This window comes from Anastrepha obliqua, chromosome 2 (assembly GCF_027943255.1).
Source record: "Anastrepha obliqua isolate idAnaObli1 chromosome 2, idAnaObli1_1.0, whole genome shotgun sequence".
Taxonomy (NCBI): Eukaryota; Metazoa; Arthropoda; class Insecta; order Diptera; family Tephritidae; genus Anastrepha; species Anastrepha obliqua.
This window is the reverse complement of record NC_072893.1, coordinates 2536368-2679986: the sequence shown is the minus strand read 5'-3', so window position 1 is coordinate 2679986 and position 143619 is coordinate 2536368. Positions and strand designations below refer to the sequence as shown.

At 37.5% G+C, this 143619-nt stretch overlaps 2 protein-coding genes and 1 pseudogene across 2 annotated transcripts; 1 reads left to right on the top strand and 2 right to left on the bottom strand.

Moving 5' to 3' along the window:
- Positions 1 to 8768: 8768 nt before the first annotated feature.
- On the bottom strand, positions 8769 to 9551 carry LOC129236937 (fork head domain transcription factor slp1-like). Its single transcript, XM_054871252.1, has one exon. The coding sequence runs from the start codon at positions 9549 to 9551 to the stop codon at positions 8769 to 8771; it is 783 nt and encodes a 260-aa protein (XP_054727227.1).
- A 5519-nt stretch (positions 9552 to 15070) lies between these two features.
- LOC129239905 (U2 spliceosomal RNA) lies at positions 15071 to 15257 on the top strand (annotated as a pseudogene).
- A 45096-nt stretch (positions 15258 to 60353) lies between these two features.
- On the bottom strand, positions 60354 to 125451 carry LOC129238856 (uncharacterized). The gene is made up of 2 exons (XM_054874076.1): positions 125303 to 125451; positions 60354 to 65525 (listed from the first exon to the last, which is right to left on the bottom strand). The coding sequence occupies exon 2, from the start codon at positions 65309 to 65311 to the stop codon at positions 61028 to 61030; it is 4284 nt and encodes a 1427-aa protein (XP_054730051.1). The 5' UTR covers positions 65312 to 65525; positions 125303 to 125451; the 3' UTR covers positions 60354 to 61027.
- Between the last annotated feature and the right edge of the window lie 18168 nt (positions 125452 to 143619).

The window sequence follows — 143619 nt, the reverse complement described above, 5'->3', positions numbered from 1 at the left end:
CGAAAATGCACTCAAATTTCTACCGTTTTCAAACACTTATTATTCTATGCCTACATTTCGCAATGACTGACCTCCGATTTAGCCGCAGAGTCAACAACTAATGCTTGCCTCATTCTAAGAAGGTGTTTACTACAAAAATTCTAAATACTCATTCAAAGCAAAGGACAATCGGAGTGCATTGCACTACTTTCGCGCGTATTTGTTAAAGGATTGTAGTAGTCACTCACCCGGCAAAGAACAATGGAACTTTATGAAATATTATGAGTGACTTTTACTGCAGGAGAAACAGTCATTACAATGCGTACAACAGAAGCAATGAACAAGGGAGGAGGTAGGTAGATAGAGAAGAAAGTCACCAAACTCAATTATTTGAAATCGAAAAGCCAAAAGAAAATGTCCGATAGACTACAGTCAATAACACAGATGCAGAATAACAGTGATCACATTTTTCAAAAATAAGAACGTCAAGGAGAAAATAGTATCGCATATCACAACCTCTCCCATCCGAACTTTGCTTGACTGTTTACTTTTCTAACTTTTTGGAAAAAAGTTCAATATAAACTGTTAAAAATGTATGTTTATTTTTTTTTTAGTCAAACAATAACCGTTCATGCTTTTTCATCATTCGACAGAATAATCTACGAACAAAAGAGCGGAACAGTCCGCGCGAACAAAAACTCTCTTCCATCATCCAGAATAATCCAAATTTTGAGAAAAATAAATCATTTTGGTATTCCTGTAAAATTCTTTGTCATTAGAATAAACAGTAAATGCCTTGCCGACGCAAGGTATTATGGACACAAGGCATTGAAGCTTTTTAACGGGCTTACGTTATAATCTATTCGATTACAATGTAGAAACAATTACTTTTTTACATCTTAATAACAATATTTTCTCAAAGAAAGTATCAGCTTAAATCAAACGTTTTTTTCTTGAAAGTTGTGAAATATGATCATTTCCTTCTTTGAAAATTAAGATTGCCGAAAAATATTTAATTTCGTTCCGTTTTTGTTGCGCATCCTCAGGATTCTATACCGTATGTTCACACTACTTGAGTGCGTGGCAATGAGGTAATATAGCTTATTTAATTTCAAGTCAGGCTCTTCTCGTTTTTTCTGGCATGGGCTTTCCAGAGCTGTTTGGCATCTGGTGTTATGCCCAGAGATTTGCCCACGTCGACGTATGGGGTTATTCACGCATCGATGAAGATTGACTTGCAAGTTACGTTTTTAGGATAAGCTCTATATCTGCTGACTTGCCTTTGTTTAGCTGTATTCTCCATTTCTTAGCCCATGCAGCAATAAGGTTAACAGCTTCTTGTAGCTTATTCGTTGCGTTTCCGACTTTTCCTATCGACTGCAAGTATGGCAGTGTCATAAGCAAATGTTGCAGTTACTTGCTGATTTGCCGACGGTAGGTGGTGCCCATCAAATAATAAGAAACAGTTTTTTTCGAATACCGGGCGCCCCTCGGCAGGCAATGAAAAAGCTCCTCATAAAAATCATTTGCCATTCTGGGTCGGGTTGAAACTGTAGGTCATTTCATTGGTAGAAGAACATCAAGACTCACGCCACAAGTAGGAGGAAGAGTCCAGCCAAAGAGTCCAGCCAAAAGAGATGTACGCGACAATTATTTATTTATTTATTTAAGGCATTTGTTGGTCTGAGTGTGCTACCTTGAGGCTACACCAGTAACCATTTCCAAATCATCAGGAATTTATGCAGACCTTTTTTCAGTAAATGGCCTGTGAAATAAGTATGAATCTAAAATTTTACAGTGCTACATTTGTATTTTTTAGTCTTTACGCTTAACCAATTCATTGAGCTACATCGTTAAAGATTGCAGAGCCGTAGTGTTTGAATTCAAGTGCTTTTCGGACTTCATTTGTGCTACGATTAACTATGGAAATCGAATCAACACGTCGCCATTATATTTTATCATGAAGAATATCGGAGTCAACTCCAACATTTTTAATGATTCTTACTGCATTTAGGCATTGTTCATGTATGTATATATGTACACTTATGTACGTGGTTAAGCAGTTAAAAGTTACAACAATAGTATATGTGCAAATATAAATACATATATGTATGTACATAGTTTTAGCGCTAACTAGACTACCCTTAGCGGCATACCCGTACAATTGAGCACAGAGCTGAATGAGAAATGAGCCAACATAAGAAGCCTAACAAATTGTAAGAAATGCATAATTTCAATGTATACTTAAGTGGTGTTTACATTCCAAAAATTGCGAAAATCCTCCACAGACCTCCAATGTCTAGATGGCAAATAAATTCGCAAAAAAATTATCCATAAGAAATGTCAAAATTCACATTTGAGTCAGTGTGAAATACGGGAAAATAGGCGAAACTCATGTGCGTGCATTTGTAGATATCCATAAGCCCTTAAACTGTGTTTACGAGGTGTGTTCAAAAAATATGGTGAATTACCATTTTTCTCAAAAAATATTTATTTATTCATCAATTTCTATTTTATCTCCTTCTGAGGGTGAGGGTGTAATACACTTGCGCCAGCGTTTTTTCCAATCCTCGAAGCAGATCTGATATGTACTTTTCTCTGTCAGCGATTCGGTTTTTATTTCATCAATCGTCGCAAAACGCCATCCTTTCATGAGTCTCTCCAATTTTGGGAACAGGAAAATGTCGCAGGAAGCCAAATCTGGTACATACGGTGGCTAAGGCATGATAACGGTGCTGTTTTTGGCCAAATAATCTCACACAAGCAAATAGGAGTGAGCAGGTGCATTATCATGGTGCAAAAGCCATGCATTTTTTTCCCACAATTCCGAACGTGAAGCAATACTTCACGCAAACTGCTTATGCGCATAACTTCAAGGCATTACTTCTTATTTATCGTACGACCTTGTGGTAAGAACTCCTGATGCACTACGCCATGGTAATCGCAGAAAACAGTGAGCAAAACCTTAACATTTGATCGAACTTGGCGTGCTGTTTTTGGTATTGGCTCTCCTGCACTCTTCCACTGTGACGATTAAGCTTTAGATTCGATGTCATAACGATATACCCATGATTCGTCACCCGCAGCAAATCTGGATCATCGTTGGCGTTATTCAACAAATTCTCATGCGACGTTGTTTTTGGTCAAAATTTAGCAATTTTGGAACTTCGCTGCCACACGTTTCATGCCCAAAATTTCCGAAAAGATTACTGCCATGAGGCAACCGATATGTCGACATCCTCAGCAACTTCTCTAATTGTGATTCGACGATACTCTTGATGTACTGGGGCGTCCAGAGCGGGCGTCGTCATTCACGTCTTCTCGACCTTCTGTGAAAAAATTGTAAACTTGTAAACAATTTTTTGACTCAGAGTATTTATGCCTCTCACAAACAAACTAAAGTGCTATATTGTTAAAAACGATATGGAGCCCGCGAAATTTGAAAGCGGCACTTATTTTTTTAACACACCTCGTATATGTATATTTCAAAGCATGCATTTTGTGTATGTAGCCTAACATCTATAGGGGATTGCTGCTGGAGTGATCGACGAATGACTGAGCTGACGAAAAGCGTTCATATTTCAGTTGTCATTTTACAACATTCACTCATTCGGCGATCAACCGACAAATCGTAAATCATATGAGGAAGCACTGAAAGTACAAATACTCTTACACGATCCTGCATCTACCACGCAGTAAAATTTGATACCTTCAGTCTAGCTCGAAACCAGCCCATTTTGCGGTGGTAGTAGTCCGAGCTTGAACTCCAGCAACATCATATCATATTTGACATTCATTTTGAACTACTTGGACTACTCTCCATGCACGCATGTACACCTGAAATTCTCAGCAATTAGATTCCCCGTAAATGTAAATTAAAGCAAAAGTAAAATAACTATTTTTTCTGCTAAAAATTCTAAGTCACAAAGTAAGTATTGTAGTAGAAGTAAAATAGAATCAAAAATTTTACTGTAGGTTGCCCACACTTATACTCACACATGGGTAGTATATGTGCACATAACGTGCATTTATGTGTGTAGAAAAGATCTTTCAACTTTTACCATCCTAGCAGAGTGGAGTGCCACAAAGTGTGGCACTGCAACAGGAGGGGGCAGCAGTGTTTCGAGGCGAACGATGATGTTGTAGAATCATCACAATTCATCAAGTGGCCGAAATATTTGTGGACCACACAAAATACAAATTTACGCACTGCGTTACTGTGGAATTTACGACACTGCCCTGCATCGGCCAGAATGCGTCGGGCGAGCGCAGGAGTAGGCAAAGCGACGGGCCCCAAGTAAAGGGTAAAGTGGCGAGCTTAGAGGAATGAAGTTCTGTAATGTTGAGAGATGTCAATGTTTTTGACAGTTTGTAGTCGGTTTATTAATTGCCATGTTAAGTTTGAGACTTTATGTGAGACACGACACGATGACGAACTTGTTGTCAAGGAAGCTCACACAAACTCACGAACTCAGTAACGCACGAAGCGGTGTGCTCCTCTGGCCGCAGCAAGAAGTGTGTATAGCAACAATAAACGCTGATTCCACCAAGCAGCAGGTGACTGTTGTTTGGTTGACCGCTGGGCTTCATTGGTTCATTCGGTGGTTGGCTCATGCTAGGGACGCACAAGGATTCTTAGCCAGCAGCATTAATTTCCCTTCGTGATAAATATTAAAAATGTGTAACTTTTTGATTTTTGATTTTGGTGTGTTTGTGTGTGTTTGTGTGTGCCGGCCTTTGGCATTCGCCGCACATCCATCAATTAAATGTCTTCTTGTGCACTCATCATTCGATTTTTCACATGTACTCGCATATTGACGAATGTTCTTGCAACATGCCTCAACAGCGACGATTGGCTATTGTTTTCAAGTCACTTGTGCCTGTGGCAAGTATAGTTCAATGGAAAATGTTCCAGCATGACTGTGAGATAGATTCTTTGAGTGTTCATATACAGGTATATATACTTGTACACATAAGCACATATATATGTAAATATACGAGTACTAGGGCTTACAACCTGCAATTGGTGATGTGAGTTGCACGTTGTCCAAAAGTTACTAAATAAATACAGTAAATTAATTAAAAAATATATGTTTCGTATTTATCATAACCGAACGCCTCTCTATTGGGTTTGTTTTCAATTCATTTAAGTTATTATTGAGGTAAATATACATTTTGCATAGCCGAACTTAAATATTTGTTTGATTGCCCGATCCAGAAATCAAGCCCAGGTTATTGTTTTTTTCTAATAGATTGACTTACGGTGTTTTTTGTGCGTTGAAAGAATTTCAAAAAAATTAACATTTATGAAGCTAATAGCGTTACTTAAAGGGTTGTGCAGTTATACGATGGATAATCAAAAATTTGAGCTAAGCTCATCAAACTGATCACTCTGAGATTTTTGGAGTCCTTGGCTATCGCCATTTTCAAATTTTGAAAAACTATAGTTTCACTATCATAATTTAAATTAATTAAATTACATTAAATTACGAAATTTGAATGCCAAAGGATCATCAAAATTCAGTCAGGAATTGTACTAGATCCCGATCGATTTTATGTGTCAAAACAACAAATATTACAGAGAAAATCTCTTATAATGACTTCGAGGTCTCATTAACCGGGTCCAGGGCCTGATTCTCATAGATTTGGTCGAGTCAAATAATAGCGAGCCCATTTCTGCCTTGAAAAAATTTCTATTAAAAACTGTCTCCCATTTGGAGTCGCCGCAAAGCTATAGGACAACAATAAGACACGCCCTACAAATTATAAGTAGAGACGAAGTTCGACAGAGCTCCCCGTATACGAGTATGCTGCGGGTATACTGAGTCAATTTTGATATCAAATAAATAGATTTTGCGGTCAATAATAGCAAGAAAGAATAAGGGTAAATTATTTTTTAAACCATTAGCTTGGTTGTGAATTACTTGACGTTCTGTCATGCACAGTTAACCATGTCATCTATTTTTTTTTCGCGGGATACTTCTTTTTGGAGTCTTCAAAATCATATGCCGCGATAGTTTAATAAATCATATTTTTACTATAAAGATACTTTTTTCTTGCATAACTCGTTTTTTACGTACACTTCGTAGCGTGTATTGGGGAACAATAAATGCAAAGTAGACGATGGTGCATAACTTTTGGGTATTGCGCTTGCAATATCGCTTTATGGGTGCATTGAAAATTACTGTATTATTAAGGCAACAACATTAAGAACCCAAATAGATGGGCAGAAGTATATAAATATTCGCATAACTTCACTCAAAAAGCCAGTTTAGTTGAATAAATTTTGTGTTTGTCGTGGGCAAGCGCTTCAGAGGAACGGGGACAGATAAAAAGTCAAAATCGGAAGCCTATAAGCAATTCATATGGAGAAACGCAATCGTATGTATAGTTCTATGACTTTTTGAAAACAAGTACAGATATATTCCGCCAAATTGTAAGAGTCAAATATTTCACCAAAAATGAAGTCAACGTTGAAGGCTGTGACAAAGAAGTCGGCGAAGATGGAAGTATGTTAGTTGAAACTTAATTTGATTAATTAGGGACAGTTTGGCATACGAGTAGAAACTGCATTGACGGAATAAATTATGTTTTAATTACCTTTTATTATATTGTTTACGATGCCCAATGAAATTTTTGACCTTAGTGGATTTTTCTTTTTTTCACTCAAAAATGCCATTTTGGCATAAATATTTTATGGAGACCTACAAAGTGAGGGTATTTTTTAAATCAAACTAATTTTCGAGTATCATCATTAGTCAGCTTATAACCTACAAGATCTGTATGTACATTAACCCCTTGGGTACACATTTATTTGATAGAAATTCTGCGTTTGGGGCACATTTGATTTTGTGGGCAATTAAAAGCAATAGATTTTATGCCGGAATTCATTTAGTTCATATTAATCATGCCTATTCCTATATTATTTTCAGGTTACTTTGGGCAAGTAATATTACAATACAAAAAAAAAATTAAAACAAATGCACTCAACTATATCTTTTTACTGTAGAAAAGCGTGCAAAAGCAAATATATGAGACATATGATAAATTTGGGGATACGTTCCACAACTTAAAAAAATCATGTAAGAAGAAAAAACTTTAAATATTTTCCCGAAAAACTGTGCAAAAGAAGAAATAAGAAGATTTACAATTTTTGCATATTTGACACTCGTGAACTAGATAGCTGCGCCGTACAAACATACAAGTAATGAAGTGCAAAGGTCAAGATAAAGATTTTCATCACTCAAAATAAAAATTTTTTTATTCAGTAAAGAAATTATTTCAAAAAACCAAATGGTTGATTCATTTTGCGCCACCTTGTACAATACTTGTTATCCAGCTACACATGACCTAAAGATTGCGTTGAAATTCTAACGCGCAGTTGGACTTGGTTAGTTCTAAAACGTACGATAATTAGTTTTAAATCTTACAAGAGCAAAAGCCTTAAGCCAAAATTTGTACTTAATAAGAGATTTTTTTAGGAATTATGGTTTGTTTAGAAAAACCTTTTTTGTTTTTAGACTCGTGCAAAAAGAAAATTTCGTGTAGAAAAATTTATTAGTGAACCGTTTTATTTCAAAATCGTGCAAAAAAAGACCGTGTAAAAAGAAAGTTGTGTGTAAATCCAATTTGAAACGAAAAGCAAATTTTTAATAATTTTAAGTGTATAATATTTTCCAGAAGGACTAAAGCATTCCTAAAAAGTTCTTCATCAAAATGATCAAAATCACTACTTCCTTTAAAACCAAAATAAATTCTCTGTTTCTGTATCCCAAATAAGGTCACCACAATACTGAAATTAATTGTTCTGTTGCAACTGATACCAATTACTCCCAAATAAAGAAGAATGAATTTGTCAAATTATATTAATATAACCTCACTGGCATTTAACGCCAGAATAACGCTTTTCAATTGTGGAAATTTACTTTGAAAAACAAAAAAAAAATTCTGTTAGCGAAGTTCATAGAGCACTGGCAGCATCATTGGCCCTTATATCTTTGGAAATGACGAAGGAGCTGCAGTTGCGGTAAATCGCGAGCGTTATCGAGCCATGCTGACTGAATATCTGCTTCTAAAAATTAGTCAACTAAACATCGCCATTTGGTTCCAACAAGATGGCGCAACTTGCCATACAGCGCGCCCAACAATCGATTTATTACAATATTCAAGCCAATATTTAAGCCAATATTCAACCCAAGTCCAAAAATTGGACTGATCGAATGGGCCCTGGAAGTCATAGCCGTGGTGGACATCATGTTTATGGCGGTGCGTGACTACAATTCGGAATTCAGAGAGAACGTAGGTTCGAATCTCTGTGAAATAACAAAATGAAGAAAAAGTTTTTTCTAATAGCGATCGCCCCTCGGCAAGCAATGATAAACCGAGAAGTGTATTTCTGCCAAGAAAAATCTACTCACAAAAAATATCTGCGTTCGGAGTCGGCTTGAAACTGTAGGTCCCTCCATTGGGAAAATAACAATAAGACGCATACCACAAATAGGAGGAGGAGCTCGGCCAAACACCCAAAAGGGTCTTCGTGCCAACTATATAGTATACATATTATATTTTTAATATATCAAGCTCTTAAAAAAACACTCAATATAGTTTAGTATATTATATTTATATTTTTATATTCCATTCACATAAATCACCTACACAGACATACATTTAAATATTACAAAATATATTCCTTAATATATTAACTTATTTTTATTTATTTTGTGCGCAATGCGCAGTAGCCTAATAATCACCATCGCGGCAACCATTTCCACATAGACTTGATCAACATTTTATAACGGAAACTGCTTGGCTGTCAAGAATTCACATTGTCGCTGATGGAATAAAAGTTGTTGTTGCAGCTGTACGTATTGCTGTTGCATCTGTTGTTGGTGCTGCATTTGCACTAACTGTTGTTGTATCAATTGATACTGTTGCTGGTGATATTGAAACCAGGCTTGTTGTTCCTGCAGGGCCTGCATCATCATAGCGCATTGCGCCCTTCCAAGTTCTTCCGGGGTAGGAAAGTAAACGGCATTTGGCGCTTGTGGATGGTTCATGGGTACGCCATGTGTGATGAGTTGGTTAAGCGGCCCATACCCATTATTGTTTAATTGGGTTCCTACAGTGTTGCTGGTGTCGAATTCGAATCGACCAGCTGATGAACTGACATCGACTATGTCCATAGCTGGGTTTATTATCCAATAATTGCCACGACCCGGGTCATCCATGGGACGCGGTATCTTTACAAAATAAGAATTTGTACTCAAAGTATGTCGCACTTGACTCTGCCAGCCGTGTTGGTCTCTTCGATAATAAGGATAGTTCTCCGATATCCACTCTTGAATAGCGCTTAACGGTAATCTTTTGTCCCGACTACTTCGTATCGCCATGGCCACCAGAGCACTGTATGTGAAACCAGGTCGTTGGTCAATTGATCCATCTGGGGAGGCTGATCCATCGGAGCGTGGTGGCGTTGGCGGTGCGTTATTCATGTTATTTGCATTTTGTTCATTATTAGCACTGGCTCCAAGTATATTGCGAATGGAAAAATTGGATTCGAAGGTTGGTGCCATTTTAGTGTTATTTTGTTTTGTTTTTTTGCTAAAGTTGGTTCCGAATATGTCTTGATTCTCTAACGAGAAGGATGCACGTACTGATGACACAATCCCGAAAAATTACCCTTTTTATATCCACGAAGTTCAAAAACACAACTGAAACAGATAGAGTTGACTTTGCAGCAAGTAGAAAAGTAGAGTTGAGTGTATAACTGTTTGACTACGAAAATGCACTCAAATTTCTACCGTTTTCAAACACCTATTATTCTATGCCTACATTTCGCAATGGCTGACCTTCGATATAGCCGCAGAGTCAACACCTATTTACTATAAAAATTCGAAATACTCATTCAAAGCAAAGGACAATCCGAGTACATTGCACTACTTTCGCGCGTATTTGTTAAAGGATTGTAGTCACTCACACGGCAAAGAACAATGGAACTTTATGAAATATTATGAGTGACTTTTACTGCAGGAGAAACAGCCATTACAATGCGTACAACAGAAGCAATGAACAAGGGAGGAGGTAGGTAGATAGAGAAGAAAGTCACCAAACTCAATTATTTGAAATCGAAAAGCCAAAAGAAAATGTCCGATAGACTACAGTCAATAACACAGATGCAGAATAACAGTGATCACATTTTTCAAAAATAAGAACGTCAAGGAGAAAATAGTATCGCATATCACAACCTCTCCCATCCGAACTTTGCTTGACTGTTTACTTTTCTAACTTTTTGGAAAAAAGTTCAATATAAACTGTTAAAAATGTATGTTTATTTTTTTTTAGTCAAACAATAACGGTTCATGCTTTTTCATCATTCGACAGAATAAACTACGAACAAAAGAGCGGAACAGTCCGCGCGAACAAAAACTCTCTTCCATCACCCAGAATAATCCAAATTTTGAGAAAAATAAATTATTTTGGTATTCCTGTAAAATTCTTTGTCATTAGAACAAACAGTAAATGCCTTGCCGACGCAAGGTATTATGGACACAAGACATTTTGAAGCATTGAAGCTTTTTAACGGGCTAACGTTATAATCTATTCGATTACAATGTAGAAACAATTTGCCTTTTACAGCTTAATAACAATATTTTCACAAAGAAAGTAACAGCTTAGATCAAACGTGTTTTTCTTGTTTTCTTGAAAGTTGTATTGATCATTTTCTTCTTTGAAAATTAAGATTGCCGAAAAATACTTAACTTCGTTCCGTTCAAACCACTTGAGTGCGTGGCAATGAGGTAATATAGCTTATTTAATTTCAAGTCAGGCTCTTCTCGTTTTTTCTGGCATGGGCTTTCCAGAGCTGTTTGGCATCAGGTGTTATGTTAAGAGATTTGGCCACGTCGACGTATGACTTGCAAGTTGCGTTTTTAGGGGAAGCTCTATATCTGCTGACTTGCCAATTGTTCTCTAAAAAAAATAATATTTGCACTTCAAAACATCAAATTTTATAGAAGTCGAAAAATGTTTAAGAGCACTGAAATCTTCTCAGCATAAGTTTTAAATTTAAAAGTAGCCTCATTTAGCCTGTTTTTAATCATAATTTTTTTTAACTCACAATTGTGGTTGCTTTGAATTAAAAAAAAGGAACAAAAAACCAAACTCAAAAATTTTCGCATTTTGGGTGGCAATCTCATGGGCGCAACCTTTTTCTATCGTTCTATGGTGGTGCCCAATAATCGGACCTAACCTCAACCTAAAACATGACACCAAAAAATTGATCCAAATAAAAATTAAGGAATAAGGGGACCGGAACAAACAGGCTTAATAACTCCAAAAAGTTCCCGAACTTTAATACCAACAGAACAAATTCTGCTCTAACTGTGGACAAAAAGGGCCGCAGATTACTTTGTGGAGCACTTACAGGCCACTTTGCCTGCAATAAACATTTCAATACAATAGGTCTCCCCAGCACTTGTTTAGGCAGGCTCTGCTGTGATGAAGAGGAGTCCATGGAACACTTACTCACCAACTGTGAAGCATTAAGCCACAGGAGATACAGAATCATGGGCTCGTACCTACTAGACGATGAAGACTTACAAATGCTCCCTCTTAAGAAGTTGGATTCCTCGCAACACTAAATAATTAAAATTAAGCACTTAGGGGCGCACAATAGATCAATCTGGTCGCTGTGGATAACAGCCTAACCCGTAGGTTAAGGTTGAAGTTTGATTTTGAATAAAATTTTACAAAAACTGTACTTGCTTTTTAAACAAAGCAAATATTCAAAGCTAACATAGTCAAAATCAAAAAACTGTAATAGTGACAGAAGATATTCAAGGAAACAAATATTTGACGGATCTTAATTTACTTTGCATTGCCGGGAATCAGATTGCAGCTAATTTTAGAGTCAAAAGTACCCAATACCAAGAATTTATAGAAATCAAAACGATTTGATAGAATTGCATGTTTTTGATATTTAGCCAAGACTTTTATATTTGCCTGAAAACCTAAGTCACATTTTAATAGTTGACTGAAAACATAGAAGTGGCATTTAACAAATTTTGGTTTTGAATTAAAATAAAAGCCAAAACACGCCGACAAATAACAATAACAGTCGCTCAAAGTCCAAAGCTTGTAGTTTTTAAGTCTGCTAGAGTGACATTTACTATAGCCCTGCCTAATTGAGTGAATGCCATATTTGTATGTACGAGTATATGTATGCATACGTGAGCACTCATGCCATACACAACAACAATTTTAAATAGTTGTGCAATTGACTGACAGCAAATAGTCACTCGTTAATTACTTTCCATTGTGCTGTGTCGCCGTGAGGATTATAATCCTTACCCAGCAGCGAACATTGGAAATGGTAAAAGGGGAGTAGCAGGTAGAAATATGGTGCGAACGGCCTATATGCAAAAACATTGTCAACAATCCGGGCGATCTTTCTGCAGAAACAAATGCACACATCAATTAACCAAATATGCACGCAAATAAAAACAATGAAAAGTCAAGGCTACTCCTATTCTTCTCTAATGCTTACGCGGTTCTGTTGTCCTCAACAGCATTATCCGCTAACGACAGCGGTAACAGTGGCTGCCGATGCAGCAAGCGGTACAAAGAGATGTTGCGCAGCGCGCAATTAACAAGAAGTGTCATGTTGAAAGGTCACTTTCATTTGTTTTCAAATATTAACGTTAAAGTAAAGGATTAAAAAGTCAAAAAGTCAAGGTTTGCGTGTTTTGGGTTGCCATTATCAACGGCTTAAAACAAATTCATTCTTGATGTAACATAAGCAAAATTTGCCAGTAACAGATATTGGGAATTCACATAATTAGTAGTGTCGCCGTGAAGTAATCCTGTCTGTTACAGAAGGTAGTCATTTATGTTTGATAGCCATTTGTTGAGGTAGCCAAACCACTACATAAACATGCATAATTGTGTGAGTTCTTGAGTGAGCGACAATACGGCCGAGTACGACAGAGAAAGTAACTTAGTAGTATATTTATTAGATGTGTGATGACAGAGACGCACAATGAAAATTCGGCGGAAAAAATAGAGTTTTTTTTCAATATATAAATTTTATACACATAATATTATATTTGAATATATAATGTAATATTTGAATAAGAAAAAATATTTATAACTTTGCACAAAATTGCAAAAAGAAGTCAGAAGAATTTTATTCAACTAAAATTGATTGAGATTTTAGTCTACTTAAGCAACGTGCTTTTCTTATAACTTTGGGTTTTTTATTGTGCTGTGTCGCCGTGAGGATTTTAATCCTTACCCAGCAACGAACATTGGAAATGGAAAAACGGGAGTAGCAGGTAGAAATATGGTGCGAACGGCCTATATGCAAAAACATTGTAAACAATCTAGGCGACCTTTCTGTACAAACAAATGCAATAGTCTATTAACAAATATGCAGGCAAATCAAAAATAATGAAAAGTCAAGGCTACTCCTATTCTTCTCTAATGCTTACGCGGTTCTGTTGTCCTCAACAGCATTATCCGCTAACGACAGCGGTAACAGTGGCTGCCGATGCAGCAAGCGGTACAAAGAGATGTTGCGCAGCGCGCAATTAACAAGAAGTGTCATGTTGAAAGGTCACTTTCATTTGTTTTCAAATATTAACGTTAAAGTAAAGGATTAAAAAGTCAAAAAGTCAAGGTTTGCGTGTTTTGGGTTGCCATTATCAACGGCTTAAAACAAATTCATTCTTGATGTAACATAAGCAAAATTTGCCAGTAACAGATATTGGGAATTCACATAATTAGTAGTGTCGCCGTGAAGTAATCCTGTCTGTTACAGAAGGTAGTCATTTATGTTTGATAGCCATTTGTTGAGGTAGCCAAACCAATACATAAACATACATGCTTGTGTGAGTTCCTGAGTGAGCGACAATACGGCCGAATGCCAATGTTCGTTTATTGTTCGTACGAGTACAACAGAGAAAGTAACTTACGAGTATATTTATTAGATGTTCGCTTAATTTTTGAAGTGAAAACTTCTTTAGAATCGTTGGGAGTGATTTGGGAAAAAGTGAAACGAATTACAACATATAAACGTAGCGACGAACTAAATAACTTTTAGGCCAGCACCGACAGTATGGCGCGATAGCCGAGCGGCTAGCAATGTGAGCTTCCGATCCAAAATTCTTGGTTCGAATCACAAGAAATAAAATTTTTTTTTTTTTGAAATTTGCATTGTAGGACATTTCTGATTATTTATTGAAAACAGTTTTTTGGCTTTTCTATTTTTGGTTTAGATACTGAAAGTCAGTTTAAGGGGGGACCCTCATTTAGACGGTCGAAAAATGCATCATTTTTGAGAATTTTTTTCTCAGGTAAAATAACTTCAAACGTTTTGTAATTCATAAAGTACTTTAATAAATGTCTTGACTGTCTACAAAAATTTTCGGAGAAGAAAAAAAACATTTTAAGTATGGAAATATACACCTCGTCCATGGCACCTCATTCTATCTGTGTACATTCTAGCGCTCTGAATTTTTTTCTGAAATAAAAAAACCAAATTTTTTTTAAAACTTTAGGATAATACCTTCGATGTGACATTTTGATTTAAAAAAAAAATGTCGAAATTGATATTTTTTACCCAGTTTTATGTTAAAAGTGATTTTTCATGCATAAAAATTGACTTTAAAATTACAAAAAAATATGAAAATCTTTTTTTTTTTAAAAACACTTAATGTCACATTGAAAACAATTTAATTATCTTTAAAATGAGCTATTGTAAAGCCTGATTGGTTCAATACAGCGTTCTCAATTGTGTACACAAAATCGAAAAATGATGTTTCGAGAAAAACGCGTTTAAAGTTTTGGATACAGGCGATCAGGCCACCCGTCGCGTCCTGTTAAAAATTTTGTCACTCCTTCAAAAATACAGATATCGACTTGAAATTTTGAAAGTATATTCTTAAATAGTTGTAGAATAGATTAAAATTATTTCCAAAAAATCGATTTTTTTGACCCGATAAATGAGGGTCCCCCCTTAAGTGAATCGGTATAAATATTTCGTACATTAATTTTTTTTTGTGAGCGTGTAATTCTCAAAAGGTTTATTAGGTTTATTATTTAAAATGTATTGACTAGGTAGTGTGGTTATCAGCTTAACATCTGATAGATCCTCCATCGGAGGACAACAAATGTTAAACTAATTTTTGGAAATGGGCGGAGTGTTTTAGGGGCGGCTTGCTCCACCTCTGCCACGGGTTGGCCCGGTATTGCAGTACGGCCGGGATTTCGGCCTTGAATAAATACAAGCAGAAATATACTAATACATTTAGCTTTGGTGGTAAGAGACATACATTTTTTTATGAATACAAGTAGACGAAAATGGAAGAAATTTGTAAGTCTGTTTCTTCGGTCCGTTTGGGTATTTTTTTTGACAACATCGAAACCAAAGCATTTGTATCATATTTTATCTATCATAAGCCACTCGTATCATTTGTTGAAATTGAAAACATTGAGGATGAATAATGATAAAATGAAGAAAATAAAATATGAACTTTATAGCAATGTTGTAATGAACCTATAATTATCCCGCTCCTAATGCTGCTTTCGTCTTATTCTCTCTCAGTTTGTTTTACGGAAGGTTTCACTTCTATCAAGTCTAACCGTTAGACTGGTATTTTTTTTGTTTACGAATGTGTAGGCATAGAGAAGAATAAAAGTCATTGAAATATGGAGGTTTTTAAAATGAGTGCATTTTCAGTTTTACAATAAGTTTAGAAAAACTAAGGTACAGTCCCATTTAATTAAATATTTGTAACTGCTGAAAAAACTCAAATGCTTAAGTAAGTTTCTCTGTAGAAACTATATCTTATATATAGAATGTAGTCAAAAAACTTTGCGATAACACATTACATCAACCAAATCGGATGTAGGTGTGCCTTTGGCGATTTTTCCTTGGGAAAAACTTGCTAGCTCACCTTTAGTAGACGCCAATTTATTTGCTGATTTTCCAATGATGATGTTAGAGAGAACAGCGCCTTTTTATCATAATGAACCTTCATCTTTAAACTTTAGCTCCTTAAGTCTTACCTGTGTTGACATAATTCATTGCATTAACACGTTAAAACTCTCTAAACAGAATGACAGTGATGGTATTTGTCCCACCCTTCTAAAATATATATATATGTGAATATAATTGGCGTGCACACCCTTTTTGGGTGTTTGGCCGAGCTCCTCCTCCTATTTTTGGCGTGCATCTTGATATTGTTCCACAAATAAAGGGACCTACAGTTTCAAGCCAACTTCGAACGCAGATATTTTTTATGGGGAGCTTTTTCATGGCAGAAATGCACTCGGAGGCTTGCCATTGCCTGCCGAGCGCCGACCGCTATTAGGAGAATGTTTTTCTTATTTTTGGTGTTTCTCGAGATTCCAACCCATTCGGCTACGGCGGTCGCACCTGTGCAATATCACCGCTGAAAGTTATTTTTAACACATCACTAAGTACAGGAGTCTTTTTGGATACCTGGGAATTAACATCAACTACCCCAATTTTCAAAAGTGGAGTGAAAGAGAAAATGTATGTATTTTGCCGTTAAGAGTTTAATTTCACATCACCAGCATGGCTTTGTTGCTGGGCGGTTTACGCTTACCAACCTAGTGGTTTTTAGGGAATATTGGATTGACACATTTTTGTCAGGACTCCAAGTTGATTGTATTTACACTGATTTTTCTAAAGTATTCATTTCTTCCACTCATCTATGGATTCCAGTCAAAATTTCTAAAGTGGCTGAATTCCTTTACTTAAAATTACGTATAAGTAATAGGAGCTGTGTGGGCTCAAACCAGGAGGTTTCTTTTATTCAATTTATAGCTTCCTCGGGCGTGCCGCAGGGAAGTACCTTAGGACCTCTACTCTATGTCCTTTTTATTAATTACATAGACAGCTAATTTTCGTTTTCTACTTATAGATTCCTACGTTACGCGGATTAGGAGTTTCGATTATGCTTCTAGGGTTCAAGTAGAAATCAGTAGATTACATTTATGGTTTTGTCGGCCTCACCTATATATCAACGTAATCACGTTACGTTCTCCAAACTACGTAATATCGTAAAACCTTCATACAGTATCTCTGGTACTCCCTTCAGTCTGTGATACCCCGTTTTTATTCAGCAAACACATCAACGGTATCATATCTAAGTCCAATGCTGCCTAGTACTAATTTTACAGATCCCTACACTCTGAAGTTACTCTATACATCTTTTGTTTGTCCTAAGCTTGAATGCTGCATTCGTCTGGAGGCCTCATCACAAATTGTTCTATTGTTAGAATTGAGGGTATTCAAATTCTTTCCCAATTTTTCCACTCCCATCGTTCCGTACAATTCTTGCCTCCTTTTGCCTTCCCGCTAGCTTTCCAGTTTCTTATTCTTACGAGAACACCTCGTTTTAATTTTACTTTTTACGTTAAGATCTTTAGTGCGAATTATGCAAGAAACGCCACATTAGCGCGTTCACTTCAAAAACTCAGCAAGATTTCGGATTCTATGTTTTTCTGTCAAGGAAATGATATCTGAATAAAAAATATTCAATATTTTTTTCTGTCAATGGAAATAGTTTGTAAGATATACATTTGGACTTGTTTCTTTTTAGAAATCTTTACTATTGAAACAAAAAGGGTACTTATCGAGACTGACCTATTTCCAAATTTCAAAACTTATGAACTCATACAACTTTGAGGTACCCAGTCTTTCATTTTTAAAAATTTCGCGATAGACACATCCGTCAATTCAAATATCGAATCCAGACGATTCTTCTCTATTGAAATATCCATTTATCAAGTCTGTCCATATGTTCGTGCGTATTTTGCCCATAATGTGTACGATTTTTGCATCAAAAAATTATTCGCGGAACTATTTATAATTTGTTTGATATATTGTGCATTCAACAAGTGATTTTAACCGCGGATAGAAGCACGTGTTGTTAAAAAACAAAATGGAATCTTCGAACGCGTATAAGAGGCATATTTTGTTTTTTTTTTTATGGAAGTGGTAAAAATGCAACAACTGCTGCTGCAGAAATAAATACTGTTCACGGAGAGGACACCGTGAATTCCGAAGTGGTATCTAACTGCGACGTGGAGGATGCCCACGGGCTGGTCGTCCTGAAGTCTTTAACTCCAACGCCTTGCTCGAACTCGTGGGAGCTGAGCCAAATTTGACAGTCGATATGATAGCTCAGAGGTTAAATTCATCGCATGGAACAGTTCACAGGCACCTGGTTCAGTTGGGAAAGGTTTCAAAGCTTGGAAAATGGGCTCCGCATAGACTTTCCGTCGCCAACCTTCAGCAGAGAGTGAGTATGTGTTCTCAGCTGCTGCAACGGCTTGAAAATGAAAGTTTTTTGAACCGTATCGTTACTGGTGATGAAAAATGAGTCCTTTACAATAATCCTGTTCACAAACGCCAATGGTTAGATAAAGATCAAACACCAGAACCGACCCCTAGAGATGGCCTTCACCCCAAGAAGATTCCCCTGTCTGGTGGGATGTGGCCGGTATTGTTTGTTATGAACATCTGGAACCAAACCAGAGGATAACTACTGATTATTATTTCCATCAGCTATCAAACCTGAATGAGGCACTTAACAAAAATCTACCGTCTTTAGTGAATAGACGCAAAGTGTTGTTTCACCACGACAACGCAAGACCTCATACCGCAAGGCAAACATTAGGCAAGCTGAACGAGCTCGGATGGGAGCTAATGCCGCATCCACCACACTCTCCGGATATTGCACCTTGTGATTATCACCTTTGCCGTGGACTTCAATCCCATATGAGTAATAAGAACTACTCTTCAAAAGAAGCTATAAAAAGGGATATCCAAGCGTATTTTGGCTCCAAGGACAAACAACTTTATGAGGAGGAAATTTAAAATTTGCCTGAAAGTTGGGAAGACATTGTTAATAATGATCGAAAATATATTACTGATTAATAACGACTTTAAACATCTTTTTTATTAATTTTAAAACCACCTTTAAAAAACGAACTTATGGACTGACCTGATATTTGTGGCACATTAGCAGTAGGCATGGCTGTTGTCTATTTTACCTCATTTCCAACACCGTCGATACCTTTCCTAAGAGTAACTTATGTACCGATTTTCGTTAAGATATCTTATTTTTATGCTTTGATTAAAATGAGTATTTAGAAATGACTATAGGCCCTTAGAGAGTGACGGTGAGAGTGCAATAATTTTGGAATTTGTCTTAACTCGCTTGCAACTGAACCGCGCACAAAATTTGATTAACTTATCGTTCAGCACTGGGCGATGCTGGAACACAAAAAACAAAACACAAATGGCCGACACTGAACTAGAACCATTATGTGCTTATAAATGAGAGCTTGGGATTACGGTGGACCAGTTATTGTGCTCACACTCACCAACGTAAACGTACGCCCTTATCAGCTGACACGCTATATTAACTCCCAATCCCTAATTGGAAAGCAAAATTAATCATACAAAGTTTCTCTTCCGAAATCCGCGATTATAAAATAATCTTAGATTATAAATATACTTTTTGCTGTACAACCATTGTTTCCTGTGTTATCGATAATTATTATTACGAACGTAAGAAGAAGCGACAAAGACAACACAAAATAAAATGGACGCCGGCAAAGAGAAAAGGTTTGCGGACATAATTCTAATACAAGTTTTGTTAAATTTTGTTAATTATGCAATCATATTACAGAAAAAAGCCTGTGACGCTTTGCCCTGGTATTGCATTTACGGATTTCCTCTAAATTAACTATTGCTTCTCCTAGCCTTTTCTTCATTTCGTGAATAATAATTAAGCAAACCGATAATACTAAAATATTCCACCAATCTAAATTCTATGAAAAAACCTTTCAAAACAGTCTTGACAGTTGATTACTAATTTTGCAGCTAATTTGCCGTATGTGAACGTACTTTTAGTATTCGAATCCTGCTTATAAAAATATTTGACTTGATATTGGTACTTATTCCATATATTTAGATAATATATATACCAAATGTTTTTTTTTACTTATTTATTTACATGAGAATTAATTATGAATAATTAATCCATTAAAGATAAGCGCTGGCTACGAGGGCCTTCGGTTCATGTTACTACAAATTGTTGTCGAATAAATCTTTCGCCTTTTGTACCGAATGTATGAAGCGCCTCCGAATGAGTGATATCTGTATTGGCCTCCTTAGCAATTATTCATTTATTTTTAATTTATTGATAAACCATTTGAGTTCCGCTGCCTAAACCTTATCAAATTATGATTTAATAGATTAGAATTGATGGCTTGGTCCAACTAGTGCAACCGCTGCAAATGCGTTCGACACGGCGAAAACGTAAAAAAATCAATTAACACATCCATGCCAATGCTATCTTCGATATGAAAATTGAAAAGATGTTATTACCGTCAAGAATATCAGACGAAGCCGATCACATAAATCACAATAACCGCAGAAATGAAAGGAGAAATTAATTACAATTCGCAGGAGGAAAACGTGCGCAACAAATGCAACGACTTGGAAGCGCACTGTTGCGGATATAAAACTCGATAAACGCTCAAATAAAAGAATCCATTTGTGCGAATATCGCTGTTTTGGTTCGTTGCACAAAGCTAGATGGCAAGTGGAATCAAAAATTATTAATTGGAAACTCAAAGTAGCAAGTGGCATCCATTCCTATTTTAAACTATACATAAAACGAACTTCCATGAAAATGTCGCACTGTAAAACACCGTAGGGCGTGTTCACGCCTATGCGATAGTTAGCAGTTTTATGAAAGTTTATTTTTCTGTTAGATGCTGTGCTGTCATACACATTTTTTGGTTTTTTGCATCTAATTTAGAAATCTCATAAAAATTTCGTATATTATATCTATTAGAGAGCTGTAGGCGATGTACGCAAATTTGTTGGTCTTCTGAACAGTTTCTCACCACAGCTTAAATTTGAATGTTTGTACTTGTACATCTGTACAACGGATTGCAAGTCGATTTATACGTACGTATGTACATAATATGTAAGTATACATTGTTTTATTGTTTTGCTGTGGTCAGAATACGCCCCCATTTTCGCCAACGATGCTCTGCCCAAGGCGCTGTTTCCGTATCGCACTGCAACAATCGATATATTCCCTTGACAAATGTACCAATTGACTGTTGCGGCGATACCAAAAGGCCTCAATACTTCAACCTCCTCCACAAGTAAAGGACAATCAATTTGAAACGAAGAATTAAACTCAATAAAATAAAAAGCAGATATGCACATTCATTCAAACAAAGCGTTTGTATATAATTCGAGATTGCTTAACGCAGTTCACAATTTATGATCATTCAATATAAAGAAACATTTTTTTAGGTTCGCTGTATATATGTACAGGGTGAGTACAGCATTTGAAGACAACTTAAGACTGAAACTAATTAGTTTTTATTTCGAAAAAATTTTATGAAACGTTTCACAACATTAACTTATGATATATCTATAAAGCTATTCAATAAAATTTCCATCAGCTGTCATCATCATAAAGTCCTAGAATTCCAGTGAGGAATATAGGGCCACAACGAATTTCTACCATTCGGGTCTGTTTTGCGTCAATCTCTTAATTTCATTCCAGTTAATGGCGGCCTTGTTAGGTCACCATTTCCGCTGCGTAGAACATAGCCAAAGAACAACAAAGCTGCGGACGCCGACGGACTGCCGGCTGAGCTATTCAAACATGGCGGCGAGGAGCTGGTAAGGTGCATGCATCAGCTTCTATGAAAAATATGGTCGGATCCATACGACAATCCATAAGAAGGAATTAGTAAAGTCCTCTCTCAAAGACTCTCTAACACTTTAACGCACTACAAGACTCTCATCCTGCCCGTCATAGCGCATGGCGCAGAAGAGTGGACGATGGCAACATCCGATGAAGCGACGCTTGGAGTGTTTGAGAGAAAGATTCTGTGCAAGATTTTTGGACCTTTGCACGTTGGCCATGGTGAATATCGCAGGTGATGGAACGATGAGCTGAATGAGCTTTACGACGACATAGACATAGCGCAGCAAATCAAGATGCCGGCTACGCTGGCTGTGTCATGTCGTCCGAATTGACACAAATGCTCCGGCTCTGAAAGTATTCGGTGTGGTACCAGCTGGTGGTAGCAGAGGAAGACGAAGGCCTCCTCTGCGTTGAAAAGATCCGGTGGAGAAGGACTTGGCTTCACTTGGTGTGCCCAACTGGCGCCAGTTAGCACGAGAAAGAAATGACTGGTGCGCTTTGTTAAACTCGACCAAAATCGCGTAAACGGTTATCGTGTCAATTAAGAAGAAGAAGAAGAACATGACCAATCCAACTGCATCTGTTTAAAAAAACTTGTAATGAGTCGACTTTGATTTGGAGTTAAAAATTCGAAGGTTTTTGCGCAGTGAAATGTGTGAGGCGTTCCAACTTACTTGCAGGGAGCCAAGTGCCGCCACCGTCGCTCAAACCTCCTGCTGCCTAAATAGCAGAAAGATTGTACATCTTCGAGATCGATACCATCAATTTATACATTTTTCGTATTTCCTGCGCTTATACGCATGACTTTGATTTTCTGGGTATTGATTTTTAGGCCGGCTTTCTTAGCTACATCTCCGACTGCTTGAGTTTCCACTGCAGGTAATACCGCCCCCAGATGGAGGGGAGTTTTTCATGAAAACGTCCATACTGAAGAGAAGTGGCGAGGGAACACATCCTGCTAATATATTGATTTTGTCACCCAGAAGTTTCTCATGCATTATCCGATAGCTTGCGTCCGTGTAAAGTGCCCCGACGAGTTAAATAAATTTCGATGGGACCCCTTTGCACTAGAGGGCGTTACGAATAGCGCTGTATTGTAAAGTATCGAACGTTTTTTGGAAGTTTATAAAGACGAGATAGAGCGGGGTCCTCCATTCAATAATTCAGGCGAGATGTTGTCGTGCCCAGGAACCTGGTTTTTTTAGAGACTTTCTCTTCTCATGGTATTAATTGCAGCCCTCGGAGGAGAAATTTTATTACGAGGATGCTCGTTGTTTTCACATCAACTGCGTCGCCGTAGTAATCCAGTTGGTTAAGGTCTGGTAAGTTAGGAGGTCATAAGTTTTTTGTCTCTGACGCTTCAGAGTGCTTTTGTCTAGAAGGCGTTTAGATCAGATAACTCGCTGTTTCCGTTTTTGTTCCGATATAAACCTTCTTCTACGCATAACATAAGATTTATGCCGGAGATATTCATGGACTACTCGACGGATAATACCCTCAAAAAGATTAAGCACCTTTCCAAGGACCCTAATTGATTTTGAAGGGTCAACATCAATGATCGTTTGCACGTACATATTAAAAATTCTGCAGATCGGACAGTGTCAGAACGTTGCTCGTGATTTTGGCGTTTTGCAACAGATTCTGCATTGCCGCCAGATACATCCAATTCACGACGAATCTTATGAACGAATGAACAGGCGTACTTAAGAAAATTAGAGATTTCTAAATCCGTCTGATTTGCACATATAGTGACGGTAACTGCATGTCTCTTCATTTCTTGAGTTAAGTTGAAGTTCTCCACGTCTTGTACGAAAAGGAGCAAAAAGGAAAATAATGGTTTCGGGAAAATGCAGTCATATATATGGTGTCCAAATACCGTATTCACCCTGTATATACATACTATTTATGCACACCTCCTTACATTTTATTTTTTGTGGAGGCATTACGAGTGTTGTCACACATTGATTGTTGTGTTGTGGCAGTTTAAGAAGTAAAGCACGCCTACTCACGCTAAAAAAAATCTATTGTTTTGTTCGTCAACCCTCCTGTTTTCTTTGGGATCTAAGCAAAACTTGTGACCGCATTTTGCATTAATGTAAATTGAAAATATCTATTGTTTACACGGAAAATGCATTTCGTTAAAAGTGTTTTTTTGAACACGAAAATTAGCGTAATTTATTTTTCCAAGCAGTGCTTTCGATATGTAGCCAAAAAAATTGTTTCATGGTTTTTTTTTTTTAATTTTTAGCCCTGGAAAATGAATGAAACTCATTTTCGTCTTCAGCGGCTCCAAATTAGTCTAGGTTAGGTTCGGTTAAGTTAGGTTGAAGCAGTTGTCCCCTGTGGCTAACGACTGACACACTCAGGTTCATAGCTCATTGCGATGCCGCGTGGGGAACTTGTCCTTATCTCTCCTAAAAGAAATGTGTACCTTTCAAAAATTTGCTAAGGTCTTCCAATTCACCCTACCCTCGAGCTTTAAGCCATCTCTGTGTGTAAATGGATACACTCGCCCGGTTTTATATCATTCCGTTCCCACTCTTCTCTGGAGGGTATGAGGATGGTAAACGTTGTAATGGCAAGTGTAGGTAGGAGTGCATAGTCCACCATTCTGGGAAGCTCCGAAATGCCAACTGGGGTTTTACCGTGGTCTAACAAACACTTTGCTAACAAGGTGCAGCTTTTTGAGAAAATATATCTACTTCAGTGTAATCAATGGTAATGTTGAAATCGATTGACGTATTGCCAATTGCAGTTGATACTTGTTCTACATGTTGATTTCTCGCACTCTTCAGTTAACTCCGACACTTACTTTGTTAAAGTCGATACTGCATCGCATTAAGCGTCAAACTAACAGCCACAATTAGTGGCACAAATCAATAATAAAATACAAATAAGATGCTTACTTCTAATAAGATGATTAAAGGATATTAGCAATGAAATTTGAATCTTAACAAGAGAGTGAGGGAGTCATTAGTAAGAAATATTTAGTGCGTTTGTAAGAGTTTATGAGAAAAACCAAACCACAAAATTCGTCTTATAAATTCCCCACACTAATACCGGCCACCTTCTTCCAATAAACATTCTATTCTAAACATCCTATGCGCAAAGTTACGTTTTAGGCAAATTATTTTGATTATTTTTGTTTTAAAAATACTTCGAAAATATACCTTCTTCGCTATTCTATGCATGTGTGTGAGTAAGCTTCACTTTGATGTCAAATCTCAATCATAGGGTTAGCCTGTCCATCCTGCCCATTCTCCCTACAGACATGTCCAACTGGTGACTATGGTTGTTAAGTCATTATAAATGCCAGACCGGCGGTCAGTGCGAACGCTAATTTCGAAACCCTCACATCCCGATGTGGCGAAATTTGTTATCCTCAACGTCACTGTTTCGTCCTCAACTTATTCTCAACTTCGTAGACATCTACCAATTATAGTTGCGCGTCGCCTTGCAATGAAACGAAACTGCCACAAGCACGACGTCAACGAATCGCAGACATTGCAAACACCGTAAAACCTCACATTGAGGGTGCGAATACGTTTTTTAAAGGTTATTTCAATATTTTGTTTTTAGTTCTTTTCTGGTTATGATTCTTTTTGGTTGTTTTTATTCCTTTCTTAAACCCAGGAGCTTTAGATACATTTTAATCGTTGTTATCGCTGTTATCCCTGTGTTTTCTCTCCCTGGAAACTGATGCGCCAACTCAACTCAATTTCAATCTCCGTCAACTGTCGTTGGACATTAATACACATGTGTGTACATACATACACACACACGCATATATTTATATGTATGCTATGTACGCTCATAAGACAGCACTGCCACGAGTTGAGTCGCTACGATCACCCGCCTTGGCTTATTCTTGGAGGTGATTCGTCTGTTGATATGTGTGGCTGGGCATACCTTTGAGAATGGCAAACTGCAATTTGCTATCCAAAACCATTTAAAGTAATTTATTTCCTTTTCATGTGTATTTGGCGAAGTGGACTTTTGGAAAAGTACGCATATTGTGTGTTGTTGGAGCTGAATTTGATGTTAGTATGTACGCGACAGACTCAAGCCACACATTCATCGAAAACCTCATATGACGGTGATCGCGTAAATGACTTCTTTTCTGCGCGTATTCGCACCGGAGCATTAGGAATGAACGAGGGGAGTCCGGCAACCGGGCATTGAACTGACAGCTTGCGAAGTGGGGAAGTGCGCATCAGTTGGTCTCTTTAGTCTTCCGATTTCAGTGTCTGCTTGCTCTAGCCGTTTACGAGTATTCCTCCTTTTGTTGTTTGCGCCCGCTGTTGTAGTTGTTTTTGCGATTTTATTCTATTTGTTCGATTCCTTTACTTTTGCTGTTGGGTTTGTCGTTTCGTTTAGTCTCTTATTCTTAAAAAATGAAATAAATTAAGAACTCTGCGCATTTATAATAAGTGCGACACGCCCACTTGTCAAACGAGTCGTTTGAGTTGTGCATGTCGCTGGCAGCGAGCACTGCAAAGTATCGCCATTTCGTTGGGATTAAACGCAAAGATCGGTGATCATGACAGGCTCCTCTTAAATTGTCATGCGAATCTAAATGTCAAGCGGAAATAGTTATGGGACCTAAGGGGTAAACTTTCCAGTTCAAATTAAAAATAATTAAAAAATTCAAGGAACGACGTTGGCAGTTTCTTCTGTCAAAGATGCCACATACCTGAATCAATATAACAAAGTTGAAAAGTTGACAAATATTGTATAGCTCCACAGAGTTTATCGAAATGATTGTACTCGCTCTCCTATCTATGTATGTACTTACATATGTGGGACTTTTATTCACTAATATTATTTTTACTATTATTGCTACTGATACAGGTATGTTCCAATATTATAATCCACATGGTAATTATATCTATTTATTTATATTTATCTGTTTATGTATCTTCATATGGAATTTTAAAGTAGCATCTAACTTCACTAGATAATCAGCCTGCTCGCTGTGGTTATAACTTTCATGTTATGGTACCTAGCCTAGCAAGACGGTATGCCTTGCCCCTAGAGATTGAGGACAGTGATGCCCTCGTCAACGTGTTTGGGTTATTTTGAAATTTATAAAAACTGGTTAAAGCAAAATGCTTTTTAGTGTTTTGAGGACTTTATGTTAGAGTTTCCGACTATGCTTGGATTTCTTCAACCCTACCTTCATATGCCTATAACCATTTCGAAATTGCAAGATGCACGCGATCAAAATTTCACATTTTGAAGTGAAACCATCTGGGAAACCCTAGTAGTAAAGTGGACCGCAAAATCGAGATTTTCTCCCAATAACATTCACTACATTTTACTCCCATACATCCTTGCACTTTCTGTTTGCTGAAACTTCCTTTCTTTGTGAATAATTTGGCTAATTTTAATCGTTTTAAGGCATGTTTTAGTTCTTTCCTTGCGCGCCTTAAACGGAGCATAGGGAATAAGCAAAACATAAAGTACCTAAAAAAATAAATACAAGACAAACAAGTTCCAGCTAAATACAGAGCCTTGTTTAAAAACAACGAAGATAATTTCAAAAGGGCTGAATTCAGTTTATGGCTAGTGGTATGTGGCGTTAAAAAGCATTTATTGGTCGCAAGCGGAAATTGAAATAAAACCATGCTATTATACCTCTGTACATACATAAGTATTAAGTACATATATACATAAATATGTGTTGCATAAACGCGTAATTGTGGCACAAGATCACTCGACTGGATTTGCAGTTGTAATATCCTAATAAATAATGTAATCTCATTTACTGTGCCAATGTAAGCCTCAGCCGACATGAACGATTCCAACAATTCATATACTGACCCAGTTACCGAAATAATCATCAGCCAACCCAGTCATTATTTACTTCTTTTTACAAGCAGGTGTATTGTTCAAGACTTTTTAACGCACAATTTGTCCATTTTTGTTTTATGCCTGTGCCTCATTTGACACACAGCAATAATATTGTACATACTCGTATTTAGCCGTCTTTCATATACTACAATATTTTTTGTTTGATCAATTTCTAATACGAAAAATCTACTACAATCTTTGCATATCCCCATAAGTGCGCTTTAAAAAAATGTAGGGGTTCAGATTCAAGGTTTAAATTATTTATATTTCGTTATTAACAGTAACTGAGAGGGCAGTTTAAGTAAGTGATTTCGACTTCTACTACTTGTATGCTTCATTACATTTATTTATTACCTTACATAAGTCTGTGATTATGAAACCTTACAGAAATAATTCTTACCAGTTAAAATTTATTCTTGCCAGCTAAAAAAACGTACGTGTAACACACCTCAATCATGGCTACAGCTAGAGATGTAGTAAGTGATATTATCGCCTTCAAAGTACTCTCTCTCAACTGCAACGCACTTATGCCAGCCTTTGATTCAGTTCTCGAAACATTTCTGGTATAGCCATCAGAACCGTCTTTGATTTTTCCATTACTTCCTTTCGGCTGTTAAAACGTGTTTCCCGTAGTGGTTGCTTGACTCTAGTCATATCGGGGGAATTCGGTGGCTGTTGGATGGTATTCGTTTCGTTCTTTGTCAAAAATTCACAGATAATAATGGCACTGTGCGATGGTGAGTTATCATGGTGCAATATCCACCAGCTGTTTTCCCCCAAATCCTTTCTTTTTGGCGAATTGCTTCACGCAAACTACTCATAACGCCCGAATGATAATCCTTATTAACTGTGTGACCTTGTGGAACAAATTCGTAGTATACAATACCGTTGTAATCCGTAAAAACCATGAGTAGAATTTCCTTTTTTGACTGTCGTTTTTAGGTGTTTTTGTTTTGCTTCTGGTTCATTCGTTGATTCGGATCTCTCCCCTCACTCGCCTGATGTTTGGATTGCGTGTCGTACTCATAAAGCCACTTCTCATATCCAGTACTGATGGGCTTGTGCGTTTGATGAGTGTTGGTTCGGATACAGCCTTGGAATTCATGACTTCATGACTACATGAACGCAGTCCCTTTTTTGCATGAAATTCAGATACCAACTTTGGGACCAACTTTGCAGCAACACGACGCAATCCCAAATCATTAATTACAATTTCCTGAACAGATTCATAAGCAGTGTTCAAGTCCTTTGTCAGATCCCTGAAGGTTGCGGTTATTGATCAACGTTTCTTTCACTTAATCACTTTATTGATGTTTTCATCAGTTTGCGATGTCGACGGCCATTGATGGCCACTACGTTCGTTATCATCGATGGACTCGCGATCTCTTCTGAAGCGTTCGTGCCACCTGTAAACAGCTGTTTTCTTTAGAGTATCATTACCGAAGCAGTTTTCCAACATTCCTCAGGTTTTCGCACCATTGAATCCATGTTAACGCAAATTTTAATACAAACTCCTTGTTGCAGAGGTAGATTTACGAAAGACGGCATAACTTCTACAAATGTAAAGCAATGCCAATAAAATTTTAGTTGGAATGTTAATCAAAGATGTAGCAACCCAACAAAAAAAAAGAAAAACAGAAGTCAAATTAGATGACTTAGAACGTCACCTGGCGGTTTATTTGGGAACTTTGTGATCACTATGGTAAGACAAAATTGAAATAATTTGATTTAGCAAATTTAAATTGCTGTGTGAGGAAAAATAAAGATTATCTGCTCAAAAAGCTCGGACAATTAAAGAACCGCAAAAAATGTGATTGCTATGCTTGAAGTTAAAGATTGCAAGCCAAACCTATTTGAACTTTTGATGCGCATATTAAGTATATATATTCCTAACTTAATCGAACAAAAGAATTAGCATAGCGCTGCAGAAAATCTAAATCAGAATAGACCCAAGTTATAGAAAAGAACAAGTGAGTATATCACGAGTCCGAAGAATATATACGAATAAGGCGGGGGCGGTTATAAATCTACTACTTTTTTAAGAATTAAATATTGTGGAATATTATATCATTCCAGATCTTAAATTTTTTGTGTTTTTTTTTTCATTTGTCCGAAGATGTTTACCCATAAAGCATAAAAGGTATAATTCACTACGTTCGTTGCGAAAAGAATTTGCGAAGAAAATTACCAAGACGTATAACAATTGAAATTTTGCTCTAAAGGTTTTTTCTTTTGCTCTAGTCATAAGTTCTACAGCTATGAAGCGTTGGCCCCAGAGCAAGTTGACTTTTTCATAGGACATCGCCAAATGCACTGAGTATCTATGCTTGTATGTGCAAGCACATCCTTCTGTGGTGCTTCCCTATGTGAGTAATTCAGTGCTAGCGGTCAACATCGTTTTGGCAATCAACGCAATAAAGAAAAATTAAATCTGATATCGTTTGAATCAAAAGGGGCGGTCAGGACACGATTTACTGGTGCAATACATACGCGCTTGGCCTTCGAAAGTGAAGCTGGTAGAGTAAAGAACAGAAGGTGCAGCGAAACTGCCGAGGTAAAGTGCTGCTTTGTTGTATTGTTGTGCGACATGGGACATGCCATGGCATTCATTGGCGTGACAGCAAAATCACCAGCGGAGGATCAATTGCAGTCCACAAAATTACAGTGACGCAGCAAATTTGTCATGGTGTGTAGTTGAATAGTGCTCGGAAGAGACGGGCAGTGGCCAGAGTTGAAGCTGAAATTGCGAATGCAACAGTTGGGCAAAGTTAATTCTTGTGGACACTGCGCGGGAAGCAGCATTTGAATGATACAGTGGTTCGATATCTCCCTTGATCGGGATGCGATACTAGCAGGTTAGAGTGAGATTGCGGTTTTTCGAGCATTGAACAGTTAGAAAATTTAAATTTTAATTATTGTTCTCTATTGCAATATTTCAGGCGGATAGTTTGGAAACTGATTGCCTACAAATGTACTAACGAGCAAATGTTTAAGTGCATAAGAGATTTTCATAAAATTTGGTGGTGCCTTTTAAGGGCAGCTGTTGCGCATCATTGACGTTCAATTAATTTTTGACCACTACCAAATACTGTCAGATATTCGAAGGTACAACCATCCGCAATCATTAAAATTATTCATAACATCTCTAACCGCATTTGCGGCTGCTAAGGATACAACAGCATCAACATCATCAGCCGCAATAGACAAAGCAACTTGCTGCACAAAATCAATTTGCTACCGTCCACCAGCAACCAGCAGCAACAACCTGCAACAACCAGCAGCCGTCGAGCAATCACAAATGTGGGCCGTCATTTCGACGAAGCCCCAAAATTGCATGGTATGTTGTAAATTGTTGTATTTGTTGTTGTTAATGGCTTAACCGTTTTTTTGAATTTCATCTTTGTTTTTAGTACTTTTTTGTGTGCTACCTTTGGATTTTGTTGTTTTGTTGCAGTGGCTTTCGGTTACAGCCTGCTGGCTGCTGGCTGTTCGCTGCCAATATCGCTGCCATATCGACAATTGGCATCAATAATAAAATGTAAACCACAATTCACGTGAACAGATTGAGCGATGAACAGCGGTTGTAAGGCCGCTTGCTTGTTTGTTATCCGTTTGTCTGTTAGTCGACTTGTTGGCAGTTGCCGGTGCGATTGGGTGGCTGTGTGGTTTTTATGATTGTAGAAGTAGAAGCTGGGGCGCGGAGGGCGGCGTTGGTGGTACCTGTGGAGGCGGTCCGCTTGCTGGCACAACCTGTCACGTGTATGGCAGCGAGTAAAGCGCAGCATCAGACTAGATTTTCGACTGTGCGACTGGTGTCCACCTGCCCAGGTAGCCCAGCCCCTTGCCAAAAGTCCATATGCCACATAGCCTCATGCCGATGGTGTGCTCGAACACCCACAGCAAATGCTCACATATGCTTCTATTTGTGTCGGCACGAGTGAGTGTACACATGCACCATTGAATATACGAACATATGTATGTACAAGTATTGATATGTGCCTGTATGTAAGTACGAGTATGCAAGTATGAGGATATGAGTGCATATTGCAGATTGATAGGTAATTTGTTGGTAAGCGAGCGGGTGTTTTCAACGCTTTTGAATTTGGAATCTGACATTTCGGGAATCTGAATTTTAAACTGTTTCCTTTTTTAAATGATTTTCGTTTATGTCACGACCGGCGGTGGGGTCAGTAGGCCTCAGGCATACTTTTGACAAAAAGTTTGAATCGATACTTCCCAGTAAAAAACGTATGGATTAAACCAAAACCCAGCGATGAATGAGTGATGACTGGTTTATATATTTGGAGTAATAAGCGAGCAGTAAAGGATTTGTTAATGTTTCAAAAAATGTATTGATTCCTCGCTTGTTGATATGTTTTGGAGTAATAAACGAGCCAAGGAAGAGACGAATATTATAAATATGTGAATCACACACTTTGATTGTTCAGTTATCACATCCAAATACATCAAAAGGATAAATCATAACTGTTAATTGTTGCGGCACTCATTTGAGCTCTTTTGTTCTCAATAAACACGAGTTTCGTCGATTTATATTAATTTGAACTTTGCATTTAAGATTTCTGCACGTGATTTAAGTATCGTGCATATAAAGCACTTCCTTACTTGTAAATGTTATGCAAAATAAATTGAATGTAAATGCTAAATTCTGAGAATAAAATGGTAGGAGATTTCCCAACCTTGGTAACATGAGCGCAGAGTAACTGATACTGAAATCCGATTCAGAAGGTGAGCATAGAGCGAATGCCACTATATCCTTTGATTCACCAACGCTATGACCGCCAAGCCCAGTAGTGGGAACTTGCAAACGACCCACTCTCGAGTAATGCACGAGGACTGAACTTTTTATAAGCCGTAGCTAGCAAAACAGCTGGATCAGGTACTTCTGAAGATAAAGAATACGACCATTTTTTCATTCGGAGGTCAAAACAATCTCAATAGAAGTGGTCGCCCGTAAAGACCTACAGTTAAGAAGGGGTACGAAATGGCTTAGGCTCGAAGGTTTGCGAAGTAATCCATTGCTCGCAAGGGTGCAATCCAATATTAATATTTGGATGATCCTATTTTTTTACTGAGTTTCTATGAGTACACAGGAGTACACATGGGATCGTAAGTGAGAAAAATGGTCTGTTAACTGTATAGTTGTAATTTATTATAAATTACATTTTATACTATTTAATAAATTTCATAACATAAATATTTTATTAAATTCTATTTAGCTGAATTAAATTTTCCACAGATACTCCACAAAAAATGGAGTGGTTCATATATAATAAATATTCAAAAATTTCAATAGGCGATCTTTTGAAAATGAAAAATCTATCTCAATAAATTTTGAGATTTTATTAAAGTCAATTAGGGCTCTAGTAGTAGGAGCATTTCGAGCATAAAAAAATTGTGAGAGGCTAACATAGAAGAACTCCGAACTTCGAAGTGCTCTGGCAAGAAGTACCAGACAGTCAAGAGCACCACAGATCAAACCAAAAATGAAAGACAAAGATAAGATAATTCTCCTAATCTGGAATGGGTTTAGTTAATCCATTGCATCGCGCTTCATAGGTAGAGATGGGATCCGAAAAGCGTAAATTACGCAACGCGAAATGTAAGAATACTTTCTAGATTCGTTCCGCACTAGCAGCATAGGACGGACGGCATACGGACACCAAATGCAAGCTTGCATGCTCAAGTTTGGAACGTACAAAAGCTTCAACGTATAAGGGTTGGAGAAATCGGAACTGTGACGCCTAAAAAAACAAGCTTGACGTGACAGGGGTGTGCTACAAGTAGATATGTCTTAAGAGGTGTCAATAACAGCGCTTAGAAACGGTATTCTGGAAACACTTTTTTAACACATGGGCTAAAAAGTTCCGTGCTTAACACATAGATGGCACAAGATTTATTGCATTCACCTCTTTTTCAGTTAGTACTAACCTCAAAACTACAGCTGTTAAAATTTCATGATATACTATTCATTAATTCGTGAGTTATTGTGCTAAGAGTGACGCTACTTTCTCATAGGTCCGGCAACAAATTATTAATGGCACATCAGGTAATGCTATGCGTAAAATGTCTATATACAAACATACATACATCATCACATTGGGAAACCGCTACAAGGGAGTATATTTTTGACCGCATACATTTCCATGCATTTACTATATGCATATATTATATGTTTATATACATATACATACATACATATATATGCGAGTAGATTGCCGCAATCGAAAATTGAATCTCCTGGTGTAAGAAATATTACATAAAAAAGGCATTTTTGCTTCAAATTATTTATATTGATGTTATTCATTGTTTTCAATATTAATCCTTAAATCCGCAAATATTTACAGGGGTAAACAGTATTTTAATCACTTATTGAAATGGTGATGAAAACACACAATTTATTCAGTAAAGTAGCAGGCTTGCGAGAACACACACGCACACGCACACGCACATATGCATGCAAGCATGCGGCGGGAGTAAGCGTCCAAATATCGATGTAAATGCATTTTAAAATTTGAGGAGAAGTTCAACGACTAAATTGAGAAATTATTATATGAGTGCTACATAAATACAAATGTTTGTATGCAAATTATTGTTTCCCTCACAGGAACTCAGTTTGCTGCTTTTCAAAAATAAAAACCATTTCAAATAGAGTTTACAGGGCCATCGAGGTGAAGCCGGAAAACATTTAGATGGTCCTGGAACCATGGCGTTGAGTCCAAAAGTGTTGTTAGAGGGTTACATTTTTAGGATACTGTTTTCTGATGCACAGAGGTGATAGTGCAACCAGGGGCGAGAAGAGGACAGAAAAGTTGCGGTAGTGGAAACGCTACGCTGGAGGCGAATGCGTGTGTTTCAAAGGACTGTGCAACGCAGCTTTCGCGTGCATGGATAATTGACTGATTTGCTTCAGAATTTTTTCTGAAATTAATTTGCTAAATGATTCGAATTTCATTAAGTGTTGTCTATTTAGCAGGTAGGAAATAATTTTGCTTACTAATTATTTTTTATAATATTGTAATATATGTACTTAAATATGTATATGTGTGCATATGTATATGAACGACAACTTTAATTTATTACTACATGAGGTAGTACCCAAACTAAAATGTGGCAATTCGATCTTTCACCGCAGCTTGCAAGTGTTAGCTTATGTCGATGACATTGTCGTGATTGCACAAATGAACAAAAGCTTAAGAAAATATCCCAGTACGAGGTGTTTTCAAAAGTTATCGCGAAATTTGTGTTATTTCAAAACTTGTTTATTTATTTATTAATATCTATTTTGTCCTCTTCAAAGTAATCCCCATGAGATATTGTGCACTTGTGCCAACGATTTTTCCAATCTTCGAAGAACCTCAAAAAATCATTTTTTTACCTTGTTCAGCTCCTCCTTCGATGCCGTCTTTATCTCGTCAATCGTAGCGTTGTCCTTTCATGGGCTTCTTCAGTCTATGGGAACAAGAAAAAGTCACAGGGGGCAAGATCTGAGGAATACGGTGGTTGTGGCATCATAAGTGTGTTGTTTTTGGCCAAAAAGTCGCGCACAAGCAACGATGTGTGAGCAGGGGCGTTATCGTGATGCAAGAGCCAATTTTTGTTCTTCCACAAATCTGGGCGTTTCTGGCGGATTGCTTCGCGCAAATTGCACATAACTCGCAGGTAATATTCCTTATTGACCGTTTTACCCTATGGCAAGAACCCATGATGCACAACGCCCCTGCAATCGAAGAAAAGTGTCAGCAAAACTTTTACATTCCACCGAACTTGGTGCGCTTTTTTCGGTCTTGGTTCCTGCGGCAGCTTCCATTGAGATGATTGAGCTTTGGTTTCCACGTCATAACCATAAACCCACGATTCATCACGAGTTATGACCCTCTGGAGCAAATTTGGGTCGTCACGGACAGAGGCCAACATCTCATTAGTAATGTTCATGCGATGCTGCTTTTGGTCGAAATTGAGAAGTTTTGGTACGAATTTTGCGGCGACCCATCTCATGCCCAAATCATTGAAAAAAACCGAATGTCACGAGCCAATCGATATGTCTAGTTCCTCAGCAACTTTTCTAACGGTATAGCGACGATTAACCAATACCATTTGCTTCACTTCATCAATTTTTTCGTCTGTTGTTGAAGTAGTCGGGCGTCCGGCACGCTCTTCTCGTTCACATCTTCTCGGCCTTCTGAGAACATTTTGTACCACCGATAAACGTTGCTGTGGTCCAAATCGAAGACGAGCTGAAACACGTGCAAGCAAAGCAGCTGTCAACAATTAACTGAACATTCAAAATGGCCGAATTCGTCGGTATGAGTGAGAGGCATGAGAACCAACATATCGCCACAAAAAAATTGAAATTCGATTATACGTAACTTGAGAAAATTCAAAATTCGCGATACGTTTTGAACACACCTCGTATAAGCGATTGAAAAATTCAGCTTTAGATGCGGGTGCGAAATGCGTTTTTTTTTAATTCAACGAATCAGATGGCTGGGGTACATGTACAGAAAGCCCAAATGGAGAGCTGCCAGTATAGCGTTCCATAGGCAAGTGGTTGGACGGAGAAGGAGTGGTTGTCGAGGGAGACCAAATAAACACTAAATTGATGAGATCACAGCCGACTTGCGGAAGATGGGGATCCCAAACTGGAAAGGCGTAGTTGTGGAAGCAATGGTCTACACAAGACTGTAGTGCTATTGATGATGATGGCTATGATGACGATAATGTATATGGAGGTACATTGCGGCAGTTGAATATTACTGAAAACATGGTGTTTTTGCTGCAAATTATTTATATAGTCTGACGACTACAATCATGAAAGAGAAGACTACAATGGTCATGACTCGTGCATGTTGGGACTTCAGAGAGTTGACGCAGGTTACTTTGAATAATTTTCGAGTGCCAGATGTGAGCTCTCATTGCACCAAAATAAGATGCGGGCAAAGGGAATTATTTATGAGTACATATCCATTAATTTTATTGTTAAGTTTTTAACTATTTCGGATTTACCTGTCGGCCCTGCACAGAAGGCTTTCAATTAAGATATTTGTACGTTTATAATGTCTGTTTGATTAAAATGCCAAGCGTTTGAGATATTCAAAAACCTGTAGATGTGTAACATGCGAGTACTTGCATGCATACGCTGAGTCCATAAGGTATGCGTTCACTTTACAAATATTTTTAAATTGCTTAAAAACACAGCATAAATTTATCTTATTTAACTATCTTTTATTCCATTCTTAAGTTACAAGTGATTGTAACAACATGTAAATATAGCAACCAAAAAATATGCGTTCACTTTGTTTCTTTTAGTAATACCGTTATTTTATTAGGATCTTTCTCGTTTTTGCTCAGTTTTCATTCTTTGTTGTTATAGCTGATCGGCTAGCAAAATCAGTTGCACATTTTATTTAAAAGTGGAAATAATTTGAAGACATGGAAGTGAAAGGAAAATAAATTAGTGTATTGAAAAGTAAAATTTCAAGCGACCCGCGATTTGGGCGTCCAAGAACACTATCGGTCCGATACGGCAAAAATTGTTGAAAGCGTAAACCGAACATTTAAAAAAAGTATTTGTGAGGAGACTACCAGAAAAGTTTTAAGTCAGGCTTTATACCAAGGGAACGTCGCTCGAATAAAGCCGCTAATTTCACTTGTGAACAGAAGAAAGCAAATTGAAATTGATAATAATTATATAAATAAGCCTCCAAAGCTTTGGAAAGAAGTCATTTTTTCCGACAAAAGAAGATTTTGTATTTTTGATAAGAGGTCATCAAAATGAGTTCCGAAGATATAAACGTTGACGATTTACCCGGATGTGGTTCAAATAAAAAAATGTCTTTCGAAAGCAAGATCAGGAGACCCTGATTTGTCTGTGACAAAGGCAAACTTATCGTTGCGTGAAGCTGAAGCAGTTTTGAAGAAAAATGGTGTTTATGTGTCCAAAGACAGGATTCGAGAACGTTTATAGGTGGAATACCTCAAATTCCGAAGCGCATGGAAAAAGCCGCGGCTCTCATTATCACACATTGAAAAAAGACTTGCAAGTGAAAAATATGGAACAGAACTTTGCAAATGCAATATTCACAGATGAATCTTCTTTTTGGGCGAATATTTGCATACGTAGGTGTACTGCTGCAGTTAAGGCCTACGTTTGGGGCTGCTTCTCTGATAAAGGATTTGGCCTTTTATTTGTGCTTACCGCAAATTTGTTATACAGTTTTGATGAAAAAGAAATTTGCCAAAAAGCATTACTGCCGTCAGCTTCGAAGCTGTTTGGAAGAACTAGCCAAGCTCCCGAGCATTGAAGCCGAAGGTTTGTGGAGTGAAAATAGCAAAATGGGATTGAAATATAGAGCTGGCCTTCACAGTCAACTGGTTCCAATTCTATTGCAAATGTTCGGACAATAGTTAATATGAAAAAACTCAAAGGAACACAAATATGGACGGTCAAACAGTTTTCAAGGAGCCGATTTCCTCCACAGCTTGCCCTGAGATTAACACAAAGTATGACTCGCGGATATGAAGGCATAATAGCTAATTGTGGAGACTATACATTTTCGTACAATCAATATTATGCGCACAATGCACTTGTTTAGAATCGAGTGGTCAAATAATCTAAGTTATGGCGGCCACGCTTCTTTAAGATAGACTATAAGTGCCGAAATTACAGGTGATTTCGATGTTCTTCTTTACCATTACAAAAAATGTGAAATTTGGTTATTTAATTAATTTTATTTGAAACTATTTTTTTTTAATTATGAAATACTATTGGTTTTTTTATTTTTACTGCCCGATGTTGAAGCTTACTGGAAGGATCGGCTTTTTCGCTAAAACATACAGTCGGCAAGCAAAATTGAATTAAATATATGTAAGTGGGAAATAAAAAATGGCGATACATGGTGAAAGGGATTGAAAAGGCTCTCAGCGAAATTGACAGAATCAGTTGGTGGGCTGATGTAACAGGGGATGTGTTTACAAAACATCTGAGATTGTGTTAGTGATATACTAAAAAAATCAACACAATGTTTCTTCGTTGCTGTCTGAAAAACGACTGATTGACGAGTGTGCGAATGCATGTGAACTGATCGTGCAGAACTCGACTGCCGAATCCCTCTGACGTGGCAGCCCAAGTTCCCCTCACAGCTTTGTTTTTCACCATAGTTATTGGCGAAAACTTGTAATTCTATCATCCTTCAACGCGATAGACTTTTTGTGCATTATTTTATTGTATTTGTGTAGTTAAACGAGATGTTTTAGGAGTATTTCTTTGTTTTGTTCTGCTGGTGAAATTTTTAAGGTGTTTTTTGCAAAGAGAGATCAGTAAAGAGCGCTTTGCTCTCGTCTTCTTCTGTTTGACTATCTCGTATACGCTAATTTCTTCCGCGTTTGATTATTCACGCTTGCCATGTCATTAATGTATCACATCTGTATGTGAATGTAACTATGTAAATGTATTTAAATGGATATGCCTCCCACTATTTGTTTGAGACAGAATAAAAGAGTAGGCATTTTAAATTCCCGAATACGATAAAGGTTATAAGCATTTAACTTTAGGTTCCATTACAATTGATAGCCTCTGGTCGATAACAGCACAGGAAAAGAAAAAACAACGAGCTGCAGAGATACGAATATCGTTTGTGCAATCTAATTTCTCTAAGGAATGCCATGAGCAGAACTTTTCAAAGAAAATGGAGCTTCACTTTAGCTATTGAAACACTTTTTGCATCCGGCCAGTCCATCAAAGTTAATTTCGTTCGCACGGCAATATCGTTAGCAACAGAGGAAAAATACATCCAAAAGCAACATTGCGCAGGGCCGCGACACTAATATGCACACACATACATATGCACATATGAATACGTTTAGATAACAATAATAAAACTAAGCACAAAAAGTAAAGAAAAGGCCTGCACAAGGCGAAATATATAAATTTTTCATGAAACTCAAGGTTTTCGGTTGTTAGACATTGGAAAGTGTTGTATGAGCATTAAGATCCATCGACCATCGACCACCGGCCACTGGCCACCTGTAATAAACCGTTGTAAGTCGTATGTAGAAGGAACACGTGTATGTGTGTATATGCCCTGCAGTAAATCGAACTGTTTCAGGACTCGCGGGATAAGTTTGCTTTAAATCATACATTTGCTGAATTTTGTGGACTAGTTTTGAATCGGTTGAATTTAAGTCTACCTATACAATGACCTACACATTTTTGATGCACACATCGTTGATAAGTTTAAGCCGGTTTTTCTTGAACATTTTCTACACAAAATACTTTTGAGGAAATACCTTGCTATCGGGTGTTTCTTTAGCTGCATGAGCACTATGGATATCGATAAGTGTGGTGTGACAGCTGAGAATGGCGAACTGTGTTGACATTTCTGTTCAGTGAGGTTTGGCAAGTTATCATGAATCGTTTAACTCCATAACGCCTCTAAATTGTGGAAATTTACTTCGAAAGAAAAAGTTAAATCTGCGCCCGAAGTTCATGGAGCACCGGCGGCATCATGGGCTCTTATTTCTTTCGAAATCAATAAGCAGCTGCCGATATGGTGAATGGTGGGCGCTACTGAGTTAAGCTAACTGAATTTTTGCTTCCAAAAATTAATCAGCTAAATATCGCCCACATTTGGCCCCAACAAGATGGCGCAACTTGCCATACAGCGCGCCTAAAAATCGAAAAAAAGCCAACACTGACGCCAAACGGCCAGATTTAATGGAAAAAGTAGTCAAGTAGCGCCGTAGCCGAATGGGTTGGTGCGTGACTATCATTTGGAGTTCAGAGAGAACGTAAGCTCAAACCTCGGTGAAACACCAAAATTAAGAAATAGTTTTTTCTAATAGCGGTTGCCCCTCGGCAGACAATGGCGAACCTCCGAGTGTATTTCTGCCATGAAAAAGCTCCTCATAAAAATTATCTGCCGTTCGGAGTCGGCTTGAAAACTGTAGGTCATTCTATTTGTGGAACAACATTAAGACGCTCGCTACAAATAGGAGGATGAGGTCGGCCAATCACTCAAAATGGGTGTACGCACCAATTATATACAGGGTGGGCCATATAGCGTTTGCTTTTTGAACCACCTATTTTTTTGAGAATGGTAACACAAATGACATGTCAAATCTGTTCATAATTTACTTAAAGGTTTGACATTTACGAAATGGGACGCTATACGCTTGAACAAAATTGGGAAATATTGAAAACCTATTTCCAAAGTGGTAAGTCTTCTTCTTCTTCCGCGGTTACAGTAAATGGCGAGCGTTACCGCGACATTCTTAACGAGTTTTTGTTTCCAAAAATTGAAGAGGATGACATGGACGACATTTGGTTTCAACAGGACGGTGCAACTTGTCATACTGCCAAAGTTACACTCGAACTTTTGGCTACCGTTTTTCAAAACCGAATAATCAGCCGAAATTCCAATATCAGGTGGGGCCTCGGAGCTGTGATTTAAGCTCGTTGGACTATTTTTTTTGGGGAGCCGTTAAGGACAAATGCTATGCGAACCATCCAGAGACGATTGATGCTTTAAAAGAAATCGAAGTTGCCATTCATGAAATTGGAGCCCAAACAATGGAAAATATGCTTAAAAATTGGACTGATCTAATCGACCATGAAACTCGTAGCCGCGGCGGAAATATGGCGGATATCAAACTGAAGAAATAAGTGCCATTAGATTATCTACCAGATTATAATAAAAAATCATTCCAACAATATTTCTTGTTTCAATTAGCATTTTAAGTTGTCAAGATCTTAAAAAACGCCAGATAGGTTAGGCTAGGTTTTTGAGGCAGTCCGTTTAGAATGTTGTACTATTTCTTCTTCGTTTCTACAACTTCTAGAGTACTCATGCGAAAATACTCCTAGGCTAGAAGAGTGCCTACCTAACAGCCAATGACCGGTAACATAAGCCACTACCTTCGTTATGTTTTCTCTTGAGAAGTTGAGCAATTCTCCTGACCTTTGCTTACCTACTTGGGAACAAATTAGCCTGCTTGTAACACAAGTATTTTCTTCTCTTCATGACCTATTGGCCTCCTGAAGAATATTATTTTTTATCCTTATTTTCAAATTGCCATAGGAGTCCCAATATTGCCTCTCTTTTCAAGCAGTGAAAGATTAGAACCCTTTCTGGCTAGCTCATTGGTCTTCCGATTTCCTTCAACACCTGTATGTCCCGGAACCCAATAAGACTGTCCTTGAAGACGGTGCTAATATCATTTAGAGTTACCACGCATTCCTGATCTTAGTATAACTGCCTCCATTGATTTGAAGGCAGTCTGACTGTCCGAGAAGATATTTATCGTAATTTTTGTTACGGCGTTTTAAGGTGCACAGTTACCTCCTTTATGGCTTAGACTTCTGCTTGGTAGACGCTACAGTGGTCCGGAAGTCAGACAGCTTGGATCCTTCGTTGTAAACATTTAATTGCCCTCTTCTCCTTGGTCTTTGAGTTCGCAACTCCATTCTTGACGGGATGTTAGTTTTGAGGAGTCTGTCGAAGGTGGGTTTCGGGAAAGAGTAGTTGCTTTCTTGGTTATAACTACTCATAGTATGTAGTATAGACGTGTGGCCGAACTCCCGGATCTTCCATAGCGTCATACAGTTAAGTCTAAGCGCTGAAGAGGCGGCTACGTGTTTTCATACCTGACTTAGAATACCGGTTATAAATGTACTCATTTATATTTGAAATGTAAATTAAAACTGTTCGAGGCTTCGCAATATCTAAGGCGTAACAATGCATGCGCATCCGTTGTGCACTGGTTCTAAAACCGCTATTAAGTGGATAGAAAATAACTAGTTTCTATATGAACCTTCTCCTATTTTTAGTGCGCATATTTGTATAAACAGAAAAAAAGCTAGGTATTGAAAATTAAAGTTTTTTTAAGTACGTAACTTTATGCGATAGCAAGGTGCCACAACAGTTTGATACCTCAGCACCAAAGTGCAATCGACCATTGACAATTACTACCAGTGGCAGTAGCAAACTGGTACAACAACAATAATAATGGCTAAAATAGAAGCTAACGGCAATAGTAATAGCAACAATACCAACAATTACATTGATAATAACAAATGCAATGGCGAAATAGAGTAATTTATTTGGTTAGCGTCAGATTTGGCAACAAATGCGGTTTGACGTCGCTGCCGCTATGGCAGACAGTGTTTGTGGAAGTGTTTTTGTAGCAATTTCAAAGGTGCCCTCCTATTGTGCTGGTCGTGAAGCTAGTGCAATTTTTGTTGTTGCCGGTAACTGCGAATGTGGTTGTACTTAATAAAGCCAGCGCAGCAACAACCACAACCATGGCAAGGCTGTGTGCAAGTATAGTTGTGCGAATATTTTTGTGTGCATACTCATATTCTCGTGTACGAGTATATGTACATATTGAGGTATGTTGTTTTTTTTATGCCCGCGCACATGTGCCCAAGGGTGTTATAATTTCGTTCACATAACGGTTGTATGTAAAGGCGTAAAGGAATCGAGGCAGATATAGACATAAACGTAATAGACAATATACCAAATGCTCAGAATGATGAAAGGAACCGGTCTGCCCGTTTGTTCGTCTGCCGCGCGCACGACAACTCAAGCAAATGAAACTTGGTATACTTATGGACCTTTGCCCAAGATAGTTTGGTATTGAAAATGGGCGAAATCGGTCAATAACATCGCTTCCGTCCCCTTAAACGATTAGTTTGAAAAAAGCCAAGCGCGGGATATCTCCGTTATAAATGAAACCAGATTACTAAAATTTGGTACAATTGATGACCCTTTCCCCCATTTTGGGTAAATGTATGTACCATATCAACGACTAAGTAAAACTCTCCCAAACTTGACACAGGTATTGCCCGCCACCTCCGTTAAGTAGGCTAGGCAGTGCTGGCTGACATGTAAAAAGGTCTTCCTTAGACCTCTAGGGTCCATTGTGTTACCAGTGCTATGTATTTGGAGCCGAAAATATTATTTTATATAATTCTTAATCCACGTCTTCTCGAGTTTTAACAGCCTGTTCAGCCTTTTGCCAGCAATATTCTTTAGGGATGAAAAACACATTTGTCAAGTCCTACAAAGAGCAGGGCTGTGGCAAACTAGGTGTTCTAAAGTACTCTTAGCATTCGCTTCGTTGTATGTGTTACACGCATCACTCTGGACTAATCCCATTTTGGCTGCGTTATGTGGGGCAAGAAAGTGTCCTGTCAGTACTCCAACCAATATGTTGCAGTCTTTTCTAGAGAGTGTTAAGAAAAAGTATGTAGCTCAGTTTTCAGAAAGAAGAGTGATGGGTATATGTCTGATATGTCGTTGTGATGTCGAAGCAAGCGAGTACCTTTCTTAGCGAGCTCATAGGCTCTCTCTAACTAAAAACCTAAAAACTATTGAGACCTGCCAACTCAAATTAAATTTTACTAAAATGTTCGCGGGTATTAATTTCGGTCCGGGCGGAATTTAGCCTTCCTTACATGTTTGGTTACATGTATTTGTTTATATGCATAACCCCGAGAAGCAATATGGGCATGCGTTTGTGTTGCACACAGATAAACACATACATATGTACATAAACCGCGTGGAGAAAACCTATGTCAAAGCGAAAAATGTCTAGTTTTGGATTCAGTTCCAAGCCATCGCAATAGCAAAGCGAAATGGAACCTGCACTAGTTATGCCTGTGAATCCACTAGATGAGCAGCAACGCGGAACCACTGGGTTTTCCTGCAGGATAGAAAGTAGGTATGCAGAAATAGATATGCTTGTAAAAATGTCTTGTTGCATAGACACTCGTACACACCTATGAACATCCACATGTGAATTCATTTGCTTCTATGTGTCCCGGACGCAACGCCGCAACACCATAATTTACGGCGCAAGACAATGGGTTCCGGTTCGACGTGAACCATTTGAAATCCCTTGTTTGCTGTGTTTGCGTTGCTGTTTATCATGGGCACATGAAGGGGACATAACGCTATTCTACGCCTTCCAGTATGCTTCGAAATAGTGCTTGCACAAATGGCATAGTGAAGTATGTAAGGTTGGCAACATTTGCAGCCTCGGCAGTCACATCCGATAACAAATTATATGCTTGTAGCGTGTTGCTAGCCACATGCACATTTCAAATGAACGTAAGTATGCATGGGCATATGTATGTATGGGTTTACATACCAACTTTAAGTGCATAAGTATGCAGCTAGTCACTGATACATGTTACTTTGTTTATTGGCATGGGAGAGCCAGCGTGGTAGTTGCACACACACATTCTTACATAAGCACCTACATAAAAACAAAGTTACATCACGTGTTTGTCAGAATGTTCGAGATAATAATTATTAAAGACCACGCAATACTTCGGAGCTAGCTGGCCCAGCGAATTAGTTTCATAACTAGGAGAAAAGACTGTACTAATACTAACTTTGAAATTGTACAAATATTTGTTTTTAAAATTGCAGCGATAATCTTATACGCATGGGCTTGTGTGTGACTACCCGTCAGTATATCCTGCGGTCGAATTTCACTGTGGGCGTAAAATAATATATGATAAAAAAAGTTTCTATGTAATAGCGATCGCCTCTTGGCTACGTGCTCATCTTCTGAGGGTGTTCTGCTTGGGAAAGGTTTCTCATAACAACCAACTACTGTTCGGCATAAAACTTGAGACCACTCCTTTTGTTGAAGAGGCTCAAGACGCTCTCAAAGTATCATTCTACACAGGCCAAACACCTAACATGCTTATATACATAGAAATGTATACTGTTCTTGCGCAGGTGAGAAGACGAGTGAGGCGTAGTTTCGTTCGCTGATCCTGAACTAAATGCAATTACGACAAGAAAAAACAAGAAAATGTTTTAATCGGGTGCGATAGGAATTTTTAAGGAATTTTTTAATACTTTATATTGTCAAGTTTTCGAAATTTGTTTTACAAGTTTAAAAAATGTAAAGCCCTAACACGTTTTGGGGAAAAAAGTTCCCATAATTGTAATAGTCTTAGCACGTTGCAACCGGGCACTGCCTAATAGGCAGACACGCCCAGAGGATGGACGTGCAAACACATGACTTCTGCAGAAGCTGGGAAGGGGCAGAGACGATCTCTCACCTCCTGTGTCATTGTCCTGCTCTATCGTAGTCTAGATTTTCCATTTTAGGTAGGCAATTTTTCAATGAATTGGACGACCTTAGCAATGTGTAAATGAGGGATCTTCTAAAATTTTTGAAAAGTTGTCCACACTTGTTTTAAGAGAGGTGAGGACAAGTTCCCCATGCGGCATCACAATGGACTATCAGCTTGAGTGTGTTCCACAGTGGACAACCGCTTCAACCTAACCTAACCATGGATTATTATTTACAGGGCTCAGAGTAATTCTGATGTATAGTTGCATGAAATTTCCAACTGACTAAAATGTAATCAGTTTATCACCGTCAATGAAGCAGGAAAAAGTCCAAAACTATTTTTCAAACTTGTACACCTGTTCACAGGGCCTTTGATGGGCTTGTTCATTAACTGATTATAAATGAATGTTTAGGTACATATACACACATGTGTATATGTATGTGTGCAACATGCAAATATGAGCTTACTTACATTATTATACCCTCAAATGAGTCTTAAAAATCTTAAGATTCATAGTTTTTGACTCCACAGTGAGTTTTATATTTTATAAATGTATTACTTACTCATAGCCAATGTATGGCTTCTTTTTATTATGCATAAATAATATATAAAAAATAAAAAATAAGTACACTCATGTTAGGTGTATCGCCAAGCTCATTCAACCAATTGTGTTTCGAAATTGGTCTTACAATGTTGGCTCCCAAATGGAGAGACCTGCAGTTTTAAGCCGACTCCGAACGGCAAATGGTTTTTATGAGAAGCTTTTTCATGATAGAAATTCACTCAGAGGCTTGCCATTGCCTGCCGATGGTAAGGCATCGTAACAATATCATTTATATAACTATTTATTTGAATAATCGCATAGTAAATATGCATCCAATCATCATCACCATCATAAATTCCTAGAGTTCCAATGTGGATCATAGGGCCACCTGCATCTAAAAGTAGATGAAAAGTATTTCAATAACCTGCAAAATGTTATTCAAGTCTTAGCTCTTTGCGAGAATTTAAAATTAAATTATGACTTTCTTTAAATAATTTTTAAGTTAACGATTTATTGCTTCTAAATAATGACTTATGTTAGGACCAAACAAGAAGAAATTCAGAAGATATATCCAGTTATAAATTACTTTACTTTCTGTTGGAATTTGCAGTGAAGGGTATACAGTTGCTGCCGCTTGCTAAACTTTCTATTCGATTCTTTTCGTTCTACTATGCGGTACCCGAAGCTTAGCGCTAGCTAACCGGAAGGAAGGAAGACAACGTAAGGCAACGGAAGGAAACACTAAAATGTTATTTTAGAATTATTACGATTGGCGCAAGTTGTGGTTTCTTACCAGTGCCAATTTTTCAAGACATGTGCTCACATGTATACATAACAAATATCAAATACATACATACATATATGTAAAAGTATTTGTAGCTATTTATATACCTACATTTCTGGATATGTATGTATCTGAGTGAGAATTGCAAAATATGGAAAAATTTGGCAGTGAACAATGAAATAAAAATTTAATCTGTAGACCGTTGACGCGGAAGCATACTCGGAAGGAACTTAACACACGCACAAGAAAAGATTTGAAAAGGTCTAAAAGTAAACGAGCTTCTTTTCCATTTTTGAATAAGTCCAACTCCATTTTGGAAAAAGTGAATGAAGCAGCGTAAATCACAACTTTATTGCGTAGAGAATTTAAATTATTCAGTATGGAGTTTGATTTGGTTCGTATCATATTATACGAAAATGCAATAACGAAAAGTAAAGTTGTATTGGTCTAAATCGCAATGCAAATTTACTGTAAAATGCACGAAACTATTCACTAACCATAAGAGTTCACTTTTATAGAACTTGCCACACGAAACAATAATTCGTTGACGTTGTTATCTAGGATTGTCTGTCGCCGCCGGTTGCATTGCGCGAAACTCAAAAAAACTTTCACAACCCTCAACAACCAGAAATGTGTTGGGCGAGGTCATGACAGAGGTGAGGATAAGCTGTTGGCCATGGAAAGGAGTAGTTCTGTAGTCATTTGAAGGGTTGCTCGATCCGCCATCTTTTGTGCATTTGTGCGTGACCGTATGTGGGTGGAATGTAGCCATGTGATGTGCGGTAGGTCGAACAGGGCGATTTGTTTTCGTGCGAAAAGGCATAAAGGCAGACATTTGCATTTTTATTTTGTTTCTGTAAGTTTGCTTGGCTGAGGGAATGTGCCCGGTTGTATGCAACGAAATTGTAAACTTTGTACAATTAAAAAGGCGTTAAAGTGCAAAAGTCATTTCAGCCATCTTCTTGGCGCCTTCACCAAGTGTTCTAACCAACTCTAATTGGGTCGCCTTTTTGTGCATTCTTCGCGCTAACGCCGAGAATGCATTTGAATCATTTGCCTTTGGTGATGCAACCGTCGAGAAACAAGTGATAAGTGGCAAGTTGCGCCCATTTATAACACCCCCTTCTCTGAAATTTCTCATTGTCCTCTGTTAATTTTAGTCGAATCGCAGATAGAATTGCTTTGCAAACGGAAGTTGGCAATGTTTTAGAAAAACAGTCGTATGTTTCGCCTATTTTGTGTACATGTTCCGGAAATATGCCTCGTCCTTCGCTTCGGAGTGCATGTGGAATGCATGAAATTTTGCACTTGCCTAAAGTTTGTTTATGATACTTAATTGCCTTGAAGCTTGTTAGTAGACCAAAAGCCAACTATTTTCCTCGTAAATTTAACAGGTGCAATTAGCTTGCCAACTGCATTGCAAACTTACATTCATACGCTGTTTTACACACGCACACTATCACGAAGCAAACACTCACCTTTGCATTAACAACTTATCTGATTCTTTTATTGCCAATCTGTTTGTAGGTGCGATTTGAAAATATAAATCAGTGCGCCCTACGAAAACTAAAAGAAAAGCGCTCAAATTTAAAATTTTTAAATTTAAATTTTTAAAAGCTTAGGACTTTTGAATTGTGAATTTTACCTCCATAGATATAGTGGCTTACAATATAAGAAATAAGGCCCACACCTATGTCACTATGTTTGCCCATATGGACGGTATTACAACAATTAGCATCCGGATTATATTATACCTCCACAATTTCATTTACTACCGTAAAAACCAAAACAAAAAGTGTACAGGATTGACATCACCAGACACCAGGTGCAATTTAAATCGGTAAAGTGGCGCCATTGGGTATTAAGGTCTAGACAGTCTAGAATGGTAAACAGTTGAAAACAGCGGATAGAAATAGGGGAATTCCCAAATTGTCTTGTGCGCAAACATGTGGATTGGATTATTGACACGTTTAGTTCTGTTCTCATTGATTCACTGGCTAAGTCGCAGTAAGCATCCGTAAGACCGTTTGCCACACATTGAGTTGTTGTGACTTTATGCTATAACCTACTCAATGTTGCATGACAACACTCAGTCCTCCGCTGACTTTTGATCTTTTGAGATATTTTTGGTGTACTGCGATTTTAAGTGAAAATTAGCATTGAACGAGTGAATTTAGCACGAACGCAGTTTGGTATTTTTTCTGCCAACTTGCTTAAGATTTTGAATACTCATTTCTCATTTATTAATAACACTCATATAATTGAATACTCAATTAATAAAAAATATCTACCAACTGTTCAGCGCTCTTCTATTGTCACTAATTTGTCTATTTTCAATGATTTTTACTGTATTTCTGCCTACCAGAATAGTTCTCAAGTTGATACAATTTATCCAGACTTCTCTAAAGCGTTTGACAAAGTATCGTATCCAATACACTTGTGGAAGCTTGCGTCAATGGGTATACACTCCAAGACCAAATTATATTTGTCCTATAGGCACTACGTTGTAGCCGTTGATAATGCCACATCCCGTGCATTTATTGCGTCCTTGGGTTTCCCACAGGGAAGTATTGTAAAAGCTCCTCCTTTTTTGTGCCTGTGTCTGACGCTTAAACTCACAAAATTTTCCTGGGTTACTATTTGAAAAGCTGCATATGTATAAGTATATTATGTATCATTTATTATCTTTTTCAACAATTTTTTAATCAATTTAAATTTTCACACAATTTAACGGGCGCTACCGAATGATAGTCACGCACTCACCCATTCGGCTACGGCGGCGTCCATACGTACATATATCAATCCCAAAAAACTAATGACAACCTAAGGACCACACTTTACACCCAAGTATCCGATGAGAGAGTGCGCAGAGTGCTCAGGAGTAAGAATACTGACGGTGACGTGGAAATGAAAAATAAATAATCCAACACCTATAAAACGAAAAGTTTTGGGTTTTGGAAAACCGTAACCCTTACCAAAAAAGCAAGTGCAACAGTTTTGGATCGGATGATCGTCGTATGGTATGGCCGAGGTAAACTGAAGAGCTGTGAAACAATGTTGAATGCCATGTTTGTATGTATGTATGTGGATGGCACGGACAAGCATCTTTATTTGCCCATTCTCAAGGAAAATTTATATTGCACAAAGCATCTGTAAACAGCATTCCAAAGCCATGACATAAGCCGTATAGAAAATGTTTGGGCCTGTCTCAAGGATAAAGTGCCGGAACATAGCATTTCATTAAAAAGTGACTTTGCTCGGGCAATGGGAAAAATACCTTCCTGCTGAATTTCGTTGAAAGTGGGAGAATATATACCGAGAACTTACAGGCTGTTTTCGAAAATAACGAAATATTAAATAGCTTGTAAATATGGTACTTTTGTGAGCAATCAATTCTGATTTTTTTAAGCATTGCTAAGTTCATATGAGAAACAACAATTATTATTAAGTTTCGCTGAAATATTTATGTAATATCAACCTTTAATTTTAGCCTCTAATATCCAGGATCGCTTTTTGGCGGGGTCAACAAAAATTCCTCTAAAAACTACAAACAATTTAAAAAAGCGGATTCCCAAAACTTCAAAAATATATGCTAGCATATTCTTGGCATGGGTTTGGCTTATTTCGATTCGCAGAAAATTCATTTCAAAGTCAAATTTGGCAATTTTTGGACATAAAAAAATAAATTTATTGAAACAGTGGTTTTTATAAAAGGAAAAAATATAGTTAATTTCACTGTACAGAGGTAAAAAATACTGGTGAGTAGAAAACTAAAAAAAAAAATATTAAGAGGTGAAAAATATACAAGCATTTAGTAAATTAAATGTATCAAAATCGCGCCACCGATGAAACCACCTAAAGGCGGAACTGGGCACTGCGTTCAAAATTTGTGGTCATTGAGTGCTTTGAAGTTTTCCTGTTTTTTTTTCGTTTTGTTGTTTTTCTTAGAAATGTCGCTACAAAAATTAGCGGTCTATCTGTGGAAGAGATGTTGGCGATGATGAATGAAATTCCAACCGATGGCAAAAATACAGCAAGTGAAGAAGAAAGCGAATCCGATGACGACGACGAAGAGACTGAAAATTACTCAATTTTTGATATGGACATCAACAAATGCCTCAATTCGACAGATACATTAATAATTGTAATAAATTTGAGCATCCTCGATGTTTTTGAGACGGCATGGACTTCGTTCCAATGATTCCCATGCCGTACTTGAAAAGAGATACAGTGTAGTGCTGCCAGAGGCTCAGTTGTGGTCAAACTCTGAAAATGATCTCAGCAAACACTGTTTTCGCATTTTCACGGATGACTCCATGACCGAGCATGGCTCCGGCTCTGGGGTCTAGGTGGAATCCAGCAGGACAAAACTGCACTTTTCTCTTGCGGAGGTGTATGCAGTTCAAGAAGCGATGAACTTTGTTGTGGAAAACCGATGGAGAGGCATATCTATATATGTCTGCAGCGACAGCCAAGCTGCGCTCATGACCTTAGACAGCCCCCAACCAAATCAGGGTGGTCGAGTCTTGCAACTCCAGGCTAAGGTCCCGGGACACGTGGGTAACGAGACCTCTGGCTCCTTAGCTCCTTTTTTGGCCCAGAACCCGTTTTGCCACTCCCTTTTGCGGCCATCAAAGCCACGGTTAGCAAATGGGTTACTACAACGCACAACCGAGCTTAGCAGGCTGAGAGCGGCTGTAAGTGGACTAAACTGATGTTACCTGTCATGTCCGATGGACTGTCGCAAACCCTCCTGTCATTAATCAGAAAGGTGTGCAGACGGCTGGTTGGACTGGTGACGGGCCACTTTCAGTGTACTTTGCCCAGCTTGTGAAGAGGAGGATGAGACGGCGGACCATTTCCTGTGCGTCTGCATCTACTCAGATTTCTTTGGAGATTGGGTAGATTTAAAGAAAATTAAAAGGGATTCCAAGTGTAGTACAATGGACTGAATAAATGTCTGAGTGCTGCACTTGCTAGTTGTCCCGATAAAAATAAAAATGTTTTTGAAACACATGCAAATTCAACTGCATCAGAGGAAAAAACTGCAACCGCTTCCGATCCAATTGATCCAACTTCATCTGGTGATTCTGTTGCTCTTCGGTCTCAATCAAGCAAACGCCGACATAAACCTCCCACCTTGGTTGGATTTGAGGATGGCGAACCTGCTGTTTCAACGGGTGGTGTTTTTGTTGGTAACTCAATTGAATTAACAAGCATTTGCGTCTACATGCAAAAGTGCTCATGCTCCAAGGCCACAAGGAAATGCCAGCAGGATTCAAAGTATTGAGAACGCCTTTTGATTGCTTCAAATATTATAGTTCTGGACATATGAGTTTCTAACTGTACGGGTTTAGTAATCTCCCACTTGTTTGAAAACCTCATATATGCAAATGAACTTTTATGCTCGCCAAAAAGAGGTCGAAACGCGGTTCGTAACAGATGGACCGCGTACCGGTATCTAAATGGTCGTTCGTATTGGGGAAAAAATTCTTTTGAAAAAATAGGGAGTTCGATGACCCGAAAGAGATTTAATTAACTTCGTAAACGACTACATGTTTAATGATAATTATTTGGCCATTCCCAAAGATCAGCCGGGTTATGATCGATTATTTAATGTGAGACCACTCATCAAGCACTTTAATGAAATATTTCAAATTGTCCATGCATCAAAGACTGTGGGTTGATGAGCAAATGTGTTCGATAAAAATGCAAGGCAATCCGACCCGCCAATATGTGCCAGCTAAACCTCATATGCTTTTGAAATTGACTCAGTCTTGTGCAAACCATTGCTTCCACAACTACAGTTCTTCACTCCGATCGATCATCTGCTACGCCTTTCCGGTTTCTAATTCCCATTTTCCGCAAGTCGGCTGTGACCTCATCAATCCAGCTTTTTTTTGGGCTCCCGCGACCTCTCCGCTATACTGGCGCTGGGGATCACGTCATAGATACTCCTGACCTTGGCGCTGCATCAAATGTCGTTGTAAGACTTTTTCAAAATGTTCTGGGCAACGTCAATCTTATATCTATTTTCGCTTCAATCTTATATTACACTTCGCTGGCCTTGGTTGTCTACCTTTGGAGCCGCGTTATTTACAGTTTGCGGAATGTGCGAGTCAACCGTGTGCCAAACTGCAAGGTGTCTTCTGATGCTGCACTTGCTACAAAAAATGCTTTGCGTGGCAGCTTTCGGTGTTGACATCTCTAATGTTCTGTGGCGCGACACAAGAATAGCGCGTTTGGTATCTTCTTCGTTGGTATTCAACAATTCTTGTCTCGAAATACAGATACTCAATCGATATAGATTGCACAAATGCTATAAAAGAACATAATCGCTACATGGTCAGCGTGGATTTAATGGACGGCCGCATGGGGACCAGAAGGGAAACAAATCGTACATTTTACCATATATTGGATATGGCAATGGGAAATGCGTATATTTTATATCACCGCCTACATAAAGAAGACAGACACTTTCAACCGCCTGCCTTTCGTATTGAAGTCATTGAATCTATGTGCTTCTTTGGTTCTCTCCAGTCCCCTGATCGTGGTCGCCCATCATCACATTCGGCATCTCCTGTATTAGAGCGATCGATCTCGAAGAGAACCTATTTTCCAACAAATGATGTTCGTTACGTCTGAAACTCAGGCAGTTTGTATAAAATGTAACATTTATTCACCCAATTCAAATACAAAAATTTATATTTTTGAGTACCACAACCAAAAATAAAAAAAAAATAAAAAATAATTAATATCCAATACAAAAAAAATATTCATTTGAAAAGTTTAAGCGTAAATGCTAAAATGCTTGCACAAGCTAAAATAAGATTTTAATAAAAAAACGGACTTCAAATTCGTTCATTTTGACTAAAAATAATAATAAATTAACTATAAAAAAATATAAAAGCTAAAGATTTATTTAATCATATTATACTTACCATATGTGAGTTACTGTAGGTACAATTTTAAGATTTTAATCAGACTAAAAGAACAACGACTCAAGTTTAAAAAATCTAAGTTTAGGACTTCTTGAATTCGAAATTTCACCTCCATAGATGTAGTAGCTCTCAATACAAACAAGAAATAAGGCCCACGCTTATGTCATTATTTTTGCCCATATGGATGTTATTAGCGCTACAATTAGCATCCGGATTATACCTCCACAATTCCATTTCAGGATTGGCATCACCAGACACCAGGTGCAATTTAAATCGGTAAAGTGGCGCCATTGGGTATTAAGGTCTGTACAGTCTAGAATGGTAAACAATTGAAAACAGCGGATAGAAATAGGGGAATTCCCAAATTGTCTTGTGCGCAAACATGTGGATTGGATTATTGACACGTTTAGTTCTGTTCTCATTGATTCACTGGCTAAGTCGCAGTAAGCATCCGTAAGACCGTTTGCCACACATTGAGTTGTTGTGACTTTATGTTATAACCTACTCAATGTTGCATGACACCACTCAGTCCTCCGCTGACTTTTGATCTTTTGAGATATTTTTGGTGTACCGCAATTTTAAGTGAAAATTAGCATTGAACGAGTGAATTTTAGCACGAACGCAGTTTGGTAATTTTTCTGCCAACTTGCTTAAGATTTGGAATACTGATTTGATTGAACTAATTATTAATTATAAAAGACTTTGGTGAATTGATTTTCATCATACATACAGTGACTCACAGATTATTTCATGCAGGCAAACTTGAAAAAATTTAAAAATGAAATAATTTATAGGCAATCGCAGTATAAAAAGGAAGTTCATATATTTTTTTAAGCTTTACATAAAAAATATAAAAAACAAAAACACAGAACAGCTCAAAATTTTATTAAACTAATGATTTAAAAATGATTCAATACTTTGTGTGGTATCCTTTGGCTTTATTAAACTTTCTGGCATTGACTCCACTAGCTGTTTCGTTACTTCCGGTCCGATTTTGTTCCACTTCTCCAAAATTACGGTTTTTGATCTGATCTCTATTGCTTATGTGATGTGTGCGGATTTTTGTTACCAATAATGACCATAAATTCACGATGACGTTCATGTCAGGTGATTGAGCCGGTGGCTGCATGAAATTTGGCCAGTTCCATATGAGCCATGTCTGCACGATTGCCGCCTTTTGTGTAGGGTCATTGTCCTGGTAGAAACGGAAATCTTGAGGTATTCCAAGTTTCGCAGCACTTTGGAGTAGATTATCTTTTAGAATATTGAGGTACATTGTTTTGTCCATAATACCCTCCACAAACACTAAATATCCTACACCGGCTGCTGACATACATGCCCATACCATTACACTGCCACCACCTTGTTTCACAGTCGGTTTTATGTTGCTTTTGTGGAGCTCTGTGTTAGGTTTCCGCCAGACGTAAGACATACCATCTCTCCGGCGAAGTCAACTCGACTCAATTGATTTTTTTATCTATGAATGGCTTCTTTCGCGCTACTCGACCATTAAAGTCCTTTTCACGTAGTACCCGTCGCACTGTTTCGACGCAAAATGCAAATTTGTCAACTTCCTGCTGATTTTCGATTAACAGTTTTGGAGCCGATAGCATTGATTTTTCTTTTATTTTTCGAACAATTAAACGCCCATCACGTTCGTCAAAAATTTTATGTGGGGCGCATCGGCCTTTGTTTTGCACCCGATTTTCATGAACGAAGCGTCATCCAATGGATGACGAAACCAACCGTCAGCTGGTCCAGTAGCGGTGGGTACGTGCGTGGGATGCTTGATCTTGAGATTTAAAACCTTGTGACTTTTTTCTTTCAGGCCACGTGCCAATTACGCCAACAGTCCAGGGTCGATTCAAGACCTCAAAGATGGAATTCGTGAGGCTATCGAGGACATAGAGCAGCCACTTTGCAATTCGGTTATGGAAAATTTCATGAAGAGGAGATTGCCCTTTAAGCGTGGTTGTGGTGGTCATTTGCCTGATGTTATTTTCGACTACTAACGGCATACCTTCCTCTTAATAATGAAATGAACGTCCGACCATTTATATTAAAAAATAGCTTTTTTTTCGAGTGTCAAAATAACACCTCTTATTGGAAAACCTTAAGGTGGTGGCTTTGTCTGTGAAGAAGAAAAACTTCTTATGGAATTCTAACAACAGGTGAAAAAAGACAATTTGTTTCGTAATAGTGCTTCAACTTCCTTAGAGCCCTATAATGCCGACAAAAAGAAAATCCAAGGAAAGGTAAACAAACTGTTTGGAAAAAAAATTTTAATTTTAGACAAACCAGAATCTGGACAAGGCTCAACATCCGTAGCAAAAGAATATGAAATGAATGAGGCGACTGTTTGGACAATAAAGCAAATCGAAGCTTCTGTTCGAAAAAGTGTAGCCAGGGGAGCTGCTGTATTTTTTTTGCCATTTACGATTATAATCTTTAGATCGATTAACAGGGTTATCAGGTTTATTGAAAATTTCGGTTTAAAACTATCGAGTAAAAAATATCGGAATTGAATGGCATCGAAGTTGGTCTTCCTTTGGGTAGTAAAAAATCATTGTTAAAGGTATTCGTTGAACTCGCATGCGTGTAAGTGTACTCCAAAATATTTTATCGTAATTTCCTTAACGAGAGCCGAGTGAATTTATCATAATAAAGGAATAAATAAATTTGAATTGTGAACTAAAAGAGTTGACTTTCTGAGAAGTTGTCTACTAAATATGCAGAAAGACGAGTATAAATCGGTATTGAATTAAATACAAACCTGTATTTACCAAGTATAATTCTTAATTTCAAGTCCAAAAGCGAAACCAAAAAAGTTATTATTTCATTAAAGATTTTATTGCATAAAATTTAATATTTTCTAATGGTCAATATATTACACTTACGCTAGATACAGTATTTTATGTAGAACATAATTTTTAACTAGAGCTTAGCGTTATTTTGTCATAACTCCATTCTTTATTAAAAATGAATTTTCAATTAAAATATTAAATAAGAACAACTTATAAACGTATACATACACACACATGTATATGTTCAGATATTTATTTATATTTATTAAGAAAGCTTGTAGTACAAATAATTATTGCAAATATCTTCTGGTTCTAGAAATACAAAATTTAATTTTTAAATACACAAAATATGCATGTATTGGTGTGCACACATACACCTCAACCGAAAAAAGCAGCGAGATTTTATTAGAAAATCGAAAACTGGCCCAATTGTGTTCATAGGACGTCTTCCTAGAGGGAGGGGATTGCTTTTGATATTTTGTCTATTTTACTAAAAGCACGCTTACCGTTGCTAATACCGAAACGCAACGAAAATATTGAAGTCGAAAAGAAACTATAAATAGGTCTGAATAAATATAATCAGGTCTAAATTTGAACAGTATAATTAGAAGAAGAATGCGCCAATATTTTGAAAGTGATCTGTTACGAGATAACTAATGGTTTTCATTAGAGCGATGATTAGAATAATGAAAATATATCATAAAATGTAAGTTCTGTACTAATCTAGCACAAAATTGCTTGTTTTCAGCTTTAAATGACTCAGACCATTTTCAAAACCAGCTAAATTATCAACATAAAATACAAATAATTGAGAGCAATAGAAGAATAACTTTATAAAAACACAAATTTAATAAAGAAACGCAGTCAAAATTAATTATAAGTTTTATAGGAAACTAATGCGTACATTTTTCATGCGATCAAGACCTCTTTAAAAGGATACTGAATAAATTCCATACCACAACAAAGTACCTCACACAATCTAGTTATTTAGGTTATTCGCTTTCAGTTAGAAGAGGAGTTGCCACCGTGTCTTTATCAGTATTGGCTGACTGCTATAACTAATTAGCTATGTTGGCCTTTTTTAAACTTAAGCCATTTTCATATTTACAAGAACCGATTTCCTGAAACAGTGTCCACAGCTTCATTCCCACCAACTATGCAAAAATGTTAGTGAAAATAATAGGATTAAGGTAATTTGATATGAAATGGTTAATAAACAATCTTGATTTTGCTTAAGCATAGTACTAAGTTTGCGTTCCACGTGTTTTATGGCTGTATAAATCCATACAAATTGCATTGCTCTGAAATATGCCTCAAATTTTGAATGTATCTCTCGACAAAGTAGTACTCAGTTTACGCTGTGAAAACACCGCGCAACATGACGCCAGCAACATGATGCAGGCAACATTTCTTCACGCCTATTTGAAATGCACATCTCATTTAAAATTGAGCGAAAACTGACGGTTCGTTCGCATTTTTAAGTGAAAAGTCTTCGCAAAGTGCATTAATTTGTTTAAAATCTTTTCTTAACGAAATTTGTCAATTACTTCTGGGGCGATGCTCATAAAATTTACGCTTCTTATCATTTGGCAATCAATGTTTCTAACAACATTTCACGGCAAGCCAAATGCATGTTACTGGCCGTGAAATTAGTACTAGCCTTTAGATGTTTAGATCACTTTCAAAATTGGCACAACAGAAAGACACGAAGGTGCAGTTCATCGCTAATAAAACTCGGCTAAGAAATTCACCTCACCGCAACCAATTGGAATCGTAATGGCCTCGGGAGACGGTCCAGCATGCTTGACTGAGCTTTGTGTGTGTTAGTGCAGTCGGGTGTCGTCGTTTCACACATACTTGTTGTCGGCTTTTGAATGATGAAAATCAAAAATTTTAGATATTAGCGTCAATCAGCCGACACGCACACATATAAAGTTCTTGTCAAACAATGCTTGACCGTCACCCGAGGCCATAACCGATTCTTAATAGTTCGACTAGGAAATTCACCACACTGAAACCTATAGGAATCTTAACTTATTCTAGTTAGGTCTAATTGGTTTTTGGCTGGTGAATTTCTTAGCTGACTTTCGTTAGCGAAACGGACTAAAACGGGCCGAAACGGGCCTTCGTTTTTTAGAAATTCTTTGCTGTAAAAATATTAAATATCTAATTGTACTTTTAAATGGTTGCGTCTAACGAATTGCACCTCTGGAGTCTATAAAAAAAGATGGACATTAAAAACACTTACGGCCCTGTAAAAAAGTTGATCAATTAATATTTGGTTTTTATCTCATCGATTTCAGTAAGGAAGATAAACGAAATATCGTGGAATATGAATTATTTTTAGACATCCCAACTAGGAGTTACAGGATCGTATATATAAATATATAGCGCAAATTCACCAGCCTACCAAGCCAAAAAAACAATATTCCTGAACCCCAACAACCGTATCCTTCCAATCTTTACTCCTGCTAAAACAAGCAAAAAATCCAAAGAAAAAGTTACAGTGTAACACGTTGCATCAGTGCCGCCAGCAAGAGGAAGCGGGAAATCGCGGTAATAGCGCAGACACACCAAATTTAGCGAAGTCCTCAACCACCTGTGTGATCCTTCTGCCAGAAAAATGTGACACACAGATGGCGCTTCAATCAGTAAGAAGGCGTTGTTTCTAATAATACGTTCACATATGCATTAGTCACCTATAAATCCACCAAATTAATGCACCCGTTCACATATGAAAAATTACCTGCAAAATCTGCAATCAGCTGTCAATACTGCTTTGAGAGGTTTTTCTTCATAGAAATTATTTTGGTGGAATATTTCGGTGTTTTTGGTTTCTTTAATTATTATTAAGGATATGAAGGAAATACAAGGAGAAGGAATAGCTAATTTAATTTCGCAATTGGCTGCTAATAAAAAAAGTTGGAGGAAATCCGTATGCGACGTTTACTGAGATTGCAAAAAATTATGGCAGCAATGCGCATGGGAAATTCGATATTACATTTTATAGTAAGTAATAAGACGACAAAACCTTTATGGACACTCTTTCTTTTTCTGTAAAATGAATTCATAATTAATAATATTTAATAAAAATTGTATTAGAACTATGTTTATTTCATTTCATTTAGTTTTTATTTTGATGTTTCTTCTTACATTCGCAATAATAATTATCGATAACACAGAAAACACACGGCTGTATGTCAAAAGGTATCGTTATTATCTACGATTATTTTATAATCTCAGATTTTGGGAAAGAAATTTTGTATGGGAAATCGCGTTTTTTACTACGGATTTTGAGTTAAGCGCGGAAAAGTAGATCATCTACTTATATGTGAACGTATTATAAGCAACGACAGGTGGGTATTCCCACTACTTAGGACTGATAGCGGCAGGCTAATCACCTACTCTGTTAGAAAACAAAATAGATTAACGAAACCAACGCAAGACTGAGTATTGTTGAGGCCCTATGCTCCCGAGTGGAGTGAACAAGGAAAAAAATACAATACATATATAAGTATATATATGTATATACATATGTATATGAATTATTTTGGATGCTTTTAAGTATCTTTCTTCTTTTTTTTAATTAAAAAAGGCTTACATTCAATTTGTGTAGAATTTATTAGAAGCCTTCAGACCAAACCTACAAATTTTCACTTCAATAACCAAAAATAAATTAAAATTCTCGCCGCCTTTCCTGCTATTGCACACACATTCACATACACACCTTACGGTCCAGAATACTTTATCATCAATTTTTCTACGCGAAATCGAATATTAATATTGAGTACTACTCCCTTAATACTTTATATCTATCATATGTTGTTTCGTTCTAAACTCTTAAATTGTTAATACACGATTTCATAATTTCATTATTTATATTTGCCACCACTTTTGGTAATATACATGCGATTGTGGCCGATAAACGCAACTATCTCTTTCGCTCTAAAACTACAGTACAATACTCGCTATTTGCTAAATTAAAATTTACTCTCACATACACAATACTTGTATAATAAGTTAATGAGCTTTTCTCGTCGCGTGAGCCAGTTTTTTTTTGTGTACATATGGGTTTGTGTGTGTTTGTATGTTTGATCACTAGTATACAATATTGCACCTCAATACATTGGACGCATCGACGACTCTGTCATTCCTCGACTCCCCCGCTGGGCCACTCACATCGTCGACTGTATCAGTGTCGGTAAGCCATCATTTCCGCGTAGCGCGTTGCATATGGTCATGAGATCCTTTCGGGCGTCTGACGTTGCGGCGGTGGTTGGTGCAAATGTGATGCGTTTGCACTTATTGGTATCGCGTTCGCCTTTTCGGACCCCGCCGGTGATTCTGCGCTGAAATCGCAGTCAGTCGGTGAGCCTTGGTAGGATCGTTCGGATAAGGTTTTTGGATGTGGTGGTCCTCCGCTGTGTGGAGAACAGCGCGGTGAACGCGCTACAGTTGGTGGTGGTGTGGAGTGTGGTGAGTGGGAATCGGATGATGGGCGTCGACAGAATGGATTAAGGCCATTGAAGGGCGCAGCCAGTAGATGAGGTGCCAAATGCGTGAAGCCTGGAAGCCCCGTTAGTCCAGGGAAGAGCAATGGATTAGTTGGGTGATTTAGGAGTAGACGCGGATCAGCCATAAAAGCTGTGTCTGGGAAATTTTGAGCGTGCGGCATTACCGTCGGCAAATGTGATTTCAGTGCGTCAAAGCTGAGTGGTGGCAAACCGTGAGAACCGGCATAGAGTCGAGCCAAAAATTCGGCTTGAATTGAATTCGGTATACCACAGGCTGGATTGGTAGTACTGCCGAAACCTTTGTTATTGTTCACTGCCATATGTTCGGCTAAGTTGTCGTGATGGTGATTGTCGCCCGTTGATAACAATTTGCGATGCAAATTAAGATTGGAGCTGTGACGGTCCCGGCTTCGTTTCGAAGGAAAGGCAGCATTGCAACCGTCAATATTGCATTTGTGGTGCAGTTTCAAGTGGACATTTTGGTAGTGGGTTTTTAAATGGAAGTGATTCTGGAATACCTCCCCACAAGCCGTGCATTTAAGCGGGTTATCTTTGTCGATGGGCACTTCAGCTTCTTCAGACAAAAAATCTCCATTGGTTTCATCGCTGGTTTGCTGTGGGAGAGACTCAACCGGCACCATTGGAATGTCGGGCTTGTCTCTACACTTTGTTGCATCATTTGACGGAACGATGTTGTTATTATTATTTTTGATTGGACATTCTAATTTGCTCTCATCTTCTACCAGCTCACTTTTTATCCTTAATAATTTATTTTCGTTTTCGTCTGGATTTATCTTTGTTTCTGATTCAAGAGGGTGTTCTTCGACGAGTTCCTGTTTGATCGAAGCCAGTGGTTTTTCACTATCACCTGGAGAAGTGGCATTCAAAGTACCTGTGTCCATCAAATATTCTGACTTTCTTCTGTGTGTGGCGGATAAGTCTAATGAGTGTTCCTGCTCTTGTGGTTGGCTTGTGTCAGATCCATTCTGCAGATCTTGTTGTCGTTCATATTCTTCGTCAATCGGTTCTGATTTAAGTTGTGTGTTGGAAAATAAATGTGAGCGTGCCAAAGCCGTGGGTTCACTAGTTGAAGTTGATGGTGTCAGCGGTGGTGACGGAAGAACTTTTGTACTCTCGGTGGTATTCGCAATAGCCACCGTTGGTCCTGGACTCTCGGATTTTCGAGTTCGTTTGGACAAATCTAAAGATGCATTATCTTGAGAATCGTCACCCTTTGTTTCGTTATCCTCAGCCTCAGAACTCGCTTTTGGAACTGATTTTTTCAGCGACAAATCGGCGGCTACATCGTATTCGTTGGAGTTATCACAGGAGTTTTCATCCGATTGCACGGTACATCGAACTGGGTTCTGACTTTTTCGTTTGCGTTTGTTCGATGTGGAGCCAGGGGTGTTTGCAGTACTACTGCTGCCTCCACTACCCACGCCTGGAAAGGTAGAACTTTCGAAATCACCTCGCATGCTGAACGAATCGGTTACACTCAGTGAATCGTCGTTACTTTCGCTGCTATGCTGGTCAGCCACACCCGACTCGACATCGCAGTCACCGCTCGGTACCTTATTGGAAGATGGTTCTTTGGTATGCTTGTAGTCAGTCGTAGGTGTAGTGAGATCCATATCGTGGCTGTTGTCTCCTATGTCGGAAGCTTCGTCTCCGCCACCATCAGTATTGTAGTCTTCTGAATTAGTTTTCTCTAAAATACTGTCACCTTCATCCCCCACCACCACAATACCCTCTCCTTCGTCATCATCATCGTCATCATCGTCGTCATCGTCCCCTATATGAATACCACCATCTAATATGCTATCGTCTTCATCATCTTCCAAATGACCTTCACTGCCTTGTCGATGACGAGAGCGTGTGTCATAACGCCCAAGCATGGCGCTGTCCATGTATGAACGGTGCATGAAGTCAGCTGATCCATGTTTAATATCGTGCATACTAGTCATTTGATGGTGTCTCATATCGGGCGGTGGTGTGAGTAGCGGAAAACTACCAAATGGATTGAGACCCGCCATTAGCCCGTTCGGTGGTTGTAAAAGCAAAGGATGAGGTTGAGCTGTGCGCCCGTCGTGGGGTGATATTTTACGCCTGAGGTGTGGAGAATGTAGCTTTGGATTCGGATTGGCACTGTGGCGATTCCTAGATCGGCGAGAACTGAACATCATACTACAGCCATCTACTGTGCATTTATGCATCTCTCGCAAATGTACCGCGGAAAAATGGATTTTCAGCGCACCTTTGTCACAAAATGTCTTTAAGCAGACGTTGCATTGTACGCGTTTTTTGCCTGTGACCGGATTAATGAACTGTGTGCCCAAATTAGCTGGTAAAGTGCCCCATTGACGCTTGCCCGGCGAATGAGATTTCCGTCCGGGGCGCAAGCTTACACCAGCGGAAAATCGCGTAAGTCGCTGCGAGGAATGAGAAGATGAATGATCCATGTGACTTGATCGCGATTGACGAGATTCATGATGCTGACTTTGGTATGAATTAGAGATGGCTGTAGAGCCAATGGAAGTGGGTGGAGAAACCGAGTGATGATGGAGGCGATGGGAAGGTGGGTGTTGCGCGTGCAATGAGCCTGCCCCTTCGCGTAAGTGTCCCATATTTCCACTTTCGGTCTGATGTATAGAAAGCTTTGTCTCTTCAGTTTCTGGGGATTTCGATCTTATAGCTTGCTTCCCTATGTTAAGGTTATGATTGATTGTGGGAAAGTGTGACGCCAGGAGACTGTGGGGCATCGGATTACCAGAAGCTGCAGCCGCTGCAGCTATCGCCGCTACTTGATTACTAGTCAGGCCCGGAGGTAAGCTGGATGCTGTTGGTACACCCGTAGGGGAAGTGCCGGGTGGGCCGAGCGTGGGCGGTGGTGGTGGAGGTGGCGGTAGAGGAAATGGCAGCGGATGTCCCGACATAGCCATCGCGTTGAAGAACTGGTTGCTTTGGGCTGCAGCAGCCGCAGCTGCAGCGACTGCCGCGTTCTTCTCGGATGGAGTGGAAGCTTCGTTGATACGTCGGCGCGCTTGGGCTAGCATTGCCGCTTGCTGCGCTGCCTGCTGCTGCAGGTGCTGATGATGCGCCAGCTCATTTGGACTCATCCGCGCTGGTGGCAGAGGTGGCAAAGTACCAAACGCCGCAGAACTTATTTTGCGAAAATCGAAAGGTTGCATGCTTTGCAAGTGGCTAAGTGGATTATGCGGGTTGTGAGATGAGCTCATATTTACAGTCTGCTGAATATTTCCACCAGGTGTACTCGCGCTGGTGGAAGACGAACTGGCTGGTGAATGCTGTTGTTGCGTGCTTATTGTGCTAGAGCTAGAGTTGGATGTTGCTGGAGGTGGCGGTGGTGGGGGTAGACCACAAGCTGGAGAAGCCTGATTGCGAAAATAATTGCTTAAATGATTTGGCGGTGTCAAACTGTTCCCAACCGAGGCCGCTGCCGAAAGCTTCTGATGCAATTGGGATTGAAGTTGCATCTGCGCATGGGCCAATGAACTCAGATGCATATTCATGGGATGAGCTGCTGCGCGGGGTGGCGACGGACGGCGACTCGGTGACATAACCATTGACGCTGTGGAGGTGGTTGTTGTATTAAGCTGATGATGATGGGCGTTCCGTTTGTTGGACAGTTCGTGATCGGAGCTTGAGCGCCGCACAAGCGCTTGTTGTTGCTGCTGCAATTGTTGTTGGTGGTGCTGATGTTGTAGCTGTTGGCGCTCGTAGCTGTAGACCAGTGCGGCGGCCTGTGCTTGCGCATGAGCTTGAGCGTGAGCGTGCGCCTTCTTCAGATATTCAAGCTCGAGGTCTTGCAGCTGTGAGCTCGTCGAGAGCGAATGTGGACCAGTGGCAATGGCGGCGGCGGCAGCAGCAGACGCTGACTGCAGTGTTGCCGGTAGTGGGAGCGGATAGTGTTGTGCTTGCGGATATTGCTGTGCTGGATGTCGCTGCTGGAATCCGTTACTGGACTTTTCCTGATTAATATTCATTAAGCCGCCGTTTTGCGCAGATTAGCGTTATTGCAGTGGTTGCAGTAGGTAAGACTAGAAGTACTCGCTCTACGTTCTTGCTGACATTATTGATCTTACTGGAAAAGCAGTTATTGTTGTAATGAATACTAATCGTACACTCTCGAGTGCATGGATACCGCATGGCGATCCCGACACTACCCACAACCAACTCAAAATGTGTTGCTGATAGAATCTGAAAGAGAAAAAAAGAGCAATCAAGTGTTGAATTGGAATAAAACTTTAAATTACATTCATATTAAAAACTGATTCTGCCACAAATTACACACTCAACATCTCCTCAATTCTTCAGCTCGAACACACTTACGCACACATACTCGTACATGTTCATAATTCGCATCAGGGCTGTCAAGTGGCTTGCTATGGACCCTTGTCATTGAGTAAACATGTCCATAAAATAACCTCAAACGCTTCGTATTCGACAATGTGATGTGTAAACAAGCGCAACGAGCCATGCAAGGACGCGGCTTCCTCGAACCCTCGTTGTACACCTTTACACCTTCCTGCATAGAGGCGTACGTATGTATCTATACTACCACCACACCTACTTATATATTTTGTGACGTATAAACATCCACATACGTAAGCATACAATAGTGCGCATATCGCTTTCTACAAATGTATGTGTGTCCTGTGGCAATGCGACAATTTAGTGGCATTGTGTTCCGCTTGTGAGGAGCTCGAAGCGGCGTGTCACAGTATGTGTTGCGGCTAACACGGAGTGACACTGGAATCGTGGAAATGTTGCGTTCTCGCTCGAGCGCTTGACAGGCAGCAACATATGCCCCACATATTGCACGCACATACGCACACACATGGGGATTTAAAGATGTCGAGGCTACTGGATGCTTGCGCGAACACTACAGCGCCAACTCGAAATATCGACTGATGAGGTTCCTCAGAGCTTGCGTTTCTTGGCATTGAACAAAAGTACGTAGAACCAAGTCGAATTCAGCCACCTTAAACATGCAAACATGACTACTTACATACACAATCACGCAGCATAGCACACCATGCATATGGGGTTCTCTGCTCGTGCATTGTTTGATCGGTTCGCATTGGTGTACCTTTGGAAATGTGGTTGGTTGTCTTTCTCTATTTCGTCAAGTACCCCATCAGCCGCACTTTTGTTATGATCAAGTCTTCGAAATGACTGTTGGTGCGCCAGTTGTTCGTAGGTTGTTGCCATCTTGCTGACCGATTGCTATTTCTGTTATTGTTACAGTCTCGAGTGTCACATATCAGTGAGAGTTGAAGTGCCTATACAAAATTGTCACATCATTATTGTTATTTTTTGTCAAGTATTTCTTCAAGTGCAGAGTTTATGAACTCCGGTAAGTATCGCTTTGGGAGGTCTTTCCACGTCAGTTTTCATATGAAATTCATTCAAGTGCTTCAGTTGACATTACCGTGAGGTCTATTAAATGATTGCACGGGACGAGGTGTAAACAAATAAATGCATATCTACTATCGTTCATTTACTTCAATAGTGGCATAACTCAAAAAGCAAAATGTCAAGAAAAATGGAGTCAAAGTTTTCAATTTAGTGCGTCTCCCTAAGTAAAAGCAAAGACATAAATATTTGCATCTAATGAGATGTTGTTAAAAGATGACCACAAGCATTTCTGCATTCTTATTTAAAAAATGCTTCTGGATTATGCCACTACTGAAGTAAATGAGCAATATGTATATATGCAAATGATATTTCGGACATGTTTTTTTTTAATTGAGAGAAAAATGATTATTTTCATTATTTGTTATTCATAGAGAAGCATTACAAAATGCCTAAGGGCTTTTATATACACGAGGTTAGTTTCTAAATTCTTAACGGAAACGTAGTGGATGTTGATAATTGTGGTACATGTTAATAAGAGTACTCAGAGCGTGAACCAAATTCGATGAACTTTGGGAAATAATTTCCTAGACAATGTATAATAAGAGTTGTAGGGTATGGTATATGCTCTAATGTCACTTATAATGATTCTAAAATCCATGTTTTTGATCTTTCACCTAAAAGAGGAAGACCAAAAATATACGGAAATGTTAAGCTAATTGTATTATACACCACCACTAGACCAGTAACGGAGGAAAAGCATAAAGGCGTTAGGTGCTTACTACCATACATCCCTCCAGTTCTTCAGAAATATTTTAAGAGTCTTAAAAACTCGAAATGATAAAAACTGATTACTTTTTTAAAATAATTCATAAATGTTCAGAATTTCATTAAAGCTATTCATTGGAATAAAACTCATAGTTCTTTATTGCTCTAAGTCATTTATAGGACATTCAGTTAATTCTGAAAGTGGTCTAAGTCTATTCCAAACAACATTTTCTTAAAAAATTTCATAATTTCATAATTTCGGTTCATCAAGACGAATACAATTCTAAATAAAAAGGTCGCATAATGGGAAAATACTTTTTTAATTTATTTAAATCCATTTCATTAAATCGAGAAATATATGACTTAGACAACTTTCATAATTAAGGAAACAAATATCGTCTCTCCATAAAAAAATCCTACGTAAATGCGTACGTTTTACATGCCAATTTGAATGTAGCTCTGTATGTACTCATGGTCACTGAACTAGTTTTTTGCATGCATATGTATAGTATACCCAAAAACAAACTGTGCTTCCAAGTAAAAATATTTTTTTGATAAAAATAACAGAATGCTTTTTTGACAAAACTGACTCTTCAAAATGGTCCTCCACTAAGTTCACAGCGACTGCATCTTTATATAAGCGTGAACATTGAGTGTTTTGTCCTTCAAGACTTCGGTGCTAATGTTTTGAATGACTTCTACGTACTCAATAGGGTTTACTTTAATCGGCAAATGCTCTTTCAGAAAAGGTAACAGCCAAAGTGGTGAACCAAAAATCCTTTTTAGTCCATTGTAAATTGGTCACTTGTTCCAATCCATGAAATTATAGTTTAACAAACGCCAGCTTCTTCAAAGCGACCTTCTACCTAAGATGTCCAACCTATTCCATACTATTCCTTGAATTTTAATGTCGAAATTGGCTGGTTTTTGATGAATCAGTTGTGTTAGAATCTGTAGTGGCCAGATATGATCATATGCTGCTTACCACCCGTTTTAAGACACGTTTTGTACCAATGGCCCAAAACTGTTGCCACTTCTGACGAAATAAAATTTTGACACTCACAGAAATATTATCTAACTAGAAACTTTTGGGTTTTTGGCCGAGCTCTTCTTGCAATATATGGTGTACGTCTTGATGTGCAACTCCGAACGGCAGATATTTTTATGAGGAGCTTTTTCATGGCAGAAATACACTCGGAGGTTTGCCATTGCCTGCCGAGGGGCGACCGCTATTAGAAAAAAACGTTTTCTATAATTTTGATGTTTTATGCACGGAGATCCGAAACTACGCATTTCCGAATTGTAGTCACGAACCAACCCTTCTGATATGGCGGCTGCCGAAATACTCATTCTAAAAGATCTTTTTTAATTGCGATCGCGTTTTACACCAAAAATTTCTGCCGTGACATAAATAAATTCAAGACTATTTTTTCAACTTAAACATTTTTATTTTCGATTTTTTTTTGCTTTGTTGAGTTGGTATAAATGTTCTGAAGATATGTTTGCAGTTTCAATTATTTATGTGCCATATTTAGTTTGTTTTTAATAGATACAAGGGTTATACATATTTTGGTGTGCTCGCCAGTTATCTGCTATTGAAAAAATTGTTATTGACATTTTTGGCCAAAATCTGAAAAAATACCTATGATTGCTCGAAGAGTTGTCATAAATAAGAAGATAAAAACACCAACAAGGCTAACCAAAAAAGATATACTTGTATCAGCAGTACTTTGAGCATAGAGGATTACTTTGAAGAGCAGTTGATGCCGATACTGATGAGACTGGTATTCTCTCTTCTTTATCTTTATTTAGGAATTTTTCCTTATTATTACAACCACTTTAAAACTAGAGACTGTGGAATAAATAAATATTTTTCGAGTCAAATTAAAAGTCACCTTAATTTCTGAACACACCTCGTATCAATAACCACGTATTGGGAAAACACAAACTCTGTTTTTGAACATTAATGATTTTCTAAAACATTTACGTAATATTTATATGTAATTGTATAAATGTTCATATCTAAGTGGGTATCGACGAAGAAACACAAACAATCATAATGCAGTGGCAACTATTAAAGCTTTATATGTACATACATATGAGCAACAACAAAATATATTCGCGTGTATGTACGTATTTATGAGTATGCACGCTCAAACGAGTAAATTCTCAGTCCAGCATAGTGACTTTCAAATGTAATTAACATTAACAATTGAAAAGCAATTTGCCGCAAATGACATTTGTCAAAGCACCACACAAACGTCAAGCATCTAAAACGATAATGACGACGAATGATAGGTTGCCAACCAGTTGTCTCACCACGCACACACACAGAAATCAGGGGAGCTCAATCCATTGCTGAGTTAGCAGAAGTTTGAACAAAGCAAATTTTTAAAATTGTAATTCAACTGGCTTAGTACTGTTACATGCTTTGGGATAATAAATATAAAACTTTATATAACTTCAATGTGGAAAATAGTTTCTAGGGAAAGACTCGGTTCCCAAATTTTAATGTATCGGTTTTTAACTCAATTTAATGCTGTGCGACTAATTGATTCCCCAAAATTTTTGTTATCCATAATTCAAGTTATTGAATTAATCTATTAATTCAAATTTTTGATTAATCAAGTAATTCAACCTTAGGATAATCAAAAAGGAAGTATATGAATAATTAATTTTTTCGCGAATCATTTCATTAGCGTGTATTGGAAAGATTTTCTTGACAAAATTTCAATAGAGTTACATATGCGCATTTTTCATTTTGAATTAATTTTTTATGCTTGAGTTAAGTTTTGAGCTTTGGGAATTGAGAGTCTCTTTTTTATAAATTATACGAAAATGTGTGCCGTTGCTTTTTACATAGAACTTCTGAACAGCTCACATATCCAAAATGTAGGAATCACATACAGTTGAGGTCTTAAGTCTACATATAGCAGCATATTTTCTTATTTTCCAAAACGTATACTCGTGCAATAATTGAAAAAAAAACTATTAATGTAGTTTTTTGGAATTCATATTTATTCATAAATTTATAAAAATAAAATTATTTCATTGGCCTTATAACAAAATAATTGTCAAAACAACAAAAATCTACATATATCCATCGAATGTGGTTCACTCAAGCAAAGCTAAAATTGAAAAGCAAGTGTAAAATACCATTATTCGAAAATTTCAGTTGATAAATCGTCGTTGCTATTACATGCATGTAACTGTTTATTTTGTTGTTGGTCGCTGATCTTGTCAAGTAGATAAACGAGATTTAAGCTCCGCTCGACAAAAATCCGATACTTAGTGCTACGAAATTGGTCCAACATATCGTCGAGACATCCGAAAAAAGTATTTATCCAAGTAGTACTAAAAGATATCTTAATATTAGCTGATATTTCAGCAGGACACCACCAAAAGCCTCTGATTTCAGAAAAAATCGTCGCCTACGGCTTGAGTTTGCGCGGACAGATATTGGCAAGGGAATGGATTTCTAGTCTAAATATTAATTTGCTGATGAATCGAAGTCGTCTTTATTTGAAACTGATAGGCAGGCTAAAATATGTAGGAGAAGAAATGCGAATATGGAAATGAAAACTATGTCACCTACTGTCAAGCACGGCGGTGGTAGTGCAATGACCTTATCGTAAGTTCTATGGACCGATATAAATATAAAAACATGTCAGAACAACATTTGAAGCCATTAGTAGAATGTTTGGGTCTTCAGCAAGGTTGGATTTTCCAACAAGACAATGCCAAAGTGTGAAAGAATGGCTCTTATATTACGTACCCAGACAACTAAAAACCCCGCCGCAGCATGTTTGGGAGCTTTTGAAGAGAAAAATTCGATAAATAATGGTAACTGACGCAAAATCGCTAAAAAAGTTGATGGAAGCATGGAATCAAATACCGCGGCACGAGCTTACCCAACATAGATACCTTCTGAGAAATAAGAAAATATGTTGCTGTGTAGAGACTTAAGTCCTTCAGTGTGGTTTCGTATTTCGATTTACAATTAGAATGTTTTACAGGTTGAAAATTTGATACCCTTCGATCCCTTTTGAAAAAAAATCGGACGCAAACTTCCAAATCGCCGATACGCTTAGATATTTTTTTGTCCTCTACCAGAATCCATTGCCGGAACCACGTTATTTTTATTGTATTTTAGAGTCTAATTCATCAGCTGAGCAATAGATTACTCAACTTACTCGAATATATATATGTATACATAATTGGCGCGTACACCCTTTTTGGGTGTTTGGCCGAGCTCCTCCTCCTAATTGTGGCGTATGTCTCGATGTTGTCCCACTAATTACTCGAATACTCGTAATTAAATAAACGCGCAGACCTAATTCGAATAGTATTCCAATGCACTCGTAAAGTTCTGAAGAGAGGGGATTGTTCCTTTAGTTCAACTGGACAGTCAATCCTTAGCTGTAAAAATGAGTTGACAGAGAATGATAAAAACTTTAAAGGACATGTATCATCATCATCACATGCTTTTTGTTTTATATTATAGTTGTTTCAAGCTAGCGAAATGCAGTGCATCGAAGTTTGTACCCCCTGACGCAAACGCAAATTCCAGTCGATGCATAAATTATAACTTTTGCTTTTATTGAAAATTGTATGTAAGCGCCAACAGTGCGAGAGTAGTAGCTTAGTATGTATTAGTGAATTCAAGTTGCAGTGGCTCGATTGAATACAACCCAATGTGGCCTACTGATGAATGGCTGCGCGTGGAAGCGGGTTGGTGGGGCAGGACGCCGCGCTTATAAGTGTATTAACATTCGTAGCAAACAAGCGGTAAATAACTAAAGTATGTGGCATTCGAAATGTCATTTCGTACAATTTTCATTGTCGCTGCAGCAAATGCTATGCGAAATCGAATACTCGTAGCAGTGCGCCGCGCCGCATGTTGATGACTCTCAAGAAGCATTCGGTCTATCCCGAGACTGTCACATAACCCGAGGGCTGGCGGCGCTGCTAAGCGTACGGTAATTTGCCAATTACCTTTAACGACAATAATTATAAAATATAAATTCAAATATCTGTATATGCACATTTACGCTGTTAGCTATAAAAGTTTGTTAAAAGCAGAGAATTGTCTCCAGGGTAGATTCTTACTACTCGCAAACACATGCAAACCCATGTATGTACATATACATATATGTGTCTTCATATGCATGTGCGTAAAAAGATATTTATTTAGAAGAAACTAAAAACAGAGTTTTATTTTTTTCAATATCAGAAAATTTACATGCATATGTATATACATTCAATAATTTATTTAAAACGCTCCTTATTCGAGCGGCACCGAACTCTGTAGAGGCAGCGCCCTTTTCAGAAATATGGAATTTCTTAGCCCTGCAAAACGGGCGCATACTTGGTAGGTAAAATTGCCTCTATCCCATTTTATAACTTTTCAAATTCAGGTTTCGCTGATGCCGTTTGGTACAGAGATTTTTGGTAAACAGATACCAAACTCGAGAGTTTCTTGATCAGTCAAATGTAAAATTCCTTTTGTATACCTATAATACTATATATGTACACGTATGTATATATGTATGCCAGTGCAATTATACAATTCCATATATACACACATTAATACATTCATGAGCATGTATGTACATTTGTACGTATTATCTGTATATTGAAAGGAATCGATTGCCAATGTCCATTTGGCTGTTTCAAGTCGCCATATTGCCATTGTTGTTGGTTCTCAATTCGTTAACTGACAGTTGCATTGGACCAGATGCACTTTCTTCGTCATCGTCATCACCATCGCCGTAATTCCACTTAAGCTGCACTAGCCCCTCTTCCTTTACCATACTTTTTCGATGGCTCCAACAAATCAGGCCCGCTTGCTGTTTGATACATACGTATGTATTCGCATATACATATTTGTTGTTGCTATTCGTTTATATGCACTCATTGCAAATCGCACATGTCAAGCGGTGTATGGAAGAAAAGTGGCATTGTTGTCAAGTCATGACATATTCAAGTCGCCATTTACCCGAAAAAGCTTTTTTCGATTTTAGTCATTAAATCACGTTGAATTCCACAATAATAGCCCGCTCAATTTGGTTTGAGTTGTTAATGCGCCACGTTGTACAATACGCCAAACGACGTTTTGAATCGACTTCGTTTGCTAAGGTGCTGAGAAGATAATTTCAGTTTTAGGGATACTCTCTTTTTGCTGCAAACAAAACAGCAATTGATAGTGTGAATGATCCAAGACGAGCTTCATCCAAGCAAAGTTGTTCGCGGAAGAATCACCTCAAAGCAAATGTCACCTTTCTTCGGAAAATCTGGTCATGTCGCAATAGTACCGCTAGAGGAATTTAAAACAGTCAATGAGTGGTACAAAAACATTTGTTTGGCAGAAGTTTTAGGAGAATTAATAAAAACCAACCGCCGAAGGCGATTTATTCTTCACCAGTCCTTTATGAGCTTTCACGTATCGGCTCACACAAGAGAGTTTATAAGCCTTTAAAAGATAAATATAATAGATCATCCACCTTACACCTCTGGTTTGGCACCTAATGATTTCGTTTTGCTTCCGAACATCACAAAAAATGCGAGGTCAACGTTTTTCAATACCTAAAGAAGCTGTTGAAGCCCTTAAACAACTCGTTTTGGAGGTATCCACTTGTGGGTGGTAAGAGTGTTTTGGAAATTGGTCAAGCGAAAGCAGAGGTGTACCGAATTTGGAAAAAAGCCATTTTCATTATTATTTTACGATGTTTCCATTATTCAGTGCAAACTATGAAAGGTAACCCTTCAAATAATTTTCTCTTCAGAATATTTAGTTGTTTCGAAGCTAAAAACAGCAGCGGATCACCTTTCGACAATTTTCTTTTTTTGAATTCAATTCACACAAACATATGCACATAAATGCATACATACTCGTATGTATGTACGCAGCTTTTAGACAATTTTTTACGTCATTCGCAGCAAAGTAATAAATCGATTAAAAACCACAATTCCCAATCACGCATCGTTTTATGTTGACACATTTAGGACTAGGAGCCGATTAATCCAGTCATACATTCACACATGTCCAAATTCCGCGTAAAGCTTCAAAGCGTGACTTAATTAAAAACAGACCCTTCAAATGGATTCGTGGAAACGCCACAAGCGCCCAAATACACACACACACAAAAGTTGTTGCACGTATCGACTAAGTTGACAACGAATTGTGACACAAAGTAACCAAAGTAATTTGTATTTTGAACTTCTTTGTATGTTTATATGTGAAGCCGTTGCCTGAATATGATTAACGTGGGATAAAATCAAATTATGCACACTTTGGTGGTCGCGGTTTATCACAGCAGCTCTGAGCGCAAGCCATTAAATGTACAAAGAAAATTTTACTTGATTGCTTATTTTTATTATCAACCGAAAACGTAAAGAAAAATACGTAAAAATAAAATAGAAACCCAGAAAAGTATTAAGAATTATAAAAGGTGTCAACGCGGTTATACGAGTGATACTCCTTTATTGCTAAGCCGCCACATGCCGTCGCGCATCCACTACCCTTTTACTGGCTACTTTTCGTATGTAAATCAGTGTATGCGTTGCGGCTTCATTAAAGGTGTTACAGACCTAATACAAGACATCGATTTACTGCATTTGTCGATCTCAGCGGACCTTCGGCGGTGCGCGACAGCAGATACGAAGAATACGAAAATTTAGATGGCGTGCTGGTGACTGGAGCGCTACTGCTACAACAAAATAAACAATTAATCGATTTCGCTCGATGCCCCTCGGTGAGCTGCTATTTATTTGGAGACCAATTTGTTTGATTAAATACCCCGGTAGCTCATTAATTTATCTTAGGGACTCATTCTTGTGCGTGTATCTGGAAGCATTTACATGAGCATAGCAGCCCACAAACAGATAAGAAAATATTTTATGGGACACATGTGAGAATACCAGGAAGCTGTTTTACCCGCTTACTAATCTGGCGTTTTGATTAAAAGTAAAACTAGTTTTGGCCTCTCTAATTTAATTATCTACGCCACGTGCAATAAACTTAATGGCATTCAAAGAACTCAATGGACGATGAGTAGTGTCGATAGCGCTGTCGCGGCTTCTTAAGTTGGTAAAAAAGGTGACAGCGAAACCAAGTGGGCCGAAAGAAATAGCGGAACTAAAGTTTTAAAACGAGAAGGAAACGAAAGCATCAGCTGAATAGATTTAGCTTGCCAAAAGCGGGGATGATCGCAAATTGCGTAAAACAACAATTTTATTTATATATGTATGTATGTATATTTACACCAGCGGCATTAGCTGAGTTCCCTTGTGTATAGAATATCAGCAGAGGTTATGAGTTCAAAACCTGCGCTAAACATACAGAAACTATCAAGCAGAAATAAAGAGTTTTTTCCAAGTGGTGCTTCGGTAATGAAAATGCTATTATGAACGAAAAAAATAAATAAATGGAAAATCTTATTTACGGGAAATTCATACATCCCGATTTTAGAAATCCTTGACAAGAAATCCATTGTTTTCTCAGTAGATGACTGTAGTGAACGATGTCTCGTAAAGTATCGATCAAACAATTTAAAGTTTATGCTCGTTGTCAAGATGACAAATATTCAATTGCTGTTTTTTTGTTGTTTGTTCCATTCATTTGTGAGTTACAGAGTGTTAACAATAGATGTCAACAAAGGGAATATTCGATACATTCTACAGCTTTTCTTTGATAAAGTCGAAAACGCAAGGACTGGCTAAAATTGTAAATGGTGTTTATAGTGACGATACTGTAACAAATAATTATGCGCAATTTTGGTTTTGTCACGCATTTTTGAAGTTAAAGATGCTCCTCGCACAGCCAAGCCCATTGTCAAAAATGTCGAAAAAATTTCAGAAACCATAGAAATTGACGATCATTTTGTAGTCGTAGCCCATCCATTTCATCTTTTCCTTTTGCTTATTCCATTTTGTTCTCGCGCACTAGGTTAGGTTAGGTTAGGTTGATATGGTTGCCCAGGGAAAGGGCACACTTGGACGAAGAAGGATTCGTCCTTTGTGATGCCATTATGGAGGGGTGAGGCGGGAGAGAAAGACCAATGGGATACAGGGAGAGGGCGGGGAGAAGTGGTGCTGGGGTAGTTGGGAGCGTGCGGATTACTAACGATGACTATGTTTGCGTCAACCGCGTACTATAACTCGATAAAAATTAATATTGGGTGCTTTTTTAGCTGCTTGAGAACTATCGGTATCGATAATTATGGTTTGATAGCTACGAATGGGAAACTGAGTCGGCATTTGTGTTTAGTAAGGTTTCGCCATTATGAAACATTTATCGCCAGAACTCTGAAAAAAAAAATTAATCTACTCGCAAAGTTCATAGAATGAAGTGTTGAAGAAGACTTGTCGATTCGTCGTCGTTCTCAACCTTCCAGCAAGTTGTCCATCGACTACGGGCACAATTTTATGTAGGAATCTTGGCGTACGTGCCTATAAAATGGAGCTAGTACAAGAATGGAAGCCAAGTGACCATCTTTCGCGTCGCATTTTTGCTGATTTGGATCGTTTAGATTTATTATTTTGATTTATTGGAAAAAATAGTGAAAAATTTCACTGATCGAATGGCTATACAACTCCCAGCCCCGGCGTACATACGCCAGATATTATATTCAATAAATAAATGTCATGAAATTATCCAGATTATAATAAAAAAAAAATAAAAAAAAATTAATTAAATAAATTAAAAATATATTAATTCCCGCAATTCTCTTCTGTATTATAATTTTAAGTTCTCAAGCTCCCGATATGCTGCACTGAATCTTGGTTATTATTATTATTTATGTAATTTACAAAAAATAAATAACCTAGTATCTCTAGTACAAACGAAGCAAAATCACTCAAATATGGTGATGAAAAGAAATGCAATGCAAGTAAAGTTTTAAAAATGGGAGATGTTACGACCACATTTGGATAAATGCGTGTGTCTCCATAACGGCTTTGTAAAACTCGTCCAAATTTGACGCATGCATTGGCCTACCTCTCATTTTGTTATTTATTTATTTATTCATACATTCATTCGCCAATTAAAGCACAACTCAAATATTTACTAATACTAAGGCTTAAATATAATATAATATAATATAATTTTAGTCACAATTCAAAAAGTTTATTTTCAGATTAAGTTTTGACTTAAAAGTCCCTCGTGAATTAGAGAATATGCCTAAGTTTATACAAAATTGGTTAGACTGCCCTATACAACGCGTAAGGGACATAAATATTATTGAGATCGGATAAAATCCCCGCCTACTTTCTACCACTTTTTATAAAATTTCCGTCAGACGTCTAATGTTACAAGGCATAACTCTCATTGTCTGTGAGTTTGTTTGGTTCTAAAAATTAACAGACACCCCAAATGAAATAATTTTCCTCGAGTTTTACCTTTAGAGTGTATAAAAACATTAACCCAAATGCATTCATTTAAATTCGCTTCAGATGTGTTTTTAATTATTTTCGCGCAATAAGTTGACTCTAAGTTTTTTATTAAAAGTTCTTCAAAGAAATATTTTAATAATTACTCGCCATCAATCCAAATGACAGTAACATCCTACGTAACTAATCTTGTGGCGAGACGAAACTATTTAAAATTTTGCATATTAGCAAGCATAATTAAATTACCCCAACTCATTAAGAGATTATTTATGTTTGCGTGTATGTATGCGTGTGCGCAACCATTGGCATGCACATCTACAAAGCGCACCTATTCCCCGCCAAAACCTTCAACGGTCTACCTTTAGTTAGTAGTGCCACTGGCTGTGGTAACTGCACACTTTTGAACCAGTTTTTACTAGACGCTCTTAGTCAAAGGCTACTCATGGCGCGCTGTTTCCGGTGTTTTTTCAGCGCACTTTTAAAGAGTAAACCTATTTTCACCGTTTTGTTTTATTTTTTTAAATAATTTCACTTACTATAATAATATAATAAGAAACAATGACATATATACACAGCGCTTACTACTTACGTGTGACAGTTATTTATAATTGTAACTCTTGTAAAAATAAATAAATAAATATTCTAGACTGCTCAATAGATTTAGGAAAGTAATATATCAACAAAAAATTAAAATTTGTAAAGTTTAGGCTGTGCCAATTTGTGGTGTACGCCTTATTGTTGCTTTAGGTGTACAAATTAACAGATTTACAGTTTTATACCACCCCCGAGCGGTAGATGGTATTTATGGTTATTCCTTGACAGGAATGCAGGCAGAGACTTGCAATTGCCTGCCGTGGGGGGCGAGTTCTATTAGAAAAAATTTGTCATTTCTTGCTTCCTGTTTAGAGACTTTTAGTAAAAAAACATTATAAATGAAAAACTCTGTGCTCTGGGCAAGTTGAATGCATTTGCTAGAGTTTGAGTGCGGACTGGTACCGTCTAAATTGGTGCGTTTTCAAATTAGCCTTGCAGCTTGACTTAGTGCAGAGAATGAGCGTGTTGGTTTTTCTCAGCTTAGTTCAAAATTTTCATTAACAAAATTTACTAACGGACGGTCAAATATCTGTGCACATGGATAGCGAAGCAAAAATAGAAGAAGAATAGTTTAAAATCATTATTAATGATGTTACTTTTTATCTAAATTTCGTAAAATTTCAGATAGTAGGGAGTGCCGGCGTGAGGGTCATGAAGACGGCATACTCGTTTACCTCAACGGATGTAGATATAGAAAGTTTTCAATGATCGTAATGATCATAAAAACGCAAAAAAAAATGAAGACACCGCTTGAGGTTAACTTTGTTAAGCTAAAGCGATTTTTGTGCATCGTAACGACTGCTGTATGCATGTCGCGTAGACACTTTTTGGACAAATTTGTGGTCCTAATCGCTTCTCTTATGATGTGGCTGATAAACATTTAGCCTTGAAGACAGTTGTGGAAATAATACCACCAAATTGCCCATGAATTTATTTTGTTCGCCAAACGTCTGTGGACAATCATAAGTATCGGGTGGTTTTTTAATATTTATGATTATTATAATGTGTTAGATAATGTCATGGCAATTGTTTCTTCAATATAATTTCCGACATATGACCACCGCAACAACGAGCTTTATGGTCCATTCGATCAGTCCAATTTTTGACTACTTTCTCCAATAAATCTGACCGTATGGCGTCGATGGTCACTTGAATATTGCAATAAATTGTTTGTTAAGCCCGCTGTGTAGCAAGCTCGTTGGAGCCAAAAGTCGTCGATTTTGGCAAACGAAAACTCAGTCAGCATGGCTCTATAGCTCTCGCCAGTCACCGTAACGGCAGCTCCTTCCACATTTCGAAAGAAATAAGGGCCAATGATGCCGCCAGTGTTCTACGAGCTTCGCGAACAAATTTATTTTTTTCAAAGTAAATTTCATAAATTTAGCAGCGTTGTTTTGAAGTTAAACAATTCGGGATGACTTGCCAAACCTTATTCACCAGAAATGTCAAAGCAGTTGCCATTCTCAGTTGTCAAACCATAGTTATCGTTATCGATGGTTCTTATGCAGCTAAGCAAATACCCGATATAAGATCTACAAAAGAACCGCTGATTATGGTACAGTTCACTTATGCTACGCACGCTTTGCTTATCCTTTTTTTTAAATATTCAAAATCATTAAAATTCAAAAGCACCATCAATATTTTCGAGGTCGACACTCTATTCGTGTTACAACTTCGTCAGCGGTTTATTCAATCACTCCTGCCGGCCAAACCCCTTGAACTGTCCTACTGTCTACATGTGACCACATAGGTGGTTCTACTTGCATGTGCATAGAGGAATAAAAAAAATATAGGCTTATAGTTGCAACGAGTAAAATACAGGTCTTAGAGTTACGAAATATGTATTTAATTTTTAGACATTACTTATATTTTTTAGACATTAAAATATTTTATGTTCGTCAGGATTTATTATTTATTTTTTACCGTAACTTTATTAAGATGAAACACACACATGTGCATATAAATAAATACAGCCATAAAGGAAATCAAATCATTTATAATGGTTATTATAACCATTTAATGATCATTGAGTCTAACTGTTATGAGTGTCAACCGCATTATATTTGCTTCAAATGGTAAAGGTTCGGCCGATGAATGAATGAGCACACAAACCGAATAAACCGACTGGCTGAGAAATTAGTATACGAGCATAATGAATGAAACAAAGGGAACCACTATTAAATGGCAATTAAAATCGACCCAACAAATCTCATTAACATTTAACGATATCTACGAAGAGTCGATAAGTTACGCTCCCGCTCCCGCTCCCAACCACGGCAGTGCCGTTACAACGCTGATACAGCTTCTAGCTATGCCTTTTTTCATGTATAATGCACGAGCCGTGTACGAGTATGTACGGTGTGATTGGCTTTTTTGCTTTACTGGCAACAGCTTTGAACTGCACCGCCAGCGTGTGAATAGCAACCACTTTGACTGACTGACCAAGTACTTATTCACTTAAGATGTCAGTAAAATGACAGAAAAATGCCTCAATCGGGTTTGTTGACAATCATGTAATGGCGGCTTTATTATGTCAGATTAACCTCTTCTAGCTGATCCAAGAGTTAGGTGCACAGTGGTTAAAAGCGTTTTTTACTCGTACAAGTGAAGCGTAAACTCGATTTATTTTTCTCAATTAATTTATAACATGATTTTCCGAAAACTTTCAACAGAGCCTCGCACAACATTTTATTATATAAATTATCTTCGGAGGGGTTTCACTCTGATGGCTGAGACCCTATTTGTACGGAAGGTATTGATGGGAAGGTCCTCTGAAACTTTCGTTGTCTCCTCTGGAGTGCCTCAGCGAAGTGTTTTAGGTTCCTTACTATTTATGTTATTTATCAACGACATTAACAACTGCTTCTCATTTGCTAATGTTTTGTTACGTGCTGACGACTTAAACATATTTTCAGTTATAAATAACACAACTGACGTATGTAGGCTTCAAGCAGATATAAGGCCTCTTCTATTCGTCACTCCTCGCTATATCTCTGCTCGGCTAACCAAGTTATCGAGCAAGATTCGCCGCCAGCGAGTACGGTTATATCTCATAAAACTGGTATAGCTCACTGTATTACAAGCAAATCAAGTTTTAGGCAGCTCTATTCTAGCGTAGCCAAGTGTTAGGCTAAAAGAAGAGCCTTATAGACAAATTTGATCTGTGACGTCAAAAATCACAACTTTATTTAAATATCAAAAAATGCCATAATATCACTTTTTCCAAGATCCCTATTGTCTTTCACACTTCGTATAGCATATAAAATATTGTACTTCAATCTGTTAAAGAAGCTAAAGATTTAGAAGTAATTTTTTGAGAGTCGTTTATCATTTAATAGCCACAATAATTTCAGCTTATCGAAATCATATTCTGTCTTAAGCTTTGTACGAAGAAACAGCTCAAATTTTACGGACCTTTATACCCAGAAATTGTTTACTGTATTCCTCCGCTCCAGGTTGGAATACACCGATGTAAATTTTTATGATCAACTTGAAGTCTTTAGAAACTAGAAGATCGATTTTTGCTCTCTTGTTTGTTTACAACGCCATTAAAGGCGACATTAGCTGCCCATTTCTGCTTCAAAGTATTAATTTTCTTGCATCTCTCAGAATTCATTATAATGCTCTTCCTTTCTATTTAATTAAATTCTATACAACTTATTGTCGTAATGCTCCTGTTGAACGCGCCTTCGTGATTTTAATGAGATCTCCAATTTTCACCTCCTACATTTCTCAGTTTCAAACAAAGGATTTTCTGTGCTATTGAACTCTACCTTTCAGTTTAGTTAGATGTAAGTTTGTAATTTAAATAAATAAAAAATAAATAAACATATATACATACATATATGCATCTAAGGTTGTGTGTGAGTTCGTCTAAGTTGTTATCTAAAGGGAGAAAAATGCTAAACTAGCGGAAAGTGTCGGTAATGCAGTTAATAGGAACAATCTAGGTTATTTACGATGTCTTTTTTTGTATGAGTCAGATCCAAGTGTAGCAGCAAATTTTGTATCTCTATGTCTGAGATCTCGTTAATTTGCTTTAGGAAAGGCTCACCGGAAGAGCGAAGTCTTGCTCTACTTTGACCTGGACATTCGTATAAATAGTGAAAAAGACTTTCTTCCATCCCCTCCGCCTGACAGCTTCTGCAGAGGGGATTAAAAGGAAGGTTAAGTCTGGTTGCATGACCGCCTAGTAATAGGTGACATCTTTGGGCCAGAGCATCCTTACAGGTGACTGCTATGGATGCTGTAGCACGGTCATGTTTTGCTGTGCAGTGCATGTAGTTAATTGCTTCCACCTTCTTTCAGCTAAAGCATAGCAGTGTGAAACAATAGATGTTTTTAGTTTCTTGAATGGGGTAGCAACTGCCACCGTCTTTTATATGTCTTATGCCGAACCTTTTTTTGCTAGCTCATCTATTGTCTCATTACCCTCCATATTCCTATGACTGGGTACCCATATCAGAGTACTTTTTAGCCAATGTCCAAGCAATTCTAGTTGCTCTCTGAACTGTTATCCTAGTTTGCTTTACTGTCTGAAAGGATAGCTACTCTTGATCCAATTCCTTTGAAGTGTTTTAGTGATTCGCATGCTTCCCTGATTCCTAACAGTTTTGCGTGGAACACACTGGCATAGTCAGGAAGTCGAATTGACTTGGATAAGTTGAGCGGCTCCGAATAGAGGCCAGCTCCCATACCACAGTCATCTTAGAAGCGTGAGTGTAGATTTCAATGTCGAATCTACCAATCACCTTTCCTTACCTACATTCGGCGCTTGGTGGAAAACGTACCGTAAAATCTTTCTTGAAGTTAAAGTCGGTGATTGTGAAGTCTGTGAGGGTCCCTGTAGGAGGATCTTGCTGTGGCCGTACAATCTTGTTGTCCAGCTGCCTATCTCTGAGTCTCACCGCGCCTCACTACATGCATTGTTTTTATATGTAAGTCTAATGGTAATAGATTTGTTAGCGCGTTAAGCTGGTCAGTAGGACTGGTGCTGGCGCTCCTGTGGTTAGGACACCCGCTGATCTTTGTATGTTGTTCAGCTTGGTTTGGTTGTGTTTGTTTTCCATAGCGAGCCACCAGACTAGCGCCGCATATGTTAGTATCGGTCTTATAATGGCGGTGTAGGGCCAATTGGATAGCTTTGGTTGAAGTCCCCACTTTTTACTAACATTCTCTTGCCCTTTCAAAGAAAGCTAATCTAGCATTTCTTTACCATGTATTCTACATTGGGCCTCCAGCTGAGAGTGGGATGTAGGATAACACCTAAGTATTTTGCTTTTTGGACTAGCGTAAGACTACTTTTCAACCTAAATTGATTTTTTTAGAGCTTCACACTCGCTGTACGCAAAGATTTTTTGCAGCACTTTGCATAATATTCGTGAGGCAATGGCGCAAAGCTATTATATTGCTAAATAGTACCAAAGCCACTTCAAAGTTCTTCATTTTATATTATATATATTATATAATATGTGTGTATGTAGATACAAATTCAAATTTGGAAGCAAACAATTTAGTTTGTCAAACAAACTCACTCAGTTTAGCTGCTGTTTTCCGAAATTGAAGCAGTGCTGGAAACTTTCAGTGGAATATTAGTTTAGGTACTAAAATTTAGACCAACTCGCACACAGCCTAAGCATATCATTCATCTGCATGAGAACTGATATGGGTCTACCCTAATAATAACGCCTCTAAATTTTCATTTTCAATTGGTATTTGGGGCCACCACACGCTGACATTTCCAAGGCCTCGCCAATGAGTCCGCAAGCGCTGTTTAGTCATTTGTCAATTTTTGCGGTGTATTAACCAAAATACAAATGTGTTCCAAAGCACACATACAACCCGCCAGGTAAATACATATGCATATGCATGTATGGCTGTATGACCTCATGTATTTGCCAATCCAATGTGGTTTCATTAAACATTTATTTCTCTAGTCGCTTGTACCGTTTCATTGTTCTTCGGACTTAGCAATGAGTGTTTTTGTGCTACGTTGTCTCACTGTTGGTATTTTGATTGGCTTCATCTGCACCGTCAAATTTCTATGCAGGAACAATAAGGCCAACGTTAATGATAGGAACAATTGATTTTGTGGTTTCTTGCTTTTTGTTATTGCGATTTTAATAATTTTGATTATTTGTATATATTTATGTATGCGCTTTTATTGTTCAACACTAATCTGTGTATATAAGTATATATGTATGCAAATATACAAACACACACATACACACATATAAATGCCAGATATTAGTTGTTTTATTATGCTTCCGCATTTCATTTTGATTCTATGTTGTCAGCTTTGGAAGCCGTTTCTTAATTATCACTATTGCATGTAGACATGCGAAAAAATGGCAACAAGTTTGCAACAAAATGTGGGCGGAACTTGTCTCATCTTCATCAAATGGTGTAAATAATATAGGAAACGAGCTTCTTTTTCAAATTTGCATAAATGGAACACTTAATAACTGTTATCGATGATAAAAAACACTTGAATTTTAAGATGTTAAAATTGTACTCAAATTGTTTTTTGCCTATGAAGTAAGATCAAAAATGTAGCAAAACAAGTTCAATGTCAAATCACTTGAGATGTTTACTATATTTCGTAGATTTACGTGTAGGCATCAGACTTTGTCCGCGGTAACCTGGTCATCACACCTCCATATCTGTTTGTGTGTAAGTAGGCATTTAAATTCCAATCGGCAGGCAATTCGTTCGACTATATTCTGCATAAGACTTGCATGGGCTCCTCTGGACCGTATTTAAGTACCTTACATAGGCTCGGTCGAAGTCCGCAACTTGTTTGTTCTTTAGCTGAATGCCATCAAGCTCTAGAACCTAAGCACGCTCTGGATTTCAGAGGTGTTAAGCAATGCAATCAGTGTTACTTGAAATCGTTGCATTCATTAAATAACAGTGACTTACAGTAACTGCAGACTTTCAGTTAATTTTTTTAATAACAGCTGGAGAATTCTAGTCACTACTTTTTCTAGTTTTCCATCACTGATAAATCATTTGCAGTAATTTGGTGCACTTTCCTAGAAAAATATTATTTATATGATAAAAAATAAGAAGGCTCATCTAATTATAATATAACCAAAACACATTGAAAAACTTGTACGAAAAGCTAACAAATACAACTGCGCTCATAATAATAAAACATGAAAATGGGTTTGTTGATTTATTTCAGATGCTTTCAATTTACTTCAAAGCTGTACTTCAATTATTTTCTGAAAGTACCTAAGCACAAACTCTTTGATTTACTTCGAACAACAGCAATTCTTCAATATTGTTCCCAGAAAGTGGGGAGACTAATGAGGCGTGGTCTCGTGGTCTTGTTACTTTGCTCTCAGCGAATTTGAAATATCAGCTGATTTTCGTGACGTCACTATGGTCCAACTGATGATCAATGGGACCAGATTACCAGTTTTTTTTTTTGTACTCTAGCTTCGGAGTTTTACTTCTTTCTTCCTGACATTTTTTGGGCTTTTCTAATTAGAAAGTGATGTTTATAATAATGCAAACTATAATTTTTTTTAAATTTGCTTCAATAATTCACTCAGTTCTATGTATTTAGTTTTACTTTTTTACCATTTGATCTCACTTTCGGCGATTGCGATTATTCTTAGTGTTCGTGATTATTCGTGTGTTAAGCGTTAGGAGCTGTGTTTCAATGAGTTTAAACCTACTATGTATTTCGAATTCCGTCTGTGGCGTGCGTTGCTAGTGTGTGCCGTTTGTTCGTTCTACATATATACGTTTTTTCCAAGTAGTTCTTCTTCTTCCCCTCGAGCAGTCAAATCTTTCTCTCGCATATGCAGTGTTGCCTAGTTTTGAATATAAAAAAGCATTTAAAGGAAGCAAAATACCAATTTTTTATTGAATTACTTAAAGAACTTTGTGCGCTTTTTTAAACAAATGTGTTAGGTTATGTGCAAGGGACTGTATCGAGAAACAGAGTTTTAAAAACCAACCCTTTAAACCCCTATTTATATTAGGTTATGTAACAAGATAAGGTACGCCTTTTTCAAAAAGGTGGTTAAGGTTTCATCAGTATTATCTGGCATGTTTTTTTTTTCTTCTTTTAGTTTTAAATCTTTTTTAAATTTATAAAAAGCTTTTAAATGTTAAGAAGAGTTTAGTGAAGTGGATCCAATATTTTTGTATAACCTCAGAAGAAGCAAGAAAAATGAGATTTGCACTTTCAAAACATCAAATTTTATTAGAATCAATAAATTTTCCATAGCACTAAAATCTTCCCATAGTGACCTTTCCTAGAGTTTTTTTTTAACTATACAAAAATTTTTTTAACTCACTTTTTTGGTAGCTACAATTTAAAAAAAGAAAAAAATGTAAATTTCGCGGGATTGCACATAGCAAAGGGTTGCCAACACTGCACAACTAGACTAGTGTGATGTCACGCACTCTCTGATGGAGTATTGTTTCTATCATTCTTGGTGTAAGCCGTTAGAGCTTTCAGTTGAAGTTTTAATTTGATGATTTTTCATGACAGAAAGACTCTCGGTGGTTTCTAATTCCCTGTATTCATACAATTGTTGCTGAGCTGTTTTTTCCATCACCTTAATATTCCATGTCGAAGTATGGAAAGCATCTAAACTATCCAATCAGCTAGCACCTGTATTCTCGACGTCGACAATTATATTTTTTGTGGAAATATCTACGTACTGTGTTTTGTCAAAAAATAAGTGAAATTGTTTAGGCGGCGTAAGATAAAATGAATTCCGTGAACTCGCATATGTTAATGGTTGAATGAAACGATCCAAGTTTTTTCGTTGCCACGTCGGGGAGAGATCTTTCAAGATAAAAAATTAAATCCATAAGCGATCGCATGCTCCACATTAAACGAATGCAGTTGCGTCGTGCTAATGTCATTTTTAATAAAATCAATAAATATTTAACAAACAGTTTTGTGGATCAACAGCGTAGATACGTAAACAAATGTGTCAAAGAGCACAATAAAGCGCCATGTGCCATAAGCTTATACATACATTCATACATACATACATTTCTCAGCATAATTCCATATTTTCCAGTAAGTGACGCTGGTGGATAGATCAAACAGCCATTGATCACACTCACTTCATATCCCTTATATTTAAATAAGAATGGAAGAAGATAATAAAATATTAGTTAACACTCTTAAGCAGCTGATTAGCAACTCTTTGCGAGGTTGAAAGCATTTTTGTCATTTTTATTTACGCACAAATACAAATTCAAACAAGGCATGGAGGGGCCAGTGTATGGTGCGCTCAAGTCACACCAGCCGCTTGACGATCACATTTTTATCAGTTCAAATATTTATGGGACTCATTAGCAGCGCGGTTTACACGCTTACTGGTCTTGGCTGTTGGGGTGTTGGATGAATGCTCGGCAATCGGCGATAGATGGGGACTGTTCGGCTGTGGCTGATCGGTACGGACGCATGTCAATGGAATATTACGTTAATCCGATGCTGGCTTTTAATTTATTGTTATGGGCATACGTTTATTGAGTGGAAAAATATTTGTTTTCATCAAAGCTTTTTTATTAGCCCTTACGAGCATTAATACATATTTCATAATAAAGGAGAGATTGCGAAATGCTTTGATTTTAAGAAAAGTGTGTACTTAAAGAATTTCCAGCTTTTTGCTTACCAGCTAAAATTCATTTAAAGCCAATTCAAAACTCTGAATCTTACTCAAATGCTTCTGAAAGTTAAAAAAGTATAAATAAAAAACAGAAAATAAACAAAAATTGTCAACGAATTTGCTCAAGCGTCATTTACCCCATGTCGCTGCCGAGGACGAAAGTTGTGTCATAACGCAAAACTGGACAGCCACCGGTTTGAGTAGCAAATTCATGCGCCACTTCTGCTTCACCGCGTGTCGTGCCTTCTGGTGGTCAATAGGATTTGACAATGAACTGAGCCAGTGATGCGCGTGACTGACCCGAACTTGGCTGCACAGAATTAAAGTGGCAGATACAACCAAAACAATAACAACCACAGAAATAACAAAACCTCGGTTAAGACTCGAACGCGTTGTCGTGACTCGATTTGAAATTGAGCTAAGTTGGGTCGGGCTTTGACTGCTCTGCCTAAAAACAAATAGCCAAATAGTTAGCCAAGTGTGAAGTGACCTTCCGTGTAAGCAAATCATTGCCCATTCGACGTCTGCGTTGGCGTTAATGGTGGCAATATAATTGGTGTTGTTATTGTTGCCCTTCGTTTGCTGAAAAGTGTTGTTTTTGGCGACGAAGAAGATCTTAGATGATGCAGTGCTTCCATGTGAGAGCCCCATTGCAGTCGTCTTTTTTTGAACGATTGTACGTTTGACAGATACCTGAAGCGCATGCCTTTAAACGCACGCTTTCGTGTAATCTCTTCTCACCTTCAATTAAGCTTCCTTGGACTTATATCAAATTCTATTCTGTTCTCTTCTGGCACTTCGGTTTCTCACAATCGCATTTTCTTAGCCACAATTCTTTTACTTTTCAGTGTTTGTTTTGTATGCTCTGAAGCTCTTGCTTTCACAGTTTGTATGTATGTATGTATGCACATATGTAGTTCTGCACTCGGCTTCATATTTTAAATGATTTCAATGCCTCGCGCTTGTCATTTTTTATACACTTGCCCGTATTTACATTATTTGCCTTTCGAACAACACCCCTCCAGCCTTACTTCCCGATTGGCGTTTTCTTTGTTTTAATTTTTTGCGTCTGTGCCGGTTTTTTCGCACGCTCAAGGCCTGTATTCGCCATCGCCCCAGTCCGTCTTTGAGCAAACTGGCTAGTCGCTCCACACTCCACCGCTGTCCTTTACGCCCGCGTCGAACGACCCTGCCGCTGCCTTCGCGTCCGTCGCTGTTCACTTGTTGATCATTAATTTTCTTGGCATTTCGCATTTCTTTTTTCATACTTCTGAGATTCTATGCTTCCTCGCTACAATATTTCAATATTTATTTCTTTTTGCTTTTGCGCTCGTTTCCTTGCTGTTTTTCATAAACGACTGGCTTTGCTCGTTTGTTTTTAATTAATTTATAAAATTTATCAAATCATTGATTAAGCAATGAGCTCTCTTGCGTACTACCAAGCCCTTAACTAAATTCATGCAAGTGGGTTGCAGTGGTGGTGTTTTTGCTGGTGTTGCAGACGTTCTAAGATTGCGCTGAGGCAAGTAGTCTAGGCCAGTTTTTTGTTCGCCTTAATTTTTTGTTTGAAAAACCGACCCAGACAGAGTGTCTATCTGAAACTCGTTTGTGATTTTCTGATTCGTCGCCGTTAAGTGGTGTGTGGTGGAGAGGTGCATGGCACTGCAGAAGTCCATTTAATTCTGTAGATGTCGATTTACATAGATTTTTGTTATTTTTTCGATTTTTTATTTCTTTTTTCTGACCCGGTGTTTCCCAGATGATTCAATATCTGCTAAATCATTTTACATTAATTCAGGAAAGAATTTGTCAGTTGCGCGCTTAACTGTTCAGTATATGGAAAAATGTCTCATCTCGAGAATGATATTCTTTCAAGTTTACTGAAAATCGCGTAATCAAGGAGACACTTTATTTAGTTCGCAAACTATTATTAAAAAGTAAGTAAGGGCACGTGATTGGTCATAAACTGCAGTAATCAACATGGCAGAAAACCGCTTTCCACTTATTAAATTACTTTTTTCTGCGCTACGGCAGTAACTTAACTTGCGTGGTAGTGCAGTCAAGTGCACGAGCATTCCACATTTCTTGGTGCCAAACTTCTGAAAGTCCTTCACATGTCTACAAGTATGTGGCACTCCTTTTTGTCAGCAAAAACATGCAACAAATAATATAAACTTCAACAAAGCAGTAACAACTCGAATTTTGAAATAAATTTTAAGTTCAATAAGGCTCAGTGCATAGTCCTCGGTTGAATGTTGCCTGTCGCCGTCGTGTCACACATTAGACCTCAGCCAACCAAATTGTTTGCATGCAACATCAAGTTGCCATATTGTCAGTTTGTCAGTTTGCCGCTGCAATGTAAGCACTTTAGTACTGAATATTCGATTTGCTGTTTGTTGTTGGCCACTTACCTGCCCACTAACCCACCATCCCAACAGCCCACCTGCCGGTCTGTTCCCCTACTTTTCGTTTCGGCACTCTGCTCCAATTCATTTCAGAGCTGTCCTGACAGCGCTGACATTTTCTTGAGTGACGTATAAAATGATGTCGTGCCGCTTTGTCGTTACTTTACTGTTAGAGTATTTGTTGTTTTCGTCGTTCGTGTTTTTATTTTCTCCGTCGATGACAAAGACGTCGCCTGGTTGAATTCTTCCAATGGCAGTTCAAACTCCGCCTGCTGGTCACCCACCGCAGCTCCTATCACGTACAGGCACATCTATTATAGCTTTTTCCACAGACATACAAACAAACATATGGAAATGTTTCTACTCGACACTCGTCCATAACTCAACGTTTTACACGTGTGGCAAGTCAAACAATTCATCACAAACTACTCCACTCGCACCGAATTCGCTCGACCCATTCTCTATTGAATTCCTGGGGCAAATGCAACACCTCGAGTGGAGGTAAAGCAAAAGAGGCGGAAAGATTTAGACATATTTATACTCGTATATCTGTGATATGTATTAGTACATACTTGTATACGTGCGCCATGTGTCAGCGTGAAGATCTTTTCATAAATGACCTGCTTGTAAGGCAAACGAATGATTGTTAGAGGAAAAACAAATATGAACGGTTTACAGTTATCAAGGCAAATTCGGCTGATTTGGAGCCGATTTCCTCCTTTCGCTGACATTAGCACAAAGTATGACTCGAGGATGTGAATCCATTATAGGTCATCACCATTGACCTGACATTTTATTGAATGTATTGGGTATAATAAATATTATTAACCCAAGCCGCTATTGTCACCGTCGGGCCTAACAATGGCGCTGTTAGTTCAGCCTTTTACAAACTGGATAAAGAGGCAAAGCGAATGGGTCTGGTGAACGAGGAAAAAACGAAGTAACTCCTGTCTTCAAACAAACAGTCCTGACACTCGCGTATCGAAGCGAGTTCCCACTGTTGACGGTTATGATTTCGAATTCGTAATGGCTTCATTTATCTAGGAACCAGCATTAACACCGATAATAATGTTAGCCTTGAAATCCAGCGGAGAATCTCTCTTGCCAACAAGTGCTACTTTGGACTAAATAGGCAATTGAGTAGTAAACTCCTCTTTCGACGAACAAACCCAACACTCCACAAGGCTCTCATCATGTCCGTCCTAACGTATGGCGCAAAAGCTTGGGCGATGACAATATCCGATGAGGGTTCCCGTGGAGTATTTGAGAGAAAAATTCTAGGGAAGATTTTTGGACCTTTGCACGTTCGTGACAGCGAGTATCGGAGGCAATGTAACAATGAGCTGTTTAGGCTTTACGACGCCACAGACATAGTGCAGCGAATAAAGATGCAGCGGCTTCGTTGACTGGGTCATGTCGTCCGGCTCTGAAAGTATACGATGAGGGAGGCCTCCTCTGCGTTGAAAAGATCAAGTGGATGAGGACTTGGCTTGGTGCGCTTTGCTAAACTTGGTCAAAATCGTGTACGCGGTTATCGCGCCAATCAAGAAGAAGAATGCAGTTTGTTAGAATCGAATCGGTCAAATAATTTTCAAGTTCTGGCGGTCACGCTTCTATTAGACAGACTGTACTTCAAGTTAAACTTATAAACATTTTAAAACAGTCATGACGATTAGATGGCTCCCAATTCCGGCACTCATGCGATAGGAGTGCAAACGCGGCTCAACCGGAACAACAGATTAAATCGCTTTAATGCATTAATTATGCCAGAGTGAGCGACAACCAACCAACACGCAGAATGGTCTATATATTTTATCTGATTTATTGATTGTAGCAAATTTGTCAATCAAAATCATAAATAAATTCTAATAATTTCAAAACATTTAATTTTATTTCATTACGATGTTAACAATTTCCCCGTGAAATTGTAAATGGGAAATGAAATCTCATTTGCAATAAACCATAGACAATAGCGCAGCTCACACACGTACACTCGAACCAGGGGTAAGCTGCAGAAGTTGCCATCATGATGAAATCCAGCCATGGTCAGACAACTCAGGTGTGAGGTGGCGTTGGCGACGGTGGTTGACCACCAGTCCTCCACACCTCACTCAAGCACTCGAGACGAGACGCGACCGCCATCAAACGAGTTGCGAAACCAAATCATACCATGGGAACCACACGATTGGTTGTCATTTTGTCAACAAATTGCGAAGCGTATTTGTTGGAGTGCACGCATACACAAGCACACATTTATGCATACTTACGTATGTATGTACATACATGCACGCGCTCGCGAGTGAATGTGTCTGAGTTGAGTTTGACATGGGAACCAACATGGCTATAAGGCGACCATGTGGCACGCAGACGTCGACGGGTAATATGAGTGCCACTAAGCCATACGTGCCGCGCAGGCAATGGTATCGAATGTCGGTAAAATAAAGAATGGAAAAATAATATACAAAACAATGAAACAAAAATACGCAAAACAACATAAATAAAAACAATGAAATCGTAAAATTGCCTGAGGCTATAGTAATTGGTGGATTGGTGGGTAATAACAAAATGCCAAGCGTAGAAGACGAAGTGGCTGGTATATCGCACTAACGTACAACGCACCAACGCACCACTGCTATCATAACAGTCACCATTACATGCAAAGTCAGCGCCAACGACAGCGGAGCTTACAGCGCCTTACACATTACCACTATCACCATAGCCAGCGCATCGCGAACCAATGCGAGGTGTGCTCAAGCAATTCTTCTTGAGCCATCCACTGTTAATGGAGCGAAGGCCGGCCAGGGGAGGCTGCTGAAGGAAATGCGAGTAAGTGTCACTTAAGCAGCTTTTTAGCTCTGAGTTAAGCGAATTTACATACACGTATGCATACCATTCACTTAAGTGTCTACATTGGTGTGGTTCTCCATGCGATAGTTGGGGCGACACCCAATGCATTGAGCTATTTGATGAAATTTTGTATGTGCCAAGGGCGTAGCTAGGATTTTGAGTTGGTTGAGGGAGTTTAGGTTCACGACTGTTGCTGAAAGCACTGAGAGTATTTTGCCATGCAAAAGCTCCTCCTAAAAACCATTTGCCATTCGGAGTGGGCTTAAAACTATAGGTCCCTCAACTTGTGGAACAACATCAAGACGCACACCACAAAGAGGAGGAGGAGCTCAAAGTGTACGCGCCAATTATTTATTATTTTTTAATATTGTTGAAATATACAATATATTACTGATTTTTTAGTGAAATCTAGGATCGAGAAAGTTCGCGCCAGTTGCTGTTAACAGAGCTTTTGATAATTCGGTAGCCAGGATGGGCCTCTGTGAAGCTAGCTGAGGTAGCCAAAGAAATGATTTTAGAAATAATGAAAAATATTTGCTATTTTTACTAAGCCATAATTATACTGAAAACTATTAATTTTTGTGAACCTTATTTTACTTTTATTAAGAAACTGGCTCTTAGGCTACAGAAACATGAACAGAAAATTAAAATAATTTTTAAAGTTTAGGGTTTCTGCAAATGTATGTAACTAAATTGCAAATATGTATATAGTTCTATATGGTGCCTCCTAGAATTAGCATATAAAAATATGTTTTTTGGCAAGAATATCGAATGGAAGGCTAATCGAGTCCGCAAAAATCATAGTTGGACTGGAATAAAGAACTGATTTTTTAAAGAAAATTGTAAAAGCGTTTCGTAAAGCATACCCGATTAGCAGGGGTTACATTGTAGTACACTATAAGTTCAGTTTCAACCCTGCTTGATTGTTTTTGATATTAACGAAAGGCTGCTCTGTTAAGCGGCTTCGGAATAACTCTTCCATATAGGGTAACTGACCTGATAAAACTGAACGTATTAATGATTTTATTATTGATACGATTGTAAATATTTTTCCAAAAAATATGCAAGCTCCCCCCTGCCCTGCCCTGAATACACCCTCAATTGCTGCCGCAACTTCTGCTATCGAGACCTCACACCTCAAGCACGTGAAAGCAAGTACCAATGGTATGTACGTTTGTAAAAACACCTCCCTTCCAAACCTCCCACAAGTTCACCTTCTTTTACGAAAACCTCCACCATCTCCAACTACGCTTTTCGCCGCTTCGTTCCGTGCAAAGTTGGTATCTCGCTGCTGGCCACGGCACCAATAAAGTATGACTGAGTAAAGTGTGACCTGGAGCGATGCATGCCTGCCGCTGCCATCATTTCTGATTGTGTTGAAAACGGCTCAAGTATGCGGTAATCGGTTTCAATTTCACCGATTTCGTTGTTACGAAATCTGCCGCAGAAGCACAAATCATTAAGCAAAAAAGAAATCAACTACATTTGCCGGCAGTGAAACAAGTTTTCTTCACTCTTCATTTTGTTGGCACGTATGCGGGTGGAGGGACGACAGCTCAAGGATGCTGGTGCTGTGCATACCATGAGCGCAACTGCCATAGTTGCAACAACATGACACCAATGGCAGCACATTTCGCGCCCGTACCGCAAACCCCCCATAGGCAGTGCGGTGAAGCGCACGCGGCGGCGTATGTGCCTTGCGCAGGTAATTCAATGTAATTGCTTTGTGACTTATGTGCAATTTTCACTGGTGCTGCAACTGCTTTTGGTCAACCAGGGGGAATCTCAGTGCGCTGGTGATTGGAGCGGCTATGTGGTATCGTGAGGCGGCTAATATATTTTGACCTTGCAATGAAAAAGATAAAAGAAGTTTTGAGAGGTAGAAATGATATGGTGCCGGTGGCCTATGGAAGTTGGCAATTTAAGTTGTGAGACATCACAGACCGGTTCTCCGATCTATTATACTTTGCAAACATTACACGGTAACAAAGATACTGTGTAGATACATCTTAATGTTGGCATTTTATTTATTTTAGACGTTTAAAATTTGCCGTAAATCTAAAATTGGAAGATTCTTCTCTTAATTTGCACACAATATTTTATGCATACAAACAGGGTAGATAAATAAAAGAAGAAACTTAATTTCTTATTAAATAAAATAAATTAATGTTTCCTCCAAAAAAAATAAGAAGACCCCTAATCATGCTTAATTATTTTCATTATGAAATTCAATGAAAATAATTTATTTCATTTCGAACAGTTTCATTTTAATTTATTAATTCATTATAAATTTAAATAGTTAATTAAAATTATGTCATAATTAGTTTTAAAATAACAACATTTAATAAATTTATAATAAAATAAAAATTTACATTTAATATAAATAACTAGTTTAATTTTTAATTTAACGATTAATATTTAAAGCAATTAAATTAAAGAATTTTCCATTTAATTAAATAAATCACTACTTTCTCCCTAAAAGTAAAAATACTCGTAATCAAGTTTACTTTTTTTCATTTAAAGTGCATTAATTCGCATTAAAAGTTTTACGTGACAGCCGATTTTTTTGATATTAAAACTCCGTTCAGAACCCAAATAACAAAGAAACACTAGAGGATGCAATTCCTTGGTGAAAAGATTTTTATGGATGTGCGCTTTAACATACCGTTATTCGCCTCTGAACGAATTTGACACCATCATATGATGTGCTGACGTCACTTGGTATGGGTTTACAAGAAAACTAAGATTGTGTTGCTGATATACGAAAACAATCAACCAATGACACATCATTACCGTCTGAACAACGACTGACTCGAGTGTGTGAGTATATGTGAAATGGCTGCCGAATCTCCCCTCACAATATTCTTTTTTGGCCATAATTAAAAAGCAAGCCTTGTAAATCTATCATCTTTTCAATTGGAAATAATTAGAATCCGTTTAAATTCCAATTAGTTTTTGGATGGTGAATTTTCTTTCCGAGTTTTGGTAGCGGAACGGATCTTTTTTGCCTTTATATTTATGTTCTCTGCAGAACTGCAATGGCAAATTAGTTTCTATGGCTGAACTGCTTTAACTACTTTGCCTAGAGTTGGGCTATTATGTTGCATACAGTAAGGCGCACAATTAGGAAAAAAATTTCAATAAATATTATATGTATATTGAAAACAGAGATCAGAAAATTTTGTTTAAGGGCCAGTTTTTCAGTGAAAGTTTAAAGTTTAGTTAAACCAAATTTACTTAATTGGAGTTCAAATGCAGTGATCGTAACAACGAGTTTTGGTCAAAAGTAATATTTAGTGATGATACTAAATTTAATGTTTTTGGGCCAGATCGTGGTAATAAAGTGTGGCGAAAAGTGAATGTGAAGTTGAGTTAAGTTCGGTGGTGTCAATGTAATGTGGTGGGGATGCCGAGTACAAATGGTGTCAGCAACATGCAATTTATTAGTGATAAAATGGACCAACGGCCTTATATTCAACTATAAAGGAGAATTTAAAACTTGGGTTGTCGGTCATTATATCTTTTCAAAAACATGCAGCTCACGAAACTTTAGATTATATAATATCCCGAATGCTTTTGAAAAACGACCTCAGTCACCAATCCAATTGAGCACTTGGGAAACACGAATTTACGTCAAAGGTCAAAGCAGCGATACTCAAATGGGCAGAGATATCAGCTTTGAGAACTCGAAAATTGTTTTTTTTCAATACAGAATACATTAAGAAAAGTTATTAAAATGAAAGGATATGCCATGAATTATATGTGTGCATGGAATTTTTAAAGTAATCTTCTATAATTTTGAAGACCAGCTGATAAAATATAGATAAAAAGCGAAGGAAACGCCAGTCTTCCTGCAGGCGCATCCACATAAAAAATACTCTTGCTTAGGCAGGAATGTCGCACAAACTGTCACGGGGGCAGTTTTTAATTAAACGCCCTTTAAAAAATTGTATTAAGTCATTCATATCAAAAAGTATCTGGTCTGTTTTATACTTGGAAATTTAAATATCAATTTGGCAGGTTTTAAGTATAAAATTTTATATATTTACTAAAATTAATTCAACTTCGCATACCGCATAAAAATAACATGAATCGAACGACTCAGTACAGTAAATTTTCTCTACAAAGATGCACTCAACGTTAACTGAATGCGATATCCAGTTATGTGAGCAACGTTTTTCGGCCGTCTCTTAATATTGACTAGACTTGACGACTTGTGGTTTCAACTAGGTGGATGAGGGCATGTCGCATTGCCACATCGACATCTTAAGCGTGCACGCGGGGTATTTGGGTAATATAATTTATTATTCCTAAATTGTGGATCCTCTACCGTGAATTCCCATTTAGAATATGTATGTATGTATGTACATATTTAACTTGAATTAAAAAGGCAAATGAGACCTGTAAGGCCTACACATAGAAATATTCTCAAATACATATACATACATACATACATAAATAAATTCGTTTGCATGTATTCCTCTGTAATTATGGACAAATTGTATTAGCGCTTCGGTCCGTCCCCATACACATAACAGTTGCCCTTCAAAGCAACGGCGACATCAATTTACCAAGCTTAAATAAACTCATTTCGAAACCAGTTTCCATTTTCCTTGCCCACTGCCCCCCTTGCAATGGAGTACTTATGGGTCTAGCTGTATTTGTAGTTGCATTTTTTATTATTACACATTCGTCATAATAATTTGCACATGCACATATTAATGTGTGTATAAAGTGTGCGTATGTGTATGTGCATGTGTAGTACGTGCGTATTTGTCTGATCGTATAATGTTGGTGCATTCGACGCATCCGAATCTGTTCCGCAATTACAAGCAATACGCGAAGACATTTCCATGGCGATGAAGTGTTTCTCGCCGTAAGTGTATACATTCATATATCCATATGTGAGTATTTATGGCATGTACAAGTATATATGTATGTATGTATATAGCAAATGTACAAAAGTGTATGTACATTTGTATTTCTCTATGTGTTTTTGCCTTACCAATGATATAAATAATGAAGGGTAAAGCTGTGATTTTAATAGAACATGTGGATTCATATATACATACATAAACACATACACATGCACACATGTAACTGCTCTTATAATTCATATTATTGCTGTGTGATTATGTTGATGATAATCACACCGGCATACAGTGGCGCCAGTCGAGAAGTGTGACAGAGAGCAAAGAACTACACTGTGAAAATAAATCCCCCATTTGTCGTCTATTGCAATACACATATATATGTACGTATGTATGCATGTACATGTGGATACATTTTCCCTAATATTTTATGCGCCCATTCCAGTTCATGTATCGACTACCGAAAAATCGGCTTACTTATGGCGATATTTTTGTTTTGTTGTTGGTTTAGTTGGTGCTTCGTCCAATGTCCGTTTCGAAAATGGCTGTCGCAACTGTCGCATATGTGTACACACACATGCTCACATATTTTTGCTTTCGTTTAGATTTGTATGAGTGTGCACGTGTGTGTGTTGGTTCACAGTTGTTTGACAAGCAGGAAATTACATGCAATTACATTCCGTTCGCGTGAATAAATGCAATTGTGCGACAAACGTGTCCCCGTCGTACGTGTTTTTATTGCCAACACCGACCAGATACAACAATCCCCATTTGTTGAGCTTTCTGACAGCCAAGCTCGTACTGGTACTGCATTATCCTTAATTTTCTTGCACGCTTTTTACTGTTGTATTTATATTGCCGGCTTCTTTTCTACGAAGGGTCATTACCACTGCAGAAAAATGGTTACGATATGGATAATATAAAGTTATTGTAGGTACACCATTTGTGTTTTGATTGAATTGGCTTTGCAAGAAATTCAATATATTACATGTCACCAGTATACCTGTTTTTCGATTATATTCGATTATATTATTTCGATTATATTTTTAATTCTAAAATTGATTCGTCTAGTCTTTGCTGCCATAGTCACAGTGACAGCTCTTTCCCGCTAAATTTCTCCATGCAAAGCCAGTATCATAACAACGATGTGAAATAAGTTTGCAATAGTTTGCTCGTAGAATCATCTTTTTAATATAGTCCTCTTGGCGGCTATAATAACAAGCACAACTATCGCATCCGGGGATCAGAAAACCCGTACGTGTTCGCCGGAAAGCCTGCATCCTCAGAGATGAGTTTTGTAAGGATTTTAGAGCGGTGGCTTCATTAGCCTATTTTTCTTTAAAAATGCTGCTGGAAACGCCATTTTGATAAATGGAATTGGACGATTGCCATATAGCCCAGACGTTTCGGTGATGTTAACTGGCCACCTCGAAGTTGCCGCCATTAGTCCTTTTTGTGGGACGCCGTGAACGTCCGATAAATCGAGCAGCCCATTAACGAGTCAGGCCATATGCACTGCAACCTCTTCTAACGGACACGTCCGGCAATTCCCTTGTGCAGAATTTTTTTCGTATTCCAAGTCTTACCACAAAACTTGGCAGACAGTGAGCGTGCGCCCAAGATACATGTACTAAAAGCCTGACAATTTTGAGAAGAATCTATTAGGCCGTTTCTCTGCGTCCGTCCGTGCGTTTTTTACCTCTAGCAAAAAATAATATACATATTTCAATGAAACTTGTTACGCTTAACACTCTTTGTCTATGGTAGTTTGATATTGAAAATGGGTAAAATAGGTCAATAACCACACTCACGTCACATAAAATGGCAGTATATAAAACAGAAAAAAAGTGATGTAGTGATAATTAAAATTAAAAAAATTTATTCATATTTGGTACAAATAATGCAACCAATAAAATAAATACGACGCAATGAAATAAAAAAAAATGGGCGGTGTACACCGCCATATATATTCTTTTAAGCCCATCTGTAAAAACCATGCACACTTTTTAAAGATTAGGCAAAACCTCCGTTCATCCGTCTGATGTTACAGTTATACATAACTCTCTTTCCCTATGAGTTTGTCTGATTCCAAATATTAACACCCAGCTCAATTTAAATGTATATAAAAAGTGCGGCCCGGACCGAATTTTACACTTATCAATATATTGTAGGGAAATTATATGAAGATGATTTTCAGAAGAAGTTTTTTAGACCGCGTAGTATCTGGTTTTGTGTAATAGCAACCGATCAGGGCTGAAATAATTGACTTTCTTTGGGTATTTTTCTCCTAAGCCAAAAGCAAGTCACGTTCAACAATAATACAAAGTTTATTGGAAAGCTGCAGTAGAATTCAATTTCCTTGGATACATAAAAAGGTAAATAGTTGTCGGGTAATTAGAGGCTGCCGCTACAGCTGAATGGGTTGGTGTGTATCTACCATTTGGTAGTATCCAGGTGTGAAACCTCGACCAAGAAACACCAACTCATAGAAAAAGTCATTTATATGGGAAATCTTCGAGTGTATTTCTCCCATGAAAAAACTTCTCATAAAAAACAAGCTACCGTTCGGCATTAAACGAGATTCGGGGAAGCCTTAATGTTGGCGGAATCCTATTACATTAACAAATCCTATTCATAACAAAAATTATAATTTAGTAAGAGTTGTGCAAGATTCCCTGACAGACCACCAATTATATACATACCTAATTAGAGAAATTGTCTCGTATTTTGCATATCCTCATGGATATCAATCATACTTGATCATATTTTATTATAGTAGCTAATATGTAGCTACATGAAAAAAATGGCCCAGTTAAAATTATAAACCATTGTCCCGTTTTTGCCAACTGGAATCAGCATGAAAATTCGAGGTTTTGATTACAATACAACCAACTACTATCGGAATATCAGGTTAAAAAGAGTCTCATGAGACATTCAATGGTAGGAGCGCCAATCAATAGGACTAGGATTAACTATGTACTTCCAAAACAAGTAGTGGGACACGCAAAGTCTTTTGGTCACAAGTAAACACTGCTACATTTTCTCTCCTACGTGTTTTGTGTATGCTAAAATATATCATTAAGGCTTCTTATATCGCATATTCTAATGTTCGAATGTGGATATGTATGTATGTAATTGACATAAATGCTAAGTATAAAAGATTCTGAAATTATTTATCTCAGTGTCACATCAAATCATAATATCTTTTTAAAAAAACTTGAACTTGGTAGGCAACACCCCACGGAGAACAGCTCTGCAAGCAAAAAGTAGTACTTAGAGCAAATCAAGACGTCAGCTACAAATTGTAGCAGAAACTCAGCTTTCACAACTGCATATTTAGAATCTATGCATCGCACTATTTGTGTACTTATTGCATGTATTAATATTCGTTCAAACATCGAAAATATAATCCATTGCGTTAATGTGTATTTTTAGCTTATTTTCTCAAGTTTACAATGAATAAAGAAATTAGAAATATTTAAGCCTTAATTATTTAGCATGTGAAACTTTCTGAGATTCGTGCGATTATCAGCGAAATAAATATACTCAAATATGAATATGCATTAAAAGCAAACTTCCGAGTACACTCCATACATATACACTGTGCTTTGCCACATATGTATGTATACAAGCGTGCCTATATGTATAGGTTCATTAGGGCGGGCTAATTTGTGTGGAAAGACTGTTTTCGATATCCTTCCCAGCAGATTCCGATTCTAGATAAAAAATCTTAGCAAAGATCCCCCGAAATATTAAAAAAGAGCTATATTTAACCCTTCATCTTAAAACAACGTGTGGGAGCCGTGATCCTACTTCCGTGACTAAAATGAGTACCTCATATCAGACACGTCATGTCTTGTTCTGGTTATTCAAGTAAGGAATTCTAAAGGGCAAATACTTAAATGACCAAAAATACAGCTTTCATCGAAAGTGACTCACACAATCATAGCGCGATTCATAAGGCAAGGGATTAGTTAGTACGACGCATTACTGTTATTATTATAAAACTACTGCGCACTGCTACCAAAAGAGATCTATTGGTCAAATCTGTTGAGTTACCCTATATTTTAAAGCTTTTTAAAAATTTTAGCACATTCTTAGGTCCATTGTTCCATAATTTATTTGGAAGCACGACACTACCACCAAGGTGGTATAACCGGTTTTTGCCTAGTTCAGGACATTTAAAAATTATGTGTTCTGAATTTTCAGTGTCCATTTCACAGTATCAGCGGCAGATGGTCTCCGAGGGACCAATTTTGTTTAAGTGGCATCTCAGGCTACAGTGACCTGTAAAGCAACCAGTTAAAAGTTTTAAGTCTACTCTGCTGAGCGAAAGTACTTTATCAGAAATTCCTTCGCTTGTCGCTAGAATTTCGCCTGTGTTCAACTGAATGTCTTCTTGTTCCACCTCCTGAGAAGTTAGTTAATGTGGCACTTTGTGAGTCCACAGAAAGGCTCAAGACCAATTAGAGGCATGTTTGCCCTTTTTAGCTAGATGGTTCGCTATTTCATTTCACTCATGTCCCTCGTGTCCACTCATTACTTATTTCAATAGAAACTTACACTTGGGGAGTTTTTGGTACGAAGAACTTATTTTTTATATAAAGAATCACAAAGCGTCGCTGCAAAGCAAATTATATATTATGAAATTTTGTATGTGAATTTTTTTATATATACGAGGTGTGTTCAAAAAGTATCGCGAATTTTAAATTTTCGCAGGTTACGTATATTCGAATTTCGATGTTTTTGTCGCGACATGTTCGTATTCATGTCTCTAGCTTATGCCGACGAGTTCGGCTATTTCGAATGTTCAGTTAATTGTTGACAGCTGCTTTGCTTGCACGTGTTTCGGTTAGTCTTCGACTTTTACCTATTCAAAAAGATGGATCAAAGAATCTGTATCAAATTTTGTGTGAAAAACGAAATTAAGTGCGCGGATGCATTCCGAATGTTGACTGTATCATATGGAGAAGTTACTTTGGACCAAAGCAACGTTTATCGGTGGAACAAAATGTTCTCAGAAGACCGAGAAGATGTGAACGACGAAACGCGTGCCGGACTCCCGAGCACTTCAACAATAGACGAAAAAATTGATGAAGTGAAGAAAATGGTCTTGGCCAATCGTCGAATTACCGTTAGAGAAGTTGCTGAGGACCTAGACATATCGAAGCTCAATCATATCAATGGAAGTTGTCGCACGAACCAATACCGAAAGAAACGCGCCAAGTTCAGTCGAATGTAAAAGTTTCGCTTACCGTTTTCTTCGACTGCAGGGGCGTTGTGCATCATGAGTTCTTGCCACAGGGTAAAACGGTCAATAAGGAATATTACCTGCAAGTTATGCACAATTTGCCCGAAGCAATCTGCCAGAAATGCTCGGATTTGTGGAAGAACAAAAATTGGCTCTTGCACCAAGATAACGCCCTGCTCACACGTCGTTGCTTGTGCGCGACTTTTTGGCCACAAACAACACACTAATGATGCCACAACAGCCACCGTATCCCCCAGATCTTGCCCCTGTGACTTTTTTCTTGTTCCCGAAACTGAAGAGGCCCATGAAAGGTCGACGCTACGCTACGATTGACGAGATAAAGACGGCATCGAAGGAGGAGCTGAACAAGGTAAAAAAATGATTTTTTGAAGTGCTTCGAAGATTGGAAAAAACGTTGAAGGGGACAAAATAGATATTAATGAATAAATAAATAATTTTTGAAAAAAACACAAAATTAGCGATACTTTTTGAGCACACCTCGTACTTTACATACATAAATCAAACTAGAACTTGCAAAAAACTATAAACAATTAAATTTAACATCAGGAAATTTTTTTAAAATATTTTTCGAATTATATTTTTTTTTACAAGAACTTTTTCACTTTCGACCACTTTATATTGCCATACCCATAACTCTTCTTCTTCTTCTTAATTGGCGCGATAACCGCTTACGCGATTTTGGCCGAGTTTAACAAAGCGCGCCAGTCGTTTCTTTCTCGTGCTAACCGGCGCCAATTGGACACACCAAGTGAAGCCAAGTCCTTCTCCACCTGATCTTTCCAACGCAGTGGAGGCCTTCCTCTTCCTCTGCTACCACCAGCTGGTACCGCATCGAATACTTTCAAAGCCGGAGCGTTTGTATCCATTCGGACGACATGACCCAGCCAACGTAGCCGCTGGATCTTTATTCGCTGCGCTATGTCTATGTCGTCGTAAAGCTCATACAGCTCATCGTTCCATTGTCTACGATATTCGCCGTTGCCAACGTGCAAAGGTCCAAAAATCTTACGCAGAATCTTTCTCTCGAACACTCCAAGCGTCGCTTCATCGGATGTTGACATCGTCCAAGCTTCTGCGCCATACGTCAGGACGGGCATGATGAGAGTCTTGTAGAGTGTTAGTTTTGTTCGTCGAGAGAGGACTTTACTGCTCAATTGCCTACTTAGTCCAAAGTAGCACTTGTTGGCAAGAGAGATTCTACGTTGGATTTCAAGGCTGACATTGTTATCGGTGTTAATGCTGGTTCCTAAATAAACGAAGTCCTTTACAACCTCGAACTTATAACTGTCTACAGTGACGTGGGTGCCGATACGCGAGTGCGCCGACTGTTTGTTTGAAGACAGGAGGTACTTCGTTTTGTCCTCGTTCACCACCAAACCCATTCGCTTTGCCTCTTTATCCAGTTTGGAGAAGGCAGAACTAACAGCGCGGTTGTTAAGGCCGATGATATCGATATCATCGGCATACGCCAACAATTGTACGCTCTTATAAAATATTGTGCCTGAGCGATTAAGTTCTGCGGCTCGTACGATGCTCTCCAACATCAGGTTAAAGAAGTCACACGACAGCGAGTCACCCTGTCTGAAACCTCGTTTGGTATCGAACGGCTCGGAGAGGTCCTTCCCAATTCTGACGGCGCTACTGGTGTTGAGCAACGTCATCTTACATAGCCGTATTAGTTTTGCGGGGATACCAAATTCAGACATCGCGGCATACAGGTAACTCCTTTCCGTACTGTCGAATGCAGCTTTGAAGTCGACGAAAAGGTGGTGCGTGTCGATTCTCCTTTCATGGGTCTTTTCCAAGATTTGGCGTATTGAGAATATTTGGTCGATGGTAGACTTTCCAGGTCTGAAGCCACACTGATAAGGTCCAATCAGTTGGTTGACGGTGGGCTTCAGCCTTTCACACAATACGCTCGCTAGAACCTTATAGGCGATATTTAGAAGACTAATCCCGCGGTAATTGGCACAAATTGCAGGGTCGCCCTTCTTATGGATTGGGCAGAGCACACTTAAATTCCAATCGGCAGGCATGCTTTCATCCGACCATATTTTGCATAGGAGCTGATGCATGCACCTTACCAGCTCCTCGCCGCCATGTTTGAATAGCTCAGCCGGCAGTCCGTCGGCACCCGCGGCTTTGTTGTTCTTTAGCCGCGTTATCGCTATTCTCACCTCGTCATGGTCGGGTAACGGAACTACAATTCCGTCGTCATCGATTGGGGTATCGGGATCTTCACATTCTCTAGGACATGCGCAGCTGTCACTGTTTAACAGGTTCGAGAAGTGTTCCCTCCATAATTTAAGATTGCTCTGTACGTCAGTCACCAGATCGCCGTCTTTGTTCTTACAGGAAAACGCCCCGGTCTTAAAACCTTCTGTAAGCCGCCGAACTTTCTGGTAGAATTTTCGGGCGTTGTTCCTGTTGGCCAGCATCTCAAGCTCCTCGCACTCACGTATTTCGGCCTCTCGTTTCTTCTTTCGGATAATACGTCTCTCTTCCTTTTTCATCTCTCTGTAGCGATCCCACATGGCTCGCGTTGCGCCCGATCGCAGCGTGGCTCTATAGGCGGCATCCTTTCTTTCTGCGGCAGCATGACATTCCTCGTCGTACCAATTGTTTTTTCGGGCTCGCCGGAATCCGATTTCTTCTTCGGCGGCGGTACGTAGGGAACGAGAAATGTTGCTCCATTGCTCGTGCATGCCGGTTTGTTGGGAAGTGCTCTCTGAGAGCAGGAGTGAGAGTCGAGTGGCGAATCTTCTGGCTGTCTGTTGTGATTGCAGCTTTTCGATGTCGAACATTCTTTGCGTAGGTAGATGTACGTTTTTTGCTGCACAGAGGCGTGTGCGCAGTTTGGCTGCAACAAGGTAATGATCCGAGTCAATGTTGGGTCCTCGGATCGTACGTACATCTAATACACTAGAAGCGTGTCTTCCATCTATCACAACATGATCGATCTGGTTTCGCGTTTTTCGATCAGGGGACAGCCAGGTAGCTTGGTGGATTTTTTTATGCTGGAATCTGGTGCTGCAGACTACCATGTTTCGGGCCCCGGCGAAGTCGATTTAGGAATTAGAATCACACTACCAAGGCCTATTATGCTAACATACAACTATTTAAAGCAAAATATTTGTCCAGAGCACAGAAAATACAAATGTACAAAACACTCATAGAACCGTCGTTACAAATGGCGCATAAATATGGACGCTGAAAACAACTGATATTCATCAGTTGATATGCTTCGAAAGGCGTGTCATAGAAAAATAATTATATGAGCCGGTTAAAACAATAGATGGCATCTACCGCAGTGGCCACAACAATAAAATCGACGAAGGTCTTCAAAGACAAACTGTAACACGTTTTATCAAAGACTATCGGGTTAGATGGATTCGACACGTACTGCGCATGCCGAAAGAGCGAAATGCTAGGAAGGCTTTTATTTTAACAGCGATTGGAGGAAGAAAACGAGAGGGCCACGAAAAAGATAGTTAGAAGACATCGAATCAGATCTTAAAGAAATGGACGTACACAAATGGAGAGATGAAACCAATAAAGTTGAGAAAAATTGTTGATGAAGCTATGTTCCACCACGGATTCTGAAGCTAAGAAGAAGAAGAATCACACTGTCACTTCGTACTGGTTAAAAATAGTTACTTTTAAAATTTTTAGGCTCGAAATGGGCTTCAGATCTATGCTCTAATATCCTTATTTTCTAAGAATTTTATCTAGAATCAAATCTGTCGGGAAGGATGAGAAAAAAAAGTGGCCCACCTTAATGTTCACATGTATGTATGTACATATACATATGTATGTATAAATATAGAGGCTTATTTGATTACCAGTACAGCCATTCATGCTTCTTCTTTCCGAAAGTAAGCGTGTAAGCACGTAAAGGTTGTGACACATCGTCATTATGCCGGCTAATCTCAGCTAAAAACGTGAATTAAAAATGTGTTTAGTTTACACTCATTTATATGTATGTGCAAATGTCTACATACATATATAGATATGAGCAAATACACACATACGTACGTGGAAAGAGAGAGAGAGAAAGATTTGCAGGTAGCTGCTTGGAATTAAGTTGAAATGGGAAAAAGTCACAGCTCGGTTCAACCCATTTGCGATAACTAATTTGAAGGAGCTATCAAGATGCATACGAAATGCGATGCACTTGTTAACACAAAGTCGAATGGCAACAAAAACAGCGAAACAACAAAACAGCATCGACAACCTCACCATTCCAATGTAATCGTAATCGTACCGTAGTTTAGTGGCAGTTGCGATGGCTTTGGCGGGGAAGCCAACATCACATTTCTACTTAGTCGTTGATAAACAAGGTGAACCCGATGCTGATGTAGAGATAGGTTCGCGCTATTCGCCGGAGCGCTACAGCGACATAGCGACACTTCGCCAGTATGCCAATTCACACAACAAGCCGCGAGCTGCCAAGTTCGTTTTATGCGGCAGTTAGAAGCGTCACAACGATGTGAAGATCATTTGGCGAAACGACATTTGCCACACGAAACCAATTTGAAGAGCACAAAACGAGAAACCAATAAAAATCGTCGCCGCTGTCATACCGCTCGGCAATGGCCGTGGAAATTGCAAATGGCATTCATAGTACAGCTACCAGTGGCGTGTTGCATGTCGTCGCATATTACAGTCTAACAAGGGAAAGGTCAGACAAGCGTAATGCGATCGGATCAGTTAGAATACAGGAGTTGTACTTCAGTGCGGTGTAAAAGGGTGGCGGTGGCGATGGCGGCAGTTGTTTAAAGAACAAAAATCTCAAATACATAAATTTAAAATAATTGAATTAATCTGTTTTTGTTGCACGCCAGGGCTGTCGGAAGAAAGTGAAAGGGAGCTGTGGGGAAAGTGCAAAAAGCGATGAACCGGCGGCGGTTAGCCACAGCTGGCGTTCGAATACCGACGTATTGTTGGAGCAATAGGAATGAGTTATTTGCAAAGAAAATTTCATGTCTGTACTGTATATGTTTGTATGTTTGCATGCACATTCTGCTAAAAAAGGTGCCAGGAATTGATCACTTGAAAATCGCGTTTGTAGGAAATGTGGAAATTCAAAAAGGTCACATAAAGTGTAGTGCAAGTAAATCATCTGGGCGTTATGGGACGGTTGACATAATACATTTTTCGAAAACGATTAGATTTATGGAAAAAATGGCCGTGTGATTTGATCCAAAACTCAACACGTGCATAGTTCTAGAACCATCCTATTCATACGATAGGGCCCCAGCTGAGCTTTTTCTCTTCTCAAAACTCAATTGACAATTTCAATACACCCATTTTTAGTCGACAGAATATTTGAAAGGGAATGCGCAGCGAGAACTGAAGTCGACTACGGAAATGGTTTGAAAATGTTGTGATATTCGATGGTGTATTATTTAGGAAAGGCCTGTGTTCGCGCCACTTTGTTGACAGAATGTAATATATAGCTGGCAATAGCATACGAAACTAAGAATAATTGGCGCGTACACTTCTGTTACGTGTTTGGCCGCGCTTCTCCTATTTGTGGCATGCGTCTTGATGTTCCTCTACAAATGGAGGGACTTACAGTTTTAAGCGGTGCCAGTAAATTGTTTTTATAAGGAGCTTTTTTTTATTGTCGACATGCATTCTGATCATTTAACAACAATAACAATCATTTAGACATTTATAACGAAAATATTCGAAATCAAAGATCCCCAAGATATAAATTTAATATGCAACTGCTTTTATCAAGCTAACATTTTTTAATAGAATAGAATAATACAATCTGCATAATTTTTGAATAAATTACAGACATGTGATTAAAATTATTTTATTACGGTAAAACTGGTTTTGCCTTTGGACATTTTTCAGTTAGTAAATATTCCTTGATATTCCCAAGTGTTCATGGACCATAATCGGCGATCATTAACAGATACTAAATTATTAATGCGATGTGAATATATAAAATTGCAATGGATTGTGGTTTTTAGGACAGCAATGAATAGGTTATACAGTTATCTAAAACTGAACAGGAGCCAGTAACTTGGATTTCTCAGCTCTGTTAATCTGGCATTTGATTTACGCGCATACACACATATCACCCAAGGAAGAAAGATTTACCAGGTTGGGCCAAAATTGTGAGGGGAACTTAGGCTGCCACGTCACGGGGATGGTTCGGTATTTCACATACTCGTCCAATCAGTCGTTGTTCAGACGGCAACGAAGTGACATTGTAGGTTTATTCATTTCGTTAGCACAGAAAAAGCAACTGGCATAAATGAACATCTATTGTGCCAAAAATTGCATTTGCTTGTAGAACAGTGAATTATACCAGTCTAATGAGGTGTAACCGTACTCGCTAGCGGAAAATTTGTTGTTTCCTTCGCATGCAAATTTTTCATTAAGTTAATCGTTAAGTGGCGAATAGAAGAGGCCTGAAGTATTATATGTATACTTTCAGGCTGTTTTGTGTTTGATATGGGACAATTGCTTCACCTTAATTCTTAGAACGCATTATTCTTCACATACCTCGAAAAAATCTTCGGTCTCTGTTTATGTCTCGAAAGCATCTTTGATTAGAATATTAATATTTCTAGTTCGTTAGCTTTTGATTTATCGCTATCTAAATTTAAGTTCAAATCATCACTTGATGAATTTTTCACAAAGTTACGAAACATGTACATATGCATATATAATTTTTACAAACACTGTTAGTTCTATGTAGTCTGTAAGAAACGATGTATATCTAGATTTACTAGATGAATAAATGAAATGAATCTTGCTCGATAACTTTGTTGTTGCTTTCACATGCAAATTTTTCCTCATGTTAATCGAACATAGAGATAGCGAGCAGAGATGTGGCAAATAGAAGAGGCCTTATGTAAATTTTTTTCGTATATCACTATCACTATCACATTCTTAGTTTTTTCGTAAACAAACCGATTCATTGCCCCTGCTATGTCAGCCCGGCAAACGATCTGCTATTGGCCACACCATTAATCATCTTTTCACCAGGCATATCACTCATAACATACCATTAGGGGATTCAGAAGCTGTAACGCCATAAATTGACAATATTTTCCAATAGTTTAGAAAATTTGTTGGTGTTTTATGCAGAAAAAGGAATTAAGCAAATAAAGAGTATTACCAAAAGACGCGCCTAGATCTTGTTTTAAAATAAAACATAAAAACTTAAATCCTTTTAGGTTTCACTATTTGTACTTAAAATACGGCTCTTCTCAAATATACGTGGAAAATGAAATCATTTAAATGTCCACCATTAGCACGTCTGGAGGTGAAATCCGTCAAACAGTCGATTCATGAATGCCTAATTGTTGAGAACGGGGAGATACCGATGTTGAAGCTTGTTTATCAACACTTGCAGCGCTGCAACAGAACATCCAGTTTTTGATTTGTTTCTATCCTCGGAAAAAAAACAGTTACTTGAAATTTTTTCATCAACTATTGAATTGTCAAGTGCTTCAGACGATAATTTCTACCAAAAAATCACGAATTTTGCTGTGCTGCCCTCAAAGATCGACCATTTTGACAATAATTTTCAATAATTTTAACACGTTGTTCTATCGAGTAAGCATCCATGGTTGAAATTGTATATCTGTCTACTCGACAAATACCAAAAATAACATGAAAACAAGGTACCCTCTAGGAATTATTCGCTATTGACATCTAGGCATCATTTTTGAAAGACCCTTTAAAACAACGGGTTCTACGACTACAAGGTGGTCTTTGGTACGAAATGATTTCCGTTTACTTTAATTGTCCGTCTGTGCTGTGTAATGCAAAAATTTCTTGTGCAGATATAATTTTTGGAGCTGATTTATCACACTAAAAATGAAGGGGCGCTCGCCACTGCAAGTTGTTTAACACTTGGGTTAATGAATGTATGGGTCTATTCGAATCACTTAAATATGTATGTTGTAAGTATTGAATTCGTTAAGAAATTTTTGTTTATACTAAGGACACAAACTTAGTTGCCTCCAACAAATAAAAAAAATGCATAAACCTATATGAAAGGAAGGCTAATCATCTACCCTGCCAGAAAGCAAAATAGATTAACGAAACCAACGCAAAACTGAGTCTTGTCGAGGTCCCATGCTCCCGAGTGGAGTGAATAAGGAAAAAAATATGAAAATATATTTATCAAACTGTATATAGAGCGCGTAATCTCTACAGTTTTCTCCTTTTAGATTCATTTTTCTATTTTCAGTGTACATTTATTTTATATAGTAAAAGTTATCTTCCGCAATTAAATTAGGGGAAATTTCGGCATTTACTTGTTTTTTTTTGTTGTACTTTCTTTTGATTTTCCATCTTTTGGTGGCTTCAGTTTTAAATTTACCTGTAAGAGTTGTTTGTTACAGTTTTTCGTTTGAAATTAGTTTAAATGCGACTAATTTGCGACGCGCGCTTTCGTTTTAATGATAGAGCGTTCACATCGTAAAAGACACACTGCTCAACATTTAGATCCAACTTTCTGGGAATTAGGAGCAGCTGGGGGAAGAGGGGCAGCTGATGTTTTGTGTCTCATTTACTGTTTAAAGTTCATAAACTAGAGTTGCTACGCAATAAAATTTAAAATTAACCGGAGGGAATATTTTCACGAGACAACGCACATATTCACACAGGCCAACCATAAATATATATGTATGTATATACATAGATATATGTAAATATGTATAGGCGCGAAAAGTTCCCATTTATATACAGAAATTGTATGGCGTGCAGTAAAACTTAATAAATAAAAGAGAACAACATTCTCTGACCGACCCATATTTGATAATACATTTTTTTTTCAGCATCGTCTTTGACTTTTTCCAACATTGCATTTTTTTAATACAAACTCAAACAATAAAAGTTTTATCGAATTCTCGTATTCCTAAAAATTGGATGAATTCAATCTAAATAACGTAAGAAGTTTTGCTGTACAGAAATATTTCGTTCACAAGGAAAATTCGAATAAGTAATCCAATTCCCGCGTTGTCAATAGATGTTCATTTATACCAGTTGCTTCATCTATTCGCCACTTGCTAATGCTTGGCTAAAAGAAGAACTCTATAAACTCTGTTTAAAAATTCATCACAGTTTAACTAGCAGTGTAAAAGAGGTCCTTATACACACTTACATATGTCATCGATAAAGTTTTCGAAAACGTATTTCGGTTTCATAATCGTTGCATACTTTTAAGCATATTTGGTGTGTTAGCTTGGCAGCATTGGTCAAAGCAGCAAGCAGCTGTTTCGCTTTATGATGAATAAAGAAAAATTGCGTATTCTCACTGTTACCGGTTGAGTAATTTTTTTCACCTGTTTATAACACCGTCAGCTGTATTTTTTAGCCTGACACCGATTATGTGTCGAACAACTGATTAGTAAGAATTGATTTTTATTTCCGAAGACGATCAAGGTCAAGTAGTAACAGTAGAAGTATTTGCTTTTCCATTTATTTAAAAAATGTATGTGTACATATGCATGTGTGTATGTATTTATCAATCTAGACTGTGTAAGTGCACACATAAGTTTGCTTAGCAACTTTAAGCAGAATAACGCCCGGTGCAGTGTGAATTGCTTATGTGAAAGATGACATAATTGTACTGTGTATTGTTACACAGATATTAAAATAGGAATTTACAAAAATTCAAATAAACCAGATTTTCACTGCTGGATATATATATATATTTGGCGCGTACACCCTTTTTGGGTGTTTGGCCGAGCTCCTCCTCCTATTTGGGGCGTGCGTCTTGATGTTGTTCCACGAATGGAGGGACCTACAGTTTCAAGCCGACTCCGAACGGCAGATATTTTTATGAGGAGCTTTTTCATGACAGAAATACACTCGGAGGTTTGCCATTGGCTGCCGAGGGGCGACCGCTATTAGAAAAATGTTTTTCTTAATTTTGATGTTTCACCGAGATTCGAACCAACGTTCTCTCTGTGAATTCCGAATGGTAATCACGCACCAACCCATTCGGCTAAGGCGGCCGCCTGGATAGAAATAGAAAATATAAGTGAAGACTTTTAACTATATTTTTCGTCTTTAAAATGATGAATTCGCCCGTTTCTGCTTTCTACTCTTATGACTTTTAACTCAGAAGTAAAGAAAATACAATCCAAAAAGCAATCCGCTCAAACTTGTTTGATGTAATGTTACAGTTTTGAGAACTTTATAAAACCTTATATTTACTTCCATCATTCGATTATATGGACATATGCAAAACATATAAATGCGTGATCGAGCAACCTGTTTCAGTCAGTGAAATGCAGCATTAGAATTAGTATTATGGAAATTTTGTAATTTAAGTTTGCAACTTTTCTGGCAAAGCAAAAAAATCAGTAAATTTACGGAACAATAATTAGCTTTGACATTTAATTAGCGCGAACTTAAAAACCAACCATTAAAAATTGCGAGGCGTAACGGTGTGAAATTTGAGCAAACATGGTTGTGTATGTGTTCGTAAAACAAATAAAATCCTTTGCTAGCTGCTACATGTGTGTGTGTGTAATTTTATAAACCTAATTAGATAAAAGTGTGAAATTTCAAATTGAAAACGAAAACACGGTAAATATTCGCACATGCATACATATGGATATGTGAGTATAAGTGCATACCTATACATACAGCCAATAATATGTAGAAAGTATGTATGCGTCTAGGTACTATATACATATGCATAAGTGCATATATTTATATGCAAGGGCATAGGGCAACGCAAACACATGCGATTATCTACTTTATACATACATATGTATGTATGTATTTGCTTACTAAAAATAACTGTACTTACAAAAATTAGAGCCTACGTCTGTATGTATGATACTTGTGCAGGCAAATATTATTCTCGATTACATTCCTAACTGCATAGAATACAAAAGACAAGAAGGTGCATTTCAGGTCCCGTTCCTCTGGCAAAACTGGGCAATTCGAGCTAATTAGAATCAGTTTATACTCCAATTGAGTTTTGAGTGGTGATTTACTTTATAATAACTGAGTAACACTGAAGGATCGCTAGACCTACCAGGTGGCTAATCTGTTTTTAACTCTTTAAGCGTTTATGCCGAGTACAGTCGTCATGAAATAATGGCATATTTTTGAAAGAAAGAAAGAAATTTTAATATTTAAATAAACAAAACTATATAGTATACAGTCGAACCTCAATAAGTCGAACTTCGATATCTCGAGTATTTGATATCTCGAATCAAATTGCTTGGCAATGACGTTTCGAGTGAGAATTGTGTGTAATTTTTACTTGATAACTCGAACTTCTATTACTCGAATATCTTGATAACTCGAACAGAATATTTGGCGCCAGCTTTGATAAGTCGAATTTCCAGGGGAATCCCCTTATTACGTGTTGCTTACTTTATAGCAAACAGATGTCAGCAGTTGGGTTGCTGCACTGTTTAAGACCACAGGTATTTTATTAGTAGTTCTTACGCGAAAATAAACTCTGTTGACATGTCATCAAAACGTTGTTTAAAAACTTTATTTATTGACGAAAAATTTAAACTATTAAAGGAAGTAGAAATGGGTGCGCGAAAAAAAGATGTAGCTGTAAAGTTTATCAAACTTGCATTTTTTCCCCCGAATATGACATCAAAATTACAACCACTCGATCAAGGTGTCATACAAAATTTAAAATGTCATTATCGTCGCAGAATTTAAAAAAATACTATAAAATGCTTTGAAGTAAACAAAAATCTTAACATTACATTAATGGACTGTGTTGATGAAATAACTAATGCATGGAATATCGATGTTAAGCCTGAAATCATCTCTAATTGTTTTAGAAAAGCCGGCTTCGGTTAATATTCTGAATGGGAGGAAGAAGATGACATTCTTTTGGTTTTTATAAGCGAACACATAAAAGAAAGGAGTAAGGAAGAAATCCAACTGCAGAATGAATATGAAGCTTTGCAAAATATCAAAGGTACAGAACGTGTCACCTTTAATGATTTTATGCATGTGGATGACGATATTGTTACTTCAAAGTTTCCCACGGATGAAGATATTGTGGAGCCATTGGGATCTAAATCCGATTTTGAGCTTGATAGCGAAAGTGATATAGAAGATGATTTGCAAGATGACAACGGATTCTCTGTACAATGGTTTAAATAGTATTGAAGCTTTTTTTGAAGATCAGAATAAAAAATCCTCTCGTCAATCCCAAATAACTGACTTTTTTACTTTAAACGAATGAAAGCTATACATCTATTCATACAATGTTCTTAATTATGTATATATAATTTTAAAATATACACATACAATATTATATAGCAACTATACATAATTTGAAGCATGTACTGTTTTATCAATAAAATTGTTTTCTAACCCTAGAGTTTTATGGATTGTTTTATTTTTCCATCAGCTTTTATTTTGTTTATGGATTTTTATGTATATATGTACATATGTATATTATATTTGATAACTCGAAATCTTGATAGCTCGATTTTTTTTGTGGCATGTCATAGTTCGAGTTATCGAAGTTCGACTGTATTTATAATTTTAGCACATTTTAGAAAACACTGCATACATAATCGAATAAACTTAGTTAAATCATTCTAATAAATTCCTTTTAGCACTTTGAAGCCGGACACTTTCGTCGAGTATACTAGTCATCACCAAAAAATAATTAAGCACACTCGTGGACATTTTCAAAATAAAATAAAAAATGCTTAAAGGGTTAGTCACATATATACATATATAAATATTGTAATATTCGTTTTTTAAATATACATAAAAAATAAATAATTTGCGCTTGCATTACAGCTAAGTGTTTGGCCTAGTTCTTCCTTCTATTTGTGGTGTGCGTCTTGATGTTGTTCCACAAAAGGAACATAAAAAAACATTAATAAAAACATAAATTAGTTTTGAACGCATATTGGAATGATATATTCAATAATTTTCAGCTTCTCTTAAACCAAAAATAAAAAATGTATGTAAAAGGGGTTGTCAAATTGTAATACAACAGATATATCTACAGCCGCACTATACATATATAAGTAACTGAATAACAAAAATTATCCGAAAATTGGACAAGAATATTTTAAAATTATATTTTATACTTCTGAAATGACAAAACGAAACTGAAGCTTAGAGGAATATTAAATGAAATTAAGATTAGTCCTTGCGTGCAATTCTTCAGTTTTAAGTTTGCATAAGTGATTTTGTAGTTTAAACCTTCATTCTTGAGACTACATAATATTTGAAACAGTGGTGGCGCTTTCATTATACTCGCATACATCTACTTTGTACCTTCTAAAGTACCATTAGGGGGAACTCCACTGTGAACGCGTCAAAATAAAGTGATTTTCATGAATTTTTTTTATAAGTAGGGATGATTATTTGAGAGTCGAACAAACTATAATAACAAAACTATACTGACACAAATTTTTATTAAAATATTAAAAATTACAATTGTTATTAATATTAATGCAATGACGTCATAAAAAACGGATGCTCCCTGGTGGCCACGATACAGCGGTGAAAAATCATCTGCAAGCAAAAAACCAAAAAAATTCTTAATCTATACATCAATGGCTATCGTTGTACGTGGAGGTTTTTTTCTATTTCTTTTTTGAGAAAATGGTGCAGGTTTTGTTACCCTGTTTTTTGTTTTCGAAAAGCTTGAAAAAATATTAATTTTTGGAATTCTTAAAAACGGCTATGCACGACTGTAGCCAACACATGTACAAAAATTAAAAAAAAACTTTAAATCGGTTCATAAGTCTTCGAGAAATCGAGGCCACCGGGATCAGAAAAGTCGTTTTGAGAAAAACGCGTTTAAAGTTTTCATTGGCCGTTGTATGTAACACTACCGGAACTTATTGTACTTGGTATAACTTCGTCAATTTTCAAGATTTTAAGATTTAAGCATATTTTTGAATATATCTACTTTAAGAAAATGCAAAACAAAAATTGATTTTTTTGAAAAATCACAGTGGTGTTCCCCCACATTTCCAAACATTCATTGGAGAGCTACTGTCGTAAGGCACAAACGTCAGTATAAGTTTTTTATTTGAAGCGTAAACAACAATATTTTTACCACACTTGAAAATGTCGAATTTCGTGCCAAATAATGTGTTTTTGCGGGGAATTCTTTAATATGAAGAAAAAAGCAGCCGAAAGTCATCGTATCTTGGTGGAAGTTTATGGTGAGCATGCTCTAGCTGAGCGAACGTGCCAGAAGTGGTTTGCACGCTTTAAAAGTGGTGATTTTGGCTTAGAAGACGAAGAACGCGAGGGTGCGCCGCCAAAGTTCATGGATACCGAATTGGAGGAATTGCTCGATCAAGATCCGGCTCAAACGCAAGAAGAGGTTGCAAAAACTTTGGGAGTTGATCAATCAACCATTTCCAAACGTTTAAAAGCCATGGGAATGATCCGAAATTCAAATTTCGAAAAAAAACCGCACGAACTTATTCATAGACCTATTATAATGCAAATACTTCCTCGACCGGTTCAGCATTTCCTAGATATAAGTACCGTCTAAAATGTACGAGGTTCGATTTTTATAAGCGGGAAATGCTGACACGAAAAGCCTCGGTTATAAGCATTACCGGTGCACCTAATTGAACGAAGCGAATAACTACTTTTTTTTAAATTAACCTTCGGCAGACATACTGGGGTGTGAGTCCTCCCACAAAATATTTCATGGGTTGTAGTTTGACCGACTCCTAGACCACATTGCTATTCTTGTTCTAAAAGAAAATCACTCCTTTTAGAAATGGATTTAAAGAGAAAGTTCACCTTTGACAAAACTAAACTAAACATATGTACGTACATACTGTCAGCGTCCACCAAGTGTGCATCAAATATTGATAAGTTTTGACTATTTATTTACTTTTTAATTTTAATTAATAAGTTTAAAAATATAGTTCATACTGCTACAAAAACTAGTAATGCAACTAACTAACTAATAATTCACTACTTTATTTTAGTTTATATATGAGTAGTTTTCTGAAGCTTAAGATAGTTTTCCGACATATTTTTTTTCTTTAGTGAGCAAAGCCTATATCTTATAAAAGGATTCTTTATGTGAATACAAGCCAAGCATGTTATTATATTATCTGATATCCTTGAGGAAATTAAATAAAACATTTCATTTTAAATATATTTTATCTAAATATAAAAAATGCAAATAAGAACTTGAGCTATGGGGGAGAAAAATTTATGAATTGGAGTGAATAAAAGCATTTGCAATGAATTACAAGAGCACACGAATCAAAAACAGTTATACTGAATTTAATTAATGCTATATACAGGGTGGCTGATGAATTTTGCTACATTAAGAAACTTAAATAACTTTTTTTTTAGTGTATGGAATTCATTTATTTTTTTTTTTCAAGTTGAAGGTCATTAAATTTTATTAAATGTAGCTTAACTAGTTTTAAAAATAATTGAATTTAAATGCCCCCCATGCTCGTTGACACAAGTGCGGCATCTTAGTAAAAAGTTGTTCATTGCTGCTTTGAGAGTTGCGACAGGAATAGCCGCAATTGTTGCCCGAATGGATTGTTTTAGTTCATCCAAATTTGTTGGCTTTGTTTTATAAACTTCTTGTTTACATAAACCCCACAAGAAAAAGTCAGGTGCAGTAAGGTCAGGCGACCTGGGGGGCCAACGAAATTCGGAGTTTCTTGAAATCAGTTTATTGGGAAATTTTCGTCGCAACTCTGTCATAACAGCCTGGGCTATGTGAGACGTTGCCCCATCTTGTTGAAACCACACAGAGTTGAAAGGAATTCTCTTTCGGTGTAGTTCTGGATAGAAAAATTCTTTCAGCATTTTCAAATAACGGTCTCCAGTAACCGTAACGGTGTGACCATTTTCTTCAAAAAAATAAGGCCCGACAATACAGCGTGAAGAAACCGCACACCACACTGTCACGCGAAGAGGATGCAATTCCATCTCGTGGAGTATCTGTGGGTTAGAAGTACTCCATATTCGACAATTTTGTTTGTTCACATTGCCGTTTAAATCGAAATGGGCCTCATCAGACATGAAAAGGCAGTTTAACATGTTTTGGTCTTCTTCCACCATTTGCAGGATCTTCTGGCAAAATTCCAAGCGAATCGGCAAGTCTGCTGCATTCAGTTTGTTAACCATTTGAATTTTGTAGGGAAATAAGTCTAGATCTTTGTGCATTATTGTTTGCAAAGACTGTCGGCTGACACCAAGTTGAGCAGATAAGCTTCTTGTTGAAACCCTTGGATTGCTTTGTATAGCTGCAGCTACAGCAGCGATCGTTTCCTCCGTCCGAACTGGTGGGTTTCGATGATAAGGCCTTCTTGCGACTGTTCCTTGCTCAGCAAAATTATTCACCAGTCTCATTATGGTCCATCTGCTCGGGGGATCGCCGCCAAACATCCGCTTGTACTCTCTCTGTACCAAAACTACGGACTCCAGTGCGTGATAGCGGTGGACTATCCAAATTCTTGTTTGCGTGTCCCAGTTATCCATTTTAATAAATTTTAAAGATCAATCTGCAAATTAAAACAAAAATTGAACAGATAACTTAAAAAGAAAAAAAATTATTCAATTTTTTTTTGGTAGCGGCTTTCATCAGCCACCCTGTATTAATGTATTTTTGTATTAATAATCTCAACACTAACTTAGACCACGCCAACAAGTGGGCCTGTGATAGTGGGTTACTTTTAAATCGGAGTATAGTGTATCGTTATTTATAAGAAGGCTTTTCAACTCGAAGACTACAGTGAAGTAAAATTGAATAACGCTGCTATAGAATTTGTCGACAGTGCCAGAAGTCTCGGAAGAAGTCTCTATCGTGGAATAGTCACATTTACAGTGCAATAGGCAAGCTCTGTGGCATGGGCTATTCAGCACTTTACCACAGTGAAAATTCAACTGCTTTTAGCTCAAACATTTCTGTTACCAACCTTATTGAATGGACGTGAATTGTATGTCAATTTTGATGGACTGGAACTTAATGTCCTCTACAACAACATCACCAGATACGTGCATTGTATGAAATGTCCTGCCTTAAAAATATTTGCTATAAAATTTGATGATTTATTAATACTCGGTTTTCCAATAACAGCTGTTAGGTGTTCAACAGGAGAGATGATTAACGATTTTTTATGGTCGGAATTGGATGGTATTGATCTGGACAACGTTTATTTTCAACAAGACGGTGCTACGTGCCTCACAAGCAACGAAACTATTGATCTTTTACGGGAAACGTTTCCGGGGCGTGTTATCTCTCGAAGAGGTGATCACAATTGGCCAATTGACCTTGTGACTTTTTTCTTTGGGGCCACGTGAAAGAGAAGGTCTACACCAACAGCCCAGGGTCGATTCAAGACCTCAAAGATGGAATTCGAGAGACTATCGAGGGCATAGGGTAGCCACTTTGCAACTCGGTTATGGAAAATTTCATGAAAAGGATATTGTCCTGTAAGCGTGGTCGTGGTGGTCATTTGCCTGACGCTATTTTCCACTATTAACGGCATACCTTTCTCTTTATAATAGAATGAGCATCCGATCATTTATATTAAAAAATAGCATTTTTTTTAAATATCAAAATGCCACCTCTTATTGGAAAGCCCTATAGTAAAATATCTAATGCTGCTTCACCATTAACGCACGTGAACTCAAATATTTTGTTGAACGAATTCAATTCACTAGATCACTTAACCTGTTTAGTAAGAAATACAGTTGTCTTGAACGTCAGCTCTTTGTTTTTGCTGTTCGCCTTTCAAAGCGCTGTCACAAAAGCTCAAAATCATCCGAAATACATTGCGCTTTAGAAATGAACTCCTGCATTACTTTGCTCACTAAGTTGCTAAGATGCACGTACACATACTTGCTCTTCGAATGCTTCCTTGCCAAACACCTAACAGAAGTTTTTTGTTTTGAATGCTTACGTATTATTTATTAATGCGTACTTTGTTCTTTTCCTCCTACTTCCACTTTCCACTAAATCCTACTATTTCCCTTTGTCAAATCGTTAACCCAACAAAATCGTTTTTCACCATTATTTTTAATTTTAAAATTTAGTTCAAACACTGTAAAATAACTTATTGTTTATTTATAATTAAATAAATAAATAATGTTACTCAAGAATTCGTTAGTTAGTAAAGACCTCTAAGTAGTTTTGAAAAGCCTCAACCGAATGTAGACAGACCGAACTAGTACATCTCCATATTATCAGTCTCAGCATAAAATTTATTAATTAAGATAAGAACAAAATTAAATTTAAGTGCCAGAAGCGGGAAAATGAGCAATTTTGCATTGCGTAATCGTAATTTTTTTGTATATTCAAATAGGTGAACGTTTCTTACAGTTTTCCTAAAGTTTATAAGCGAGAAATACTGAATTTAGAACGGAATTTTCCCTCCATTTGTTGTGTGGGTCTCGATTATGTTTTAATAAGAAAAGCTCCACAGTTGGAAATTTTTATACTTGTAATTGCATGGTTGCAACGTTTTGGCACACCAAATTCAATTGATTTTACTTTCATATCGTCGTTTAAAATACAAAGGCGCGAAGCAAAGTCAAGTGAGGTTAACCAAATTTTACAGGAGAGAGTGAAACCTGTCTTTTAAATGGTTCTCTCTTTTATAAAACGAAGCAATTTCAGGCTAGTTATACAATCTATTTTTTTATAAATGAATGGATAACGCTTGATGCCAGGAGCAACTGGTAAGCAAATCTCATTTTCGGCACAAATTATGCTGTTACGGGGTTTCTCACTTCGAACCCGTATATACCGCAACTGCAACCTGAAAACTCTTAAGTCATTGAAATTGAAGTGCGGTTATTCAGATAAATGCTTTAGTGGTACATCCCTTCCATATTTACATGTAATGCCGTAAATTTCGTTAAATTATAGTGACGCCTAAATGTCAGTAGTGAATAATTCCCAGACGGTATTTTTTGTATGTCATCTTTGACAATTGTCCAGTAGACAGATGTACAATTTTACAGATAGAGCAACGCGTTAAAACTATTCAAACTTTTTATGAAAATGGTCGACCTTTTAGAACAACTTATCGCAAAATTCTTGATTTTGTTTTGGTGGAAATAATCGTTCGAATGAGTCCACAATTCAAAAGTTGGTGAAATAATGTCAAGAAACTGGTTCTGCCGAGAATAAAAAAAAGACTGGCAGACCAAAAACTGGACGTTCTGTTGAGAATGTTGTTGCTGCAGCGCAAAGTGCTGCTGAAAACCTTGAACATCGATATCTCGACGTTCTCAACAATTAGGCATTCATGAATCAACTGTTTGGAGGATTTTAGCTGTAGACGTGCTCATGGTGGACACTTAAATGATGTAATTTTTCTGTAAATTCAGATAGATTCACTTCTATGTTAAGATATTTGTGGTAAGCCAATTTTTTGAATCGAAAAATGTTCTACATTTTCATGAAAGATCTTTATTGTTGTGTGCACATTAAACTTGGTCAGTCATTCATTTTCGAATTCAAGGTATAATTTGGTACCCTTCCCACTCAAAAGCTTAGAACATAAAATTTGAGTTCGACCAACGTGAGCTTAAAAACTGAAAAAATAGAAACAATCGTTGCTACACCATTATTCATGCAAATAATTGATCTATATTGTAAGAAATTCTCCTGATTTTCGAAATTGTAAAAAATATACCTGATTTATTTATTTAATTTTTGCATTGACTGATAAGACAGTTTTTTGTAAAAAAAAACATATTATTCAATTTGGTTAATTCTATAAAAAATAGAGAAACCGAAATGTCTCTTATCGAAGTTTATTTTGTATTTTAAACCTCAATTGAGAAAACCTAAACTGGAGTGTTAAGCATATAGGAAACAAGAAGTTCGCGGTATTTAAAAATCGTAAGAGCTTAAACATTTTCCACACAAATTTGAGTGCCTCAAAGGAACTAAATATCGCAGAATTACATAGCATCTACAGCATCTCATTAGGAAAAATATTCATTGTTGTTACTTAGAGGGTAATATATAATAGATATACTCGTATATGAGCAGAGATCCGTGCAACCTGCCCGTCTTGCGTGTGTCTTGATGTTGTTCTACAAGTGGAGCGACCTACAGTTTTATGCCGCCTCTGCAGCGCCTCTGTTTTAAGTTTTACTTTTTAGAAGCTTTTCATAACGGAAAATCACTGGAAAGTTAGCCACTGTCTGCTGAATGGCGTCCGCTTTTAGAAACACGTTTTTCGGTGACCAAAATGGGACACCGGGGCAATCAAATGTCAGTTAGGCACAGATCAATAACAAATTTTTCACTTTAAAACGCTTTTCCTCATATATTAGCATTTTCGAATATGACACCCTTAGAGAAAACGCCCGATATATGATTTCCGATAAGTCAGTGGCATTGGAGGTTCAGCTTGCAACGAGAGCAACAACACTATATAAATATATGTCAAGGCAATAGCGTATTTTGAAGGGGGATATTGTTCAGCTTCTTGCAGCCCTTTAATTATATTGAAAATATTCTGCCCTTTCGTTTAAAACTTTGTCAACCACTTAGCCGCTGAAAGAAGAGGAGACACTGTATAACTCAATTCACTCATTACTACTATCCTTCAATATCTAAATACTTCTTACTTGAAAGGAAATACCAGTGGGCTCGGCATTAGTTATTTATGAGCTCTGGGAATAAAATTCGTTTAAAGCGCAATTCTTTAGTTCTTGATCGCAGTAGACCAGGTTTGAGACGTCGAACAAAAGAAAAAGTTTTTTAATACCGGAGCGATCTATTGAATGGGCAATCGCTGAGTGGCGTTCGGATGTGACATGAAACTGTACGCACTTACATATGCAGACAATATTATATATTTTTTTTAATAAAAATAAAGAAGAATGTGAATTGGTTAGTGGGTTCAGAGAGGAGAACAATTAATTTTCATCACAGAATTTTGTAGCCGAGAAAAAATATTTGCTTTACGGCTTAAATTATTAAGTAAATAATTATTCTTTTTTAAGGCCTTTTGCAAAACAATTAAGGGGCGTTTAGTCAACTAAATAGTCAATAAACTTGAAGCTATAACAGTGATAAATCTTAGTTCCAAATACTCGAACTCGGATTTGAAAAATCTTCAGAGCATACCCATGTAAAACCCATTTTACCATCGCACTATTTTTTTTTTAAATAAATCCGGCAACGCCAAAGAAGTCAAATTTTAATAAGTAAAAAAATGAAAAAGCATCGAATATGACCCGGAAAAACGTCTAAATTTAAATCTAAGTTTTCATAAGAAATTAAAAATTGTTGGTATTTTATTGTGCAAATTCTAAGTCCTTTTTCTATTTCTCAAATTAGAATTTTTTATTTGAATAGTTTTATAGTTGAGTGTATTGACATTTGAGCGTTTTTTCAATTGTTACTTTTGCGATCTGTTCTAATTAATTTACCAATCATTTGAGTTCGAATACTAGAGGGTACGCTGGAAGTTTTACTTCCCACTTGCAGCAGAAATTTATTGAGCGTTAAACAGTTGAGATGCATGTAATTGCGTAATTAAATTCTGTAAATTTCACGCAACACGAATTTAATTACTGCAGTTGCAATGGACCATTTTGTGAAAGAAAAACATTTATTTAAGAATTCTTGTGCGCTTCATAAGGATAGTGTAAGGGAGAAATGTGCAAGACTTATGCATCACTTTTTTCTAACTGAAAGTTTTCATCACATTGCCGCATTTCCTCATAAGCGTACATAGAGAAATTTAGCTTCCATAATTCCTATTAAATGCTTTAGGGTATGTTTGGGTTTAGAGCAATCATCCGCGATGCTGCCTGACAGGCTTTTGACATTTCTTTCAAATTTTTTCATTCATTCATTGCGTCAGCTCACCTGCAAAAGTAATCTGTGCCCTTCTATCCAAAATTTTGCAATATTAGATACAGTAATTCCACATCACTCCGCTTGAAAATCGTTGCGCTCCCCTCGCTCACTTTTTAAATGATGTCTCTTTTTATAGTTGATTTGCTCCCGCTTTCGTTGATTAAACAATTTTAATTTTGTAGTTGCACGTTTGTTCGGCTTAAAATACTTTATACACTAATGTTTCATTTCATTTTCTATAAACACGGCATACCTTTTCGATGAATTATTTAAAAACGAAACCGCCACTTTAGAATATGTTTTATAACAAAACATATGTATGTTATGTACGTGGGTATGGGCATATGTAAGTAGATATTTTTTCTAATGTACTTATTGATTAGTACTTTTCCTTTATCTTTATTCTTAATTTTATTTTTATTTTTAACAATTTTTTTTTTAGTTAAGTTCACACACATTAATGCACCTTAAATTGTATGTGTTTGCTTGCCGTTGTTTTGCTAAATAGCTGCAGTGACAGAAGAGAGAAAATTATCGAATGCCTTGTTTGAGCAAATACCGTAAGTACCGTATTAACACGTAGATACTTATTAGTTAATGTTTGTTTAATTCTTTGTTTTCATTTTTCAACTTTTTTGTTCGTTAAATGTTTCGCGGAATTCTGCAGACCGCTGCCGTTGGTGGAAGTGAAACTCGAAAAATAGCCAGCAGGCACCTTCAACAACAGGCACAACAACAAAGCGCAGCGGTCATTGGCAACATTATCGTATCACCGTTCTCGTTCTCGTTCTCGTCGCCAATTGTCGTTGTCGTGGTCGCAGAGTTGCTGCTGTGTCGCCATTGAATTGCGCGACTTTTGTGCAATACCAGACCAGACTCGCCGCTACTCACACCCAGCCAAGCACGGCGAACACACGCTCCCATGCTTAGCTGCTACCTCTACACATCCATGTTTTCCCATATACATGAGCACATATGTATATGCATGCATGCATACACACATATTTGCCCATTCACATTCCATGCAAACACATGCATATGTGTTGTACAATTTGCTCGCATTCGCACAGTTTTAACGCTTATACCCTCATATACACACACGTGCACTCGCATACAAACCGCTACTCACAAAACTCAAACACATAACACATAACACCCATCACACGGATACCAGCGCCCGGCAAGGCAGTGCCATATATCCACCTACTAAAGCACAACAACAACACAACATCATCAGCAAATGCGACTCAGCCAATGACACTCGACGACAAAATTACGAAGAGAAAAGACGAAATAAAAAACTAAATAAAAATGCAAGTGCGACAACTGCGACAGCGACAGTGACAGTGGCAGTGGCAGCGCAGCTGCAGAACTACAGTGAGCAAAGTGAATAAAAAACTCTATCACACCACCTAATCGGAAGAGTAACAACAAGGTTGAGAAATGTGAAAAGAGTCACCAACCGACATTGGGTGAAAAAATATAGTAATGACGAAGACGACGTTGGTAAAGGGGACGTTGGTGAGTATATGAAGAGCGTCGTCTTGGTGCAGGTTACTGACGCCGAGGTGGGTGATGGGTAGGGATGGGTGGTAGGGATTGAGCCTTTGCTGCTGTTGTTGCTGAAGTTGTCGTTAGCCGTTGGTGGATTGGCGGCAGTAAGGAGTGAGCTCGATTCGGTCCCCATTTACTTAAAAGCTGCTTGACTGCGTTCTGGGGCTGCAGTGGTGACTTTTTAGGGGACGTTTTTTTGCGTCCAATGTTGTTTTGTTCCTGTTGTTGAGTTTGCGAGCGAGAACGGTACGTCGGTAACGTACTTCCAGCAACGTTGGTGGTGTCACACGTTTTTCGTTTTATTTTGCCCGAACTTGTTTTTGTCTTTCTTTATTTGTACACATTTCTTCCGGAAACCAACATACTTTTTAGTGAATTACTGAATAGTTTCACAAACAAAAATATATGTATTCCATTCTTCATAAACTGTTAAAAGCAGTTAATTCAAACAATTTCACTTCTCCACTTTTAGAAATCTAACAAAACTTTTATAATTTTTTTAAGAGGCCAACGAGTATTTGCATTTTTGCGACGGCAAATCACATCGAACTTCGTAGCCACGCCACTCAATGCGCACAACGTTTCGCTCCCGTATCGGCCGGACCGTGCTGTGTCTGCCAGCCAGCCTGCCTAGCTGTCCGTACATCTGAACAAGCGGCGCTATTACGTACCGTGCTGTGTTATGCAGTGCGACTACCAAGTAAACACAACGCATACGGATACTTTTTGCGTTTTTTCTGGAGCTTGAATGCTCCGTCGTGCTGATGACTGATAGTCTTTGCGGTCGCCTGTTGGTGGTTGAGTTGCGCAGACAGCGGAGCGCGTATGTTTAGAGTAGAACTGGCGAGTCGGCGAGTCGCAAGCCACTGGAGTGACTACTGGCAATACTGTAATGGACGACCGGTCTGCTGTGCTGTGCGACCACCGAAACAGACGTGCGAATGAGCCAGCAGCGAAAAGCTAAACCAATTCGTCTCCAACTGCGCCTCAATCAGTACACTTTGGATGGCTGGGTAACTGGTGAGGGGTCGATTGGAGCGACAGAAAAGCCAAAGCCGTAGCCATAGCCGCAGTCACATCCACATTTATTTATCACAACAACTCTGACCACAGTCGCAGCCACAAGCACAAGCAGCGACAACACAGTGACTGCTGCTTTGCCCAGGCAGCTAGCTGTTGACTGAGGTTGAGGCTGTAGTGGCTGGCGACTGAGAAGAGCGCATCGAGAGAAAGGGCAGTTTAACTTCTCTACATTCGTTTAACAATTGTTTGGGTGCATTCGATTGTAAGAGAGTGAGTAAAATGTTCTGAAAGTCAAAAAGTCTCGCAACAGAATATTCCGAGCATTTATGTGTGAACAAAAATAACATCCGACTAAGAACTCTTGAAGCAGCTGCGTGAGAGAGCTCTCGCGCGAGCGCCTAAGAGATGCAGACCCTTTAATAATTCTCTTAATCCAATGCGAGCAACATTTTATATCCCCGCCAAACATTTCTTGAATGTGAACCAGCTTATGAGCATTTCCTAATACATAACAAATGTATATATTTATGCACATACATAAGTATGTTTATCGATGGATTCGCGTGCATAATTATCAGAATTTTATTTAAGTAATTGAATTACAAGCTTTGCTCACACATGTTTACAAATATTCATATGAAGTTTTAGTTGTTCATACGAATTTTTGTATTTTTACATATGTAATATGTATGTGCGCTGAAGGTATTCATCTCAAAAATTAAGAAAACCTAAAATGAAACGCATTTTTTATAAACATTTGCATATAGCTAACACTGCATGATGCTCGTCGTTACAAGAAAACAAATCGACCTCAAATAGTGCTATTATGCTGTTGTCTCCTTATATTTGTTTACCTAATTTGCAGTACTATTCCCATAGAGCTTTTCCCGACTTTTTGAATTTAATTAAAAAGTTGGCTTAACATCCAGCGGCCACCGTAGCCGAATAGCCATATACAATTTAGAGAGAACGTCAGTTCGAATCTCGGTGAAACACAAAAATGAAGAAATAGTTTTTTTTCTAATAGCGGTCGCCCCTCGGCAGATACTGTAGGGCCCTCCATTTGTGTAATAACATCAAAACGTACATCATAAATAGGAGAAGGAGCTTGGCCAAACGCCCAAAAGCCCCACCCGCGCCAAATATATATATGTATACATATATATATATAAATATATCCAAGTACTGAGTTTACATTACTTGACTGCAGGCTTACTCTCTGGGCCCAGATACGGTATGCGGCTACCAAAGCAGGAAAGGTCATGGGTATGCTAAGTAGATTAATGGCAAACATCGGTGGGCCAACACAGAGTAAAAGAAAGCTAATTTTGGCGGCCACAAGCTCAATTCTCCTGTACGGCAGCGAAGTATGGGGAATTGTGCTAAATTGCAAAGCCAAGCGCACAGCACTGGAGGCTGTGCACCGAACAGCGGCACTCAGAGTTGCCTCAGCCTACCGCACTGTCTCAGGCGCTGCAATTTTCGTGATCAGCGGTCAGATCCCTATCGACCTCATGGTCCGGGAACGAATAGATGCGTGCGACTCCAAGAAGAAAAACGTAATCACTAGCTTCCCAGAACGGAGACGCCAAACCATGCCGCGGTGGCAAAGCCGAGTGGCAGATGGACGGCGAAACTTATTCCATCAATTGACAAATGGATCCAAAAGACCTTCGGAGAAGTGAAATACTTCTTAACCCAGTTCCTCTTGGGCCACTGATATTTCGATTTCGAGTGCATTTACTGCGAAGCACCGAGCGATGACGCTGAACACACGTTTTTTAGTTGTGACAGATGGCTGGCAGAGAGAAATGCTCTGACGGGGCAGATCGGCGACATCGCACCGAGCAACATAATCAGCAAAAGGCTCGAACGCGGGGACATCTGGAACGCCGTAAATAAATACATCGAGAACGTACTACGAAAAAAAAAGATTGACCTCGACACAGTGCAACAAAGCGAAGCCGCACAGATAGAGACACAAGAAGACGAGCCTATAGCAAGAAAGCTGGCTACAAATATGGTGGACCCAGACGTGGGTGAATAATTGGTCCTTTATGTATGCCGTTCTGGGCCCTCCAAAAGTAATATAGAAAGCAGTTTCGGGAAGGGTGTCTCCCTAGAAGGAGAGGAGGGATCGTTTTAGTGGCGACACCACACGACGCAGTAGACGGCGGTCACTGTAAGTGCGAAGGCATTTTGAACCCTACCTCACCCACCAAAAAAAAAAAGTACTGAGTTTACACTGAACTCTTTTTACGTAGATACGTTCCTTGGAACATCGTGCAAAAACAAAGTCGTTTAAAAAAATGCATGCGGCATAGAGCCAATTTGAAAATTTGTTGCAAACTTTAAGAAATCGTGTAAGATGAAATGACTTTAATACATTTGCCAAAAATTACTGCAGAAGAAGTAATAATCACATCCAAATATTCCAAAGCCAACATAAATAGGTAACATTTATAAAACAAGAAGAATTCATTTTTATTACAAAAACAAAAATTAAAGTTTGCTTTAAGTTTGAATTCAATTACAAAGTTCAAACTGAAATTAGGAATAAAAATATGTTTCGCAACTTGATGGCAAGCGTACACATTTTTCCGTACTGCTCAAGTTGCTTATACAATTCTTGATATCCACTTAACTCTAAAATGCACTTGTCGCAATATTTTAAGGAATAAAAGTATGTATGTATTACAAGAAAAATATTTTCATCATGGGCCATTACTTTAGTTTTTTTTTTGTTATCTTAGACAAACTTTTATTTTATATTCGAAAAAGAAAGTTTCTTGTAAGAAAATTACTTAGTACGCTGTTCAACGTACGCTGTCGCATAAAAATGTAAAAACCTAGGTTAGGTTATGGTTGTAGTCGGTCTGTACGATCAACTCACTTAGTTGTGATGCCACTGTGCGACACAGGAACCCCATTTATTTTTCTTCGTGAAACTATTGTGTGGCTCTTATGAAGCGCAGGATTGGTGCAATCCCCACGCCGAACAGTTCCGTAAGAGAACTGAAAAATTATCTACGTAGCAACCTGCTCTGATTTTAGCCAAGGCTGGACAATTGCAAAGGAAGTGCTCTTCCTTTTCCTCCTCCTCTTTCTTCCTCTTCTTCTTCCTCCTCTTCCTCTTCCTCATCTATACAACTTCTATTCTTGGGAGAAAACTCTTAGTCTCAGGGAATGCCAGTTCCTTCTTATTGCTTATCCTATTGACCTCTTGGATAATTTTTAATTTTTAGTTTGCCTTTGGCCATAGGTACCCCAATGGTACTTCCCCCAATAAGCAGTTGAAGAGTAGTACTTTTCCTGGCTAGCTTTTCGTCTTTACAAATTTCCCTCAATATCTCTGTGCCCCGGAACACAAATAAGGCTGACCTTGAATACGATTCTAAAATCACTTAGGACTGCCTGACATTCCTGTGAAGCACGCCCAACATTTTTTCTACCTTCAAGACCTTGGTACTGTCTGTAACCGAGAAATTTCACGCATAAAGCGGTAAGTTATAGAAAAGGGTTTTTTTTAAGAGCGGTCGTTCCTCGACAAGCAATGTCCACATCCATAGGAAAAGTTAAAGTAAATATGTATATACATATTCACGCTAATGTGAGCTAAATACATATTTATGTCTAGAGAACTGTTAAGTACTCTGAAAATGAATCAAAAATTGAATCGAATAGACCGCGGCGGACATATGCCAGTTATCATATTACAAAATCAAAACAAACAAAAAATGCCATGGAACATCTACAAGACTAGATGCAATAGATTACGACCTCAACGTACCATGTCGTTCGGTATGCAAAAATTGTAATTCTCATTCCCGCACTTTTAATATATCGGACCCGCTTTTTACCATGAAGAAAACGGCTCATGTCCTCTCAATAAATGATTGACGATAGTAAAAAAATGTGTCTTTTTCATTCAGCTGACACATTTTTTTTATAACTGAACGTTTTTAGTTCTCGACGCTTAACAAACTCTTGCCTTTCTTGGCCCAGCGCCAAACTGAAATGATCCGTACGTTATGCGTTTTGTGCCTCTCGTGTCGGTTGGGCGGTAGGGGGGCAACCGCTGGGTTTGTTATTATAATAGACCTCAATTGAAAGAAAGCGCCAGGACGATTGCTATTACCTGTTGAACAGTGTTTACGCCAGCCATCAACGCCCTTCGAATTGGAAAATGGAAATTTTTTTTTGTAATTTTGTAAATTTGTCTAAAATATAACCAAACAATTGCATTTTAAATTAATAAATATTATTTTACTATCTTGCGTACATTATGAACTACGTATCTTTAAATTTATAAATCTTAATTAAATGCAACTATAGGCTTACTTATGTATGTATGTATGTATGCACAAAAAGATAGGTGAGTTTGAAATTTAAATTTGGGTTTGAATACCATTAAAGGCCAAAATAAACAAATTAGGGATCCTTGAAAATAGTAAAATGTATAGAATGTAAATATCAGGAAAGTATTATTGCGTAATAGCTCTACTTCGTTTAGAATTTTCTTGACTTTGATTCCCCATGAAACAATTCGACAACTGTAACCTTCTTCAAATGAATTCAAAGAATTTTATTAAATCTCTTACGTCAGTTATTCATTCACGCTACTTAATATGATATCATTATCAGAATCATTCCTTGATAAGAATAATTACGACAATACTATTCTGCAGTGCATCTAAAGAAACCTTTTATAAAGATCACATATTTTAGGAACGCATATTTTTTAAGCGATGAATTATTCCTCATAGCGCGGCAGCCCAACAATCTTGATATTTCGATATATGTAGATATTGGTAAATATATTTACTAACTTGCATATTGTACATACACACATATGCAATGTAAATATGTATGAAAAACAATCCACTCCAGTAGGATTAGGGTGACATTAACGTGAACGCATAATCTTCCGCACCCGCATAACCATCTACATCCACAATAACTCCACTAATTGCAATTCTTATAAGCATTTACATATAAAATACTTATGTATGTGTGTGTGCATGTAAATATAGTATACGCATAGGTGAACATCAATACTAGCGCGCTCCATATAAACAGTTTCATATGCGAGTGACTAGTGCCCAGCGTGGCTAGTGGCCTCCGTGTACTTAGGTACCTGTGCAGTCGAGTTTACCCGCCGTCGCTGCCGTTGCTTTTATCAATGATGTTTGTGTCGCCATCGTCGTCGTTATCGTCATAGCCGCAGCCACACAGCTCCATTTGGGCTGAGTTTAGTGTTGCTGTGCAGCAGTTTTCCCTTTCTCGCTTGCAGCGTTACCAGTGGTCGTTGTTGGTTCAGTAAGTTGTATTCGGTGCTATAGGTCCACTTCGGATTTGTTTCGGTCTCTTTTCTCATGCGTGTGACACTGTAAAATTTGTGTCGTCCAACGTTCAACCACAATATTAAAGAAAAAACGAACAAAGACAACAAAAATTATAACAACATTGGAACTGGTAATACCGCCCGTCCACCGACTGCTGGTGGATAACTTTAGTCAGTTAATATGTTGGTACATGGTCACTTGAATCTCCAAAAACAGTGAGAACAGTGAGTATCCCTAACACAGAGAGACTGTATTTGTACATGCATATAAATAAATGAGCAGGGCTTCTCTAGTGTAGAAGTGTTTGCGGTTGGTAAGGCAGTGCAAATGTATTCAATGCTACGGCAAGTTTCGAAGAGAGAACTGAGAACCGCTGAAAGAGCGCCAGAGATTTCAGTATACTGCACAAACAACGCACACATTCATCACGGCAGCAAAGCCACACCATGATTGTGTGTATTCGCGCCATCGCTACTGGCATCAAAATATTAACACAATTATATTAGCAATTATAATACTTACGATCTCATTTAGAACTAAATTTTGGCGTTACTGTAGTCATATTTTGTTTTGGGTATTTATTTTTATTTATTTGAGAGCAGCTGACTATTTCTCCACATGCATATACTCGTACATACGAATATACGTGATTTGTTTTATAAGTTTTAATACGCAAGTTTTGATTGAACATGGAAATGCCGTCGGCTCTTTGAATATTTCAAAAAATTTATTGAAAGTAAATTAATGGGCGCACAGGCAAAAAATTAATCTTCACGATTACTCAACAATTACCAACATTTTAGTAAGGCAATTAATCATATCAGAAGAATTTCTTTTTGTTGTTATGCTACCAATTCTTCAATACAAATAAACGAATTCACACATAAATAGCTCATGCAATTTTGTTATATTTGGTATTTACAATTTTTTTATTTAAACGATAAGTAAGGGTATTGTCCAACAAACGCAACAAGGCGAGATACTAATTTACAATTAAGTTGCGCAAATTGGGCATTTTCTTCGTCGCCACAACCCATGAGTTTGTAAGGGACTACCATTCGGTAGGGCACGCGTCTGAGTCCTATTCTGAGCATGAAACACCAAAGGATGGAAAGGATTTGTCTAATGGCGGTGGGCCCTCCACAGGCAATGCCAAACCTCCGAGTGTATTTTTGGCATAGATGAGCACTCTACAGTAGCAGTAAATATAATTGTTTACAGATATTGAAACATAGTTTGCATTACCAGTAAATATTTAGTGATTACTAAAAAATTGCAGTAAAAATATTTTTTTACTACATACTAACTGTAAAAAATTGCAGCTCAGTAAAATATTTATTCGTTATCAAAATGTCAAGTTAGTCAAAATCTATTGCACTCTCATCAGGGATATTAGATCAATAAATATTTTTAGTTTTGACTTATCTTCTTTTCCGCAGAAAATATTCATCAAAGGTTCAAATAAAAATGATGTGAAAATATGTTTAGTATTGCGACCGAATTAAGATTATCATTAAAGAAAAGCCATCTTATGTGAAATATATTATTAAAACAAGTTTTTATTATGATTAAGATTTAATAGATATAAAAAATGAGTTAATACGCAGAAAAACCCGATTGAAATCTTGAGTTGTGAGTCTTTGCTTTTCGTGTACGATATAACAAACTCCTCACCTCATAACTGTAATTGTCGTACAATCCAAACAAAAGATTTGCATGAAGAAGCAAAGAGATTCAAGAAGTACTTCCTGATTCAGTCTGATGCTAGGGATGCTGTTGGTGCCGTTTTTTTTTCATTCGCTAGGATTGTAAATCGGTTTAGAAGGCAAAAGCTCAGCGATTGTTTTAAGGAAAGCGAATAGCTAATGAAAAGTAAAAAATACATGTTTCAATGGAAAAAATATTTGTATTTTTGTATTGATTTCTAAGGTCCACATTTCAAATGTCCACAATTTGAGAACGACGACGAATCGACATTTCGGGGTCTTCTTCAACAGTTCGCTCAATGAATTTCGCGAACAGATTTAATTATTTCTTGTTAAGTAAATTCCCACAATTTGGAAGCGTTTTTCGGCGTTAAGGGGACAGATACCTTAAAATTATTTAAAATGAAGAAGTCAATATATTTTTTTTCAAAATTGGCATACAGTTTATTTACGCATTAAATTAATATAAAATCTTTTTTTTTTTTACTTCAATCATTTAAAATGGCGGCTGTGCACTCAATTATTCCAGGACGGTCGCAGGGGGGCTTCTCAATCGGCGGGCATTGTAGCATCGGCGTCCGTGACCTGAATAGAAAAACCAAAAAATTTTTTGTTTATTAATGTCATAATTTCTACATGAATTAAAAAAAATGGAAACAAAAAAAAAATTCGCGGAATAAAATGCTTAAAAAAATGAATTTGGGACGAATATTTCTACTATTTTTGCTTCGAAAAAATTTTTTTTCCAAAAATTTTCAAAAACTTGTAAATTTACATAGAAAGTAATATCATAAAAAATATGTGTACAAAATTTCAGGGAGATCGGTCAATAACTCTTCGAATTATCGTGCACTCCAATTCGAAAAATATAGTTTTGAGAAAAACGCGTCTAAGGTTTGAATAAAATGTAACTATACCTCTCCCAGCGCTCGAACGCAAAGAATAGAGTCGTCACGGTTGACGATCTATAATATTATATAAGAAATACTTACATTTACGTTCTAAAAATTGTTTGACATATTCTTAAAGGATTAGATTAACATTTTGTGAAAAAAAAATTTTTTTTTCCAAATTTTACAGGTATCTGTCCCCTTAAGCGATTCATGATGACTTGCCAAACCTTACTGAACAAATCAAATCATAGTTATCGATATCGATAGTTCTCATGCAGCTAAAAAACACCCGATACATATGCCAAATACAAGGGCCTTACATATTTTTAATTTATAATATCCGAATTTCTATTTTTGGCCTTGCAAATAAATGCAAATGATACAAATAGTTAAGCAAATGTTCTTTCGATAGCATCCTTACAGGTGCGTCGGCATGTTACATACATACATGCATATATAATTGGCGCGTATACCCTTTTTGGGTGTTTGGCAGAGCCCCTCCTCCTGGTTGTGGCGTGCGTCTTGATGTTGTTCCACAAATGGAGGGACCTACAATATCAAGCCGACTCCGAACGCAAATATTTTTTATGAGGAGCTTTTTTATGGAAACACGCTAGAAGGTTTGCCATTGGCTGTCGAGGAGCGACCGCTATTAAAAAAAAACTTTTTCTTCATTTTGCTGTTTCACGGAGATTCGAACCTACGTTCTCTCTGAATTCCGAATGGTAGTCACGCACCATTCGACTACGGCGGCCTTGTTAACTAATCCCATTATTCGCCTCCAGTTTTGGCCTTGCAAATGCGCATTCAACTCTCACAAAACGACAAGGCTGTACAATCCTCTGTAAACTAAAGAATTTTATAAAACATAGGGCATAAACTACTCGCACAGTGGGAACAAAGGGCACGAACTCGATAATCACCAATGATGCACTTCAACAATAATGAAACAAAGGCACATTCAAAAGATCAACTGTGCTTAGCTTAGATGTCGATAGCGGAACTTATTGAATCGAATGCAGAACCTACTAATCTTGTTGGCATTTGCCAGCTAACCGCTTTGTACAATTTTGAACAGATAGATAAAAATATTTTCTTTAATATTCGGATTCGGCATTTTGTCCTTTTTGTGCACCGCCACCTAATCGTCATATTTTATTTTTTACACAAAAGCGAACAAATGGGACTCAACCGAAAAATGCAAATCCTGTTATTGTGTCTTTATTTCCAAATGACATCTACGGCAAAACAAATTAGCCATATTTGTATGTACATCCGTTTTTGCTTGTTGTCAAAATATGTTGGAATTACGTTGAAAGAAAATGTGCGCCTATGCAGGTGGAGGGGGAAAAATATATGCACATACCCACATAAATTTATGGATATGCATATGTTAAAATATCTTTTAAGATATTCTTATGAATTGTTTTTGTATACTCAAGATATGAATCTTATGAAAGTGAAATGGTTTTGAGCTGAAAACTTGATGCGGTGATCCATCTTTCTTTGAGTTTGAGTTTGCCAGGATTCTCAATTAATCAATTTATTGTCTTCTCATTTGCAGTAGAAACGCTTTGTGAAAAATAATTTAATTAACGGCGATCGAAAATTAAATCAATCCCTTGTAAAGCCGTAACTACGACTATGCAGTGAGCGAAGTGTAAGTGCGAAATTTCAATGGGTCTAGAATTCCAGCATTCAAGTTGAATCAATCAAGAAGTTTAGAATAGAGACTGACAGGCGTTGAAAAACCAGTATACAAAACGATTTCAATAAAAAAACTCACATCAGAACTCAGCTCTCGCTTTCGTGTGGTCTACAACAAAAACTTAATGAAGAAACGTTCAGAATCGCAATTCTAATTTATATTTTCACTGCTCACTGGAGCGTAAACCTCAAAACTGTACTCATATAAAAAATATTGTAATTGATCAGAGATTAATGATTTTCGGACATTTTTTGTGCGACACTTGTAAAAGTTTGTTGTTTCTCTATTTTCTCTATAAGAGGGGTAATAATGCACAGCACCTCGCATTAGGTTCTTCCTTTGTTTGTGTTCGTTTGTTGAAGCCTGCATGTTGTGTTGCGGCAGAGTCGCAGGATCAAAGGAGCAATTATTGTGACACAGCACTAATTATCCTCTCAGCTATTAGTTTTAGATGTTGCTGCCAGATAAAACTGTCATCGAGATAGTTTTTGTGCTAGAAGTATGCCCGATAATAGACAATCGGGGAGTGGCGCTTCATCTCATAATTGCTCTTACCGATTGGGAATACTTACGAACGAAATATTTTTGACGTTTATTCTTGCGGCATGACTTTTGTAGATATTTTGGAGATTTATTTAAAAATGACTTCTTTCTGGTAGATGGAGAGTAGGTACATTTGTAGATATGTAAATATTTGTATGCGACTACAGCGATTGCCAAGAAAAATTTGTTTTATTTATGAAATTTAATTTGCTTTTTCTGATCAGTGAACAAAATTGCAGTAAAAGTGCTGATAATATACTTTGATTTGCATTACCAGTTAAATATTTACTCTTTACTGAATATATCTATATAGTAGTTATTGGAACATCAAATAATAGAAAAAGGTTTTTCTAATAGCGGCCGCCCCTTGACAGGCAATGGCAAACCTCGGAGTGAATTTCTGGGAGGAGGCCGAGCTAATTATTTGTATGTGTGTCCTCCCACATTTAACAAAAAAAAAAAAAAAAAAAAAAAAATTAGTTTGACTGGCTGCTAATTTTTATTTATAAGTATATTTAACAAAAAGGTTATTAACATTTTACGTACCATGCGTCTGAGTTCAAATTTACTAATGTATAGTAGGTGTTTCTATACACAAATAAATAAGTATATACATACTGTGTAAAATATTTCTTATCCATTCTAAAAATTTAGAAAAAAGTTCACGATATCGTTAAAATTAATCCTAGAATTACAGAATTTGGTCAGCAATAGAAATGCGATTTCCGAGGCCATAACTCCCATGCCCGTTTCATATGTATGTATAAGTATTTATTTTAACCGAACTACTGAGGTTTAAAAATGCCCTGTCAATTTGCGTGGCGGAATTTTCTAAACCTAATAGAGAACCACATCGTTTTTTTCTAAGCATTAACTTCTATCCTTGCCGAGCACGCAAAAATGTCTACATTTTTTCTCGAGTAGTAGAGAGATTAAGCTCTACTTAGCTGTAACCAGTGTTGCTGTGTTGGCCCTTGTACTTCAAAAGTGATACGTTCTTTGCCAATTCTCCGCAGATACATTATTTTTTCGTTCATTTTGTAAAATACTTAAATTTTCCGCATAGTATAAGAAGTAAAAATTCAAATAATTTCTTTTCCATTTTAAAATTTCGTTCAAGTATTGAGTCTATCGAAAATATTGAATCATTTCGGTGTCAAATAAGCCTAATAATGCACTGAAATGAGTTGAGTACAAATATTTTTAGTTTACTCTGTTTGCCTCAGCCGCAGAGCTAAGTTGCAGAGTGCACATTTTTGGATTTAAATTGAAAATGAAACGACAGACTTTTGCTAGAAATGGTTGAAAATATATATATATAACGTTCTCAAGATGTATAAAAAACGAGTTTAACATGAAATGTATGCCTTATTTACTGTTATGGTATTACGGTTATTCGTTATTCGAATAATTTTTGCTTGGAATAAACTGAGTTATTTGATACTTAGGAACCATGAAAAAAATTTATTTATTTGTCATTCGTTATTCGTTTAAATTTTGCTCAACTCTGATGGCTTCAAAGCCATTTACTCGAAAAATTCCTGCTCAAAGCCAAAGATATAGATAGTTATCCTAGATTTATTAGATACTAAAAAAAATACTGAGGTGATAGCTTCTAAAAATGTGACACATTAACGTTTCTAGGTATTAATGGATGTTGGTGAAAAAATTAGCGAATTTGCCTGTACCCCGTAAATTATGGAAAGGTGTGGTCGAAAATCTATGCAATAATAAAAAATTGGAAATAACCCAGAATTGCATAAGATTTACAGTCAAAATTAACGATTATGCGACTTCTTCAATGACCCTGTTTGATTTTACTTTAATTGTTGAATTTTTCATGTTTTAGCATAAAACATTTAAATTCCCTATAATAGTTGAATATTTTGAACGATAAGTAATTAAAGTTACATAAGTGAAAAACACAATCACACAGAGGTTACAATCCTTTATCAACAAATGCCTCCGCATCATCTGCAGAATATTCTGGTCAAACACCATCAGTAACAACGCATTGTGGAGATTAATGAACGAGGAATCCATTCTTAGGCAAATCAAACGCAGAAAGTGGCGATGGATAGGTCACACACTGAGAAAACCACCTGATAGCATCACGAGGATGGCACTTGACTGGAACCCGCAAGAGAGCAGAGATCGCTGTCGACCAAAAAACACTTGGAGAAGATCGATGCTGCGCGAACTAGCAGATGCCTACATCTCATGGGGCGGTGCAAAAACAACAGCACAGAACCGTGTACGATGGAAGAGTCTTGTCGAGGCCCTAAACTACCGAGAGGAGTAAACAAGGAAAAAAAAGTAAAAAAATTAGGTTAAATACATTCAGCCCAATCATTGAATCCGTCGTAGTACGATTATCGTAGATTCTACGGAAAAGGTGTCACTGAGTGCAAATGGTCACCTCGTAAATTCGAAGGAGTTCATTCGTAATGATGTTTCGTAGCTATTTTAATAAGAGAATTTGTTTGTCGGTGAAACGTTTCAAAATAAAATTTACAAAGAATAACAATTTTTGATTTAGTAAAGTAAGATCATTCAATTTAATACAACTGCATTTCTTTTAAGAAATTTGTTTGTATGCGATTTTTCTTTTGAGGCCAAAAAATTATTACAAGAAAATCCAGTATTTAGGCAGGGTTACACCAAATGCCAAAAAGAGAAGGTGGGACGACTTTTGGAAAAATGTTGCAAAGCAGCTTAAAAGTCTAGGACCGTCAACTTCCAAAGGAATGAAGGCATCTTTCAATGTTTTCATTTTATTTGAAGTATTCTTAAATTTTACCGCCTGCCTTCAATCAAAAATATTATTACAACACTACCAATAGAACTTATTTCAGTCGCGTGGAAAGGAAAATTACTGCGAAATAAGCCAATTTTTTAAGCAACATTTTTTTTATATTCCGTCGCATTACTAATATTTGGAATATGAGTTTGATAGCATTTTTTTAGAGTTCACATAAGCTGAGTCATGGCAAATTTTATGTAATCGTAGCGGAGGGTTGCATTCGTACATTTCTATGACAGACTCAGTGACAAGGCTTATGACTTGCTGTATGCACATTTCGTTGCCATAAATAAACTTAAAGAGACTAAAATTATTTGCAAATTCCGTGATTTTTATATATTCTTGAATTTTAAATCCTATTTCTAAATATGGATATTTTTTGAATATACTAATACGTACGTTTTTCTTAATATTTATATCCTAAATGTGTATTTGACATGTATGACGGCAAAAAAGCAGAGTGACTTCAGCCCGATAATGTTCGCATTTTCATAACTTTTTTAATACTTTAAAATTACAAAATAGTGCAAAAAATAAATTTCGAAAAATGTTCTTATAAAGCGTTGTGTAATAAAATAAAGTATGCCTGGTAGCAATGGCATTCGTTTTTAATACGCACACTTGGCAGTTATACAGTCAATTTTTTGTTCATTCTGCCTTATTCTTCAAAAAATATTTAACCCGTTTGCGAATATCTTTTTTGGTTTATTTAAACAATTCGGTATCTGGACCTATATTGAGTTAAAATTAAAAATTAAAATAAGCAAACTTCAAATGTGTGTACATCAAACCGGCTGATACATTTTGAGTTATTAAACAATGCTATAAATGAAATTTTCTATATTTACTTCGCCCTTTCAATATTCACATAAATAGAAAAAATAAAAAATGTAAAGCGAAAACTCACTACGTTGCAAACATGCCAAACTAAGGGTTTATGGAGCTCGAGTGGTCCAACTTGTATTTTTCTCGTTTCGAGGACTTTATTCACTTTGCATGTCTTCCATTGCCAAAAAACAAACATCAGTGATGAAATAAAAGATACGAAAGTAAAAAATGTATGCTTTGGAGTTGACAGCAGTTTTGTATTGTTTCACAAAGCGCACAAAATCAAGTCATATTTGTTGTTATTAATGATTGGTAGTGGGACAGCGCCAATCTGAAATCGGCCGGTGTCAGCCACTTGTGCACGGCGATCTGCACTTGCGGCGCAACTTACACATTTAATTAAAAGTATCAGTATTTTCTGGCAGTTCGAGGTTTTTAACATCCATAAAATAAAAATAATATAAAAATACCTCTTCACATACATACATAAATGTGTATAAATGTGTATCATGCGGTTAGGTAAGAGTTGTGGTGCCATTGTTTCAAATATCAAATTTTTTCGATTTGCGAAATTTTTCGCTGGAGGGCCTGCGTTGAGTGGCCGCACCTGCTACAGTTTCAAATCTTATCTTTTTCTGTAGTTTTATTATTTTACTCATTGTTACATGTTGCATTTTTGTAAATTGTTTTTTTTTTCTTTTGTGTCTGTATATCAAACGTAACCATTAAGTATAGAGGTTATATCGTTGATGATAGCGAATGATAGATTAACGTGGTCACAAAGTTTCTAACGCCTGTAAATATATTTATCGAAAGAATAAAAAAAATGGAACTGATTTGATTAGCTACGCCCATTAGAATGTTTAGTGATCGCATACTAGGTTATAAAGTTTAGCCTACTTTCGAGTTGAATGCTTTATACCCAGCTCTAGTTGATATAACATCAATCGCTTGCATGAATCCACGATATAATCGGTGCGATATCGTTAGATATCCTCCTCCATAATGTGGTGTGGATGGAGGGACCAATATGTTTATGACGCCTTCGGCAGCTGGTTTCTAATGAGAAGCTGTTTCATAGCAGAACTACGCTAGGAGTTTCGATTACTTATTTTCGGCTGTTAAAATGTCGAAGTGGCTTCCCATAGTGGTAGTGTACGACGGTGCAACAATTATTATAGATCGTCAACCGTGACTACTCTATTCTTTGCTTTCGTGCGCTGGGAGAGGTATAGTTACGTTGTATTCAAACCTTAGACGCGTTTTTCTCAAAACTATATTTTTCGGATTGGCGTGCACGATAATTCGAAGAGTTATTGACCGATCTCCCTGAAATTTTGCACAAATCATTTTTATGATATTACTTTCTATGTGAATTTACAATTTCGAAAATTTTTCAAAAAAATAATTTTTTCGAATCAAAAATAGTAGGAATATTCGTCCCAAATTCATTTTTTTTAAGCATTTTATTCCGCGAATTTTTTTTGTTTCCATTTTTTTTAATTCATATCGAAATTATGACATTAATAAACAAAAAAATTTATTTTTTTATATTATTTTAATGCTTATATTATTTTAATGTATAAATAAACTGTAAGCCAATTTTGAAAAAAATATATGGACTTCTTTATTTTAAACTAATACTAATATTATAAAGAGGAAAACTTTGTTTGTTTGTTTGGTTGTAATGAATAGGCTCAAAAACTACTGGACCGATTTTAAAAATTCTTTCACCATTGGAAAGCTACATTATCCACGAGTAACATGGATTACATTTTATTTTGGAAAAAAATAGGGTTCCATAAGATATTTGGATTTTTCGGACACAAACTGAAAAAAATCTTATATATAAAATAAAGTCAACTTTTTGTGTGTGTTCGCTAACCGGCCGTGTCTTTGCACCGAATTAAACCAAACTTACAC

Excerpts from the sequence above, each read along its gene's own strand:
- LOC129238856 (XM_054874076.1), bottom strand. The coding sequence starts at position 65,311 with ATGAATATTAATCAGGAAAAGTCCAGTAACGGATTCCAGCAGCGACAT.
- LOC129236937 (XM_054871252.1), bottom strand. The coding sequence starts at position 9,551 with ATGGCACCAACCTTCGAATCCAATTTTTCCATTCGCAATATACTTGGA.